Below are 144,179 nucleotides of genomic sequence, written 5' to 3' on the forward strand. Positions count from 1 at the left end.
AAAGAACGCGAGTCACACAGCTCCAATTTTATGCTTTCAGGCTTGCCATGAGATCTTCATTTAATGTCTTGCATTCCAGTGGCAAACTCTTCCAGCAATACATCGTCGACGCATATGTCAGAACAGAAGGTGCGCGTTTACATTACCTATGGTCCCATCAACAAGATTTGCGTGTAGAGCAATACAGGGGACTTATGGATGCTGTCACTGCGAAAGCACATCACCATGACCTCCGCCCTGAACAATTGATCATTCTTCCCTCTACCTTTCAAGGCAGTCCAAGGTACATGCAACAGAACTACCAAGACGCGATGGCAATTGTCCGCAAATGTGGAAAGCCTGAGTTATTCTTAACCTTCACCTGCAATCCTGATTGGCCGGAAATCTGCAATGCCATTTCCCATCATGAGCAAATAGAACACAGGCCTGACATCGTTGCTCGTGTCTTTCATATAAAACTGCGACATTTTCTAACAGATATTCTGGAAAAGAATATTTTTGGCAATATTCTCGCTTACATCTTTGTCATTGAATTCCAAAAATGAAGATTGCCTCATTGCCATATGCTACTTACACTTGACTCACAATCCAAAATAAGGACCAAGGATGATATGGACAAATACTTCTGCGGTGAGCTTCCAAATCCTGAAATACACCCTCGACTTTTCCAAATTGTCACTAAATGCATGGTGCATGGTCTGTGTGGCACGCTCAACACCAAATCACCTTGCATGAAAGATGGCACGTGTACCAAAAATTTCCCGAAAGACTACAACGTTCAGACTCAAGAAAACACACAAGGATACCCCATATAATGTACCGCCGAAGACAAGGGAGAACTGCCGTTGTTGGCAAATACGATATCGACAACCGTTGGATAGTTCCTTACAATCCGTGGCTTTCTCAGAAATTCAATGCTCATATTAACGTTGAAGTTTGCGCGTCCATTCAATGTATCAAGTATCTTTATAAGTATGTGTACAAAGGACACGGTGCTGCATCCATTGCACTTTACAGGGAGCCAGCCGATGATATTTTTCAACATGACGAAATACAGACTTTCCTTGATGGTAGGTATGTTAGTGCTCCTGAGGCTATGTGGCGTTTGAACGAGTACAGCCTTTCAGAAAAATCTCATGTGATTACACGATTACCAGTTCATTTGCCGGAACAACAAATCATCTTCTTTCATGAGGGTCACGAGGAACAAGCGCTTCAAAGACACGCCCACAAACACACTATGCTGTTAGCATGGTTTGAACTCAACAAAACAGATCCTGAAGCTGTAGAGTTACATTACACTGATGTTCCCCAACATTACACATTTCAAAAATCCTCTGTAAAATGGAAAAAGAGAATCAGAGGAGGCAGAAAAGTGATCGGTAGAATGCCTGTTGTTGCCATTAACGACACCGAACGTTATTACCTCAGACTTCTCCTTACCCGTTCCGTGGGTGTCACAAGTTTTCACCATCTACGAACAGTCAACGGCGTCGAATGTGACACTTTCAAAGAAGCTTGCCAACAATTAGGTCTTCTTAAAGACGACAAGATTTGGCATGATACTCTTTCAGAGGCATCCCAGATACGAATACCACGATTCTTGTGAGAAATGTTCGTTTTCATCTGTGTCTTCGGCGAACCACACAATGTTTCACACACTTTGGGACACGCATAAACTCTCCCTTTCTGAGGACTTTCTCACAAAATATTTCACAACCACCGCTTGCATGTATGCTCTCGCTGGCATTAATGACATGCTGCAACCACATGGCCTCAACCTGCACAAATTACACCTACCCCCCACTGATATTCCTCCACTGTGCCATTCATCTCCCACCTTCGACACTCAGGCTGAACACTCACACGCTATAGAACACTATGACAAACTCAACACAGAACAGAAACACGCTGTTGATACTGTTTTACACGCTGCATATAGCAATTCCCATCCCCGATGATTCTTCTTAGATGGTCCTGCAGGAACAGGGAAAACCTTTGTGTACAAAACCCTGATTCATACCATCAGAGCTAGGGGAGACATTCCTACAACCGTAGCATCTACAGGAATAGCTGCAACATTATTACCAGGTGGACGAACTGCCCATTCTGTTTTTAAAATACCGTTGAAGCTGCATACTACTTCCACATGTAACATCAAACCTACCTCGCCACATGCTCAACATCTTCTACAATCCAAAATTATTATATGGGACGAGGTGCCAATGACACACGCATATGCATTCCAGGCAGTTGACAGGTTATTACGTGACCTTATGGGTGACACGCAGCCTTTTGGAGGCAAAACAATACTATTGGGTGGAGATTTCTGACAAATACTCCCCGTCATTATGCGTGGCTCCCGCGCGTTTACTCTCACCAGTTGCATTAACAAGCACCCTTTGTGGCGTCACATGCATGTTCTTACACTGACAACAAATATGAGAGCTCTTCCTGTACAACAACATTTCACACAATGGCTCCTCAATGTTGGAGACGGGATAAAAGGAACACCTGTGACATTGCCTTCACATTGTTTTCCTTTAATTTCTGATCCCGTTCAACAACTGTATGGCGACATCGACTTCTCAACTGTCACTCTGGAACAACTCAGCACGCGAGCTATATTAAGCGTCACCAACGAAGACTTGCTATACCTTAATGAACAAGTGCTGAAACTTATCCCTACCAACGAGGTGACTTTCACGAGTGTGGACTCCATCGTCACAGATGATCCTGCAGATCAACTTTCATTCCCCGAGGAATTTCTTAATAGTCTTACTCCCACTGGCATGCCTCCGCATAAACTCAGAATTAAAATTGGATCCGTCATCATGCTTCTCAGAAACCTCCTGCCTGCAAAAGGTCTTTGTAATGGCACTAGACTGTCTGTTACCAGCATTCACCGCACTGTACTGGAGTGTAAAACTATCACAGCTGCTACCTCACAAACTGTCCTTATTACCTGGATATGCCTGACCCCGTCAGATGATTCAAATTTGCCTTTTACGTTTACACAAAGACAATTTCCAATTAGATTGGCATTTGCGATGACAATTAATAAGGCACAGGGCCAAACTTTCAAAAAGATATGCCTGTATCTGCCAAAACCAGTCTTCAGTCACGGACAATTGTATGTTGCTCTCTCCAGAGTTCCATCTTTTCATTCACTTACTGTTGTATCCTCAAACCCACCCCTTTTAGACAAATGTGTCTTTCCAGAAGTGTTCAGCCATCAATAAATAATTATGTGGTGTATGTCACGCCGCGGGTTCGCTATTGTGTTGTATGTTGCCCTCTCCAGAGTTCCATCTTTTCATTCACTTACTGTTGTATCCTCAAATCCACCCCTTTTAGACAACTGTGTCTTTCCGGAAGTGTTTAGCCATCAATAAATAATTATGCGTGAGATTGAGAATTAACAGGTCTGTGATGCCCTTGGATGTCCCGTACTGCACGCGCGCTACACTGAATGGATCAATGTGTGTCTACTCAGCGCTGAGAGACGTGAGTTGGCCGTTGAACCCCATTTGTGCTGGAGACCGGGGCTTGCAATTGTTCCCCACGAACAAGGAATACCCAGTAAGTGCGGGTCATACGCTCGCACTGATTACGTCCCTGCCTTTTGTACACATCCCCCCCTGCTACTACCATGATCAGGTGACTTGGTGGATTATATATAGAAAAGTTCATAAAAACTTCATTTTTTTCCTTGTGCTTAAAAATCATTAAAGAAGCGGCGTGATTATGCAGCGTATGCTACGCCGCGGGTTGGCTAGTTAGTAATATTTACATTATCACTAACCTTAAACTTGGAAGAAAACAATAATTTTTGAATATACAAAAAGAATATATACATTTTTCAGTTGACCCCTTAAAGCTCAGATGTCTCTAATCACTTGTTCAAAACAATGATCCTAGCTCAATGTATCATCCAAAAAATATTACTTAATCAACATTTGTTTTAATTATAAGAGTAAGTCAATTGTATACTACTACTAATGTGCTTTTGATAATTTTTTACCATTAAAAGTACCATTTACAATTAAAGATTGCTTGAAAGTTGCATCCAGTGCACTTTACATAACAGTTAGTTACAACTTTATCAGTCATGGAAATTCCTAGAGGGTGACCAATGCTTTACAGTTAAAAGTTTTGCCTTTAATAAAATATCCGTAGTTTAGAGGAGTAAAAGAAAATACACATCAAATATTTTGCTACAACCATTTTACTAGCATCTAGAAAACAAAGGTACATATTTTTCAGTACCAAAACTAGGTGTTCCTTCTAAAGTTTTTCCTAATGTTATGAAATCAAAGTTTTGCAGTTATTTTTTTATCTGTTAGTTACCCTGTCTTCTTGGTAGTGATGGACCAGAAATGTTGTTAATCTAATGTTTTAATGAAGACGAGTGATACCAAAGTCCTGATACAATGGGCATGAACAGGGATCCACAATGAACATCAGCAAGCAACATCAAAACATTCATTAAAAATTCTCAGGTTACTCATGTCTGCACTTGGTCATAGCCATTGATGTGTCTTCATCAACAGAAGAATAAAAAGGCAGTTAACAAAGGGCAAGTGAAGAAGCTAAACCTATTCATAAACATGTTTATTATCATTTTAAACACCAAACAACCAATTAATCTTTAAATCCCCGTCTTTATCTTCTAACTTTGCTACCTTTCACTGCCACTCTCACTTTACTTGTCAGTACTGATCTTATCTGATTCAGACACAATAGATGAAGCATTGTGTCTGTAACTTTTTTTTCTTTAATTGTTCACTATGGAATTATCCATTATTTTTGCTTTGCAGCTGCACTGTGCCATAATCGTACTACAACTCCATCATTCTCAATTAGTTAAAATAATTTAATTGAAGTAAAAAGCACTCCCTTTCATTCATCTGTTGTCTTAGTTAATCTATTAGAAAGTCATGGACATCCAAAAATCATCCCAACAGCACTAGCCAGGAAATAACACTGGATGGAACAACAGATCAGTACAGCATACTTACACAGTAACACTCACATATAGCATTCCAATTTGTTTTTGAGATATGAGAGAAAACCACCTTCCCATGGGCTCACCACCTATGGGAAGGGCCAAGGAGGTCGGGTGCAGTGTGAGTTGGGTGGTGGCCGAAGGCGGGGACCTTGGTGGTCTGATCCTCGGCTACAGAAGCTGGCTCTTGGGACGTGGAATGTCACTTCTCTGAAGGGGAAGGAACCTCAGCTTGTGTGCGAGGTTGAGAGGTTCCGGCTTGATATAGTCGAGCTCACCTCAACGCACAGCTTGGACTCTGGAACCAATCTCCTTGAGAGGGGCTGGACTCTGTACCACTCTGGAGTTGCCCCCGGTGAGAGGCGCCGAGTGGGTGTGGGCATACTTATTGCCCCCCCGACTTGGAGCCTGTACATTGGGGTTTACCCTGGTGGACGAGAGGGTAGCCTCCCTCCGCCTTCGGGTGGGGGGACGGGTCCTAACTGTTGTTTGTGCGCATGCACACCTTTTTTGGAGTCCCTGGAGGGGGTGCTAGAGGGCATACCTTCTGGGGACTCCCTCGTACTGCTGGGAGACTTCAATGCTCACGTGGGCAATGACAGTGAGACCTGGAAGGGCGTGATTGGGAGGAATGGCCCCCCCCCGATCTGAACCCAAGTGGTGTTTTGTTATTGGACTTCTGTGCTCGTCACGGATTGTCCATAACAAACACCATGTTCAAGCAAAGGGGTGTTCATATGTGCACTTGGCACCAGGACACCCTAGGTTTCAGTTCAATGATCGACTTTGTGGTCGTGTCGTCGGACTTGCAGCCACATGTCTTGGACACTCGGGTGAAGAGAGGAGCGGAGCTGTCAACTGATCACCACCTGGTGGTGAGTTGGCTTCGATGGTGGGGGAGGATGCCGGTCAGGCCTGGTAGGCCCAAACGTGTTGTGAGGGTCTGCTGGGAACGTCTGGCAGAGCCCCCTGTCAGAAGTAGCTTCAACTCCCACCTCCAGCAGAACTTCGATCATGTCCCGAGGGAGGTGGAGGACATTGAGTCCGAATGGGCCATGTTCCGTGCCTCTATTGTTGAGGCAGCTAACCGGAGCTGTGGCCATAAGGTGGTCGGTGCCTGTTGTGGCTGCAATTCCCGAACCCGTTGGTGGACACTGGCGGTGAGGGATGCTGTCAAGCTGAAGAAGGAGTCCTACCGGTCCCTTTTGTCCTGTGGGACTCTGGAGGCAGATAATAGATACCGGCAGGCCAAGCGGAATGCGGCTTCGGTGGTTGCTGAGGCAAAAATTCGGGCATGGGAGGAGTTTGGGGAGGCCATGGAGAACGACTTTCGGACGGCTTCGAGGAGATTCTGGTCCACCGTCCCGCGTCTCAGGAGGGGGAAGCAGTGCAGTGTCAACACTGTATATGGTGGGGATGGTGCGCTGCTGACCTCAACTCGGGACGTTGTGGGTCAATGGGGGGAGTACTTCAAAGACCTCCTCAATCCCACTAACATGCCTTCCAATGAGGAAGTAGAGCCTGGGGACTCGGAGGTAGGCTCCCCCATCTCTGGGACTGAGGTCACCGAGGTGGTCAGAAAACTCCTTGGTGGCAGGGCCCCGGGGGTGGATGAGATACGCCCGGAGTTCCTCAAGGCTCTGGATGTTGTAGGGCTGTCTTGGTTAACACATCTCTGCAACATCGCATGGACATCAGGGACAGTGCCTCTAGCTTGGCAGACCGGGGTGGTGGTCCCCCTCTTTAAGAAGGGGGACCGGAGGGTGTGTTCCAACTACAGAGGGATCACACTCCTCAGCCTCCCTGAAAAAGTCTATTTGGGGGTTCTGGAGAGGAGGGTCCATCGGACAGTCGAACATCGGATTCAGGAGGAACAGTGTGGTTTTCGTCCTGGTCGCGGAACAGTGGACCAGCACTACACCCTTAGCAGAGTCCTGGAGGGTGCATGGGAGTTCGCCCAACCAGTCTACATGTGTTTTGTGGACTTGGAAAAGGTGTTCAACCATGTCCCTAGGGGAATCCTGTGGGGGGTGCTCCGGGAGTATGGGGTACCAGACCCCCTGATGAGGGCTGTTCGGTCCCTGTACAACCAGTGTCAGAGCTTGGTCCGCATTGCCGGCAGTAAGTCGAACCCGTTTCCAGTGAGAGTTGGACTCCGCCAGGGCTGCCCTTTGTCACCGATTCTCTTCATAACTTTTATGGACAGAATTTCTAGGCGCAGGCAGGGTGTTGAGGTGTTCCGGTGTGGTGGACTCAGGATTGTGTCACTGCTTTTTGCAGATGATGTTGTCCTGTTTGCTTCATTAGGCCGTGATCTTCAGCTCTCTCTGGATCGGTTCGCAGCTGAGTGTGAAGCGGCCGGGATGGGAATCAGCACCTCCAAATCCGAGACCATGGTGCTCAGCCGGAAAAGGGTGGAGTGCCCTCTCAAGGTTGGGAGCGAGATCCTGCCTCAAGTGGAGGAGTTCAAGTATCTCGGGGTCTTGTTCACGAGTGAGGGAAGAATGGAGCGTAAGATCGACAGGAGGATCGGTGCGGCGTCCGCAGTGTTGCGGGCTCTGCATCGGTCTGTAGTGGTGAAAAAGGAGCTGAGCCGTATGGCAAAGCTCTCAATTTACCAGTCGATCTATGTTCCTACCCTCACCTATGGTCATGAGCTATGGGTAGTGACTGAAAGAACGAGATCGTGAATACAAGCGGCTGAAATGAGTTTCCTCCGCAGGGTGTCTGGGCTCTCCCTTAAAGATAGGGTGAGAAGCTCAGTCATTCGGGAGGGGCTCATAGTTGAGCCACTGCTCCTCCGCATCGAGAGGAGTCAGATGAGGTGGCTCGGGCATCTGATCAGGATGCCTCCTGGACACCTCCCTGGTGAGGTGTTCCGGGCACGTCCAACCGGGAGGAAGCTCTGGGGAAGACCCAGGACACGTTGGAGGGACTATGTCTCCCGGCCGGCCTGGGAATGCCTCGGGATTCTCCCGGAAGAGCTAGAAGAAGTGGCCAGGGAGAGGGAAGTCTGGGTATCTCTGCTCAAGCTGCTGCCCCTGCGACCTGACCTCAGATAAGCGGAAGAGGATGGATGGATGGATGGATGGAGAGAAAACCACAGCACATCAATAACAAAATATGTCTTTAGGTTTGATGAAAGACCTGATAGGAGATAATTTGCAAGACTCTAAGGAAGCACTTTCCAGAACAAAGGAATTACTTGATAGCTAGAAATAATTGTATAAGCATTAATAACAAAACTCCCACAAATAATATATAAGATGCACAAGTGCAAAGCTAAAATGATAATGTATTTAATTATGAAGTAGTAATACATCTAACTGCATATTGCAAAAACAAGCTGGAATTATTTAATTTGGGGAATCCAAGGCACGCTACTGGGAAAAAAATAGGAAAAATAAAAAAGCAAATCAAATCTCACAAAAGATTTATTCAATTGGCCTATGATTGTGTATACACGGTATTTTGATCAGTCTGCTTATTCTGTGTGAAATGCCAACAGGACTGATTTGTCCACTGAAAGGGCTACACAACATTTTAGGTAATACAAGTATAATTGTATGTGAAATGTTAGGGCAAATAAAGTACTTACCTCTTACTGAAGCTTTACTTGTTACTAAGCATAGACAGCATAGCAACAAATATACACTTCACATTGTAGTCTTTGCTTGCAAATGAAGACAAAAAGTTACATAACAAAATATTCTCAAATCTGCCTAACCTAATGGAGAGACACAAGGAGTGCCTGCACAGTGCCAGCACCATTGGGTACAAGGTATAGATCAATACTAGGATTAATTACGTGGCCCACTTATACACCCACCCAGAGTCTCACTCGCAATGGGCCAATTTAAATCACAATCAACCTTACCATCATGACTTTGGTATATAGAAGAAAAATAGGTGTGCTGGAAGATACCAATCTGGTATAAATACTGCCAGCACTACCACTACACAACAGATAGTCATATTGCTTAATCAGATCTTTAAAAACAAATTATCAGAAAACAATCAAATAAAATAAAAATATTACAACTACACTAGGCAAACTGGTGAACTTTTTCATTTTTCTTCCAAATTTCATATATTCTGGTACTTATTTTTTAGCAGAAGCATATGAAGAATGTTAAAAAGATGCACAACCAATACAGAAGCATCATTCTTATTATAAGCCTGTCATCCTAGGAAGTCTCTACACAGATTTATCACTATTCAGATTTTGTTATTTTTCTCAAATTTCTGTTATCCAGTGTGTCTTTGTCAAACGTAACAGTATGAGCAAAAATGTTCTGAGCCAGCTTATAGTGAAGGGCACTATACATACAAAGGAAGGTATGCTGTTCAGGGATGAGCAGTGCTGCCTAACCAATGGCTTTTCTCTATAGAGTATGCACATTCTCATTAATCTCTGAATGAATCTCTATAGAATATACACATTCTCATTAATCACTGGAGTTTCTCAGGGAACTGCAGTTTGCTCCCACATCCAAAATTAAATTACCTGTAAATTGTAAATTTGCAACTGAATGTGTGTGCATCCTGCAGTGGTCTCATGTTCTGTGCAGGGCTAACTTCTGCTTTGCACTGAACACTGGATTGATAAGCCAAGCATAATAAAATGGAAAAATCAGGCTAATAAAAAGTATGCTTGGCAAACGTTTCATTGTTTTTATATCTGACAGTAACTGGACCACAACTAATTTCACATCATGGGTATCCCTACATGGGCATGACATGCTCTACCTATGTTACATGTATCTGACCAAATGGATGAAGTGAGTGTGTGTAACTGGATATCAGTGTGCTCGGTGATAGATTGCCATCTTATACAGGTATAATTATTGCTTTGTGAGTTAGTTTCTGGGATAAACTTAACTACTACAGACCCTATACTGGAAATACTTTCAGAAAAAGGAAGGCTGAATTAAAATATATCCAGTTTCCATTTTATGAAAAGGTGTCATTATAGCATTATAGTATGTGTAGACCCCTTCCCACAGGCAGATGGCATATCTGGACAGACTTTCCTGGACAAAATAGTTGGCAATTTTAGCTACAGATCTACGCGGAACTGTTTATGCAGCACATTAAGTTCTGCTAGGAATTCTATTTGTGCGACTCCTTGATCAGGAAGTAGCTTGTTTTCATTTCTATAATTTTTTTCGTTCTTTTTTTTTTTTGTTCCTTTTTGTAAAATGAAATGGCTGATAGTATAATTTCCAACTTTTTTCGATGCTAAAAATATTTAAATAAAGAACGTACACTTTTGACTTTAAATGCACATCGTATTCTGATAATGGATGCAAAACACAGAAAGCTTCTTAGAAAGCAGAGACTGCATCTAGCCAAGCAACTAATCGTTGGAGATACAATAGTTCAGTATTTATATCAAGAAAACATTCTAACAGAAAGTCACGTGGAAGAAATACGTTCTCAGAATACAAATAAAAAAAGGGCTATTCAACTTTTAGACATCTTACCAACAAGGGGACCTAAAGCCTTTGATTTTTTTATTGACTCCATTCAGGATGAATATCCCTGGATAAAAACCAAGTTGTTGGATGAGTTGACACGGCTTGGAGACGGCCAGACTGGCTCTGCAGGTATGAAGTTTATTCAAACTGCTCGTTTCTTTGTCGCTTAAGTTGCTCTTTTCGTTACGTTCGTGTTACACCTGCTACACAGAATAAGCACACTGTTCTAAGTTTTGATTTGATATTTTTGCACTGACTGCATGCATGAATAAATGAATAATTACAATCGATGAAAAAGTTTTTTTTGCCACAATCTTTTTTTCTTTTTTAATTGTTTAGAAATTGAAAACTCATGAAACAGTTCCAGCAGTGTATAGTATAAAGATAACGTGCTCATATTGAGCGAGACGAACTTGGGAAAGCTAACCACGGAATTAAAGTGAGTATGGTTAAAATATATATATATATATATATATATATATATATATATATATATATATATATATATATATATATCAGTCATTCTAGGGGGGTCCCAGTTCAGTTCTGGGGAATACTGTGGCTGCGGGTGTTCATTCCCACCAGTTTCACAAATAAATAGTTAATCTTACTTCATATTTAGCATTCAGAAATAGTATATTTATAGTATAGTATATTTATTTGTGAACAAAAATTCAGAAATTTGCAATGTCTTTAAATGTGAAATTTTAACATGCTCATTTTGTCATACACCTTTTCCTGTGGACCTCACGATTAGTAACAAACAGTGCAGACACAGGAGCAAATGACACTTGACTGCTAAAAAAGAGCCGCCAATTTTCCCAGTTTCTACCTTTTTTGTGTCAATTCAGAATTTGCAAAATGAGTCTGCTAAATTCTTAGGGGAATGTAGCAAGCATTTGTGTGTGACATCACTTATTTTTCTTTTTAAGATTTTGTTCTGTTTTAATGTTCTCGCAACTTAATCTTTTTCTTATTAATTAGCTCACAAGAGAATTTTAGCTTGAAGTAGCTGGTTCCCTTTAGTATTCAGTGTCATTTGCACCTGTGTCTGTACTGATCATCACTAATCGTCAATATTTGGATACAGTTAAGGAAATAAACCTCACAAGTAAATTCTGTTTATATATAAATAGACTAGCATATATTTCTGAATGCAAAATTATAGAATAAGAAGACTAAACACTTAAGTCATTCAGAAGTAAAACTAAACCATTAATTTGTGATATTGGTTGAAATGAAAACCTTCAGCCACAGTGGTACCCCAGGACTGAATTTGGGAGTCTCTGAATCAATCAATGTAGCTTTATTGTCATACTAGCAAAATACCCGCGCTTCGCAGCAGAGACGTAGTGTGTTAAAGAGGTTATATAAACATATATATACATATATCTACATATACATATATATATATATATACATACATATGCACATCCACATATACATATATATACAAATTTACACATCTACATATATACATACATACATATAGGGATGGGAATTGATAAGATTTTCACGATTCCGATTCCATTTTCGATTCTGTTTAACAATTCGATTCTTTATCGATTCTCCCATCGATTCTTATTTTTACAAAAGGAGAACACATAGGTCGATTAACTTAGAACTTTGTTTTATATCTTATCTTTGAACAAGATAGAAATTTAGGAGTAGCATGACCTTACAAACCCAACAGTGAGATCTTAAGAGATCCACAGCCTACAGCTCCTCGATGGGGTGCCATGGGGTCCCCAGAAAAAAATGTGTAAATGTAAAATAATAATAAAATAAATATTCTTCTGTAGCAATAACAAAGTATAACAAATTATTCTGTGGCAATTACACAAGAATGTCCAGTAACATTTACACTCCCCTTTTTAAAAGTATATATGAGCTGAGCACTCAAAAATAAAACTACATCAGCCAGCAACAAATACAATCAACTCAAGTCCAATGGAACTGTGCACAGTGCAATTCTGCAACCATCAACTATTTTGACAGCTACATCCATGTTGGCCGCATTATCAACAGTGGCGGCCACAACCTTGTCTTTGATACCATACTCCTCCAAGATCTCATCAATCTCCTTTGCTACAGCTGTCCCTGTCTGTGCCTGGTACACTGGTTTGGTTTTGAGGACTTTTTCTTGAGCCTGGCCATTCCTGACATAATGCAGCGTTACTGTGAGGTAATGATCTTGACTAAAACTTGCCCATCCATCTGCAGTGACGGCTACCTTCAACACATGTTTCAGCTCAGAAATGGAAACGGATGAAACATCTGGTAAGAGGAGAACACGCAAATTTGACATTCCCTGACTTAGCATACAATTAAACACATTCACTTACCGAAAATCGGGGGCATCTACTGTGGCAAATGGGTGCAAGCCTTTTACCACAAACTTAGTCACTGCTCGGTGACATTCGTCTATCCTGGCCTGTGTCATTTTACTTTTCCCCGCCTCTGTGAAAGGAGAAGCTACCGGTAGACTGCAGCGAGAACTGCCAGCATCTGAGACAGCCTGACTCTGTCTGTCTCTCTCGTTATGGTCATCTAAATGCAATGCACAATAATAGCAGGTTTTGCAATAAGGCAAATCGTGCTTCAGTTGTGAGAAGCAGATCATAGAATGGTTGAAAATAGTTTACTGTCAAATAATGCAAAGAGTACGCGACACGTGTTTCGCCCTAATTCTTGGCTCATCAGGTGTACACACTCACTGCACTCCCTTACGGGAATCGAACCTCGGACGTCAGCACTAGAGGGGCTTCGCAGCGGTGAAGTATTGCTTTTAAATTTTAATTAAGAAGAAAAGAAAACCTTTTTAAATTGAGGGAAAATATACCAATAACAATTTGTTAAGGATCTGTTTTTTTGTGAAGCTGCCTTTACACAGCCTGTCAGCTGTTTTATAAACGAACGCCATATAAGGCCGTCCTTTCTCCTTCACAGTCAGTTCATGTGATTACGTGGGAGGCGTGATGACGTGATACGCAACCCCGCCTCCCACGGCCAGCGAGCTGCAGTACATTACAGTATATGGACAAAAAAGAGGTTCCAGTTATGACCGTTACGCTTTGAATTTCGAAATGAAACCTGCCTAACTTTTGTAAGTAAGCTGTAAGGAATGAGCCTGCCAAATTTCAGCCTTCCACCTACACGGGAATTTGGAGAATTAGTGATGAGTGAGTGAGTGAGTCAATGAGGGCTTTGCCTTTTATTAGTATAGATATACCAAATACAGTGTACAAGTATAATGAAATTCTTAATTTGAATGCCCACTTTGCAGAATACAACCATCGACTAACAATTGCTGGAACATTTAACAGTATAGTAGTGTAATATTACAGAACAGATTCTGTTCACACAACATGCAACCTGGTCTAGAATTGAGGTGAAATAGTACAGTAGAGTAAAGTGACTTTTGTTAAATGAGTAGTTGTAATCATTTTAGCACTTTAGGATTTAAACAATAACGTGACAGATCTGGGATTTAGTAATAATAATAAAGTGCAGTGTAGCTAATCTTAAACGGGGCATACAGTACATAGGTCATAGTAAGTAGTGAACAGATGAATGAGAGTTCATGGACTTAGCAGTACAGTAAATGATGTAGTGGAAAATACTGCCAATATTACAATCGAAAATAGTGTGACATAAATACAGATCACTACAGAGTCAGATGCTGTACACAGAAGTTGACGCAGCAGCCTTACAGTGACACTGGCTACAATCAATGCCTCAGCAGAGTTTGCATGCTGTCCCTGTGTGTTTATTTCTTTTCCCCCACATTCCAAAGACACATGCTTCATGTTAATTAGTGAGCCAAGATGTAGTGGACAGGTGTACTGACCACATGTTCAAGACTGTTTTCTGTATTGCCTTTATGTTGCCATAATAGGCTTCAGGCCTTTTGACCCTGCTTTGAGCTAAGCAGATGAAAATTGATAAATTGAAGGACAGTGGAATTGGAAATATATGGAAAAGTTTAGATACATGCAATTAATATTTAACCATTTTGCCAAATTCACCAACAAATGATGATTCATTATTATTCCACTGGACTTGTTTTCAAACATTTTTAAAGTTGATAAAGTTTATTGTAATGTTTGATTTCAAATACACTTTCCCTGAGTCCTTTTCTCATACTTTTTTATTTATTTATCTTTAAAGCTTCTTTATGTATTTATCTTTATTTAGTATTTATGGAGATATTATTTGTATCCAATATTGTATATGTCGTGTTGTCCTTTCTGAATCTTTTAGCACGAGAGAGGTGCTATATAAAAAATGAATTAAAAATAAAGATGGATACATTAAAAATATTATTATTATTACTTCAAATGGAAACATTGAAAGTAATAACTATAATATAAAAAAGATGGCTTAAGGGATTTTCATGTAAACTATATTGATTGAAACAAAGGGATTCAACATTTGGCTTGGTTGTTTCACAACATCAACATAAATTGCAGACACTACTGATGCTAATTGTGATCTTCATTTTAGAGTAATTTTGTTTCTAACCACCCTTGGAAAATTTGCTAAATGCTTAAGTACATGAAGGATCATTAATAACATACTAATTAAAATAATACAACTCATAAGACTATTAGAGAGTTTTTAGGATTTGCCATGGGTTTCATCCATGCTTCTATTTCCTAAAAAAATCTTTTTCTAGTATAGAGTTGTATGTAACTGGATCTTTTCTCTGCTAGTTGTGGATACTAGGCTGAGACCAGTCTCGGAGAGCTCTCAAGTTCATTGCTAGGCATATTTGAATATACAATACTGAAATTAGAGCATTGCAGGGCATGCTCACATATACACTTACATGCTTGCTCACACAAGAGCAGTTTAGTCATTAGTTATCATAATAGTATATACAGTTGTGTTAAAAATAAGGCAGTAGACAAGAAAAAGGTTTGGGGATGGCCAACCCGTATACTGAAAAATCAGCAAAATAAAAGAAGCACATCTTTACAGATTGGAGTTCACAACTGAACTGAACTAATAGGATGAGTCTCTTCTATAAATATGGTGGATATGAGGAAGAGGTGGAGTTAGGGTGGCCAGAACAGGAACCGACATGGCAGGAAGATGAATTCTGGGTACCGGAAGTGATGTTAGTTGTTGGTTTGGTAGAGAATACACCGAGAGATGGGGCCTTCAGCTGAACTGTAGGGAAACAAAAGGAGAGAGGATCAGTTGCGAGCATCAACCCCCGGTCTGGCTGATAAATAACACTCTTTGATCCTGTAAACTGTCCCCCATGCGTATGTGTGTGACACAGCACCCGCCTCAGCCCAGACCCATCGGGACGGAAGGCCCAAATCGAGAGGTCCGCCTCAGCCCAGACCCATCGGGGTGGAAGGCCCAAATCGAGAGGTCGTGAACCTGAGAAAGAGCATCAGTGTTGGCTTGGAGAGAACCCTGATAATAAAGGACAGAAAACGTATAAGGCCGGAGGTCCAAAAACCAACGAGTGACACATTTTAGCTCAGTCACCAAAATTATTTTGCAGGTAGTGTGATAAGTTTTTGTGATCACAGTTGAGGTTTATTTAATTTAGATTTTTCTGATTCAGTGCTGTGCCTTCCTTGTTTTTTTTTTTTCTTTTTTATCCTAGATGTTATATTTTTCACCCAAACCAAATTTTTTTGATTGGCTATCTTAATCTATAGGAGCGATGATCCTAAATTTTAGAACAGATGACATTTAAAAAAAATTTATGAGATGTAAACAGACAGTACCCTAAATGTAGAATAAAATCCACAAAAATGGAGAGTAAACTCCACTAAAGTAGACAGATACATACTGTACATCGATAGTAATTTATTTGTCCAAAGTAGAAATTTAGCCTTTACAGAAGCTTAAGAAATTTAGAAATATAGTTGGTCAAAATTGACCCAAAGGACATGGCAGGTGTTAAAATGTGTAGCAACTGTAAATATTTGTAACATTTGGAAACTTCTTTGCTTTTTTTAAAGTTAGAACACCTTATTAAAAGTCCTAAACATGTCCAAGCTGAAAAGAATGCATTTAGGTATGTTTTATTGGTTATAAACAAGCTATTCTTAATGCAGTGAAAAATACATTATAGCCAATAGTGACTTGAAAGTCTTTGCTGTGTTTGAAATGTGTGGCAGTTGTAGAAAAATGTGACCTTTAGAAACATTTTTGTTTTTTGTAAACAAACAAACTGCTCTAAATGCAGTGGATAATCCATTGAAGTCAATGGTGGGTCAGAATTGACCCTCAAGACATGACAAGGTAAGTATTTTTAGTAGCTGTGCAAATTGTGGAATTTTAAAATTTTTATTTACTGTTTCATATATTTGAGGAAATATAGGAAAATTCAGATGAAAATTCAGGGCACTTTTACTGATTTTTTTTTTCTCATACCAAAACAGAATGGAAAAAGGAAAACTAAGGGCAAAGATTGTGATTGACCTCACAGTACCTGAAAAACGTTTAAATAGCTTCTGGTGCTGTCAGGCACAATGTCATTTGATTTAAAATGTGGCAAGGTCACAATACTTTGGAAGTCTGAAACAGTATTGGGAAGGTGTAAGCAAGTAATCTTCTTCTTCTTCTTTTGGCTGCTCTTGTTAGGGGTTGCCAGAGCAGATCATCTTCTTCTATATCTTTCTGTCCTCTGCATCTTGTTCTGTTACACCCACCATCTGCATATCCTCTCTCACCACATCCATAAACCTTCTCTTAGGCCTTCCTCTTTTCTTCTTCCCTGGCAGCTCTATCCTTAGCATCCTTCTCCCAATATACTCTGCATCTCTCCTCTGCACATGTCCAAACCAACACAATCTCGCCTCTCTGACTTTGTTTCTCAACCGTCCAACCTGAGCCGACCCTCTAATGTACTCATTTCTAATCCTATCCATCCATAATCTGCTATTCCATTCATTTACTAGTTGTGTAATTTGATGGCCTCAGGGCAGTGAGAATCAGCAACTGCAGTGTTTTAAGTTTGAGATGCTCTCCAACTTGAAGTCATGTAGCATGCTGTTGGCTGAATTGTCCTAAATACAGGCATCCTCTCACTGTAGAATTTTTCCTAGAATAATGTTAACATATGGCATATGGCTGTACAGTGTTTTTAGAAATACAAATGAGTAATGTCACCAAATGGCAGGAAAAATATTTTGTTGTTGTTTGTTTACACAGTATTACATATCAAAGTGAAGGGAGAGAAAAATGAGGGCAAAATGTCCAATATCCATTTGTTGCATTTCCTAGCCCCTGTTTTCTTTCTTACTTTCTTTATACTAAGACCCTTCAGTGTCAAGAGTCCTCTAATTTTCCAACAGTTTTCATAGTTATGTTTGGAGAAGAAAGGGTTATTGAGACAAATCTAGTTATTTTTTTGCTAGCACTGAACATCATAGGTCTGGAGTGCTGTAAATCAGGGTACTTGTATGCTTTTTAAGAGTGGTCTCCCACAGCAAGGTGGATACAGTTTTGACAGCATAAAAATACAAATAATTTTTCTTTTTTCTACATTGTGCCCACTGGAGTAGTTTTCAGGCAAGGGAAATATTTAGAAAGTGTAAAGATGAGTTTATTTCTTGACTTGTACAGTAATCCCTCCTCCATCGCGGGGGTTGCGTTCCAGAGCCACCCGCGAAATAAGAAAATCCGCGAAGTAGAAACCATATGTTTATATGGTTATTTTTATATTGTCATGCTTGGGTCACAGATTTGCGCAGAAACACAGGAGGTTGTAGAGAGACAGGAACGTTATTCAAACACTGCAAACAAACATTTGTCTCTTTTTCAAAAGTTTAAACTGTGCTCCATGACAAGACAGAGATGACAGTTCCGTCTCACAATTAAAAGAATGCAAACATATCTTCCTCTTCAAAGGAGTGCGCATCAGGAGCAGAGACTGTCAGAAAGATAGAGAGGAAAGCAAACAAATCAATAGGGCTGTTTGGCTTTTAAGTATACGAAGCACCGCGGCACAAAGCTGTTGAAGGCGGCAGCTCACACCCCCTCCGTCAGGAGCAGAGAGAGAGAGAGAGAGAGAGACAGAGAAAAACAAATATCAAAAATCAATACGTGCCCTTCGAGCTTTTAAGTATGCGAAGCACCGTGCAGCATGTCGCTTCAGGAAGCAGCTGCACAGAAGGTAGCAACGTGAAGATAAATCTTTTAGCATTTTTAGACTAGCGTCCCTATCGTCTAGGTGTGCGAACAGCCCCCCTGCTCAATCCCCCTACATCAGGATCAGAGAAAGTCAGCGCAAGAGAGAGAGAGAAAAGTAAGTTGGGTAGCTTCTCAGCCATCTGCCAATAGCGTCCCTTGTATGAAATCAACAGGGCAAACCAACTGAGGAAGCATGTACCAGAAATTAAAAGACCCATTGTCCGCAGAAATCCGCGAACCAGCAAAAAATCCGCGATATATATTTAAATATGCTTACATATAAAATCCGCAATAGAGTGAAGCCGCGAAAGGCGAAGCGCGATATAGCGAGGGATTACTGTACTTCCAAAAGGTCTGATATGAGCATTATTGAATGAGTGAACTTTCATGGAAGAGGAACTCCATCAGATTTACAGGAACTGTATGAGGTTGTTCAAGAATGTAAACCTTCGTTTAAGTAGAAATTATATCAGATCTTCATTATATGTGTAATAATGTCTGTACACTTTGGTAAGTAAAAGTACATCATATGTAATATTAAGTCATATTTTGATTACATTATATATTTTTCATTCATTTTTTCTCAAAACCCACTAGAGCCTATACCTATAGCAACAGGTGTGAGTCTGTTACGTTGCACCTTCATGTTATCTCAAACAAATATTATTTTTGATCCATCCGATATCCAATCATGCATGTGATGTGTGGCTGGAAAATCTGGAGTGCTTCAATGAAATTCTGCTATAGACATGGGTAGAATATGCACAATCTAATATAAGAAGAGAAGTTGAATCTTAATGAAAATATATTATTTTTACATGTTCTACACATTTTTGGAATTTGAAACACAGGTCATTTATTTGTAAATGACAAAAAAGTGTTGTTCACATTTTTTTTATACCGTTAAGCTGCATGTGCAACTTTTTTGCATTAAAAAGAAAAACACAACTTCAGAGAGTCTTAAGGATTTATTTACAGCAAGCTGTGAACATTGTAGGCTGACTACAGTAGTAAATCATATGTCATGAAGTAAGAAAGATAAATCTTGCTGTAAAAGTTTCTGGATAGCTTCAAGGAATACTTGTTTACCACAATATTCTACGTGGAGCAATTGCAAACATTTTTTAAGGTTTTGGATCAGAACTCCCTTTGAGCTTTGCCACATGAACTGTTTCTTTTAAAAAGATGTTTTTTTTTTGTTTTTTTTTAAATTTTGAAATAAACAAGAGGTTTTCGACTTTGAATACTCTCAAGAAGTAACTTTTTCAAGATGTAACTATTCATGAAATGGATATCAGTTGATATCATAGGACAGAAAACTAAATTACTGGAAGCATATGGAATCTGTCATTTACTTAAAGGTAGTACACTATTGTTTGGTTGTTTATGGAGGCAAATGGTTCTTTAAATGACACAATTTTCACAGTTAACCATTCTTTGCATCGCAGTTGTTTTTAAATTAAATTATGTAAAACAATAATTCATTCCAGGTACTGCCTTGCCAGTTGCTTTTTATGTGGAGGTAGCTCATCTAAAATGAGCTGATAAATATTTTATTTTTACCTTGAAAAAATCAATTAAAAAGGATTAAATAATTATCAGTTGTCAAACTACATGACCCACCTTGCATACTGTTTCTTGGCAATGATAATTGCTTCTCTATTACCTGAGGCCATTTTGCAAATAAGATCATTGTATTTAAATAAGCCTCAAACTTTTGGGATTGCATCAGTTAGGTTACTTTTTATTGTCAAGCTTTGTTTTGTTTAAATCTAAAGTGATAATGAACCATTTCCTTTTGAATGTAAGTGGCACAACAGTGTTTACCTCCTCTGCACTACCCCTGTAATAAAACTAATTTGAAAAGACTATGTGAGGGCTACTGTCTTACAGATACTGTGTGCTGGGTTTGAATCCTTTCTCTGTAAAGGTTAAACACTACCGTTTTCTCTGAGTATTTCTACGGGTATTGCAGGGTCTCCACTCACATCTCAAAGATGTGTGTGCTAGATTAATTGGTGACTGTATACTGACAAAGTGTTACTGAGAGTGAATGAGTGGTCCCTATGATGGATGGGCACTTTTGATTTAAGAATGTTATGTTATATAGTCATGCAAGCCGAGGCATGATACCAATTAAGGTAGTCAGTTTTCACTTCTCACTACAGCCAAAGCTGTTTCTTGTGCCCTTCTCAATGAGTTGCATATGCAGTAATAGCACAAATGACAAATACTGAACTATTAATATGTTATCTTAATTAAGTAGGTTTTGGTTCTACTCAAATCTTATTTTTAGACTTAATATTCAATTTTATAATTCTGTCATTTTTATGTTAACTCGTGTCCCTAATAAATTTTTCACATCCCATTTACTTTACTCTTAGATTAAATACTTCTCAGTCAAGTGCTGCTTCATGCATTTTTTGATAGAATAAAGACCAGGAGGATGTGGAAATAGAGTCAATAACTAAGAGAGAGGCAGAATGAGCAAAATCAAACCTGGTGAATGTCAGTCCAAGTGGAGCTGTTGTAATGGCTGTATTATCAGAAAAGTAAATGAGACTCAGCTGCTACCCCAAAACTTTCTACATTGTCACCTGCATTATAGAGACTAACTGATAGATCATTACTAGTTCAGTGGAAATAATAAAATGTAATTTTTTGGTCTCATTTTTCTTCAGAAATTTGACTTACTCTGCTTAAAGCTGAAAACAACACTATAGTGAAAATCTGAAAATAATTTGATTGTAATTTTTTATTGCACCTCATTTTTGCCGGTGAGCATATAATATTATATAATCACCTGTAGTCTAGACCTAATTTCCTTGTTGTGTATCACTCTTTGGTTTAGTGACTGCTGTACTGCCTCACATAATTACCAGTCTACATGTCCTTAATCTCTGTCATTTTCAGAAAGAAATGCTATACTAGCTCACTTGCAAGTGTCTTCAGGTGGAGCAGCTCAGGGAGAAATCTCAGATTTGAGTTGCAAAAGCCCTAATTACTGTACCAGATGTGAGTAATAAGTAAGGATATTCTAAAAATATTGTGAATATATATATTTACAACAACATCATTTATTTACAGTATATAGCACATTTTCATGCAAAAAGTGTAGCTAAAAGTGCTTTACGGGGAGCAAAAGCAACAATTACAGAGAAAAAAGTAATACTTATAAATAAATAAACACAAAATGAATTAATGCAAACTCACAAAATACAAAAAAAATAAATTATAGAAATACAAGGGCACATCTTAAATAACAATTAGCTAAACTCTGTTGCCAAAAAGCCTCACAAGAGGAAAGATCTGTCAACCTTAGGCTTGTATTACAAAATGATAAATGAGAAATCTTTATAAAATAAAAGATATATTATCAAAAATGTGCTGTAGCACAAAAGGCCAAGGAGGAGTTACCTTAGCACAATAGGCAATCCATTGGTGAACAAGTCCCAAAAACACAAATTCAAGAGACGTTGCGAAACAGTTGTCACAAGAATGAGTCGGAGACATCATAAAGAGTTGGGGCAGCCACCCGTATAATATGCTCGGCTGCAAAATTGCTTCATTAGATACAAATTGTTGATAGGTTGAAGTCCAGAACAGAACTGCCTGTACTGAGGCAAGATGGCCGTTTTAAAGGCCTAGAAAGGAAATGACGTCAACGGGCAGGAACTGGGAGTGTCTTCCTCAGGCTCGGAAGTGACGTCATCCTTGGGGCCGGCAAGAAGCGGGATTTCCCGGGAAAGGTCTGCAAGGGACTGAGAGAGATAGTCAGTAAACTCCGCCGCCCCCTGGCCTGGCGTAGAATTACTAGTGAGTAAGCCCTTCAGCTGTTTCCCATGAGCACGTGTGTGACACAGTGTAAAGAGGTTAAAAAATCCAGAGAATCAACAGCAAACAAAAGCAGTACTCACTGAGAACTCGCTAATGCCCATCTCAAACAGTATACTACAAGAATATGTGTGTTCCCTCAGCCTTATATTTATTGGGTTGAGGGTAGTCCCTTGATGGAGACAGATAGGTGGCCTTGCCTCTGGGGGAACCACCTACAAAACAAATGAAACATAATAGAACAAGTAATGACACAATACACAAAACTAATAAGAAAACACAATAATGCAAATAATTGACACACGTAATATTATAAGAATAAATAAATGAATCAAAAAAGAGCAGAAAAGACATAAAAAAGGATTTTGAACACTAGCCTGTGGTAAAGTGGGGTCCACGGCTTGTTGGTGTTTTTAAATAAATGATTCTAATAGCCGCACTTGTGTCTTTGGATGGGCATGGTAGGATGGCATGAGCGGTTCCCATGTGCGATGCGGGAATGGAAGGCTCTGCACTTAGTGCACAGGTGCAGAATCACCCGTGATCCAAATTGGCACTGGCAGCTGCTGATTGCCGCAGCTGTGCCACACCCCTATATTAGTAGGAAAGTGCAGTGTTAGGGGGAAAAAAATTAAACAAGGGAGATCGGAGAATGAAAGTTAAAGTAAAGAGTGAAGCAGGCAGGAAATGGGGAAGAGCCATTGCAAGGAGTAGAAGAGCCCCAGGAGGACAACGTTTCACCGATGCTTGGGGTTGTGGTGATGGTTTGCTTAAGCTGAGCCACTTAAACGAGTGGGAGCGACCAAGATGTGTGTGGCTCTGGGTAAGTCCATGAAGGCAGCAGGATTCAGCGACAGAGGCTTGGGTGGTGCGCCTTTCCTTTGTCCATGTGAGCAAAGGACCCAAGCTTAGGTTTGAATTGGGAGCCCTAAGGTGGGGCCATGGAAGCAGCAAGGGACCCAGACCTGTTGATTGCATAAGAAAAAAGGCTGAGTCTGTTGGGTAGCTGGATAAGCTGGGGAGATGGCGGTTTTAATGGGCTTCACTAGGGCATGTGTTTCAATGGACAGTTTCCTGCACTGTCGGTTTTAACCTTGATTCTTTTTTATGGATTATTTATTTATTGGAAGATTTAGCACTGTGCTATTTATTTGGACACTATTCTGATTTTTGATTTGTTTGTTTTAATAAAAGCACTAGAGCACTTTTGCACCCCCCTCTTGCCTTGAGTTAGTGTCCTCATTCACTGGTTCATCCTGGTCATGACTGTTGGCAGTGTCAGCTTCAGGAGGCTCCCGAATACAACAGGGATCATGGAGCCGACCCGCACCGTCACACAACCAGGAGTAGAACCCTGGCTGATGGAGGAGGGGAAAACAAAAACTTCATCAACTGAAATGCTGGAGGAAGTAATCTTCCTGGGTTTCTAAGGCCAAAATATCTCCCAAACCCCACTAAGAATGCTACAAAACATGCAGAGGAAGTTAATGTTGTTAAAATGCACAATACTAGAAGATTAGATGCAGTGTGTCTTGTCAAAAATTGGATCGTCCACATTTCTTCCACTAGCAATGCCATCTGCTGAGTACTATGATCAGATGGAAGTAACACAAGAGGCCACCACGGAAAACATACTAGCAGAGATTATAATGCAAATCTTTTAAGTATATGATATAGCAGTACATATTGTAATCTATCACAACTGGCTTTGACCTGAAAACCATACAGTTTCTGGTTTAGATCCCATCATCTTTTTCTGTATGATCTGAACAAGCTGCACAAAATGCCTGTGTACCAATTGCAAGAGTGTAAATAGTTCTAGTGCATCTTGAACTTAGAAAGCATCTCTTATAATGGAGTCTGCCAAATTAACAATAATAATAAAAGGCATTATATATATATGTGCCAACAGTTTTCACCGTCACATCATTACAGGTGGTTAATAACAGTTCTGCCAAAGTGCTGTCAGTTTTTTAATTTTATATCCTAGTTCTTGTTTTACAACCAGATTTTTAAATTCCATGCTGTTGGAAAATGTTGGAAGATATTTTTGTTTGCCTTTGAGTTTTATTTCAGTCATGTGGTAATGTTGTACTGTACATGATTCATATTGTAAGTATTTTAGATCATGAAATTCTATACAACAAAATATTGTCTCATGTTTACATATATACCTACATACCTGACCTGATTAGTTAATAAAAGTCAGCTGTCATTTTGGTCTTTTACCATTGATGTGGTCTTTCAGTGAAAAATGTACAGTTCAGTCCTCTAAATTGGAAATATTGAACCACCAAAAATGTGAATTATTCTGATACTATTGAAAGTGAGGATATTCTGCTACTTGGTGCTATCAATAACCTTATTGGGCTTTTTAAAATGTTTTTCCAACAGTTTTTGGGTAAACAGAAATTTCAGTAAATTATATATATTTAAGAAGACAAATATCAAGGTACCCTATTTTGCTGACATTTCTAATACTGTTGTCAGACATTCAATTCAGGCACTGTACCTGCAATTCACTTTATAGTGCAGACATTCAGTGGATGCAAAGTGACACAGATTATGTCAATTACATAGTGTCTCTGTCACAGTTCACAGTCACAGCCAGTCACTATTCTGAACTTGCAACAAAAATACAGACATGTCATTGTATACTCTTTTGAGTTTTTCATTTGCAACAGTTATCTCAGACAGGGATGGCTAGTTAATGATTTGTTGCTAATTGTAACAGAAATAAATGGAAATCATTGCAGCAAGAAGATTCCCTTGGAAATAGTTGTATTTAAACTTTTTATATGTACTCTAATAGTTTAACTTCTTTTCAGTGTAACAGTAATTTTGTCCAGTAAATTGCTTAATTGTTCATGAACATTTTTTCCATAAGTTCTGATTCTGAAGTGTCTAATTAACCTGTCTGCTGATAGTTAAATTTTACACGTTTCTCAGTAGTGGAGGGACTTAGTTACCTTGAAGATCAGTATGCATTTTATTGAAACAAGTGTGAGAGTTGTTAATAGAAATGAGCTATTTATAATACTTTTGTTTTTCTTCCATCTTCTTTTGAAGAAATAATTTATCCACAAAAGTCAAAATGTGGGGAGTTTTTTAGGTGTTTTATGGATTAGTTTACATTTATGGGGACTGCATTCATAGTATTGTAAAATGTAACATTTTTTAATATTTAGGGTAGCTACACATACTACTTTTCTCTGATTGTAGTGCAAATGAGATACAAACACGTCAAAAGGGTGAAAGGTTTCCAGACAGTTTCACTGAATAAGCCAGGACCTTCTCTAGCCTTCCCAGATATGGCCTTATTCCAAATAGCCATCCCCTAATGACCATACGTAGGCCTGCAAAGACCTAAAATAGGGCACTGGCTTGTACAGTTCAAACTATATTAAAGTACCAAAATATAGCAAAATGCCGTTGAAGGGAGAGTAACTGTCCAACATCCTGCTTCATAGGACAGCGCAAAACAAATCTATAAATGAAAATTTTAATAAATAATCAGAAAAGGAGGGCAAACAAGAAAAAAAAAACACAAAAGTAAACGGCACAAAGGATTTGCCTAAAAAGGAACTCCAAAGCAACCAAATTCAATGTGTAACCCAGAAATTAGTCATCACAAAAACACAAGCAATAATTCAAAAACCAGAAAATTCTGGCTAGGGTTTATTAAAATTGTATGTACCACTTTCCTGCAATAATTTTTAGGACTAAGCAGGTTAATATTGTACAATTAATGGATGAAAACATACAAGAAGTTTGTAAGGTTGGTTAGATATTAAAACTGTTTTTATAGTTATTTTGAATTTTTCTTTTACAAAATCTTTTGAATTTTCTTCTCATTGCTGTTACTCAAAATTTACAATGTAAGCTTTTTTTTTTATCCTTGGTTAACACTTTTTGTTCTGTCTTGATACCAGGCAGTAATTGCCTGACTTAGTTTACAGAAGTCATTTCTTCCTGGTTTGTTATGATGGACTTGATTTCACTTCACGCAAAATATAAAATGTAATTTAACAGTTATTATTTATTCATTTTCTGTATTTTCATGTATGTATTTAAGAATGCAGCATGCATTTTTGTTAATGGAGAAAACTGTTTATCTAAAATTCAATCATTCCATTTAGTTATGAATATTTCATTTCTTTCATCAGTGCAATTGTTGAAGCTTCTTCCCTGAGTGGGTATTTATACTGAAAAATGGACATCTTGTTCTCTGTTTTTTTTACCCATTCAAAAATGAGGTTTTATGCATTTAGCTGCAGCTGAAAATGTGAGCAATTATGTCATTGAAAGAAAGTGCATATTTTTGTCTATTTTCGGATTAAAAAAGACTTGAATGTGTACATTTCAAATTCAAAATGTAGCCAGTGGCTTTCCTGTAAATCTATTAAGCCTTTGTGCAAAATGTAGTTGAGCTGCCCACTTTCAGTAGTTTTTTTGAATATAAATAGAACACAGAATTTGAAGTTTAGATATTACATGAACATGAATTCTGTTGGCTTATTTGATTCATAATGTTGTAGAATGCCAGTAACAACTTGGCATGTAGGTGTTTTTTTTCCCTTACTTTTAGAAAAATTGGGTCTTTTAAGTTAGCATGGAAAAAAGGCAGATTTTCAAATTTCAGAAACAAAACCTGTATGGAAAGAGAGCTTACATAGAATCTTGACTGTATAATGAAATGAATAGTTGCTTTGCTAATACTCAGTGCTTTAAGTTTCATTTTTTAGTCATCTGGCTGTAATGATGTTCGCACAGATAATGTGAAATTAACCCTCTGACTGATATTATGAAATTGCATAAAGCTTCATTTAAGAGTTGTATTTTGTATTGTTGCATCTGTATTCTTCTTTTATTTCCAGTAAGTGAAAATGGTATTCTGGAGAGTTTGTTAATATATCATTTTAAAACAGAGCATGTGTTTGTTTGCATATGCATACAGTATATTTAATATCTCTGAGATCTGACTTCAAAAGAAAAAAGCTGACACCCTGTTATTTCTTTAATAATACTGTAGTGGTTTGGAGTTCTCTCTGTCTTGCCAGTTGTGATTCATACAGAAGTAGAGTTCTGGTAAACAACATTTAGGGCCAGTGTTTCATTTGTAGCAGAATCAGCACATACAAAGGATGCTGAAATCTACTTCTAAGAACACTGCTGTAGTAACATAAAGTATAATAAAGTGCTGGAAACCTGCTGTTTTAGTACTATATTTATGTACTCAATTGTTGTTGGTTTAATCAGAATATATTAGTTTACTGTAAGCCTTTTAAAGTCTTTATTAGTTTCTGTGTTAAATGTAGAATATTTTAAAATTCAAATTTTTATGACATTATTTTTTTAATTTAGCTTACAAAATTTAAGGCACTTGCTGCATGTCTGCAAGTCACCTGAATAAGTGACACCCAGTTGCCCCTCTGCATTAAGGGCAGGTGGGGCACTAACCTCTATCCCCCAGCAACAACAATATTTATTTCTCTGGCTTGAAGTGGTTAGGTAAGAATAACAGTGAATAAATAACAGAACATAAGTTAATACAAGCATACATAAAATAAATGTGTAATCAATATAAAGGTAGAATATTTATACAGGATCATATTCTAAGTTTCTAAAGATGAGTACAATAATAAGATTCAATGACCAGGAGGACAGACAAAATAAAAAAAAATAAATAAAAAATCTGCAGGTGTCCAAAGCCCAAAAGACCACCCAGGTCATTCTACATAATATGAACATCCTTAAGTTGTTTCTTATTGTTTCCAGGCTTCATCCTTGAGGATTGGAACTAGACAGCCAGTGCACAGTGCCTTGATCAGGTGCTGGTGGTGAAAAGCGCTGCCACAAAAAAAAAAATGGAAACGAAAGCAGGTAGATAGATACTTTATTAATCCCAAGGGGAAATTCACAAAAGTAGAGATAAGTAATAAATGAAGAATATGGTAATTCTATGCATGTATAGTCCATTAGACACCTGAAATGTACCTATGAAAAAGCCTAATTAAAAAACAAGGATTTTATTTCAGGAGATTTTTAAAATGATCCACTATGATAGCCTGGTGTATCTCTGTTGATATTCCAGATTTTTGATGCATAGCAGCAAAAGGTCATCTCTTCACTTCTTTTATACTTTTCTCTTGTATTAGTAAGCCAACTACTATTTAAAAGGTCTCAGGTTATGACTTGGAATGTAGGTGAAACAGGCACTTCAAAATATAGAAATAAGAAAGATTATTTATAGCTTTATATACCATTAGTCTAAAGGGCATGAATAATAAATGTATTGATGCTAAGACTGGACTGGTGAGATATATTGAAATATTCTTTTTCTAGTTAAGATTCTTGCTGCTGCTGCATGTTGAAGTAATTTCAGCTGATTGATGTCTTTCTTAGGTAGTCCTATTAGGAGTGAATTACAGTAATCTTGTCAACTAAAAACACCAATGTGAATTAACTCCTCAACATCTTTCAGTGTTATAAGAGGTCTAGCTTTTTTTTAATGTTCTTTAGATGTAAAACTGTAATATCGTGGACCTCTGAAGTACGATTACCACAACTAACAAAAACTTTTCACCTGTTAAGTGAGACGGAAGCAAATTTAAGACACTGCCCAAGAGACACACCCATTGTCTAAGGCAATTTAATAGAATACTGTTGGTTTATGGTGTCAAATTCTGCACTCAAGTCTAGGAGAACAAGTACAGATATGTGGCCTATGTCCGCATTAACCTGCAAGTCATTTACTACTTTAATCAGTGCAGTTTCTGCACAATGGTTTGTTCTAAAACCTGACTGAAACTTATCAAGAATAGAATGTTTGTTCAAGCAATCACTTAACTGCTGAAAAGCTGCTTTTTCTGAAATGTTACTTTAACAAGTTAGACAATGGCATAACGTTCAGCAACAAAGTTAACCGATATGAAAGATGGAGCATTTCAAACTTTTTATTTACTTGATCCAAAAGTGAGTTATCACATTTTTATTTATTAAATAGTTTTGTAACAATGAGTCATATTCAAAGGTGATAGAAATAATAGAATACAATTACATGTGCTAGTAGACTACCATTAAATAAGTGTTTTTAACAGCACTTTAAAATAGAGTTTAAAACGGAGTACGAATAAGATTGTCGTAGCTCAAGTGCTTTTATACACATCAGACTGCAATTCAAGTGATGTGAAAATGGCATCATTCATGTGTGTTAGTGGTTATTTTTTTCTGTATGGCTAACAGAAATATTACATCTTTAGTACCACTCAAGTTATTTATTGTCTTATTTGCTAAAATTGGTACATTTATAAACATTTTTAACAGACTTTTATTCAAGCCACCTAACATTTCAAAATTAAGCCTACCATAATTTGTCAGCCTTTTTGCTTTTCAAAGTATTTATACAATCTTTTATGTAAATAAAATGTATTATTATTATTTATTTATTTTATGTTTTGACCATTTTGGCTTATCAATAATAAATCACACATGTAAAGGTGCCTTTTCCTTTTTCAGATTAGATATATTGTCTTGTATTTATTTTTTTAAAACCAAACCATAAATGGATTAAGTACATTAAACAAATGGATGTATGATTTGTTTTTTAATTTTAATATTAGAGCTCTCTTGGTTTGCCGTCAGTCAGTTCTGATTGACAACTGACTGTCTACATTAAGCTAACTACTGACCTTACAGTTAACTGTATGATACACAATGTATATTTCATTTATAGCATAATCTGTCTTATTACCTTGCGTTATTTTTGTCACATGCCTTTTTGTGATGCTGCTTGTGAATGAATTAACAAAGTAAAAACTAATTCAACATTCCTTTCTTCCTTGATCAAAGTAAGACTTTAGACATTTTTGCTCACATGAAGATTGTAATGCCTATCCTAAACGATCTCAGAAATAAGTCCTCTCTGTAACATCCATCCATCCATTGTCCAACCCGCTGAATCCGAACACAGGGTCACGGGGGTCTGCTGGAGCCAATCCCAGCCAACACAGGGCACAAGGCAGGAACCAATCCTGGGCAGGGTGCCAACCCACTGCAGGACACACACAAACACACCCACACACCAAGCACACACTAGGGCCAACTTAGAATCGCCAATCCACCTAACCAGCATGTCTTTGGACTGTGGGAGGAAACCGGAGTGCCCGGAGGAAACCCACGCAGACACGGGGAGAACATGCAAACTCCACGCAGGGAGGACCCGGGAAGTGAACCCAGGTCCCCAGATCTCCCAACTGCGAGGCAGCAGCGCTACCCACTGCGCCACCGTGCCGCCCCTCTCTGTAACAATATTAAATTATTGATCACAACAATTGATTGTAAATGTTTAGATCACAGTATAAAGTGTTCAGCTCTGTTCTGACCTTGGTACAGTTCTACAACATTTATTTACAAATGATTGGACAAAATAACCTACTTTCATAATACTTTGGGGCTTCTTAAAGCAAAATTTGCCTTCTCATAGCCTGTATACTACTGTTTTCTCAGAATTGGCTTACTGCCGAAGTATGAGATAGCATTATGATAAAAAAGGTATTTTAAAATTAATTTCAAGGAAACAATGTCTCTTTTAAGATTTAATGTTCGTCTTAAATGGTTAACTGTTTTCATTATTATTTGTTATTTTTGTTAATTCTTAATTAGACCTAAAGAGGAGCTGTTAACATTCAATCACCATGAAGTTTATACCTTAATAATTGTTGTTCTGCAAAAATAAGAGACTAAAATGTTAACATAGGAAAACTTACCAGTATTTTGTGAATAAAACAAAAATGTTTTTCTTGAATACCATATAGTAGCAAAAACTTAGGTAGAGAATGAATATATTAGGATGTTAAATGCAGAAACAAAAATAACAGTTACAGGCAGGAACTTGCTTTTGATTAAAAATTTGTTGGAACAATAACCAGAAAGCACAGTGGTACTCCAAGACTGAATTTGAGAAACCCTGTTATATATCATAGTCAAAAACAGAAAAATTATTTTGGCTCTTGAGCAGCTTGCCCTAGTGCCATATTTAAAAAGCTTAGATATTTCTTTACTGAAAATAAGTACTTTTCTATTAGTTATTTTGTAGACAGTTTAAAGCATGCGGTTACCAGTATGTTGAAAATGTTTTACCAGTGGAATTAAACCAAGCCAGACACAAGGAACACAGAGAATGAGGAAAATAACTATATAGTTTCAACCTCAAAGAGTTTTTTAGCAGCCACCAGAGCATGTTTTGTTTTTCATTAAAGGTTTTGGAGCCCTCTGGGGGTCATTAGAGGAAATGCAGGGACATCAAAAAAGTCTGTAACACAATATGGCAGAAAATTAAGTTCCTGTTTCTGTCTTGATAATATGTTCACCTTTTCCATCATCTTTATCTGTGAATTCTCTGACTGGTTGACTTTTTTTTTTCAATCAATTTGATATTAGGTGTTATTTGGTAATTGAAAAAATTATTTATATATATATATTTTTCATCATTGCAATTTACAGTATTTTCTGGACCTGTGAAATTTTCTTTCTCCAATATTTGACTTGACCACAAATTTTGGAGATAAAACATTGGACCTGGTTAATGATGAGCAAAGCAATTCTCTTTGGTGATTCAATTCATTTTGTTCAGTTCATCAAAATAATTTGAATCCATTAATCACTGATTCATTCACTTCAAAAATAAAAAGCTGTATTCTAGTTTAAAATCTACAAATCTGTAACAACTTTAACCACCAAATAATTTAAACAATATAAAAAACAAGAAACAAAATAAATAGTTCACACATAATAATCAAATAAGCAAACATTTTTATAATCTAGATGTCAAAAGAAACACAACATGTGAGTGCTTTCGTGTTTTATGACTAAATAAAATTGATTTCAGTTTTGGGTTACTCTCCTGCATTTTCCTCCTTTTATGTGTCATCCTTTCTGATGCAGTTTGCCATACATATGTCATCAGTGAACTAAACTGAGATTCAATTTACTCTGAGTATCTTGTCTGCAGTTTGTTCCTCCATTCAGTACACCAACAGATTCTTTCAGTGAAGTAGTTCAGTGTACTCTACTGCGAGTCTCTTGTCTGTAGTTCATGAATGAACTTGCAATGGCTCTCCAGATCAGTTGGGGCATACTGGTTCATTTAATCAATCGGTGTACTGAGACCGCCATAGTCATTCAGTCAAAGTGAACCGATCCTCATGACCATTTTGCTGAAAAAGTTTACTGATAGGCTGTTTCCTGAAGACTGCAGCTATTTAAGTGAAGTTAAGATAATAATTATGGACTGTTGCAGAATGCAGTATCAAATGTAGCATGCACTGGGCATTTCTCAAAAGATGTGTTCTGTCATTGTACTAGTACGTTCATTCAGAGACCAAGACAAGTACGAGAGAACTACTTTGTTCGTTCATTCATTGCACATCACTAATAATACATTTTATTTATATAGCACCTTTCCCATGCTCAAGGCTCTTCTAATTCTTGAGGGCTGCAAAGCTCTTTGGTCTTTAATATTGTCATCACAGATTACAAGACTGTATAATTAACTATTATTTCTTTTATTCCTTTCTTATGTTCACACCATCATTCATAGAAATTTGTACACTTTAATGGATGTTCATATTTAGAAAGCAACCCACTCATTAGCCTGTCTTTTTATTGATGCAGGATCTAGTTTCTCACTGTGGGAACTTGCACCTACACTGGTATTTCGTCCTTGTCTCATCTATGACAATGAAGGTTCTTTACTAACCTTAAAACCAAGACTCTGGGATATCCCATAGCCATGTTCTCCACAATAAAAAAATATCTGCTTCTTGAGAGTCATTTCCTTTTTCTTTTAGGCAAAATGATACTATTTCTCCAGAATGCAGTTATCATTTCTCCAGTGTGCTAACATCTGTTTTCCATAGGTGCTTTTTCAGTTTTTTCACTGTCTATTAAAAAGCTTACTGCTGAGCTTATTTGCCAAACATAAATTTACATTTATATGCTTAGCAGATGCTTTTATCCAAAGCAACTTACAAAAGAGGCAAACAGTTGAGTAACATTAGGCTAAGGCCTGTTTGTTTAGCAGGTGTAATAGTATAGGTAGCAAAAGTTGATTGCCACAAGTGAAAAGATGTAATAACTATATAACTATATATTTGCATTCATAGATTACGATCAATAAAGCAGTTAATCTTACATTAACCAAGAATATAAACTATCACAATGCAAAGTTTATTTTTTTTCCTTCTTCATCAACTCAACAGATATTCACAGAACAAATGGGTTATCAATCGCTTCTTAAATACATTCAGGGATTAAGCAGTGCAGATGGAGGTGGGCTGCCCGTTCCACCAACTCGGAACTACACAAGAAAAGAGTTTGGATTGAGACCTGATCCCATGTAGAGGTGGCATCACCAGACTCTGTTCCCTGGCAGACCTGAGTGAGTGAGAAGGAGCTTAGCGCGTCACCAATGTCTCCATATACCCTGGTGCTGACCAAATGACTACTCTGTAGACAAGCATCAGGGAAAATTGCAAACCGACCTGGAGGGTGTTAGTAACAGTGAGCCAAGCTGTACAGAGATGGGGAGTTGAACAGACTGGCTGGCAGGGATCACAAGAAGCTCAGTTTTTGCCATGTTGGGCTGTAGGTGGTGGTCCTTAATCCAGGTTGAGATATCAGTAAGTCGTGCAGATACTCTAGCAGATATTGTATTTTCCTCCTTGGGAAAAACAGGTACAGCTGTGCATCATCAGCATAGCACTGATAAAAGAAATTGAATGATGGAGCTCAGAGAGGTGGTGTACACAGGGAAGAGTAGAGGACTCAGCACTGATCTTTGGGTTACACCAATGCATGACTGCAGTGCTTTTGACAACTCCCCTCACCAGGAAACAATGTAGAATCTGTCCGAGATGTAGGACTCAAACCATCCGAGAGCAGTCCCAGTGAGGCCCAGGTCAGCGAGGGTGGCAAGAAGGATGTTGTGATTGACTGTGTCAAAGGCAGAAGAGAGATCTAGTAGAATCAGGACTGATCACATGTTGGTAGCTCTAGCACGGTGTAGCTGGTCGACCACAGTCATTACAGTCGTCTCAGTCGAGTAGTTCCTCTTGAAACCGGACTGGTTGGTATCGGGCAATTCAATCTGCCCAAGGAAGGAATAGATCCAGTTAGAAACAGCATGTTCAAGTGTTTTGGAAAGAAAGGACAGGAAAGAGACAGGCCTGTAGTTGTTACCTTGTGATGGAGTGAGTGTTGATTTTAAGAAGTGGGGTTATCAGAGAGTGCTTGAAGATGTTAGGGGATGTTCCTGAGCTGAGTGAGGTGTTAATGGTCTGTGTAATTGCAGGAGTGAGTGAGGGAGAGATGGCCTGAAGGAGATGTGAAGGTATAGGATCGAGTGGACAGGTAGTGGGGTGATTGGAGAGGAGGCTGAAAGCATCAGTGACAGACATTGGAGAGATTGTGGAGAATTTTGGGTGTTGCTTGGAAGGAGGGATAATGGGAGGCAGCAAGGGTGAATACTGACTGCTGATGGTGGAGGTGGAGGAGTTTTAAGAAGAGAATTGAAAACAGAGAACAGAGAGCATGTGTCAGTGGTGCTGTCAATTCTAGTCAGGTAGAACCTTAACTTAGCATTGATGGTGGCAGAAGAAAAGAATGGTAGAAGGAACTGATACTCAGCCAGGTCTGTCTTTGCTTTGGACTTTCTCAGTTTCTTTTCGGCTTTCCTGACCTAATTCTGTTGATTGCGGAGTGCATCAGAAAGCCAGGGGCAGGAGGGTCTTTTTGCGTGCAGGCCTTGAAAAGAGAGGATAAACTTTGTCAAGACAGGAAGAGAGAGTCGAGCATAAGGTGTCTATGGCAGTTTGATGTCAATAGAGCAGACATTTTGAGGAGGAGGTAGAGCAGTGGAGACTATGGAAGAGAAATGGGTGGAAGAAAGAGATAGGAGGTGTTGGCGGAAGGATACAGTGGCGTGAGGAGAAGTACAAGAAGAGGGAAGCAGCAGGAAGAACTGAATGAAAAAGTGGTCAGATGTGTATAGGGGAGTGACAGTTGCATTTGTGGGAGTGCAGTTGTGTGACAGAACAAGGTCTGTATGTGATGCTGAATGAAGAAAGAAGAGCGAGGAAAATCAGCAGGAGGAGGTCTGTCCAGGTGAATGTTCATGTCACCAAGAATTAGAAGTGGGCTGTCATCATCTGGGAAGAAAGAGAGCAGTCTATCCAGTTTGTCAAGAAAAATCCTGAGAAAACCTGAAAGGCGATAAACAACAACAATGGTCATGTTAATTGGAGAGGAGACATTAATAGCATGGAATTCAAAGGTAGTGAAAATGTATACATTACCCAGAGGGGTGAATTTCCAGCACTTCGATGTAGGAATGCCTGACCCCCCACCCCTATCTGTGGAGCGTCAGGAGTGGGAGAAGTTGAATGCAGATGAAAATGGTGTAGATGTTACTGTGTTTTCTGGCTGAATCCATGTATCTGTCAGAGCCAGCACCTGGAGACTCCTTTGGGTGGTGAAAGCTAGAACAGAGTCTTCTCTGTTGACCTCAGAGAAGAGGGTGTCTGAAGTGGTGGCTTGACGTAGCAGACAAAGGTTGTTTGGGTTTCTCCTTCTCCTATTAAAGGGGTGAGAGAAATGTCTTAAGGTTATGTATTGTGTGCTGGTTCACTTTAGCCATTAAGTATGCTTTTAGATAGATAAGTATGTTTTTTGCTTAGTAGATATGCTAACCCTTTGTCAGATATTTGTCTTGTGTTTTGAGGCAATATGAAGTGAACAATTTTAATTTTTTTCCAATATATTGGAGGTTTTCAGACCTTCCGGTTTCTCGGTGTCCTTATCTCCGCTGACATCTCCTGGACAGACAACATCACAGCAGTCATCAAGAAGGCTCAGCAGCAGTTACACTTCCTGAGGGTCCTCAGAAAGCACAACTTGGACTCCAGCCTGCTACTGACCTTCTACCACTCGTCCATCGAGAGCCTGCTGACGTACTGTATCACAGTATGGTACAGCAGCTGCACCATGGCAGACATGGAGAGGCTTCAGAGAGTAGTAAAGGTAGCACAGAAGATCATTGGCTGCCCTCTCCCCTCCCTGATGGACATTTACACCTCCCGCTGCCTCAGCAGAGTAAAAAACATCATCAAGGACAGCTCCCACCCTGGCTCTGATCTGTTTGACCTGTTGCCCTCAGGGAGGTGCTAAAGGTGCATCACAACAAGGACAAACAGACTCAAGAACAGTTTTTTCTCAAAAGCCATAACCATTCTAAACTCACACATGCACTGACTACACAGTCTAACCCCCCAGCCCCTGGATTTCCTTCTATCTATCAACTGTGCGATATCCAATATCTAAATGGTATTGATAGTAACTGTGCAATATCTGTATACTGTACAATATCATTACTTTCAGGGTCCAACATCCACTGCTCACTACACATGATCACTATTATTGTGCAATATTTAAATAATGTGCAATAACCCAATAGTGCAATAGTTATTTATTCTTTCCAATATTTAAATAATGTACAATAACCCAATAGTACAATAGTTTGTCACAAGAATGACCATGAGACATCAAGAAGATTTGGGGCAGCCACCCATTTAATCCATTACGGCTGCAAAAGCGATCAAAATTGGCATACATGTTCACACCACCGAGTCCAAAACAGAAGTGACTTCTTCAGACAGTATGGCGGCTTTTAAAGGCCAGCTAAGGAAGTGACGTCATCAGCCCCGGAACCGGAAGGACCGTCATTGGCTGCCCCAGAGCCGGGCGGGATTTCCCTAGAATGGTCTGCAACAGATTGAGAGGGAAAATTAGTACACTCCGCCACCCCCTGGCCTGGCATGGAATTACCTGTATATAAGCCCTTTGGCTGTCTCCTAAACACACGTGTGTGACAGGGCCCCCCCCTTAGCCCAGACCCGTCGGGTCGGCGTCCTTTACCGAGAGGTCGTGAACGCGGGAGAGAGCATCGGCATTGGCGTGTAGAGAACCCTTCCGATGAATGAGCGAAAACTTATAATGTTGCAGGTCGAGGAACCACCTCGTGACTCGGGGGTTAGACTCCTTGTGCAGGGCCATCCACTGTAAAGGGGCATGGTCCGTGACTAGTGTAAACTCCCGTCCCAAGAGGTAGTACCTCAACTGTGTGATCGCCCACTTAATCGCAAGAGCCTCCCTCTCCACTGCCGCATATCTGGTCTCCCGATCCAACAGTTTCCTGCTTAGGAACATGATGGGGTGCTCGGCACCATCGACACTTTGGCTCAGCACTGCCCCGAGGCCTGTGTCCGAAGCGTCCGTCTGGAGGATAAAAGGCCGCGAAAAGTCAGGCGCCTTCAAAATGGGTGCCGATGTCAGGGCCCTTTTCAAGTCACTGAAGGCTGCCTCTGTTATCTCAGTCCATACCACAATGTTAGGAGCCCTTTTCTTTGTTAAATTAGTCCAGGGCACGGCTCTCTCCGAAAAACGTGGTACAAACCGGCGGTAGTACCCCGCCAATCCGAGAAATGCCTGGACTTGCCCCTTGGTTCGCGGACGGGGCCATGTCAGAATGGCTTCTATTTTGTAGCACTGTGGCTTCACTGTACCACAACCCACTAGGTAGCCCAAATACTTGGCTTCCTCCAATCCAAAGAAACATTTCTTTGGGTTGATGCAAAGACCGGCTTCCCCCAGCGTCCGCAATACGGCTCCGACATGCTGTAGGTGTTCCTTCCAGGTGCTAGAATAGATGACAACGTCATCCAGGTAGGCAGCACTATACGTGTTATGGGGACGGAGCACTTTATCCACCAGACGCTGGAAAGTTGCAGGAGCCCCATGTAACCCGAATGGAAGGACACGATACTGCCAGTGCCCACTAGGGGTGCTAAACGCGGTTTTACCCTTCGCGGAGTCCGTTAAAGGAACCTGCCAGTACCCTTTGGTCATGTCAAGTGTGGTCAGGTATTCTGCCTGTCCAAGCCTCTCAAGGAGGTCGTCCACTCGAGGCATCGGATAAGCATCAAATTGTGAGACCTGATTAAGCCGACGGAAGTCATTGCAAAACTTCCAACTTCCGTCAGGCTTAGGAACCAAGACAATTGGACTGGACCAGGGACTATGACTTTCCTCTATGACTCCTAGATCCAGCATGCGCTTGATTTCCAGTTCCACTTCCGCTTTCTTTGCCTCAGGAAGACGATACGGGCGTTCTTGGACTACGACCCCGGGTTCAGTCACAATATCATGGGCAACCAGAGAGGTCCTTCCTGGGATTTCGTCAACCACCTCCGGGACGGACGAGATAACTCTCCAGCTCTCGCCTCTGTCGGATATTCAAATTAGACCCGAAGTTAAGGGTGTTACTTTGAGCAAAGAAGGAGCGGGGCTGGCCGGAGGTGGGATCAGGGTCCCTTTCCTTCCACGGTTTCAGTAGGTTTACATGATATATCCGCTCGCTCGGTCGACGATTGGGTTGTTTCACCAAATAGTCGACGAGTCCCTTTCGCTCCTTAACTTCGTACGGCCCTTGCCAGTGGGCAAGTAGTTTAGAGTGGGAGGTGGGAACCAATACCATGACTCGATCCCCCGGCTGGAACTCCCGGAGGGTCGTGCCCCGGTCATAATAGCGGGCCTGTGCTGCTTGCGCCTCTTGCATGTGACTTTTTAATATGGGTCGAATTTTTTCAAATCTATCGCGTAACTGCGCGATATATTCCAAAATATTGGTTGAGGGAAGAGCCTCTCTTTCCCAACCTTCCTTTAAAATGTCCAATATGCCCCGGGGTTGTCGTCCACATAATAATTCAAAAAGGGAGAAGCCCGTTGAGGCTTGAGGGACTTCCAGATAGGCAAAGAGCACGAGGGGGAGGAGTTGATCCCAATTCCTCCCATCCCCGCTGACCACCTTGCGAAGCATCTGCTTGAGAGTCTGATTAAATCTCTCTACTAAACCGTCGGTTTGAGGATGATACACCGCGGTTCTCAAGTGCTTTATTTTGAGTAATTTGGCCGTTTCCTTGAACGTCTCCGAGGTAAACGGCGTCCCTTGGTCCGTAAGGACTTCTTTAGGGACCCCAACTCGCGCAAAGACCTCCATCAGTACCCGTGCGATTGCTTTAGAATTAGCTGAGCGCAACGGAACAGCTTCTGGATATCGGGTCGCATAATCTATGAGGACTAGTATATATTTATGTCCTCGAGCCGAGGGTTCCAGGGGTCCTACTATATCGACCCCTATTCTTTCAAAGGGAACATCAATTAAGGGAAGGGGAACAAGAGGAGCACGGTCCCTCCTAGGAATTTGCCGCAGCTGACATTCTGGGCACGAAACACAGAAGCGGCGAACCTCCTCGTTAATTCCCGGCCAATAAAAACGGAGCTTAATGCGCTCTAGAGTTTTTTCGGTGCCCAAGTGGCCTCCTAGGAGATGGGCGTGCGCTAACTCACAAACTTGCCGCCAGAAAGCTCGTGGAATCAGCAACAACTTCCGCACCCCCCCCTCGTGTTCATTGACCCAATATAATAAGTCATTTTCTAACACAAAGTGGGGTCCTTGTGGCATGGGCTAACTAGTGCGTTGGCCGTTGACGAGGACTACTACATTCTTAGCAAATTTGAGGGAATCGTCATTCCACTGTTCCCTTTTAAAGGATGCCGGTGTTTGTCTGAATTGAAAGCTCAGATCTGAGAGAGGGTCTGGGCTGACCTCAAGGAGCGGAGAAACCTCCCGCTCTGGTGAGGAGTGGACTGATGACGTATAAGTCTGCGACGTACCAGGAAGCTCTCCATCCTCCTCGCGATCGCCCATATCTCTCTCCACCGGCTGTGTACACGGTGTGGAGACAACCTGAGACGGTGGATTCCCATCTGTTACTAGGCCCAATTTCGCAAAAGGCGAGATCAGTACAGCACCGCTTTTATTGTCAGACCAGTCTCGCCCGAGAATCACCGCACACGGAGGATTCGGAAGTACCGCAACAACAAGTTTTTTGAGTATTCCTCCGTGGCAGATGAAACACCAGGCGGATTCATAGGCGCGGACATCTCCGTGTACACAGGTAATGCTGGTCTTTGTTTTTAACCATTGTCGCGGTAGTACATAACGGCAATCAACCATAGAAAGGTTGCTGCCGGAGTCAAATAGGGCCTCTACCTTGTGGCCGTTTACAATGACCTCTCCCTTATGAGCCAAAGCCAGGGGGTTTGAAAGTGCACACAATCCCACCCCCTCTCTCCATTTACATTCCGCCTTGCCCCCGAGCGAGGATCGTGCCCGCGGGATCGGGGACTCCGGTGCAAACTCCGGCTTATGTTGAGAGGGCAGTTTAAGAGGGACGTAATCTCTACGGCGTCCACTTAAGGACCGTTCAGCCCTCTCAGATTGTGAGACTGCCCTGGTTATTTCAATGAGCTCGTTTACATTTGAAAATTCTCCCCAGGCCGGCTGGGTGAAATGCTCTGGCAGGCCATTTATAAATAGCAAACATGCCACTTTCTTCACTATCTGATAGGTTGAGCAATCAGCGGGCCTTAACCAGCATGCCACCTCTTCCCAGAGAACGTCTAGTTGTTCTCCAGTAGCCCGTTCAGGGTCAAACCTCCAGGTTTGTATTTTCTTCACCTACTGGCCCGGGGAAAGTCCACTTTCCTGTGGGGCCTTAGCCCCCGTGGAAAGGACAGCGCTCTCCTCCGAGAGAGCATAATAAGTCCCCATCGTTTCCCCCATAAAGACCAGCCCACGTCTGTGTGTCCCCTCGACACTCTCCCTATTCAATTTGGGTGCCCCCGAGATAGCCAAAGGGAGCGGAGTCTGCACCGGTTCTTTCCGAAACCCGAGACGCACTCCCCACCCGAAAGCTCGGCCCAGGTACTCTCCCACCTGGACATGATTCAGGTCCGGTCCCGTTCTCTTCAGGGCTTTCTTCATCCTGCCGACTACGCCACTGTCACAAGAATGACCATGAGACATCAAGAAGGTTTGGGGCAGCCACCCATTTAATCCATTACGGCTGCAAAAGCGATCAAAATTGGCATACATGTTCACACCACCGAGTCCAAAACAGAACTGACTTCTTCAGACAGTATGGCGGCTTTTAAAGGCCAGCTAAGGAAGTGACGTCATCAGCCCCGGAACCGGAAGGACCGTCATTGGCTGCCCCAGAGCCAGCCGGGATTTCCCTAGAATGGTCTGCAACAGATTGAGAGGGAAAATTAGTACACTCCGCCACCCCCTGGCCTGGCATGGAATTACCTGTATATAAGCCCTTTGGCTGTCTCCTAAACACACGTGTGTGACAAGTTATTTATTCTTTCCATATGTATATAGCGTCGCAGAACTTTTTTTTTTTTTTTTGCAACTTTTTGCACCATTTGTTTGTTTATTTGTTGTGTTTTACATATATGTTTGCATGGGAGGAGCTGCTTTTAATCTCATTGTACATGTGTATAGTGACAATAAAAGGCATTCTATTCTATTCTAACTAAATTGTATTGTGGAATGAATACATGGAGCAGTTCGTTTCATGGTTGTTGTAGACAAGCCTCAGGTTCATAATAGTAACTTGGTAAAAAGCATGTCTAGATTTTAACTTGATACAAGTGTTACTAGCACATTATGTGTAAAGTTGCCTCTGGATATTCTGATTTTCCTTTCGTATCCCAAAGACACATAGATTAGATCTAATCACTCAAAATTGGTCCCTTATGTGTAGTTGTGGACATTTTGAAAGTGCAACGCCCAATCCAAGGTTGATGTCTGAATAATGCCCAGTATAGCCAGGATAGGCACATGTTCTCCATAACACTGAATTGGGTAAGTCTTTTCAGAGATGGATGGATGATTGGATGGACAACTGTAGTCATGTCTGTTATATTCAAAGGATGATGTGAAGTCACCTTTCCTTTATATAGCCATTGTGTATTGCTGTATTAAAAAAATCTCATTGTCATTTCTAATTCCCTGACTCAAATGTGTGATTCTAAAAGTTAGATATATTGAAAGTTGCCTCTGGTTAAATAACGTATGAATGAACTTGAACTTAATGGTGGGATAAAGGTGTTTTTTTTTTGCCTTGAAATAACATCATGAATTTCCCATTTTATTAACTGAAAGCCTATGGGATAATTAATAATAATAATAATATTATTATTTTTTACAATCATGGGCTGAAATTTACATTTTGAGAATTCCTGTTGGAAGAAATAAATGAGTTTTGGTATCTAGCAATAAATTCTAACATTAAGTTCATTGTCTGGTTAAACAGGTGATTTCTGCTTTGTTTTTTTGAGTTTTAGTCATCATTTGTAAGACCATATATAGACAGGTGCATTTCTCATGAAATCATTTCACCAAACTTAAGTGGTTACAGGTGGTGCCCATGCAAAGTAACTGGTTGTATATGAAATCTGCTTTTTAATTTACTAAAAGGTTGAATGCTTATGAGGTCAAGATTTTTTAGACTTTATGCTACAAATTTTGAGCAGAAAATCCAGAATTGTTTTTTCTGCCTAGATATTATAAAATTACTGGATTAGAACATTAAAAAACAAACATTAGTTTGAGTTGACAAAAAGCAAAATGTGAAAAAACTACTGAAGGAACTATGTTTTGAAGGATTGATATATAAAACAGAATTTCATTCATTGTTACAGTATTTTAACATCTGGATTTTTGCCAACTTTAAATATATAACACTGCTTGAGTTCAGAATTTTTAAAGAAGGTCTTTTGTCAAACATTATTAATGTATTTAGAAGTAGTTACATTAAGATGGAAGAGCAGCAATGTTCGAATTTATTGAGCAGATGTAGTTGTGGGATTAATTTAGCCTGAGGTCTGTGGGTACACTGAATTGTAGGAATCAGTTGACCTTACACGACTTCTCAAAGGAATTTTGCCTCCATATATTTCGGTGCTCTCATGCACCAATTACAGATGACAGTTTTGATCAATAGAGGCATATTATAAGAAATCTGAATAAAGGCAATAATCCAGGCTGTAAACCTTTCTTAGATACACTGACGTATTTAATCTGTTTATATTTAATAGCCTCCCAGCCTGTAAGTCAAAGACTGCCACTGCCTTCTGAGAAAAAATGGTAAACCATGCAAAAATACTATAAAAAGTGTTGTCTAGGTGCATAGTTTTTATGTATGAAATGTGTGGAATTATTTTAAACAGTGAACTTTCAATACCTTAGGATTTAGAAGGAAAAATAAAATTTTACAGATTCACTTTTAAGCACTTAAAATATTTTGAGACCATGAGCAAGTCCTTTGATTTGCTTATGTAGAATTACACACTATGTAAAGCATTGTGTGTTATTCTTCAGTTTGTAATGGATTAATTAGGTACTCTGTGTCTTTATGAGGGATTGTTGAATCTTGTAGACAGTGAAATTGAAGGTATATGTCTATTAGATTAAAGGTTAAAATTATATTGATAATCAACTGATAACATCTAGTATAAATTCTAAATGTAGATTCAAGAAAAAGTGACTGAATCTATCATCTTATGCAATGCCTTTTCTATTAGTCAGGACCTTAGATTGTTCTGAAAGGTGAAAGGTTTTGTGCTGGAAAGCCCAGCAAGATGATTTTCAATGCAAAATACACCCACGCTGATATCTTCTATCAAACACTGCCTTATGTTGTTACATGGGTAATGTGTTGCCTTTCTGCTCTGCAGGCAAGTAGTTTGTTTTAAAAAAACTATGTTTGCCCCACTCTGATTCAAACTGTGAGATAGTATCAAACTCCCCCTCCTGATCTACCATACTTAAATCTTTGAAGTTTACTGCCTTTAGACAACTTCATTAAATACATGTCTTAAAACTAGTGTTCAACTTATCCCTAATATCAAAGCAATAACAACAGTGGCAGTGGAAGTTGCATTTGTGGAACTTTAATGCCCTGAACTGTGTATATCAATTGGTGCTTTTACTTTTTCTGTTTACATGTAGCTTGTTATACTACAGGTTCTAAAGATTAATGCTCATTTACATGTGCTATTCATAATGCTATGTAGGAAATTACTTTAAAACAACCTTAAATTTAGTTTCATGACTGACTCTGTCATAATCAACATCTCGGCATTCTAATTAATCATTTAGTATTTCTTGCTGTTACAATTTTTGAGAAACAAATTTTGATGTTGCTTTTGATCTTTTTATCTTCCTATTTCATGTACCAATGGTTGTTTATTTTCCATTAGTTCTGGCTGATTTTCCTCTCACCAGTCATTGCTCATTTATTTTGTATCCTTCTCTTCTGTAGAAAGACAATCACTCCAGTCACTATTTTGAACTAACAGAGACCAATCTTTTCCAACATGGTAGCTCATGTTTAATTTAAAAAAAAAATTTTTTAGTCTAAAATTAGTTTTTCATCATGTGTTTCCATTAGTATGTGTTCACAATTGGTTTTGTGTGGCTGTCATACACAGTCTTCTGCTATGAAATGTTTAAAAGGACGAAACAGCGGTTATGGAGAATATCAAGGTAAATTTTCTGTCAAGAGCTGAATGATTCATTTATGTAATTTACTTGTTAACCTCATTGAACTGCAGGTAGCAGTAACAGCAGCAGCAGCAACACTCGTCATATTATCTTAAATAACAACAGTCATGGCCCATTCGCACATGACCAGAAAACTCACACATTTTACACCAAAACTGCATTGAGTGGCTTCAGAAGTACTGGTTGCTTGGCAGGTAGTTACTAGAGAGAAATCTTTTAAGCTATTTCGGCTTTTGAGATGTATCTGACACAAAAACTGAAAAGGGTTTTAAGTCCTAATTTATGTTTGGATAAATTATATCATGTTCAGACAAGGTCCAGACTTAAATGATATGTTCAGTATTTATCAAGTCAGTTATTTTTTCATAATCTTGGTATATATTAGTTTGTCATGTGAAACTGTGCTCTAAAGTGAAGCATATTTTATACATTTTAAAAAATAACTAGCCCATTCTTGCATTTTATAATGCAGGTGAATGGTCTCAGAGTCCCATTATAAATAAAAACCTTAAAGCTTACCAAATATGTCAGTTTTTCAAGTCAAAAATGTTATTGAGTATCGGTCTGTGTCTTGATATTATAAACATGTTGTTTTAAGGAAGGTAAAAAAACAAAAAACAAAAAGAAAACCATAGAAAACTGTGATCTTCACTTTATCAACAACCCTATTTGTCTTCCTCCGTGGCACCCTTTCATGTCTGAGGCATAGATTCACCTTGAAAAGTCATTAACAAGCACCATTATTGACATTAAATGTTGATGTCCTATTGTGAATTGCTGTCTCAGTTCAGAAGATAACTAGACAATAGTAACTGAAAAAGTCACACTAGCAATCATTTATACTTTTTCACTATATGGAAGTTTATTTCTTTATTTCACATTGCCTGCTACTGCTACACATCGGCTTCAGTAGTGCTGGGAGGTATACTGGTTCATACCGAAAACCGTTTTTTATTTTTGATATGATATGGATTTTTCTTATACTGCAACATCGGTTTAAATTGCCTGAACAACGTTGGGAACGTGGCGCTGTGGGAAACTGTTTAAGGGGGACCTTTTTCACTGCTACACTGCTAAACACATGCAATGGAGTACATGCGGTAGTGGAGGTATTGCGTGGTGAAAATGGACAGAGAACATTCTGAAACTGAAGCTGTAGCAGACGATAAAGTTGACCATGATGACACACAAGAACTTTTGCTGGAAAAAGGAGCCATGTCTGTTGTCTGGAGATACTTTGGATTTAAAAGGTCGGATGTGGACCATTATGTTCAAATGTGTGAATACTGTTTGTATACTACTGGATAATACTGCAAGCCAAGTTGTACTTGTTTTATTTTTTTCAATACTGTGTAATGTACCTGGGTACTGTGTAATAGAGTGACGACATGTTGACTTTATTCTCGACATTTCCATTTTAATCTCGACGCTTATGACGAGAATAAAGTCGACATGTTGACTTTATTCTCGTAATTTGTTATTAAAGTAGAACATCGTAAACTAAACTTCTTAAAATGAATATTTAAATTTACTAGATTTTCTCAAACCCTGTTATAAGTTATGTAGCACATTAAATGCTTTGTGTTAAGTGTTCCCGGAGCCATGTTAATTGCTACTGCTTCTTAAACTGACTTCCTCTTGCAGCACACAGAATACATTAATTTCATGATATCCCTGCTCCCTGAACATTTAGAATGCTAAGATAAATACTTGATATAAGTTTCATGATGAAATGCATTAAAGCATGTATTAATCATGTGGGGGCACGGTGGCGTGGAGGTTGCAGGTGTTCCTTGCTTTGAATTTGCATGTTTTTTTGGTGGGTTTACTCAGTGTACTTCAGTTTGCTTTCAAAGTCATGTAGGATGTGGGGTTTTGTTATGTTATATTGATCCTGCTAGTGTATGTATTGCTCGTATTCATCCTGCGATGTGCTGGCGTCCCCGTTCAGGATTTGCTCCTGCCTCGCACACAATGCTTACTGGGATGGGCGCAACCCTGAATGGACGGCATAATTAAACATGTATAACAAAGATTTTTTTTTAAGTTCTGAACACTCTGTGGTCTACGTTTATAACTAGTTTTAATTTCGCAAAGACGTTTATCGTGTGGTAATTGGTTATGTGGAGAAAGAAAAAAGGATAGGAACTGGGGTTTGGTACGTCAAACAGAGACAGCACATATGCAATAAAGAAAGCCCGCTCAGAAGAACATCCACTGAATTCTGTGTTTGTGTCTCCGACTACCAGATCACGAACCCAACATGTACACAATATTTCAGTTAAACCTGTGCGATACCCATTTGTACATCTAGTTTTTTTGGAGCCTCGTTGCACCTGCCATAAGGTTCTCTACTCTGAACGTACACCTGGGGACCCCTTACTGCGAGGGAGCAGCACTACCGCCACACCACCGTGCATGTTTAATACCTGCTTTAATGTATTTCATCCTGAAAATGATATCAAGTATTTATCTTAGTATTCTAAATGTTCAAAGAGCAGGAAAATCATGAAGTGAATGGATTCTGTACGGCGATCGCTGCTTGCACCTCTTCTTAGTGTAGAGGAAGTCAGTTTAAGAAGCGCCTACAACGATTAAGAACTGGGTCGGGGAACACTTAACACATAGCATTTAATGTGCTACATTAACTTATGACGGGGTTTGAGAAAATCTAGTAAATTAAAAATTGATTTTAGGATGAAGTTTAGTTTACGACATTCTACTTTAATTACAAAATAAACTATGAGAATAAAGTGGAAATGTCGAGAATAAAGTCAACAGTCGACTTTATTCTCAACATATGTTTTTTTTTCCTTCCCTGTGGCCCTAATATGCTTCCATAGGGCTATACCACAAATAGCATTATAAATGCAAGTTGCAGTTTTATTATTTATGTATATACATTAGCTTGAAGCAAGGTCCATATTAATGTAGTTTGCCTTAATGATGGTTCAGTTGTTAAAGATCTCATCACCAAGTTGCACTTGTTTTATTTTATTTTTATTTGGTGAATACTGTGTAATGCACCTGGGCTTGAAGTCTTCAAGTAATAGTATTATTACTGAAAGTTGCACTATTTATTTTATTGTTATTATTTATTAGTTTAAATATTATGCAGTTTAATGATGGTAAAGTTGTTTAAAAAGTCACTTTAACGTGTCAGTGGACAGAGATTGTTAACATTAACAGAAAGTGTAGTTGGTTTACAAAAAACAATTACTCTTTATTCCTTTTCTAAGACATGCTCAGTGCAATACAACTTCTGACAAGCACCTCTGGATATTTTACTAAGTCTAAATGCCTCTTTGGATGGTTGAAAACATGTTGTCAAAATTTTAGTTTAAGTTGTTTGCAAAATTTGTTCAATAAAAAGGTTCTATATTTTGACTGCAAATGTCATGTAATGTGATTCCTTCTCTTCATTAGTGCCACCCCCTGGAAAACTATCACTTTATGGGGCCATGCAAACCTGTATTAATACTTGTGTGCACATTAACATGTTTTTTTGTACAATTCTCATGACAGTGAAATAGGCTATTCGTAGCCAGTAATTGCAGTGGAAAATGTGGTTAACATCCACTCATGCATGGGAAATTGGTATAATTTTGAAAAATACCGTGATATAGAATTTTGGTCATACCGCCCAGCACTAGGCTTCAGTGAGAATGAATATTGACCTTGCACATAGCGTGCACTTTAAGTGTCAAGAACTGAACAGATTTTATGGGCATCCATTCATCCATCCATCCATCTTCCTTACCCACTTATCCAGAGCAGTGCTGTGGGGCAGCTGAAGCCTATCTCAGCAAGCATCAGAGGCAAGGTAGGAACAATTCCTGGACTGGGCACTAGTCCATCGCAGGGCAAACTCACACACACACTCGTGCTACTTTACATTGCCAGGTCACCTAAGTTTGATGAGATTGAACTTTAGTAAATTCAGTACAGATGTTTTAGCATAGGCAGAGTGGTAGTACAGTGCTGTCATTCCTGCCACAAAGTGCCAGGTTCTACATGGAATGTGTATGTTCTATTTTCAGATTGATTGATATCAATCTGTGTGGCACTTAAGTCTGCTCTGTTGTACATTCTGCCTTTTTCATTTTCTTTTTCATTTTTTTTTTTTGTGCGTGTACTCAACGTGCCAAATAAAAGGTGACTCAAAAAAATGTAAGGCTTTTCTTAAAAAGGCAATGCTGTATAATCACTTCAGATTTATAATATGTACAAAGTACAGTAAAAACCCATGTTCTGTTTTTACTATGCTGCTACTTGATGTCCATCTTACTCTGTAGGCTATGTGAAATAACAACACAGAATATAATGGGTTGGGTAAGGCACTGGCTTTTCAGAACTCCACCCACAATGGCCACTGCAAGAAGATAAATGAGCAATAAATATATCCTTAGTTTGAGAAAACAGGATCAAGAATCTCTGATAAAGTTCATTATTTCAATTATTTACTGTTGTCCCAAACATGCCTCAGAAATACGTAAGGCACATTTTCTTAAATTAAAAACGTTTACTACTTCAGATTGAGCTTATTTGGTAACTTTTAAAGGTTTTCTTTATAATAGGATCCCAGTTCCCTTCACTGTTTTCATTTTTTTTTTAATTTTTAAAATATGCTTCACTTTAGAACGCTTTCATGTTGCAAACTAATATATACTGTACAATGATTGCAAAGAAATAATTCCCACTTGAAAATTGCCAAATGTATCCTTTAATTTTGTGTAGTGTTTGGCAATCACAATTTATTACATGAAGCCAAGACCTAGTAGCAACTAAATGTTAAAGAGTGACCCCACTGTTGAGTGCTTCAAATAAAAGATTACAATATCTCGGGGTGAGTTATAATTTTTAGAAATTAATGAACCCCAAGCTGCCAAATTCAGGCTGCTTTATGTCTCTTTTTGTGAACTGTAATGAGGATTATATGAAATATTTATGCATCATGAATTTCTGCTAATTATGTAATATAAAAAATAAGTTTACATTCTTGTTCTCATTTACCAATAGCCTATATTTTATTTTGACTTGTTTACATTATAGATATTTTTAAAAGAATATGGTGTACTTAGATATTATCAGTTTCCTTGCATTTCAGTTTTCTGTTGTTGCTGTCATTGTTGTAACTGTGTTTAATAACCTCAAAAACTGTGACTGAACATTTACATTAGAGAACTGCTTGCCAGAGTTCATTTCTAAGGATTTTTGACAAGTTCAGATCAAATGAAAGCATTCATTGTATATAACAATGTTATTTTTTTGGCAGTTAGTGGTTTTGTGGTTAAGGCGTTGGACTGTAAACCAGAGATTTTCCAGTTTAGTCCTCCATCATTGTCCTGTGGCCTTGGCATAGCTACTTAACTGCCAGTGCTCTGATTGTAAATGCACTTGTGATCTGCGACTCTCAGTGAAAAAAAGCTTTAACCTATTAAGTAAATGTACAGTAAGTACTGTAATGAGCTTCACTATTTCATATGCATATGATTTAATAACTTTTATGTTATCTTGCTTTAGGAGCTACAAGGAGATACAAGTTATCAAAAAAAAAAACTTTAAAGACTTCACAGTCTATTTAAATTCAGAACAAAGCTCAAATTATCTCTGTTCAGTAATTGTATTCAAAAAAATCTCAATTTAATGAAATACTTTTATAGGTTTTTTATATGATCTTCATTTGTAGCTGAACAACCAGGATCATACAGTATCTAAAAATGAATTTTGCTTTCTTGTAGCGGGAACCAAGCAGAATCTAGCTATGTCTGCTTCCTGTTCTATTCCTACTACATTTTTCTATTGGCTCCGTGGATCCCTGTGGGAAATTTATAAACTTACTTGCTCTGTATGTGGAACTTGTACTGATGGGAAAGTTGTTGTGAAAGTCAAATTTAAAAATAGGAGCAAATGTTAATTGTGCTCTTAATTAATCCACCTGTTTTGTTTTTATGTATTTATTTATTTTGTTCCTAAAGAGACTTCTGATAGCAACTTGTGGATAAGGGTGGAACAACAATTTTTTTTCAACTCCCAACAGAATAAAGCTTCATTTGAGGAATTTCATATAATCTAAACCTAACCTAAAATTATGGAACTTTAAGTATCTTCTGGGCTGGCTTTTGGGTTTAGTTAGTGCTGTAACTAAAAAAGAAAAATGAAGCACTACTGAGAAGTACTGGCTGCTTTCCATGCTGTAGTAATTGGTTTTGTAAACACATTCTGTTGAGAATTCCAGTATAAAAACTTATTTTGAAAGATATACCTTTTATGATCAAAAAACACCCAATGCCAGATTTCCTCATATTCAGGTGTTTTTCTAGGTGCTGTATGTTTCTTAACTACATGAGGTGATTTGCCAGTGTGGTCTCCTGTTAAAGTTGAAGTGTTATTGAATTTTTACCTCATACAACATGGCCTCAGAATGGCATGTGGCCACCTAATCAGAGTGCAGTTTCGGTCTTTTATTTAAGTAATTCTGATTTCTCTCTTAAGTATGTAAGTAGTGTATTCTGGTCCTACATTACTGCTGTAAATTTTAATGTAACATAGGCTGTAGACTTGGTTAAGAGGGTTTGAGAATATTATTGTATATTGTATTTTTGACTGTCATCTGAATAATAGATATTAAACACATCTGCCCAAAGCACCTCAGATTGATGAATTAGGCTCTTGCAATTTAAAAGACTTAAAAATCTCAAACTAATTTACTAATATTTGCTACTACAACTACATTTTTTGTACAGTGGGAGTGGCCATTCAAAAATTTAATTTTGTATTTTAATGCATCTTTGTTAGTAATGGTGAAATGCTGTATGTTGGTTGGACATGTACATTTTTCTGTAATCTATACACATAACAATTTTACTAGTACTTCTTGTTATCACGTAAAGCCGCATAGGCTGCTAGTTTAATTTACTTTTTTCTAAAGGTAATACAGAATAAACAATCTCTTCTTCTGTGACTTTAGTTTGCATGCTTCTATTCATCCCATCTGATTTTTACTTTCACTGTACTATACTTTTTTCCTATCTGAACTTCCATGCTAGAACAGGCAATTCTGTTAACTGCAGCAAAATTCTTGAATTCAATTCACAGTTTGTGGAAATCAGTTAAACATTAAAATTATCTGTCTTGCATATTAAATTCTGGTAACACAGATAATTTAAAGAAAATGTGAAAGTGTTGTTGGGCAAAGTATTAAGTGAATGAAAAGAAATCTTCTCTTAAGTTAATGGGAAGACAAAAATTATTGAAATACATATTTCACCAGGACCAGTTTGGTTTACAGAACTAAAACGGATACTGATTAAAATAGTTATATTAATGAAAAATCTGCAGCCACTGTAGCATTCAAAGACAGAGTTTATATTTCTCTGTCTTAGATTATATCAATTTACAATTTAAAAAGGAACACAGCTTTGAATGTCAGGAGGTTTGGGAAGAACTGTTAAAGGACAAGGGTACAAAATTGATCTCCACAAGTGAAGAACTCAAAACAAAATATAAGCTAGTTACAATTCCTAGATTTAAAAATATAATGGCCATCTCTTGGACATAAATTCACTGAACAAGAGAGTCTTCAACCTCGTCTTGAACACATTGAGGGAGTCAGAGTTTCGAAAGGAGTTGGGCAGCATGAAAAGAGTCTGGACTCTGGCTGAGATTTGATACCTCACAGAAGTAGCATCACTAGACGCCTTTCATCAGCAGATCTAAATAGTTGAGTAGGAGCATAGGATCTCACAAGTGTCTCCTTATATATAGGTACAGACCAACTGACTACTTTGTAGGCAAGCATCAAGGATTTGAACGTAATACGTGCCACTGAAGGAAACCAGTGTAGTGATCTGAAGAGAGGTGTGACATGTGCCTGCCTCCAGATGTGCCAATGCATTTTAAATCGTCTGCAGTAGGTTGATGACACAGGTCATGTTGGTGCTGCTGCCCTCAGTAAGTTGCAGTAGTCCAGACATGATAAGACCATAGCATGGACCATGAGTTGTGCTGTAGAGTCTTGTTAGATATGGTCTGATCTTATGGATATTGTACAGAATGATTCAGCAAGTCTGAGGGACCATAGTAACATGGTCCTAGAACATTAAATGATTTTTTCTACTAATGTCAATTAGTAATGTGAAACTGAAATGTTTCCTAAATTTAGCTTATTTAACTTCAATTTTTGGAATGTTAATTTTCTGGAAAATTTTGAAGAAATTTTCCATTATTTGGAGACCAATACCTTAGTATTTCAAATTTGGTCCCATGAGTGGATTTTAGGCATAGGCGTAGCTGGGGGGTGGTTTGCTTCCATGTATAATTCCAACATGTTATACAGGTAAATGAATGAAATTGACTTCTGGATACATCCTGATTACAGGGGTACTCAAGTTTGTTTAGCAACCAAACCACATTACAAAGGATTACCCCAGAGAAATAATCACAGTGACACAAGTTAAAACAATAATAATAGAAGTATTTGCTTTAGAAAAGAGTTTATAGCTGATCTAGAAGATGATCACTCCATTATTGTTAAATTAAATTTGCTAAATAAAATGTGTACTGAGTATACAGAACATTATTTTGGTACTTATCAAAATGGCAGTAGTATGTATTTTCAATAATCCAGGTATCTTAGAAAAACTTTTTTTGAATGTATTGAAAAGGATGACAATACACCCTTCGATCTTTTTGAAGAACTGATATTAATATAATACCCAAAATGTTACTTCCCCTGTTTCTTCTCAAACTCGGTTTGCCTCAGCACAAAAAGATTAAATTCCTTCAGTATTTCCTTGTATCTCATACAGTAGTCTGTATGACTAAAGCACATTTTAGCTTTGGCTCCACAAGTACATTGTACATAATCTTTTTTTAAATGTACTCCACACAGTATGCTATGAAATCAGAATTGTATTAGTCTGTTTAATTTTTGAGGGGAATTTTAAGTCTTCTAAGACTTTCAAGTCTTCCTGCTAAAGCTCAAGGACCCTTCCCTGGTAGGTAATAAACTTTATTTATTAGGATATTTCATTCTTATGTATTATAGTTTTCAAGTTTTTATGTTACATTTAATTTCTTACTAAGTCTGAATACTGTTCTGGTACATTTATAGGGATGTTGCCTGGAGATAAAATTAGGACTGCTACAAAAATTCAATTTTTTTCAATATCATTTGAGGTTATACCCGTCTACATTTTTATCTTCATAATTTATGTAAATGAAAAAGAGTAGCAACCTTAGCACTGAGCAATCTTCTTCTTCTTTCGGCTGCTCCCATTAGGGGTTGCCACAGCGGATCATCTTTTTCCATATCTTCCTGTCCTCTGCATCTTGCTCTGTTACACCCATCACCTGCATGTCCTCTCTCACCACATCCATAAACCTTCTGTTATGCCTAACTTAATTTGACACAAACTAATTCTGAAAAGGTTTCTTGCACCATAACCCATATTTAAGCCTGTCCTACACAGTACATCTTTGAAACCCACTATCTGCTCACTCAAACTTCCATGTAAATGGTTTACGTTAATCAAGGCCAGAACTGCCAGACTTCATTAATGTACTTATCCAGGAGATCTGAGATGCACAGATTTACCATATCCACCTTAAGATTTGATGTATGTCTAAGTGTATTTTTGTTGAATTGGTTATTTTTAGACTGTATGGGAATGGTGACTACTTTTGTACTTATGATTTTGTGTGTTTGTACTGATGTTTTTTTTTTCTTCCTTTTGAGCTTCTCCAAAGTTATGCTGCTGACATTTTAGTAGCAATAAAAATATTTTACTGTAAGTTTAACCTTGTAGTTTGCGTAATGATTTCTGTCAGTGAGCACATCTCATCTAACCAGCAGACTCTACTGTATGTTGTGGTCTGAACATTGATAAAATTGTTTAGTCACAATTCAGTTGTAATTTTTTTTATTATTTTTGATCAAAAATTCTATTGGCAATTTTTCTTCGTAGTTTTTAACTTGATAAATTGTTTATTTTTTTACTTACTTCCATTGTCCTTTTGAGGGTCCATTTGAGTGAGCCAATGGGAGGGGAACCCTCCAATTACTGAGGTGTACTCTTGCTAGAGCATTCAACTGAATATGCCTTATTTAAAGGTTTTCCTTATTTCTGGAGAACTTAGAGCTTTTCTCCTTGTCTGTGACTCCTCTTTATTTAGCTAGGCCCATTTTAACTGGAATGAATCAAGGATTATATGTTCTAGTTGTCCAAAAGATGTTCATTATTGCTTGCTTTGAATGGTAATTGTAGGAATAAAAATATGATGTTTTGGTGGTATAACCAGCAGTTCAGGCATGAACCTCACTTCAGTGACAAAGTTCTCTATTGGCTCTTTATTGTATGGACTTGGCATCTTTTTACTATACTCAGTCAGAAAAGATACTACCATCTTAAATGCCGACTCTGAACTGGCCTGTATATTGGTCTATCTATATGCTCTACAAATGGACTGGTGGACAATTCAGGGTTTGTCTGTACCATTGATAAATAGCTGTCTGGACAAGTTTTAACTCTACTGAATAGCAATCAGTGAGAATTAAAAATGAGTGGTATAGTAATACTAATAGTAAATGTTTCAAGCTCTAAATATTTATTATGTGCAATTAGAGAAAATAAACTTATTATGACCTTCCTTTGTCGTAAATGAATCCAAGTAAAATTTAAAACATGCATTCATTAAGCTAAGGGGTTCCTAAGTATTATGCTAAAGATTCATATTATATATGATGTTTGTATATGAAACATATACAACTAAATCAGCAATGTACGCTCCTGATAAGTAGTTCTGCCACTAGAAATGTAAATAATCAAACAACAATCTACCAAAATGTACCTTTGGCAATGCAACAACATTTAACTGGTGGTGTGCAAAGAAGGTCATGGTGGAAAAAACTAACTTTTGGCATTCTAATTTTACTTCTGGGCAAGATCCTCTGAATTGAATGTAGTTTGTCTAGAGTAAAATATGATTTTAATGATACAAATGAATTTAGGCCCCTTAAGCCTGCTAAAAGAAGGTCAGAGATACGCTGTTGAATTTTAACATGCATTATATTAAACTTTAATGTTCACAAACATCCTGAAGCTTTCACTTCTCTGCACAGTTTGAAGTAGCCATGACAAAACTGCAAATATGCAGGAGATGGATTATAAGCATATCCTTAAGAAATTGCTTCTTAATAAATTATATAAAGCATCCTTATTATTAGTGCCTCTCTCACAAAGTAGATTTTATCTTTTTATAAAACACAGATTCCTTGTGTTATGTAAAAGTTATGGTGAAAGTTGATGTGAGAAATTTTAAACTCAAAGTATTACATGCACATCTAAACAACATTTTCAATAAATAGAGAGATACTGTTTTTATCCTTTTTTATTTTATAAACATCTTTTTTATATAATGTACACATCAATCAAAAAAGGAAAGGTAACTTCCTGTACTATTAGACTCTGTGACATTATGTTTTTCTCTTAATTTATTTTCTAGGAGGTACTAAAATAGGCAAGATTGCGTACTAGTCATACAAGAGGCGAGTCTGTGCCTGTGCCTGGCTTTGAATAAAGCTTTGTGTTTCTGTATAAATGCAGTTTGTCAATGTTTAACTATATGTGGAATGTATACATTTTATCTGCCATGCCTTATATTGTTTATGGCAGTATGATGTATTAAACATAATTTCATGTATTCAGCTATATTATTACTGCATTGGAAACATACACAGCTACAGTTTTATCTATTTAATGGCCAACCAAAATTCATCTTGTGTTATTTTTACCAGCTCGTTCCTGAGAGGACATTTATTTCACCTTACTTCACCTTCATCATCTAATGGATATCATCAAAATCTATTACAAAATATCAGTTCAAGATTACAGTGTCCTGTAAAATCTACAACAGATCAGTTGATATCATAGTTTACACTGAATACACGTTATATTAATTATCACAATATCATGAACTGCAACACTTGTAAGTATAGACTCGAACAAACAATATAGGCATATTACTCCTTGAAGAAAACCTGTTTTTGTCTGTGACGGTTTAACGATAAGGACACTAATGCACATTCTGACTGGACAACAAAGCCAAGCATACAGTCAGCCTACCAGTAACTACCAGGCAAAAAAGGTTTGTGTGTCATATAATAAATCATCAAAAATTCCAACTTGAAACACAGAAACATTTTCACAGCTGTGTAAACACTGATAATGTTGGTTTATTTTTATGTATTGTTCAGTCTGACATATTTTTGTTCTTCTAAATCTTCAGTTAAGAAAGGGAACAGTAAGCAAATAAACCAATGCAGCAAATATACTTTAATTCCCAACATGTCTCAAAGCTAAAACTGATGGCAAAGGGATATTTTGCAGTATTTCTTCTTTCCTTAACCAGTCTGATCAGTAGTGACTGATTGCTGCTAAAGTAGGTTCTACCACTTACTAGATATGAGGGATCAATAACTGTACTTTTCCCAGCCTAGACTGTGTATGTTTAAACAGTGTGTTCATTATGGGCAAGAAGTATCACCTTTCTTTGTGTGCTGTTTGTTAAAGCAGGTTGTGTTTGTGTATTACTGTGAATTACAGCAGCTGAACTTTTATGACTACTTAATGCAAAAAGCCAGGCAATTTTAAAGAATTCACAAACCTTTTATTTGTATTCATATTTTGGCATCTTTCAAAATAAATGCAATGCCAAAGCTAAGATATTAGAAATAAATATAAATATATTGTCTCAAAAGGCTAAGTGGAAAATACATCCAAATTTCACAGATAAAGAAAGAGAATATACATTTTATAATGAATGGCAGAAGTACTGTGTCATTCTGTTGGATTTAAATGCTTACAGATAAAGAGAGGGAGAAGTATCAATGATTGCTTGATAATTTATTCCACAATGAGTTTCAGAATGGCTTAATGCTGAAGCTTCTGTTTTATAGAGATTTCCAGGAATACATTGGCTTTTGTCACACTTTCAAATGCCTGTGTCTAATTTATTTTATATCATGTATTCAGTTTTAGACTTGTGTTTGCTTTGTGACTAGGTTATATTGGGTTACTTGGAGTAAATACTTACTTTCATGTCACTTGATGCCGTACATGATGCAGAATACTAACTATGATTTGTGGGACTTGTATGTTGCAGACCAAGCTAAAAAATATATATATATATATTTTCTATTTTTGGTATTTTTCTAAAATGAATTGATAGCATAAAATGTTCTTATACCAAAATATGCCAAATTATTATAGAATTCTTTAAGGCCAACTCAAAAATGTGACCCAAATTGCATTTCATTCCTTCATTTGAAGTTTAATTTGAACTACAACATGGTTAATTAGCTCATTTAATTTTTGATGCTAAAAAAACTGATGTTGCCTGGATAGATTATGTTTTCACAAACACAAAAAGAAAGATTTTGAAGATTTTTTTTGTGCAATCAAAACAATCCTTTCTCTTTGGCAGTACTTTAATACATTGCCTGTTGGCTATATTAGCTTTAGCTATTCTAATTAATCATTTCATGAAATAAAAGCAACCCATTTTATTCAGGTCATGGCATACTGTAGCTTGTCTTAACAGGATTTGTTACAAGAGAGGACAAACCTTGGATATTATGGTAGTCCAGCATAAGGCATAATTGCACTCCTTTTCATAGGACCAGTTTTATGTCGCCAGTACATTTAACCTGCATGCCTTTTGGGATGTGAGATAATCTGAATTCCGAAAGAGAAGCCCCATGTTCACACTGAGGATGTGATTAATGCACGTACACCATATCAGGCTTCTAGAAAATTGATGCAGTTTTGCCTGCCATCATGCTACTCATAACTAAAGGAATAAGCCGATACGCACTGATCAACCACAACATTAAAACCACTGACAGGTGAAGTGAATAACATTGATTATCTCATTATAGTGGCACCTGTCAATGGGTGGGATATAACAGGCATCAAGTGAACAGTCAGTTCTTGAAGGTAATGTGTTGAAAGCAGGGAAAATGGACAAGAGTAAGGACTTCGATAAGGGCCAAATTGTGATTTCTAGATCACTGAGTCGGAACATCTCCAAACTGGCAGATCTTGTGGGGTGGCTCTGGTGTGCAGTGGTTACTACCTACAAAAGTGGTCTAAGGAAGGACAATCATTGAACTGGCAACATGGTCATGGGCACCCTAGGCTTATTAAAGCCCGTGGGGAACAAAAGCTAGCCCATCTAGTCCAATCCCACAGAAGAGCTACTGTAGCATGTATTTTTGAAAAACTTTAAACCTGCCATGAGAAAAAGGTGTCAGAACACATAGTGCATCACAGTTTTCTGTGTATGGTGCTGCTTACCTGCAGACCAGTCAGAGTGCCCATGCTGACCCCTGTCCACTGCCAAAAGTGCCTTCAAAGGGCACATGAGCATTGGAACTAGTCCATGGAACAATAAAAGAAGGTGGCCTGGTCAGATGAATCATGAATTCCTTTAGATCAGTGGTTTACAAACTGTGGTCCGCGGACTGAAGAGGTCAGTGAAGGATATGGTGGGGGTCCACAAGGGCGTTGTGAAATATCCGTTAATTATCGCCATTACTTTCAAAACGCTTCGGTACCCCGTGAACCTTTTCAGTCAGAATTAAACCATTTAGTATTTTGGTAATGTTAGTGATACTGGTTTTAATTATTCTATGCGTGCTACAGTGACGTCAGATTTCAATAAGACTACTTCTTATCTGTTATCAAAATTAAAACGTATGGCCAGAGCGTTAAATAATATGGTAATACTATAATATACTATGTCTACTGGCGTAACTGGCCTATTTCGTTCACGTTTGCTGTAGTTCCTAAGTAAATAATTATTTTGTTGTTTGCCGTAGGTAGGGAATGGATACGTTTTTGAAGCGTAAGAAAACAGTGTTGCCGTTACAAAAAACAGACAACAGTTTTGACGATTCAGAATCAGAAGCTAATGACTTGTCAAAATGCAAGAGAAAGCCAACACCAAAGTTAAGAAAATATGACGAGGATTACGTTAAATTTGGTTTTGTCGAATGTGCTTCTAATTCAGATAGGCCGCAATGTCTGATTTGTAACAAAATTTTGTCAAATGAAGCTTTGAAACCAGCAAATTGAAAAGGCATTTAACGAAGAAGCATTCTGATTTAGTTGGCAAACCGAAAATATTTTTCCAAAGAAAAAAGGAAGAATATTTCAAGCAGACAACATTTTTTAAGTCGTCATTGATACCAAACGAAAAATTGCTTAAAGCATCCTATTTGGTGGCATTGAGAGTGGCTCGCGCTAAGAAAGCTCACACGATTGCTGAAGATTTAATTTTTCCTTCTGCAGTTGATACAATCATGGCCGAAATTATCGGCACCCCTGGAATTTTCCCAGAAAATGCACCATTTCTCCCAGAAAATTGTTGCAATTACAAATGTTTTGGTATACACATGTTTATTTCCTTTATGTGCATTGGAACAACACAAAAAAACAGAGAGAAAAAAAGCCAAATCTGACATCATGTCACACAGAACTCCAAAAACGGGCCGGACAAAATTATTGGCACCTTTTCAAAACTGTGGGTAAATCGTTTTATTTCAAGCATATGATGCTCGTTTGAACTCACCTGTGGCAAGAAACAGGTGCTGGCAATATAGCAATCACACCTGAAGCCAGTTAAAATCGAGAGAAGTTGACTCAACCTTTCTGTTGTGTGTCTGAGTGTGCCACACTAAGCACGGAGAACAGAAAGAACAGCAGAGAATTGTCTGAGGACTTGAGAACAAAAGTTGTGGAAAAATATCAACAATCTCAAGGCTACAAGTCCATCTCCAGAGATCTTCATGTTCCTTTGTCCACTGTGTGCAACACAATCAAGAAGTTCACAACACATGGCACTGTAGCTAATTTCCCTGGACGTGGACGGAAGAGAAAAATTGATAAAAGACTGCAACAAAGGATAGTCCAAATGGTGGATAAACAGCCCCGATCAACTTCAAAACATATTCAAGCTGTTCTGCAGACTTTGGGTGCAACAGTGTCCGCTCGAACTATCCGTCGACATCTGGAGGAAATGAAACGCTATGGCAGGAGAGCCAGGAAGACCCCACTGCTAACACAGAAACATAAAAAAACCAGACTGGAGTTTGCCAAAATGTACTTGAGGAAGCCAAAGTCCTTCTGGGCGAACGTCTTGTGGACAGATGAGACCAAGGTAGAGCTTTTTGGTAAAGCTCATCATTCTACTGTTTACAGAAAACAGAATGAGGCCTACGAAGAAAAGAACACAGTACCTACAGTCAAACATGGGGATGTTTTGCTGCCTCTGGCACTGGATGCCTTGACTGTGTGCAAGGCATCATGAAATCTGAAGACTACCAAAAGATATTGGGGCACAATGTAGGGCTCAGTGTCAGAAAGTGGTCATGGGTGTTCCAGCAGGACAATGACCCCAAACATACCTCTAAAAGCACCCAGAAATGGTTGAAGATAAAGCACTGGAGAGTTCTGAAGTGGACAGCAATGAGTCCGGATCTAAATCCGATTGAACACTTATGGAAAGAATTGCTGTTGGGAGAAGGCGCCCTTCAAATCTGAGAGACCTTGAGCAGTTTGCAAAAGAAGAGTGGTCGGAAATTCCACTTGAGAGGTGTAACAAGCTTGTTGATGGTTATAGGAAGCGCTTGATTTCAGTTATTTTTTCCAAAGGGCGTGCAACCAAATATTAAGTTGAGGGTGCCAATAATTTTGTCCAGCCTGGTTTTTGAGTTTTGTATGAAACAATGTCAGATTTGGCTTTTTTTCTATGTTTTTTTGTGTTGTTCCAATGCACTTAAAGGAAATAAACATGTGTATACCAAAACATTTGTAATTGCAACAATTTTCTGGGAGAAATGGTGCATTTTCTGGGAAAATTCCAAGGGTGCCAATAATTTCGGCCATGACTGTATGTGCGAAACAGTTCTAGACAAAGAATGTGCTGCAAAACTGAAAGGAATTCCATTGTCTGATAACACAATTGGAAGAAGGATAGAAGACATGGCAGATGATATAAAGGTGCAACTAATTGACATACTGAAAGAAGGTTAATTTACAATACAACTGAATGAGAGCACTGATGTTGCCAACCAGGCACAACTGCTGGCCTTTGTGCAATACTGTTGGGAAGGGGAAATGATAGAAGATTTGTTTTTATGTCATCCAATGCCTTGCAGAACAACTGGCAAGGGGGTTTTCAAAGTGCTCGACAATTTCCTTTCACAGTCAGGTCTGTTATGGGGTCGGTGCATAGGCATTTGCATGGACGGTGCAGTATCCATGACTGGGAAACATTCTGGAGTTGTGGCATGTGTGAAGAAAGAAACACCTAACATCACAGCGACACATTGTATGATTCATCGACAATCACTGGCAACAAAAAATATGACACAATCACTATCTGAAGTCTTGTCTGGTTGCATTAAAGTTGTAAATTTGATTAAAACCAGACCAGTATACACTTGCACGTTTGCAATTCTTTGTGAAGAGTTGGGGGCAGAGCATTCAAATCTTTTGGTCCATACAGAAGTACGATGGCTATCACGAGGCAAAATAGTGCAGCGTGTATTTGAACTTCGAGAAGAACTAATGGTATTTCTAATGGAATGTTATGCTGACCTAGCTTCAGTCATGGCTGATAACATTTGGCTAGGCAAACTTGCCTATCTGGCCAATATATTCAACTTACTAAATGAGCTGAACTTGTCACTTCAGGGAAGAGATTGAGACATCTTAAGAAGTCACGACAAGATTGCAGCATTTAAGAAGAAGCTCAATATATGGAAAACCAGAATTAACAAGAAGGTTTTAGACATATTTCCAATCTTTGATGATTATATCTGCGACGAACGCCGATCTCATAATTTGCGATGTCAAGCAGCATTTGCAGTCGCTGGCTGACTATTTTGATGAATACTTCTTGAATGATAACATTGCTAATTTTGATTGAGTCCGCAGTCCCTTTGATGTTGAATTGACTGACCTCGCTGGGCGCGAGCAGGAGGAGTTAGCTGAATTGTTATGCGATCGCAGCTTACAAAATAAGTTCAAGCAGCAATCACTGTCATCTTTTTGGTTGAGTGTGGCTTCTGAGCATCCCTTAATATCCAAAAAGGCAGTCAAGAGTTTGTTACCGTTTGCGACAACATACTTGTGTGAAACAGCATTTTCAGCACCTACGAATATGAAGAGCAAGTACAGATCCAGACTGGCTGTTGAAAGTGACTTGCGTGTGTGCTTATCAAAAGTAGCACAGAGAATTGACAGTTTGTGCAAATCAAAGCAAGCACATCCTTCCCAGTGACATTATTAGTGTTAACTGAAACCAATGGTAGCCTAATAATTTCTTAAAAATGACTTTGTTCCATAATTATTGCATGCACATAGGTGTAATGAAAATTTATTCTGCGTTACTTGTTCATTTATGATTTTCCATTATAGTAGTTATCGTGACAGTGAAGAAAGTACTGTGGTACTTGTATGTCCGTTATTGCATTTTATTGATTGCATTTTACGTTATAGCATTTTACATTTTACTTGTTTAATATAGGGGTCTGCTAGCTAGGCCTGGAATATAATAAGGGTCCCTAGTGCAAAAAGTTTGAAAACCGCTGCTTGGTATGGTAACAGGAGGCACTATAGGAAGAAGACAAACTGCCAAAGGCATTGTGATGTTCTGGGCAATGTTCTGCTTGGGTCTTGGCATTAATGTGGATGTTACTTTGACATGTATCACTTTCCTAAACATTGTTGCTGTTCATGTTCATCCCTTCATGACAAATATATTCCCTGATGGCAGTGGCCTCTTTCATCTGGATAAAATGTCATGCCACACTGTAAAAACTGTTCACACATGGTTTGAGGAATATGACAAAGAGGCTTGGCCTCCAAATTCCCCAGATCTCAATCCAAAAGAGAATCTGTGAAATGTGCTGGATAAACAAGTCTGATCCATGGAGGCCCCAACTCAGAAGTTACAGGACTTAAAGGATCTGCTGCTAATGAATTGTTGCCAGATACCACAGGACACCTTCAGAGATCTTGTGGAGTTAATGCCTTGAAGGGTCAGAGCTGTTTTGGTGGCAAGGGGGGAGACCTATGCAATATTAGTCAGGTGGTTTTAATGTTGTGGCTGATCAGTCTTAAGCTATTCTTACTAACTTTTCAAGTAGACATGCTGCCTTAGCAAATACATCTATGGACCTGTGATCTGATTAATAAGAATGGGCAGGGAATTCTGGTTATTATCGCTCTTTACAGCTAAATACAGTATATTACCCCCCCCCCCCCCCCCCTAGAAATAATTCATAGTGTACTGTCTTATAAAGTATTTTTAAAATTCAAATAGCATGTTGTGAAGAATGTGATCATAGCACTACCTATTTAGGGATGAATTTTAGGGGAATACAGGAAGGTTGGAGCCTTGCACTATAAAGGTATTGTGTTTGTCTGCTTTATGCATAGGATCAATGTTCCACTCCTTGGAAAAGCCAAACCGTATTAATACTTTACTCTGCTTTGGGATGCCACAAGGCATCCCCGAACATTCTGTGATAATCGGATGTCCAGGTTTAGAGTATGGACAAACTGCAACCTTTCAAGAAAGAAAGAGCTCAAGGTTGCAGAAGTTCAAAAAAATCAGCCAGAGAAAATGCAGACAGCTTACCTGTGTACTTCAGCAGTGATTTGAAAAAGGACCCTGGTTGGTACCCACAGTAGTGCAAAATATACTGGTTGATCCGGGATACCAGATAAAATTATTGTTCTGGTATGGATTTGATTAAACCATTTTACTGGTATGCTAAAAAAATAATAAAATGAAAATAAACACATTAAACATAAAACACCAAATGTGCAAATATGTGCATGAAAAAAGAAATGAAAAATAACTGGAAATTATTTTATGTCAGTTTAGTAATGCCTTAAAGTTTAAGACTATAGATTATTTGACTATAAACTTTTATTTTAATTGGGTGTAGCAAATGAGAATATTACCCAGAGTGATGTGTGATTCTGTGGCTGTCCGGGTCGGCACCACATTCCTTGGTCACTCCCGGGAGCGACTTGAACCTGGAACTGCCAATAAAGTACCTGAGGATGAGACGTGCAAATGAGGACACACAGTTGGCAAGAGGTGATGCATGTGCTTTGTGCCTTTATTTACAAAAAAACAATGTCCAAGGTGCAATGCTTCATTTCATCCTTAAATAATGAATAAAATTATGTGAAATATAGAGGTTAAAATGTTCAGTAGGTTAATCTAATAAAAACTGGGGTAAAGTTAAGGGGAAAAATTATCCTTCTTTAAAAACCATGAGCCTTGGTGCTTCCCTCCAAAACTGAAGTGTCCATGGCTTACCTTATCCAAATTCCTCTGCATGAGGAGACATTTATCAACAAGCGCAGACACCCCTTAAATCCAGGATGGGTCCCTGTTGCAAGACCCCAGGCATTTACAGGGCTCTGTGCCGAGCTTTGCTCCTTGATCCCTCCAAGTTACAGTCTGTCGGGCCTCTTGGAGCACTTGGTTGCCCATGCTTTTAAGGGTGCTCAGCAGGAATGACCCCTCTGACCCCCTTTTGAGTGTTTAGCTACATGCTCCTCGCCCTGTGCTCATTTTGTGATCCACAAGCTTCCCCTCTCATATTACACCAGCTCCTTCCCTTTCCTACCCTCCTTTCCTTTAACATCTGTTCCACCTCATCCTTTTCTTGTCTTTTCTTAACCTCTTTTCTACGCTTCGGCTCCTTTTTAAAAACCTGTGGGATACGTGTGTGGCAATAATGTCTCCAGCGCTCCTGATCAACCCATCCCTCATCTGCCTCTGGACCTGCTCTGCCACACTATCTGCAAACCACCTGAGAGCATTTTTTATTTATCTAAAATGCTTGAGCCACAGAACCACTATATCACAGGTTCAACCTAAATTTTGAGTGAGTTCCAAGCAGACAGACATGACAGAAAGAAGCTATGTCTTCTGTGTTTGCTTGGCATCAGCAGCATGAGCAAAACAGGCTTAAGAAACTGTCCTTTTATTGGTTCAAGAGAGATGAAATCCTGCAATTGAATGTATTTGATAAATAATGCTTTGATTAATAATGCTTGTTAACAAGCATTTTGATGGATACGAGGCACATCTTTGTGCACAAGTAAGCATTAATTTATATCAAGTAAAGCAGAATTGAAGGAAAAGATACTGTGATGCATAGCTAGCTTATAAATGTAAGGCCTCAAGAAAATTGCAGAAAAGACCAAGATTTGGAGACAAGAAGCAGAGAAGAGTTTGTTGCATGACTGTGTGGTATGCACAGGAGAGGCATAGGGAGAAACTCATCCCAAGGTATGTGTTGTCAGAAATGTGTGCATAAAAATATAGTGGTGTCAAAGGTAGTCTGTAAGCAATAAGCACAAAATATTTCTGTAGAAAGAACGTGAACAGAATACCAAGAGTTGAGATTTAGATGTCAGCAATAGAGTTTTCAAAGAAGTAGGGATGTTCTACTACTTATGTGATATGCTGATTGCAGACAGAGGTGCAGGCATGGGTTATCAAAGGTGTGTGAGGATGTTGTATGCTTTATGAGAGTGAGAACTGGATATGTAGTCCTGACAGTTCGTTTGATTTTTGCCTTTTTAATCATAGCAGCACCCTATAATACATTAAATATTATTGATATGAAAACTAAATTTAGAGGATTCACAATTTCACTGTTTGTGTATTTTCATTCACCCTCACCATTCCCAATATATTTATTTCATCTCCACCTTGTTGACCATTATTTTTACCAATAAAATGCTGAAAAAAAATCTCCTTTTATCTTTATTCACATTTTACACAGTATTTGTCTAGGACTACTTTTCAGTATCCTTTAGATGCTTAGTAACTGCTAATGTCATTTACCAGTAGGAGTAGTTAAATTCTTAAATGTTCAACCATGCAGGTTAGGTGGATTGGCGATTCTAAATTGGCCCTAGTGCGTGCTTGGTGTGTGGGTGTGTTTGTGTGTATCCTGCAGTGGGTTGGCACCCTGCCCGGGATTGTTTCCTGCCTTGTGCACTGTGTTGGCTGGGATTGGCTCCAGCAGACCCCCGTGACCCTGTGTTCGGATTCAGCGGGTTGGAAAATGGATGGATGTTCAACCATGTTCTCATAAGCCCTAATGTCAGAACTGAAGTTATTTGTCTGCATTATTATGCAGGTGTTGTTTTATTTTCCAACTTCTTTTTTAGTTATTTATTTTTCCACTGCTGACTTTTATTTTCTTACTACTTCTAAATTTTTGGATGAGCCTGTTCTGCACTTTTCTTAAAGTACTTTTAAAACTGTTCAACTACTCCCAGACTGTATTCACACTTCATAGTTTATCCCTCTCTTCTATATTATGCAACGCTTGCATGTTTTAGCTTTAATTCGATTTTTAAATATATCCTGCGTGAAAACACATTTTGAAGTGTATTGTGTTATGATCACTAGATTCCAACAGTTCAATCACCCTAACCCTAGGAACTCCTGTCTGGATTTTTATAGAATAATATATCTTGAAACACAGAGATTTAAATCAAGAGATTCAAATCTAACCGAAGAATATACTGAATATTGTCAAAATAATAATAATAACATATTATTAAATACATTACACACACTTCTTTTCAACAGACGTGTAAGCAAATAATTAGTGATTAAATTCATTGGCAATGTTTCTATTGGCTATAAGGTATAGAGCAGCCTACTGTTGAATCACATACTAGCGTGTCATTGACCATTACAATAAACCTCAAAGTCACAGAAGATGTGAAACAGAAATGGGAAAATGCAGTCTGTGTCCCAATTCAGAAGGTCATCAAATTGTCTCTGTTATAATATTTTACTATGTGTCAGCTTACAGCATGTTTTAAGACATAAACTGAATATGTTCACACATCTACAAAAGGAGATTAAAAAATACCAAACTAAACCTTACAAAACCAACCTTCAGCACACGGGTGTTAAATACAGTTGCGTCAGACACATTAACTATATTTTCACCATTAGTTGTAAATTATTTACAGATATATTGCTCATGACTTTAGATGACAAGGCAAGTTTTTAAATAGATATTTGGCTCTTATCTGCTGGGCAGGAACAGAAATTTGAGTAATTGTTACTTTGGTTTTTCGTTTTAGATGAGGACAAGTATTTAAAAAAACATAATTGTTTTGTGTGTGTTAGATCTTTAAACTAAGCTGTTTGTTTAAATGCATACCTAAATAATATGCGTGGAAATAGCATTGGAACAGACAAAACCTGACAATGCGTCCACTGGTCATTGTCTCTTACACTGATGTGTTTCAATTTCTGTTTTTATCTTTCTATAATTGTCATACACATTATTCACTTCTATTAAGGATTATGTTTTTCCATCCATTTATCCATCCATCCATTTTATAACCGTTTTGTCCATTTCAAGGTCACTTATTGTTTTTCACAAATAACCATAAGTTAGTGCCAGCCATTGATGATGTATCAAGTCATCATAGGTCACACTAATGCTCATGCTCAGACATAACAGGTCATTTTTTAATTGCCAGTTAACCTGACCAGCACATGAGTGTGAATTGGAAAGAAAACAGAAATGGAAGTCGGAAAGAATGGGCAAAGTCCACACAGTCAATGCCAAGGTCGGAATCTGAACATTAGACTCTAAGGCTGTGAGGCAGCAAAGCTAACCAATGTCTCATTGTGCTGCCAGAATAATATTTGTTTACTTTGAAAAGATACTTTTCTAAAAGAATTATATAAGATCGAGCAGGCCTGTTCATTTTATATAGTTATTCACTTAAATGTAACATTCTTACATCTGTTGAATCTAAATCAGAGTTGTAGGGGGCCAGAGCTTATCTTGATGTCGTACTGAATTGCGCATCAGTCAGAGGCAAGCCATGCTCATTCACACACTGGCCCTCACAGAGGGCCAATTACATCGCCAGTGGTTTGGTATGATAATGGATCATGAGGGAGGTACTATGCTACCTGGCTGAAATATAACTCAGTTCAAATTATTTTTAATCTTGCAATTAACATTTAAAGGCTTAGAGTGCTGTTAACATTCACGAATACAAAATTCCATATAGTATTCGACAACAACAACATGAGCAAACTGTAGTCTGTAATATTGTAAAATGGTTTTAGTTTTAGAGTTAAGTTGTCCAGTATTATCTCAAAGGTGATCTTTACATTAATGTTTGGTTCAATGGATAAATTGGACTAAATTAAATAAAGTCTAATTTTGATTCTGTTTAGTTTACATTCTAACTTTTTCTGCCAACTCTTTATTTGCAACAGGTCTGCTCTGCCTAAATCCACTTAAATTATAAAGTTTAGCTGTTATCTGTGCTGTGAGTGATTTTTCTATTTGAAATCCTTTATTACCATTAGAAGTAGCATGAAGAAATGGATCAAAAAGGACCCTTGACTGTTGTTCTTAATGACGCCCTCTTACTGGCAATTTTAAATTGCATTCCTTTTATAAAACCTCATTTCTCATTTTGAATGTTAGGGTAGTGCCTCCCAGTTCTAGGAAAAAAGAGACGTAACCTGTTTAAACTAGTAAGACTCATTCAGGCTCATGCTGATTTTAAATATTGAACAACTGATAAATTGAAATGACTAGTTTTGTATTGTTTTTTAGTGACATAATACATTTATGCACAGTTTTCTGTGCATAATATTTTTCTAAGAGCATTTTAAAATTTACTAGCCAACCCGCGGCGTACCATACGCCGCATAATCAGGCCGCTTTTTTAATGATTTTTAAGCACAGGGAAAAAATTAACATTTGAAAAATCCGGAGGAGAGGGGAAGGACGTCCATTACACCCCATCCGTCATGCTAGTCTGCTGATTTCTCGTTCAGTAACCTGTGAGTAGTGATGGGCGGGGTGAAGCCTCGCGAAGCATCAACACATTTGAAGCAATTGTGTCGGAAATCGTATCGAAGCTTTGAAGCATTTGACACTCACCTCTCTCGTGACACCTCCTGGCCATTTTCATTAACGTTACAGAAACTTATGATACACTTCAATGACGTCTGTTAAAAGTCGTATTGCTTTTATTTTTTCGTAGCTACAGACTGACAACGAAGAGAAGGGTTTGTCAGCAGCTTGTAGTGTGTGATGTCTAAAAAATATAAATATAACTAACGCCGACAGGCAGAATGCACTATACGATAGCAAGAGTTAAACAAAATAAGACGCCTCACCTCGTGCATTCCCGGCTCTTTCAATTAGTATTTACTTTTGCACTGTATCATTATAATCGCTCCTGTTATTAGTATTATAATTAACCCTGATTTTTCTTGAGATGACATTTAATAGCCTTAAATGTTTTCTTTGCTCTGTCTTAATTAAAACGGAGTAGACAGAAAATAAAGGTTTATCCCTGTACTTTGTCATGATATAGGTAAGCACATTTGAGAAAGAAAATGTGAAATCCTTAAATCACAGATGTCATTATTCGATCAAGTATTAAAATCTGCACTGCTTCAAAAGCTCGACACAGTGTCGAAACCTGAGTATCGAGCGGCCCATCACTACCTGTGAGTCACGTAGAATTTTCATTGTTGTTTGCGGTTCTGGCCGCATTTCGCGTACTGAGTTGTACCGGAGTCACAGTTGAGAAACAGTTTTTTAATGTCTTTTAAGCACAGGGGAAAAAATGAACATGTAGCCCGGTGCATTCTTTAACTGCCTTGTGGCGCTGTAGTAGTACGGTTGCTTTGTAGTAAGGAGACAGTGGAAGATTGTGGGTTCGCTTCGCGGTTCCTCCCTGTGTGGATAGCAAATTATCTGCGACAAAGAAACTGTTTTACACGCTGCAAACCAATCCGCGCCGCTTTTTCAATGTTTTTTAAGCAGAGGGGAAAAAATGAACATTTGCAAAATCCGTAACGCTGCTTTCAGTAAGTACAATGCACACGCGTTTAATTTGTCAGCCACTTTTTGCCAGCTCTCTTTTCTGGTTTGGGCCGCTTTTGCAGTGTTACCTCTTGTGTATATTATATCCTGAAATCCTTCGAGTTGCTAATTAACTAACTAACACCCACCCACTCAGCTCGTGTGAAAAAAATGCGCCCGTTCTTTCATCATTTTGTTGTAGCCTATCAAAGACTTGCTGATCATGTTTTGTAGACTCAATATATATTGGCTTTTCACTCAGCGCGAGGGCGCGCATTCATCTCGGATTATTACATCTTGCTAGACTAATCTGCTACACGGCTGCGTTTGAAAAACCGACTTATCCCGGATGAGTTTCACCGGCATTAATGATTAGGAATCTGGTTGGAACAAAACCCTGCAGCCACAGGGGTTCACCAGGACCGAGTTTGGCAAACACTGCTGAACAGAGACGAAACCGACTCAGGTGAGGAGTGGGGGTGGACAAAGTAGTTGGAGCTATTGATTATTCAGTGTTGTTTGCCTGGGTGTCTGATTTGCTCAACAGGATTATAAATAAAAGGAAAACAATGTGAAGGCAATGTCACAGGTGATCCTGTGGTATAGCGGGTCCACAGCTCCCCTTCAAAAGCCCATTTTTAAATAAATAATCATCGCACTCACAGTGTAGCGAGGGGCGTGGAAGTGTGGCTGAAACGGTTTCCGGGTAGATTCGTGCTTCGGGCATTTCTCCCCTGTGCAGTGTGTGAGCGAGTGAGGAGAGAGAGAGAAAGCCGGTACGTTAGAGTGAGCGAGAGCAGGCTCGAAGGCAATGTGTTCCTGTGGTATAGCGGGTCCATAGCTCACTTTCAAAAGGCCATTTTTAATCAGGCGACTGACAGTAGTGGAGTCAGGCACAGAGAAGGTCAGCTGCAGAGAGAGCGTCTCGACTGTTGCAGGGCCTGAAGCAGGTGAGACGCTAATGAAAAAGAGGCACAGGGCTTATTGGTTTTTAAAGACTGCTTCCTTCATTGTGTTTTAACTTCAGTTTTAAAGGATTGCGCAGCTCTCTCTTGCGCTGCCTGTGTGTGCCCTCTGTCTCTCTGTGGCGCTGCCTCTGTGTGTGTGCGTGGCTCTCTCTTGCACGCTGCCTGTGTGTGCGCTTGTCTCTCTCTGGCGTTGCCTCTGTGTGTGTGCGCGGCTCTCTCTCGCGCTGCCTCTGTGTGTGTACGCGTGGCTCTCTCTCGCCCGCTGCCTGTGTGTGCGCTTGTCTCTCTCTGGCATTGCCTCTGTGTGTGTGTGTGTGCGCAGCTGTCTCTCTCTGGCGTTGCCTCTGTATGTGTGTGTGTGTGTGTGTGTGTGTGTGTGTGTGCGTGCCTCTGTCTCTCTGGCGCTGCCTCTGTCGCTGCCTGTGTGTGCGTGCGGCTCTCTCTCGCGCGCTGCCTGTGTGTGCCTCTGTCTCTCTCTGGCGCTGCCTCTGTGTGAACCAAGATTCCACTGAGGTTGACTAATGAAAAGTCAACGTGGCTCAGAGCTGCAAGTGGCCTGTGGCACAGACAAACAGAAATGACGGCATGTTTTTCGAGGCGTCGCGTCCGAGTTGGTGGGCGTGGCTGTGATTTTTTCGTCGTATCCAATGGTCTAAGAGTTGGTGGGCATGGCTCCTTCCTGCGTGCGCCATTGGCGGTTTAGTGAATCCACGCCCCTTCCGGCGTGCTTTCCATGGTCGGCTACTTGTCTTCTGGCTTAGTGAATTATATATATAGATACTTGGAGTTAGTTCACCAGTCTTAATGATAAATAGAGGTCTGCATCAAGATTTTACAAATACACTTTCATTAACAGAGTGTCATCCCTACACTCAGAGAAAGATGTGATGGATCTTCCTAACCCGACAAGGTGAGTGTTCACAGTTACACATAAAACTTAGACTGAATAGACCAAACTAGTGAATGTAGTTCTTTATTGGCAAATCATTATTGCTGTTGCTCTGCACTGGTGGTTTTTAGTGCACTATGCTTTCCAGGAATCTTGGTAAATGGAGACTTCCTGCCTGGAACATAAAGTAGGATGCATTTCAGTAATGAATCAGAAAAGAGTGAAACAACACATCTCAAAAATATAACTGTTCTTTCACCTTTTCATCTTTATTTCAACCTAATTGGAATCCTTTGTGAATGTGTTTGAATTTTTATAGATGGAAAAATATTTAATAGAATCTGCATTTCTTTACCTATATGTTGCTTCAGTTTGACATGCACATTTTACAGTCAATATAAAATGGAAATCAGAATCTATATTTTAGAAAACCTAAAATGCATATGCATTGTCTGATAGTTGTAACAGCGAGTTTTAGTAGTTATATGAAAATTGTAGATTATAGTAGCATTCTCCTTTTTTGTTTTATTCTGATAAGATGCAATTTTAAGTTTGTACGCCAACTGACCTAATGTTTGTTTCCAATTCAATTTTCTGTCTTCCATAAAAGCAAAAAATTCTGTGATCTCATACAAGTATAATGCAGTAAATACATTTTATGTTTTCTGGGAATGTGAAGCTTTAATTATTTTTCAGATTTAAAAAAAAAACTGATTATGGTGCCAATGTTAATGTGTGCGTTTCTGCTTAATGCCAGACTGATAAACTAAAACATTAATTATAACTTTGTGTGTCCCCCTCTGTTTTAAACAAAAATAAGAACTAAAAATTATGTTTAGGCTCTTTTAGGTTTTCCTTGCTCAGAAAGAAGAATTTATTACCAAAACTCCAGTAACATTTTCTGATAAGGTGTTTATTACTCCTTTTATCAAAAAAGATATTATATCGGAATTTCCTTTAAAATTGCACTGTTAATATTTTAAATTTTATTTTTAATAGCAAGGCATATTTAAGCTATATTTAATTTAAGTTTGTAAGAACTGCCTCTCTTTTTCTTACATTCCTTGCATTTGCCATGGTTTAGGCTGTAATAACTGCAGGCTGAGAAGACCTGACTGAACTCCCCTTTTCTGGACAACAGTCTTTAACTGCTCCTGGGAAATTCCCAGATGCTGCTACAACGGCTGAGAGGTACAGTCTGATCCCCAGGATCATGTCCCAGTCGATCATGCCTTACACAGTGACCCATCTTACTGAGGAAATGCAATGACCAATAATTCAGGAGTCTCATGCACAGATTTAGCTTCTACTTTAGCCTTGCTTTGATCACATTGTGGTCAGTAATCAGAATCACTTTTATTTGCTGTCAGAGGATTTTAAATTGTTGGCTTTATACCTGAACACAGCATCACATACAGATACCATAAAAAACATAAATTAAACAGCATATATTATAAACAGTTGAAGAATAGTGAAATTATATTGGAGGTGTGCAGATGCAGGCGTTTGTGTGTTGTGTGTATACATATGTCCACACATACATAAATAAAGACTGTATATGCGCACAGACACTCACAACTTAATATATGAAAAATCACATGAGTAAGTGAGGAAGACAAGCCAATTTACTAGTTTGAGAGGACTATGGCCCTGGGAAAGAAACTTTTTAGGTGTCTAGTAGTTGTAGTTTAAATTAACCTTAAGAGTTCACCAGAGGGCAGTTTTTGGCAAGTGATGGGCTGGGTGAGGTATGACAGTAGTGATCCTTTTGACATGGTTTATGACATTGAATGGATTCAGGTCTGTAACAGATGGAGAAGTACAGCCAATTATTTTCTCAGCAGGCCTCAAAACATGCTATAATTTATTTTTAGAGTGGACTGTTGCTAAACCAAAACAGACAACAATAGAGAATGTGAATACAATTTTTAATTATGGAATTGTAGAATTTACAAGGATGGGCTGGGAAGTATTTAATTTCTTTATCTGGCTTAAAAAGAACATCCACTGCTGAGCCTTTCTTAGTGATTCAAGTAGTGTTAATGTCCCAGCTGAAAGAGTTTGTGATAGTTGTGCCCAAAATTTTGAAGAATTCCACTATTGACTTTTGCAAAAGTTGATTACTGTTTCCACTATCTTGGTGGTATTGAGCAACAGATTTTAGGTAGCAAACCAAGATACAAGACAAATCATCTCCTTTCTGTATGGAGTTTCATTACCTTTAGTAATTAATATAATAATGGTGGTGTGATCAGCGAATGTAATGATTTTACTAAAGTGTCACAGAACATAGTCATTAGCGTAGAGATTAGTAATGATTGCAAATTTATGAAGAATATAATATTTCTGTCATGTGTAGCCTCTTAGGACTACAACTATAATGTAAGTATGAAAAGACCAAATTTAAAGAAGTGTGTTTTTAGGAGCTTTTTAAAATGATCCACGGTGTTTGCCTACCAATTTATGCAATTTTCTGTGATGAAGCCTAGATACAATGAAGAATGATTTAAGTACATGTATGTTAGATAAAATGCCCAGTCAGAGCTGGAGGTTCTTTTGGCCTTGGAACCCCTGAAAGTTTATTTTTTTCTCCATTTTTTTTCCCTGTCCTCCTGGTCATCTGTTCTTGACATCATATTCATCTTCAGAGACTTTGAATACAATACAATATATAAGTACTCAGACTTTCTACTACATGTATATCAGTGTTATATAAGCCTGCATTAGTTTTTTATTTTTTCATTATCATTATCTAATTTTTTTGTTTTTCTTTTCTTGTAACTTTTTCTTTGATATCTTGTAAAGCACTTTTTATGCTACATCCTGTGTATGAAAATCTGCTATAAAAATAAATGTTACTGTTATTTGTGCACTAGGATTAGAGTAGTGAGTAAAGTACAGAGTCTTCAGGGGTATCTGTGCAGATTTAGATACAGTGTGAGAGGTGGGAGTCTGCCCAAACATACTGTTTCCTGTTTGTCAAAAAACTCAACCCATTTACAGAGAGAAACAGTTTAGTTTGTAGAACTTTAGTTAACAGTTGTTTAGAGACAACAGTGTTAAATGCTGAACTGTGAAGTCTACAGACATTATTTTGGCACAGTTTCCTCTACAGTTTAAATGCAGTAGCACAAAGTGAAGGCCAATGTTTATGGCATTGTCCACATACAGTATCTCTTTGCCCTTTATACAAAGTAGAGTGGGTCAAGCTGAGAAGCAGTAATAGATTTAAGATGGGTTAGGACAAGCTGTTCAAATATTTTAATTAGAACTGATGTAAGTGCAATAGGCCTATAATCATTGAGGCAGCATATTGTATCATTTTCGGGGGCTAGAACGATAACATACAATTTAAGGTAATCTGGAAGAGTGCAATCTGCAAGAGACTGGTTAAAGATTTGAGTGAAGAGAGGAGTAAGTTGGCTTGCACAGTGTTTTATTGTTGCGGACGAGACTGAATTGGGACCAGCAGGCTTTGTGCGCTTCTGTTTCTAAACAGCTTCCAGACGTCATAATACTTGATAGAAAAGGAAGAAGAGAAAGCAAGGCTTTTGTGAAGTGTCAGAACCACTTCAGGATGGGAGGAGCAAAGGGATTGTTGATACTCCACTCCTTGTTGCTGTAAAACCTACTAAGTGTGTGAGGAAAGGAGGAGTCTGAGAGAGCATTAAGAGATACCTTTTTATAGCTGATAACAGATTGAAGGCTCCTTGATACAGTGGAGGTATTGTTTGCTGCAAGCTGAAGCTCCAGTTTGCTTTTGTGCTTCTATTTATCGTATCTTATTGCATTGTTAAGCTGATTCCTGGTCTGTTTGTAGGCTTCCTTATCACCATTTTTATGGGATGTGTCTTTTGCTTGGCTAAGAGCCCGTTGTTCTTTGCTGAACCGAGGCTTTCCATTGTGATAACTTAGCAATATTTTGCTGGGAATGCAAACCACTTCACAGAAGCTAATATAAAATGTAACAGTGTCAGGCAGCTAATGAACGTTTTCACAGGCATTATAAAGAAATGCAGTCCAAACTACAGTATCTTGTAATGTTTCAACTGACTGAGCAATCCATGAAGATATAGATTTTCTTACCGGTTGAGCTTGTTTTAGCCTGCTTTGCTTATTAGTGGGTAGCAATTGTAGTGGTCAGAATTACCCAAGAGATCGAGGTAAAGGCCGGCAGGCATCCTGTATAGCACAGTAGCAGTGATCCAAAGTCTTCCCATCTCCTGTGGATCATTTAACTAGCTGTTTGTATCTGGGGAAACTCATTGGTTAAGTTTGCACAATTAAAGTCACCCATTACTATAATTAAGGGGTACATGTGACTCTTCTCCAAACTTGTGATGTAATTTGCCAACTGTTACTGCACTTAATTCTTGTAAGCCTATGGTGGGTTGTAAACTCAAATGAGTATTATTGAAGAAAATTCTCTACGTGAATAGAATGACTTACAGTTAAGTTGCAGTTAAAATTTGAACAAAGTTTTTATAAATTATTTAATATGTTAATTTTAGCTTTTAATGCAGTTTTAAATTCAAGTCATTTATTAGGAGGGAGTCCTGGTGTGCCTAAATGAAGCATAATGGAAGGGATGAACAAAGGGGAGAACACAAAGTACTGTAAACTAAAAGAGAAAAAAAAACTAATCTAACTTTTACTTGACCCCTGCGTATCCATTGGGGTACCTCATTCACATTCCAGCGTCAAAAATGATATGATAAGTACTCCTCCTCTCACCTTTCAGGTATTTGCCATGTACACATTCATCGCAGCTTTAGACACAAAGTACAAAGTAAACTTCTTGTGGCTTCTGACCAAATTATCTTATAGAGCTGTGGCTTACCCTACTTTGACATAAAAACACAGAAGAAAGTAGGGTGAAATTACACCTGTTATTGGCTAACTAAATAGATTACAAATGCCTGATGAAGGGGACTTAGCTGCCTCGAAAGCTTGCATTTATAATCTATTTAGTTAGCCAATAAAAGGTGTAATTTCACCCTACTTTCTCCTGTATCAATCTATGGCTAACACGGTACAAAACTCTACTGCTATAAAAACACAGAGACACAGCGCCCACTAATGATTCTGATGCCTCTGCAACCTGAGCGTTTAGTAATCCTTAAATTTTAGGGTCTCTAATGCAGCTCCTGCTGGGTCACCTACCTGGTCACCTTCCCACTAGTGTACTGGGATGGCACAGCATGTGACTAGGGCATCTACCTGTTGCTGTTCTTGTTTAAAATCTATAATTTATAGTCAGATACTGTTTATCTTAATCCATGCATCCGTTGTTTCTTCTGGTAGCATCCATTCTTCTCTTGTTTTCTTCTATCATTAATTGTGCAGTCCTTTAACTTGTGCTCTTTCGACAACCCCAGTTCAAGGTTATTATAGTTTTACCTTTTTATATTAGTTTTTATTTCTATATTTTTTCTGACCTTACTTGGAAATTCAGTTTAGTTTTCATCATGTATTTTTAGTTTTAATTTAGTTTTTATTTTACAAAGACATTTCTATTTTATTTATATATATATTAGTTTCAGTTTTAGTAATTATAGTATGGTTAAAGAGCTACTATGGAGTTTAGCTTTTGTGTCACAATGAGACAGAACTGTACACTTAGCGGGTTTGGATAAAATACAAGTTTAATGTTAATGGAAGCTTACTACACTACACAACACACTTTACTATTTGGTTTTGTTTTAGTCTAATAAAAACAAGCATAATCAAAACCAGGTACTGAATATAAACAATTTTACACAATTTTATAATTTTAAAATATTTTCTATGTTATTTGTGCTGAACAAATCTGCGCTGATTGTTGGCACTTTTTTCTTTTCCTTTTATTGCCCAGAATGGGCAACTTTGTAATAAAATTTAGGTGAATTTTAAGGTTTGAAGTTTTTTTTTTTTTTTTTACTCTAAATGTCTATACCACACAACATATCTCACTTCAGCGACGATGTGCTTATAATGAATGCCTTCAATATTGCATTCAAAAATCTCAAACACTGGGCTTTTTTATTTTCTACCAGCCATCTTGATCTCTGATTCCATCTTAGGCACAAACAATTTATAGACAGAATTTTGCACCTGCAGGCCCGAAAAGATATAAAAAAAATAAGAAAAGAGATTCTACTGTGTTCTGACAGGTGTGACCATGAAAATCATGGGGGCTAAGGAAGAACAGGGGTGTTGGGCTTGAATCAGTGTGCATACCCAACCTAGTTGTATTGAGGGAAACAAAGAAAACCAAGCATGTAATGTGAAGGTTAGGGGCAGTGAGACTTGAATAGCTCATGCATAAGAACAGTAAACCCATAATGAGCAGAGCAAGAGCAGGTAATAAGAGCATGGACATCTCATCTGACATTGAGAACAATATATACATTATCTAAACCTGTTTATCCAGAGCAGGATCGCAGGAAACCTGGAGCCTATCCCAGCAGGTTTGGATGCAGGGCAGGAAAAATCCCTGGTATGCAATATGTATGATATGGCTGATGTTAAGAACAAAAAGATTATGATATTTCAACTATCTGTTCTGAGAGAGAGAAACATTGATAAAATGGGGACAGATATTTTAAAACATAATTCTGCTACTGGATTGTTTTCATAATATCAGGTATTTTGAGCTGTGAATATAAAAACATAAATTAATAATAAATATAGAATAAATACAAAAAAACCAGTATGTTTAGCTTTTCATCACTTGGCAGACTCTCTTCGCCTACCTACCTGTAGTTCAGTGGAGACTTTGCCAACTCAGGAATTTTACAAGGTTTGTATCACTTCATTGTTAAATGACGTTTTTAAAGCAAAAGTGATTGGTCAGCAACAATATGCTGATCTTGTATGATGACCTTGTCATTCTCTCGATCAGTGCTGTTTAATTTTCAAAAATCAGGAGTGGTCTCCCCTCGGCTTTCTCGTGCACTCAGATATGGGAATGGATATTTGAGGAGTAAACCGCAAAACAATGATTATATTATATACATTAAAGAACCACCACCACCAACAAATCAAAGCAAATTAATAATATATTGAACAATTATTATGAAAGTTAAGTTGAACAAATCGGACTGTGAAGCTGCATAAAATTTTTTTTTTAAATCAAGTATGTGTTCAGGTAAAGTACCACTTTCGGGTGATGGATTTGGCCCAAAAGTTCATACAGATCTACAATTGTGGTGTAACAATTCATCTATCTAGTTGTGTTTTTGTGATATTGTGTTTATACACACACACACACAGACATTATTCCAAAAAACGGTATTTTTGGGACTCAGGGAGGTCTAAAACGTCAAGATTCATCAAAATGTCGATACTGTATTTTTTTCATGATTACTATATTTTCTCTATACTTCGTGTGTGAAGTGACAGGTGAATTACTGTGAACAAAAAGCAGGCATCTAAGAAATACACTGAAACATTACTCACTTGTGATTTTTCTGTCCATATGGTAAAGTTTGTGTTGACCAGCACATTCCAATTTCAGGCGTTTGAATTACATCTTGAAATACAACAAGTGCAAAGAAAGGCGGCACGTAAATCGCTTTCTGTTCCACAGGCTTTACGTGCGTATTCAGCTTGCTCTGTCACCGCAAATGCTGTTTGAACACCCACCCTCTGTCACCAGCCGCCATTTGCTGGATGAATATATGTGGGCAGGTCGTGATGGATGATTTTCAGTCTTAGAGTTAAAAGTTATAAGAGTTAAAAACTAACAAGAATATTCATTGAAAACTAAAATTATTTTTAGTAAATTATTATTTTATTTCAGTTAGTCTGTCCCAGCTACTTTAATAGTTTCATTTAGTTTTAGTTTTTCATTTTGGTTTTGTTATTTTATTTCAGGTTATGAAAATGTTTTTTTAATAATAGTTTCAGTTTTGATTTTGGTTTTTGTTAACTATAATAACCTTGCCCCAGTTACAGATATTTCTTCTGCTAGTAGGCTAGCTGATTTCTTCCCCACCAGATCCAATCCTGTACCACATTTATTATTTTCCATTGGCTCTTTTTTATTCCATAAAGAACATTTTCTTGTGTTATAATGTGATGTGTAAAAAATGTTTCCCATTTTTCCTGTACTTTAATTCATACTTTGTGAACATCCACACAGTCCCCAAAAATATGGAACACTTAATCTTTTTTGTGACAATTTACAGAAAACATTGCTATTTTATTGTAAGGGCATTATGTACACTTGGCCATCTTAAGTCTGTTTGTTTTGTTTTTCTGTGACATTTACTTGTCTTCAGATTATCTCAGACTTGTCTATTGATAAATAATCCCTCTCATTACTTCTTTGTAGTATTTTGGTTTGTAAATTTGATTAATTCTTTGTAGTCTTTCCCTATCTTTTTCTTTAGTTTGTCTGTTTATATTTATTCAAACATTTACTAGTGGTCCAGAACATTAAACACTACTGGTTTATTTTTAGGTAGGTTTTATAATTTCACTTTCCTTAATTTGCAGCCTACGTGATACTTTATCATTTCAGCTCTTTACCTTATTGCTGTACTGTTATTGCTGTGTATTTATTGCAACATTTTCATATTTTGGCCCGAATCATATAATGATGAAAATGTTTATCACATTAGTCGGTGAGTGGAGAATCCCAGCTATACAATACTTTGGCCAGGATTACTGTTTGTATTAATATTACTTTCCCATCCATGGTCATTTTCTTTAATAACATAACCCTAATTTTTGACTTGCTTGTTTTTTTTGTTGTATATGCTGGCACCCAAATTTAATCCAAATATTTTCTCTTTGTTACTTGTTTTTGTGCTGTAATTGTGTCTTTTCTTTCCATTTGCCTAGCAATATTCCTTCCTTTGATTTTCTTGGATCTTGATAACTAGAGACTCAAATACAGGAGCAAAAAAGTTGCAAACCTTTCTTACCCCATCATTCTATTGGAATGACTTCACTTAAACAATTGATAGAGATAGATTCACATCTAATGTGTTTTGTCCAGCGTCACATGGTTAAAGTCTCCAGCGATTAGCACAAGTGCCTTAGAGTTTAACTGTTTAGACTTATCATACTTTTTATGCCTTATGCCCTTATATAATATCTTGAGCCATTGAACAAATATTCTTGGGAACTGTATTTTTTTTTTAATCTATACATATAAAGGAGAGTTGGTATCCGTGTGGCTGTGTTTGTGTGTTTGTGGAGGGACGGAGAATTAAGGCGGGTGTTGGAGTCACGTGATCATCTCCCCTCCCATTCACCTCATTTCATTCACTTCATTTCGCTCCGAGCTGAGCTCCGCAGCTGACGTGGTTAGTCCTTTCTCCTTTACTGATTTACTCTTTAGTAGACGCAGTAGGCCTACTTACTGAATAGTATTTTTTCCTTTAGTGTTTCTTAGTGTTTAGTAGACGTGGTGTGCCGGTGTTGCCGGCGGTGTTGCAGTTTAGTGTTACTTTCTACTTCGTTTTTGTACTTTAGTGTTTAATAATAAATAATAATAATTCATTACATTTATATAGCGCTTTTCTCAGTACTCAAAGCGCTAAAATAGTGAGTGATACTTAGCTGATAGCAGTGTAGAAGCAGCACAGCACAAAGCAGCCTGTAGGACAGGTGGGTGTGGTAGCGTAGGTGAGCGGCAATAGCAAGCAGCAAGAGGAGGAAGCAGGATTTGGATGTTCCGATACACGGCCATAAACAGTAACACTTGGTAATTTCAGGCGTGATCGCCCCGAAGCCATAAGCCAGGTTAGTATGAACATCAGATCAGTTCCGGGTCGTAAAGTACTGTAAGATGAAACGGGAGCAGATCAGCATAGCGAATATAATCACGGAGACAGATTATCCCGAGGTGCTAGATCGCCAGGTACAAAGAAATGTTCGTAGGTCTCGTCCCGTGATCCACAGACTCAGCTGTTCCCAGTAAAGTTGAGTCCATAAAATCTGTAAATATTAAGCCAAATCCATGCAATTCGAGTCAGCTGTATCCACGAACTATACGTACAATAAACGAAATAAAACAAGCGTAAGAAAGTGCAGAATTAAGGCAAATTTTGCTGTGTTTGTTGTGAAAGTGTTGTTAACAGGGAGGAGCGGCAACGACAAGCGTGCGCCAGCGTCCCCTCACCTGCTACAATACAGCAGTTATAATAAAGAAGTTTAGTAGACTTTTACTTTATCTCATTTAGTGTTCTTCCCGGCGGTGTTGTCGTTTTTTAGTGTTAGTGTCTACTTAGTGTTTGTGTTTAGTGTTATGGAAGGAGTGATCTTACCACTGTCAGATTTTGCAATGAATGAGTTGGTAAATAATGATTATTTATCAACAGATCACATGAGCAAATTCAACAAAATTTTAGCTGCGCATACAATTTTCCAACCTCAAGAGGTTTTGCTAATGTGGACTCCTTACATACCTATAATGCCCATTCCACAAAATACAAAACATATTCAAATATTACCTTCTGCAGCTATTGAACGAGTGACTCACTGGGTGTGTACCTATTGTGATGGTGCTGTAATTCATGTCTATGACAGTTTAAACGCTGATAAAAAATTCAACCTCACCGAAAAGCATGAAGGAAACGAAGCTGCTCTGTTTTCTTACAAACCTCCCATAGTTTATGAAGACGCGCAGCAACAATTAAATCATACAGATTCTGGTGTATTCTCAATTGCATTTGCTGTGTGTATTTCTGTAGGTATTGACCCAAGTGATCAAGTTTTTACTATTTCTTCAATGCGAAATCACTTACAAATAATTTTTGTTACTTGACAATTGCTTCCATTCCCTGTTGAAAGTAACCGACGGGCGACACCAGTTACAAGTATTCAGTGCGTTCAAAGACCTGTATGAAGTACGGCGACTAACACAGTCACTCATAAAAGGGGAAATGACTTGGTGCAGGAAATGGGTATTGAAACTACCTTGGAAGACATGCAATCAACGAGGCGATTAAACGGATCTCAAGAGAGGTCTTCTAGGTTGGGAAAAAAAGCGCTTGGCTGCCAAAACCATATATATACATCTATATAAATAAAAATTTAAATGTTCATTTGTTCAAAACCTTAAATCTCCGAAAGTTCTTCACCGATTGCTTTGAAATTTTGACACAACGTTGCATTCGAATACGCGCGTGTTTTTATATACATATTATATAGATGTCACACCTGTGACAGGTAAAAACATGCTTTTTTTGAAAACACAGCGGCATCTGTTGGACGTAAAAGCAACACACGCTGTACTAAACATTTTACGATTCTATTCCAATGTTTCGATCAAATACATTTGTAAGTACGTGAATGAAGGCAGCGACATGTCAGTTTTTGGCGTGCAACCAGAAAGAAGTGATAGGAATGCGGTCATACATATCGATGAAATCGCACAGTATTAGGCTGGAAGATACATAAGCAGCAATGAAGATGTATGGCGAATTCTTTCATTTACCATACATGAACGAAGTCCAGATATTGTTCACTTAGCAGTACATCTAGAAAATGGACAACGCATTTATTTCACAGCTGCAAATATGCACCAAATAGCCCTCAATCCACCGGTTACAACGTTAACTGCTTTCTTTACGTTATGTCAAAATGACGCGTTTGCGAAAACACTGCTGTATTCGGAAGTGCCTACGTATTACACATGGAATGCGAGTAGAAAATCATTTGAACAACGCAAACAAGGAGAGCGAGTCAACGGACAACCTGGCATATTCAAAGAAACTACGATAGGCAGACTGTACACCGTGCATCCCAATCAAGATGAATGCTTCTTTGTTCACATGCTGTTGGTAAATGTGCCCGGTCCAACGTCTTTCCAGCAATTGCAAATTGTCAACGGCGTTACACATGGCACTTTCCGAAGTACATGCTAAGCTCTGAATTTATTGAAGATGACCGACACCGGGATGTATACATTAATGACACATGCAACACGTCACATCCAAATCAAATTCGTGCATTGTTTGCAATCATACTGACCGCCTGCTCTCCTTCACCTTCAACACATTTATGGGAGAGATATAAATCGCACATGGCTGAAGATATTTTCCGTCGAATACGCAAGTAAAGTTCAAATATAAACATGGATTTCACAGCAGAAATCTACAACTAAGCGGTGATAATGATTGAAGATTTGTGCTTAGAAATCGCGAACAAAGTTCTCAATCAAATGGGAATGCCATCACCGAATCGATCTGCTCCTGCTTTGTTCGATGTAGAATTGCGTCGTGAACAAAATTACAACACGGGTGATCTTTTGTCATATGTGCAATCAAATATTCCTAAGCTATCGCTTCAGCAAAAAGGCATTTACGATCAAATAATGCAAACTGTCAATAATGGGGTTGGAGAAATCTGGAAATTGGGAACGGAAAGGTGCCGGTTGATCTGACCTCAGGACGAATTTCATTGTCTCATAACTTCTGCAATTTAGTGACGTCAAAAGAAGAATCAGTTGAAACAGTATTTCCCAATATTCAAACCAATTATAAGAATCACGATTGGCTGAGTGAACGAGCTATTCTTGCGGCAAAGACGTCTACGAACTTAACAATATTATTCAGTCTAACATTCTGCACAGACAATGGAACAACAAAAAATATTGTATACCCACAAGCATTGTGAAATTAAACATATTAGAAATGTGCGCTTTCTCTTTTCTTTCTTTTCCATTTAACCAGACTGAGTCACAGCAACACATGGCCGGGTACAGGCAAACACATATATACATACACATATACATCTATACTAATAAAAGGCAAAACCCTCACTGACTCACTCATCACTAACTCTCCAACTTCCCGTGTAGGTAGAAGGCTGAAATTTGGCAGGCTCATTCCTTACAGCTTACTTACAAAAGTTAAGCAGGTTGCATTTCGAAATTCTACACGTAACGGTCATAACGGTCGACAATGTCCGCCATGTTAAACTTTCTTATTTATGGCCCCATCTTCACGAAATTTGGTAGACGGCTTCCCTGCGCTAACCAAAACCGATGTACGTACTTATTTCGGTGGTATGACACCACTGTCGGCCGCCATATTGAACTTTCCAACGGTCTTTGTTACTTAATGGGCCCATCTTCAAGAAATTTGGTACTTGGGTTCCCAACGCTAACTGAATCCTACTTACGTACATATATACGTCCATAGCCTGCAGCTCGGTCCACACTCTGAATCCTCCAGGCACTCCTGAGCATAATCTAATTTTGAAGGTTGGGGCACTAATAATGTTACTGAGAAACTTACAGCCACCGAAACTTTGTAATGGCACGAGACATCAGGTCACATGCCTGCAAAAGAACCTAATTGAGGCAACTATTTTTACTGGCGCTGGCTCAGGGGAGAGAGTTTTTATTCCTGGCATCCCCGTTATACCCTCTGATCTCCCATTTCAATTCAAACGCCTCTAATTTCCAGTAAGGCTCTGCTTCTCAATGACAATTAATAAGTCTCAGGGACAGACCCTACAAAAGGTTGACATTGATTTGAGGCAAGATTGCTTTTCACATGGCCAACTATAAGTTGCATGCTCAAGAGTAAGCTCAGCACACAGCTTGGTCATATTACAACCGGAGGGGCGAACTGACAACGTTAATTACAAATAATTATTGGTACATTTTCCCTCAGGTTATTATTTAAAATTTTAAAGCAGTACTTCACCGCTGCGAAGCGCGGGTATTTTGCTAGTTCTCCATATAATTTGGTTGTCAAAGCCTCTTCAAAGTTGAGGTTAATTAAACCTAAATTTATCATTCTTCAGTGGCAAATTTCAAGTTATCATGTAACAGGAAGAAGTTACTAATTGCTATCATGAAGCTTTCCTTTAACAGTATAAGTGTGATTATGCCAATTCTAATTGTTTCTGGCATTTCACCTTAATACTTTCTTGGGAAAAAAAATGTAGTAAATCACTTTTTTTGTTAAACTCCATAAGTTTAAATAGAATACATGTGTGAGCCAAACACAGGCTGGTGTTGTTTTCTTTTTTACACTGTATCACTGCTTCCTCTTTTTCATCAATTTTTATTTAATTAATGAGGCTTTCTTGTTGTTTTTGGATAAAAACTTATTTTTCTGGTTTCCTATGTCCTTTAACAGTTCATTTTATTCTTTATTCAGTGTACAGTTATTTTTCAAATGTGCTTACAATATTAGTATTAGTATTGGCACTGATAAATTAGTAATTGTGGATGTGTATGTGATGGAGCTGTGCAATGGACTGCCGCCTTATAATGTGTCCAGTGCTGTTGGGATAGGCTACAGTCCCCCATGAATCTAAATTGAATTAAACACATTTAACAATATAGGTTTGTATATATTATGCTATAAATCTATTCATGCAATTCGTGTGTCAGGTTTAATTGTGAATGTACCAGGCAGCAGAATTGGTCATAGTAAAAATAACGTAGATTAATATTATGTAACAACTGGGCTCATTACCCAGCATTCTTTTATTTTATAAATCCACTTATTCCAGTGTAGGGTTGTGGTGGTTCAGAGCTTATCCCAGCATAATCAGGTTTAAGGTAGTAACAAATCCTGGAGAGTGCACTTGTCACAAGGAAAAATCCGCCATACAGTTCCTATTTGCCTTTGAGAAGAGGAGGGAAACTAGGATTCTCATGGAAAATACTTATAGATGTGAAAAGAATATGCAAACTCCAAATGGTAACTGGGCCAGAATTTCACCCAGGTTTCCTAGAGCTGTGAAGCAGAATTCTTAATTTATGTGCCTTTTACCTACCAGTAAAGAGTTTCAGTAAGTAATGCTGCTTTAAATCATTATTACTTATCTAATGGCCTTGTGCTCTTTTTAATTGTTAAAAATGTATTGATATCATAGGTGCTATCTATGGGGGAAAGTTGTGTCAACTTCCCACCTCCCAATCCGAGACCTGAGGTTGAGCCATTTGGTTGCTTCATTTGGTCAATACAGCAAGACATCTTGTCATACAAGTCCAAGCCTTTAGTTCTTCCCTTACTATAAACCATTGATGAAAGCTCCACCAACTGTCATTCATTCCCTGAGAAAAATTAGAACTTGTGCAGTGTCATTTATATCAGTTCCTTTGTTCACCCGGATTGAAAAAGACTTGAGCTTCTATATTTTCTTTTTAAACTCACAAGGGCAGTCTTCACTAATTACTTTGTCCCGACTGGTAACTATTCTGCCCAGTAATTTTATTTTGTCAACTCTGCTTTTGCTTACCAAAGAATATCTGCAGTTTTTCACATACACTTATTCAAAGAATAGCTTACTTTGTTAAACATTTTTTTATGTAAGAAGGTTTGTGTTGGGCTCTTGTGTAGTCTTGTGTATTCAAAAAGACAGAAAATTACAATACGCTGAACCTGTAAATTAGTGGCTACCTTGGAAATGTTATTAGCCCACTCCTCACATAACAGATTGCTGTTAAAGTTAGCATGTTTGGTAGAAAATACAAAGATTGTATTCTTTGAAAACTGAAATATTTTCCTTAAATATATTATAAATATTTAAAATATTCATCCCCAAGTCCATGACTATTCTTTGTTGAGCACTCCTCATTCACCATCAGCTTTCCACTCCTTCACTACATTTACTTTATCACAGCTTCCCTCACAGTCTGGTTGACCCATTCCAGCTGGAATCTAATTGGCAAAGCAGTAGTGGACCTTCTAACGACAAGGATAATGAAATATAAAGAAACAAACTGCACAACTCAAGATGGAATATAGTGAATCATCTTCTTCTTTCGGCTGCTTCCATTAGGAATTGCCACAGCGGATCATCTTCTTCCATATCTTTCTGTCCTCTGCATCTTGTTCTGTTACACCCATCACCTGCATGTCCTCTCTCACACAATCCATAAACCTTCTCTTAGGCCTTCCTCTTTTCCTATTCCCTGGCAGCTCTATCCTTAGCATCCTTCTCCCAATATACCCAGCATCTCTCCTCTGCACATGTCCAAACCAACACAATCTCGCCTCTCTGACTTTGCCTCCCAACCGTCCAACTTCAGCTGGCCCTCTAATGTACTCATTTCTAATCCTATCCATCCTCGTCACACCCAGTGCGAATCTTAGCATTTTTAACTCTGCTACCTCCAGCTCTGTCTCCCGCTTTCTGGTCAGTGCCACCTCCTCCAAACCATATAACATAGCTGGTCTCAATACCGTCCTGTAGACCTTCCCTTTCACTCTTGCTGATACCCGTCTGTCATTACTCCTGACACTCTTTTCCACCCATTCCACCCTGCCTGCACTCTCTTTTTCTCCTCTCTTCCACAATCCCCATTACTCTGTACTGTTGATCCCAAGTATTTAAGCTCATCCACCTTCGCCAACTCTACTCCCTGCATCCTCACCATTCCACTGACCTCCCTTTCATTTACACACATGTATTCTGTCTTGTTCCTACTGACCTTCATTCCTCTCCTCTCTAGAGCATATCTCTACCTCTCCATGGTCTCCTCAACCTGCTTCCTACTATCGCTACAGATCACAATGTCATCAGCAAACATCATAGTCCACAGGGACTCCTGTCTAATCTCATCTGTCAACCTGTCCGTCATCACTGCAAATAAGAAAGGGCTCAGAGCCGATCCTTGATGTAATCCCATCTTCAACTTGAATGCATCCGTCACTCCTACCGCAGACCTCACCACTGTCATACTTCCCTCATACATATCCTGTACTTCTCTGCCACTCCCGACTTCCTCATACAATACCACAACTCCTCTCGAGGCACCCTGTCATATGCTTTCTCCAGGTCCACAAAGACGCAATGCAACTCCTTCTGGCCTTCTCTAAACTTCTCCATCAACATCCTCAGAGCAAACATTGCATCTGTGGTCCTCTTTCTTGGCATGAAACCATACTGCTGCTCACTAATCATCACCTCACTTCTTAACCTAGTTTCCACTATTCTTTCCCATAACTTCATGCTGTGGCTCATCAATTTTATTCCCCTGTAGTTACTGTAGTCCTGCACATCCCCCTTATTCTTAAATATCGGCACCAGTACACTTCTTCTCCACTCCTCAGGCATCCTCTCACTTTCCAAGATTCCATTAAACAATCTGGTTAAAAACTCCACTGCCATCTCTCATAAACACCTCCATGCTTCCATAGGTATGTCATCTGGACCAACGGCCTTTCCATTTTTCATCCTCTTCATAGCTGTCCTTACTTCCTCCTTGCTAATCCGTTGCACTTCCTGATTCACTATCCACATCATCCAACCTCCTCTCTCTGTCGTTGTCTTCATTCATCAGCCTCTCAAAGTACTCTTTCCATCTGCTCAACACACTCTCCTCGCTTGTGAGTACATTTCCATCTTTATCCTTTATCACTCTAACCTGCTGCACATCTTTCCCAGCTCGGTCCCTCTGTCTAGCCAATCAGTACAGGTCCTTTTCTTCCTACTTAGTGTCCAACCTCTCATACAACTCATCATACGCCTTTTCTTTAGCCTTCGCCAACTCTCTCTTCACCTTGCACCCCATCTCCTTGTACTCTTGTCTACTTTCTGCATCTCTCTGACTATCCCACTTCTTCTTTGCCATCCTCTTCCTCTGTATACTCCCATGTATTTCCTCATTCCACCACCAGGTTTCCTTTTCCTCCTTCCTCTTTCCAGATGTCACGCCAAGCACCCTTCTTGCTGTCACCCTTACTACATCTGCTGTAGTTTCCCAGCTGTCTGGTAACTCTTCACTGCCACCCAGTGCCTGTCTCACCTCCTCCCTAAACTCAACCTTGCAGTCTTCCTTTTTCAACTTCCATCATTTGATCCTTGGCTCTGCCCTCACTCTCTTCCTCTTCTTGATCTGCAACGTCATTGTTCAGACCACCATCCTATGCTGCTTAACTACACTTTCCCCTGCCACCACTTTGCAGTCTTCAATCTCCTTCAGATCAACTTTTCTGCATAGAATGTAATCTTCCTCCACTCTTGTACGTAACCCTAAGTTCCTCCCTGTTCTTAAAATACGTACTCACCACAGCCATGTCCATCCTTTTGGCAAAATCCACTATCCTCTGACCTTCTTCATTCCTCTCCTTGACACCTTGTCAGTTGTAACAGATAATATTCACTATATTCCATTGAATATTATCTGTTAAAACTGATGGGAAGTATGAATCCGGCCCACGGCACATTCTTGTTATTGTTCATCCTCTGTTTATTGCTGAAGTTTACATTCTGTATTTACAGTAGTTGTTGTTCATTTCCTTAATGATCTCTTTTCATTACTTGTTTTCCAACATATTTTGTTATTCTCCACTTCACACTGAACAAGTACTAACATATCTTCTGTTTCTGTTTTTGGTACTTCACTCTTGCTTTTCCTCCTCGCACTTACCTTGACCATAATTAACAGAATGAGGAATTTGAATAAAAACTTAAATGTTTTAATTTATATTTTATACATTAACATTGTTATTACATACACGTTATAAGTATAAAACAAAAAAAAAAAAAAAAATTTTCATTAATGTCAACAGATTGAGGACTGTGACATACTGAAAAATCAGAAACCTAGCCAAAAAGAAGAAATTGTAGGTAAAACATTTAATACATTACTACAGAAAGCTGCTGTCTGTTCACCTCAGTTGATCCAACTCAAGAGAAAGTCAAATCAAGTCAAGTTGGGAAGCATGCACTGGTATAGTGCATTGCTGCACCCACCACACGAAGAAACAGCTCGGGATCCCAGTTGACAACACCCCAGGCAGACACGCGGTCCAGTCCCACCCTCCGGAAATAACCTTCTATCTGCCGCACCCATGTGTTACTTGGGCGACCCCTTGGCCTGGTCCTGTCACTCGGGTCCCCAACAATGAGGATCATACGACCTGGATCAGCCTCGAGGAATTACACCAAATGGCCGTAGTGCCATAACTGATGCTCCCTCATGATGCAGGTAATGTGCCTCATTCGGGACTCCATGAGCAACCGCTCATTCGAAACAAAGTCAAATCAGTGGTACCCAAGAATTCTCCAGATAGACACAGTACCAAAGGAGTGAAGTCTTCGTCTCAGGTTTCTGGATTGCGTCCATGTCTCACAACCATATACAGTCATATGAAAAAGTTTGGGAACCCCTCTCAGCCCCTGCATAATAATTTACTCTACTTTCAACAAAAAAGAAAACAGTGGTATGTCTTTCCTAGGAACATCTGAGTACTGGGGTGTTTTCCGAACAAAGATTTTTAGTGAAGCAGTATTTAGTTGTATGAAATTAAATCAAATGTGAAAAACTGGCTGTGCAAAAATTTGGGTACCCTTGTAATTTTGCTGATTTGAATGCATGTAACTGCTCAATACTGATTACTTGCAACACCAAATTGGTTAGATTAGCTCGTTAAGCCTTTAAATTCATAGACAGGTGTGTCGTATCATGAGAAAAGGTATTTAAGGTGGTCAATTGCAAGTTGTGCTTCCCTTTGTCTCTCCTCTGAAGAGTAACAGCATGGGATCCTCAAAGCAACTCTGAGAAGATATGAAAACAAAGATTGTTCAGTGTCATGGTTTAGGGGAAGGCTACAAAAAGCTATCTCAGAGGTATAAACTGTCAGTTTCAACTGTAAGGAATGTAATCAGGAAATGGAAGGCCACAGGCACAGTTGCTATTAAACCCAGGTCTGGCAGGCCAAGAAAAATGCAGGAGTGGCATATACGCAGGATTGTGAGAATGGTTACAGACAACCCACAGATCACCTGCAAAGACCTGCAAGAACATCTTGCTGCAGATGGTGTATCTGTACATCGTTCTACAATTCAGTGCAATTTGTACAAAGAGTATGTGTATGGCAAGGTGATGAGAAAGAAGCCCTTTCTGCACTCACGCCACAAACGGAGTCACTTGTTGTATGTAAATGCTCATTTAGACAAGCCAGCTTAATTTTGGAACAAAGTGCTTTGAACTGATGAGACAAAAATTGAGTTATTTGGTCACAACAAAAAAGCGCTGTGCATGGCAAAAGAAGAAAAACACCTGCTACCTACTGTCAAATTTGGTGGAGGTTCTATCATGCTGTGGGGCTATGTGGCTAGTTCAGGGACTGGGGCCCTTGTTAAAGTCGAGGGTCGGATGAATTCAACCCAATATCAACAAATTCTTCAGGATAATGTTCAAGCATCAGTCACAAAGTTGAAGTTATGCAGGGGTTGGATATTCCAACAAGACAATGACCCAAAATACAGTTCGAAATCTACAAAGGAATTCATGCAGAGGGAGAAGTTCAATGTTCTGGAATGGTTGTCACAGTCCCCTGACTTGAATATCATCGAAAATCTATGGGATGATTTGAAGCTGGCCATCTGTGCTCGGTAGCCATCAAATTTAATTGAACTGTAGAGATTTTGTATGGAAGAATGGTCAAAAATACCTCCATCCAGAATCCAGACACTCATCAAAGGCTATAGGAGGCATCTAGAGGCTGTTATATTTGCAAAAGGAGGTTCTACTAAGTATTGATGTAATATCAATATGTCTAATTTTGTTATGATGCATATTGCATATTTTCTGATAAACTTAAAGTCACTGCTGAAATACTACTGTTTCCATAAGGCATGTCATATATTAAAAGGAAGTTGCTACTTGGAAAGCTCAGCCAATGATAAACAAAAATCCAAAGGATTAAGAGGGGTTCCCAAACTTTTTCATATGACTGTAGCAAGACAGGAAGCACCAGACTCTAAAAACTTTGACCTTTGTCCTTTTGCATAGATATTGGGAGCGCCACACACCCCTTTCCAGCAACGTCATGGCCCCCATGTTCAAGAGAATTTTTATTTTTATGTTTATTGAGTCAAGAACATCTAGCTCAGTGGTTTCCAACCTTAGTCTTGCAGACTTCCTGTAGTTGCAGGTTTTGTCCCAAACAGTTTCATAATTAGCAATTTTACCTGTAATTGATCTCATTGTTTAATCAGCTGGTCTTTTTTTCTTAAGTTGTATTCAGACAGGATAAGTTTTTCAAAAGAAGAGGGGGTAAAATCAATGCTTGAAGTTGCCTGGTACATGTCAGTACTCCATTTCTTTGTTCTTTATGAGTACTGGTAGGTAATGTATGCATACTGTAAGTTCAGGCTGCATTAATAACCCTTATTTAAAACAAAAATATGTCCATTCACACCTCCAAAAGGGGATAAATCATCCTTGTTTCAATTTAAATTGTGCAAAGCAGCACACCTTTAGACCTCTGAGAGGATACTCCATCCCTGCATTTGTTCCGCAATCAAAACAAGATGTACTGGCAGTTCTTTTTTCCACTTCAGTTAAGTTAATTATTACTGTAGGACTACTGCAATTTTACTCCTGTCTAAATCTCTCAAATAATGTTTTTACTGTCGTGTCAATTTTCATGGGACAACTGGGTTTGGTTTTTACAGACTTTTTATACAGGGTGGTCCCTGTGCAAATGCATTGCATTAAAAGTTGCATAGTTAGATATGGACCACCCTATACAAAGCAGGTCTTAAGTTTGAAAGAACTGTGTCGAGGCACAGATTTGGAAAGGCTACAAAAAATTCTGTAGTATTAAAAGTTCCCAATAGCACAGTTGCCATGATAATTCTTAAATGGAAGAAGTTTGAAACAGCCCTAACTCATCTTAGAAGTGGCTACCTGGCCAAACTGAGCAATCAGGGGAAAAGGGCCTTAGTAAGAGATGTGACCAAGAACCCAATGGTCACTGTTTGAGCTCCAGAGAATCTGTATGGAGATGGGTAAAACTTCCAAAAGGACGACCATCAGTGTGATACTCCACTGGCCTTCTTGGAGTGCAAGGGTGCAAAAGGGCACCTAAAGTTCTGTCAGGCTGTGAGGAACAAGATTCTCCCATCTGATGAAATCAAGACTGAACTCTTTGGCCTGAATTCTAAGCATCATGTCTGGAGAAAACCAGGCACCATTCATCACCTGCACAATACCATTCCAATAGTGAAGCATGGTGGTGGTAGCATCATGCTGTGGAGTTACTTTTCAGTGGTAGGGGCTGGAAGAATAGTCAGAGTTAAGGAAAAGCTGAACAGCACAAAGTAGAGTTATTTTAATGAAAACCTGCTCCAGAGCACTCTAGACCTCATACTGGACCAAAGGTTCACCTTCTAGTAGAATAATAACCCTAAGCACACAGCAAATACAACACAGGATTGGCTTAGGGTCAACTCTGTGAATGTATTTGAGTGGCACAAACAGGCTGCCTGACTTTTTTTTTTTTTTTTTTGGGGCTTAGTGTCTTTAGTGCCAAAACTTAGTTGTAGTGGATTTCTGTTTGTAAAGATAAGTAACAATGTACTTGCTTTTAAAACATTCCACCACAAATCAGTCAAACTTTGTTTTATATTGGCCTTTTCACAAAGCCTATTATAAGAAGGTGCTGTGAAAAGGCAAAAAATACATTTCAAAGGAACAAAATGTCCACATTTTCATAATATAGTGACATATAAAAATGGTTTAATTATAATCCTGCATTAAACAACTACAGTAGTTCTTGACTGTATAATTTTAAGGAGCCTTAGGCTTTAAAAATCACTTTAAATTCTGTCTCATACAATAACTTGCTCTAGTATTTGTGAACATTCTGGTGGTCATATCAAAACACATACTACACAAGGTCCAGTAGAAAGCCTTCGGCATCTGCTCTAGCATGTCCATCTTTTTACTCATAAGTTTACTGAAGCCACTCTTCCAGTTTCAGTAGATGAATTTGGTGGTGTCTATCCCTGAAGCACTACACTCGCCAGCTACTTTATTACATACATTTTGTTAGTACAGGGTTGGATCCCCTTTTGCCTTCAGAACTGCTGTAATTCTTCATGGCATAAATTCAAAATAGTGTTGGGAACATTCCTTAGGGATTTTGATCCTTATTGAAATGTTGGCATCATACAGTTGCTGCAGATTTGCCAGATGCACATTCGTGCAAATCTCCCATTCCACCACATCCCAAAGACACTCTTTTGGATTGAGATCTGGTAACTATAGAGGACATTTGAGTATAGTGAACTGATTGTCATGTTCAGGAAACCACTTTGAGATGATCTGAGCTTTGTGACATGGCGCATTACCCTCCTGGAAGAATCAATCAGAAGATGGATACACTGCAATCAAAACAGGATAGACATGGTCAACAACAATACTCAGGTATGCTGGGTCATTTAAACGATGCTCAATTGGTCCTAAGAGGCCAAAAGTGTGCCAAAAAATATTCCCCACACTATTACACCACCACCACCCTAAACTGTTGATACAAAGCAGGATGAATCCATGCTTTCATGTTGTTGATGCCAAATTCTGACCCTACCATCTGAATGTAACCGCAGAAATCGAGACTCATCAGACCAGTTACCATTTTTTCAGTCTTTTGTTGTCCAATTTTCTTGAACTCATGTAAATTCTAGCCTCAGTTGCCTGTTCTTAACTGACAGCAGTGGCACCCAGTGTGGTCTCCTACTGCTATAGCCAGTCTGCTTTAAGGTTTGACGTGTTGTGTGTTGTGAGATGTTCTTCTGTGTACCTCGGTTGTAAAGAGTGGTTATTTGAGTTACTGTTGTTTTTGTATCACCTCGGACCAGTCTGGCCATTCTCCTCTGGCATCAACAAGGCATTTTTGCTCAAAGAACTGCTGCTCACTGGATATTTTCCCATTTTTGGACCGCTCTATGTAAACCCTAGAGATGAAAATCCCAGTAGATCAGTAGTTTCTGAAATACCCAGACCAGCCCATCTGGCACCAACAACCATGCCACATTCAAAGTCACTTAAATCACTTTTCTTCCCCATTCTGATGATCAGCTTGAACTTCAGCAGGTCATCTTGACAATATCTACATGCCTAACTGCATTGAGTTGCTGCAGTGTGATTGGCTAATTAGATATTTGCGTGAACAAGCAGTTGAACTGGTGTACCTAATAAAGTGGCCGGTTAGTGTATAACAGAGCCCTAGACAAAAGATTAGTCCCTACTTTGGGGAGTAAAGGCTTGAAGTACATGGGTAAAGAAAATGTAAAATTTGATGAAGTATAAATATTTTAACTACAGTAGAACCTCTGGTCTCAAACATTTCTGAACACATACAAATCAGGTTACGATCAAAAAGTCTATTCACGACCACATGCTCTGGTGGCGAACAAAAACATTGGCGGCCAGTTTCCCTATGCTCATTCGTATTTTTGATTTGCCATTGTCTGTTTCCCATTTTCGTTTGTTTGCGTATACAGGGCCTAACAAAGCAGCTGATGTTGAAAAAGGAGTTATGTTAACCAGAGGCCTCAAGTGCTGAAAGAGGTGGAAAAACTGTTGCTAGTGTGGTTGAACGAGAAGCAACTTGCAGGGGATAGCGTAAGCGAGCCAGTCATATGCGAGGAAGCCAGGAAGATTCTTGGCGATTTGCTGGAAAAAAAAAAATCCTTCTTCGAGTGGTGAAGGTGAGGAATTTAAAGCCAGTAGACGATGGTTTGAAAAGTTTCTCAAGAGAAGTGGCATTTAATTTTTTTCCCCCTGTGCTTAAAACTCATAAAAAAAAAAGTGTTTACAGCGAGCGGTTGATAAGGGTCTAGCGCAAACTCTTACAATGTTAGTTTTCTCTGTTGTTCAAGGTTTTCTCAATGTTATTCAATGTTTTTACATTTAGTTTACTATTACACTGTGCATTCTATGGTATAATTAACTATTTTTGTGCTTAAAAAATATATACTTACATACAGTTTGTACAGTCTGGAATGGATTAATTGTATTTACATACAATCTTATGGAGAAACTACGTTCGGGTCGCGTCCATAGTTTTGGAATGAATTACGGTCGTGACCAGAGGTACCACTGTATAGGAAAAGAATGATGTTTGTGTTAAGTGATTCTGTGGGAGAGAGAAATGTGCCAGCAAAATGCAGATGGAGTATTACCTATCTACAGTGTTACCATATAGGCATTGGTAACTGCACTTTACAGATGTGTGTTGGTCATTTTAGAATTTGGACTTTTTTTCATCTTTTTTTAACATTTCACAATTAATGTGTTGGACTTCTACAGAGACACTGAATTAAAATGTTTTTTTTTTTACCTTTTTTTGTTAAACAGAAACACTGAAGCTGCCAGAGCAAGTACAAAACACCATTCCAACAGAGAAGCAATTAAATAAACTTGCCAGCAGACTGGGACCAGATTGGGAAAATGTGTTAATTAGTCTTGGCTTAACTACAGTGGACATCTACCGGTGCAGAGTCAACCATTCCTATAGTGCACAATCCCAGACTTTGGCTGCATTTGTGTTGTGGAAACAGAAGTTTGGAAAGGAAGCTACGGTGCAGCGTCTGTATGATGCTTTCTTAGAGAATGAAGTACACCCTTCTCTGGCAAATGACATCTTTCAATTAGAAGTAGAAAGTATTTAGTGTCTCAAAACAAAATACAACTACCATTACTATTGATATTTACGTATATTCTGTTTATTCCAAAATTTCAAATGCCAGTAAGTTGTAAGAAAAAGCCAGAAAGGCCAGCAATTCACACTTGGAATGCTATCCCAAAAGAGTCTGTGCTTCAAATATACTGTCATTATACTGGCAAAATGACACACTAAATGTCAAGATGTCCTTGTAAATAAACCACTTGCTATTTTTCTAAGAAGAAACTGATTTTTTAAATTATTTTAACCATTGTTGATCCATCTGCTTCCCTGGTACCAACCACTGACGTGGGCTGAAGAAAACAGTGAATTTACTAAGCACATGCACAGTTGGGCTTTATATAAGGCTATAATGTTTACTGATAGACTCTGCAGAATTTTGAATTAACTCATCAAAATGGAGAGATCTAAAGCACAACTCACTATACCATGAATGGAATATAATATAGAAAACAAGTTTGACTATAGTAATTTCACTTTTTTAATTGCTGTATTACTATTTTCATGTTATTTGTGATATTGATTTTCACATTTTCATTTTTCTCTTTGTGTTTATGTCAGTTCATACCAAGTTATTGCAATTATCTTCAGGTATAATATGTTAATAGAAATGTTACACACAAGGATAATAAATTTTACTTTTAAATTATTTCTTGCTATCTTTGTTTGGCAGCTCTTCTTGCCATATACGTGTCATCACTGGATTCAATTATTTAAAATCTCTGACAGTCCCTTTTTATCTATTTATGATGCAATCAGTAACTTATTTTATTTTTGTGTGTTTTCATTCAGACGTCACAAACATCTGCAAGCTGTCAAATTGAAAAGACAAAGGATTCAATGTCTCTTTTCCATTTTTTCTGATACTTTAAGATTATGAAATAATTTAAGAAATGTCACATATTATATTACATTTATTTTTAAAAATGGTGTACTTTCTAGGCAATTTGTTGTATTAAATCATTAATAATCCTCAATTATAATCTTCAATAAATTCAATTGATTAAATGTAATCTTTTAGTCTTTAATAATAATAATAATAATAATCTTCAAAGGTAGTTTGTGTTGGTTTTTTGTTTATATTATGTAAATGTGTGTGTGTATATGTGTGTGTTGTAGCAGTAGAGGTTCTGATCCACCTCTTGAACCCTCAGGTACCACTCCAAACACCAGGTAAAAGTCCAAAACTCTTTTATTTTGCAATAATCACGTGCACCAAGCACCCTCCACTCCACACTACTCATATAATCAATTCTCCAAATACAAACACCAATAGTTCGCCACCCTACCTCCCAGCTCAGCTCAATGTCTGGGCTTTCCCAGAGTCCTTTATACCCCCTGACCCGGAGGTGTTTCTGTTACATTACCCCCAAGTCCGTATTCCTTCCGGGTCAGGGTAAACAGTCTTTATCTTCAACCCGGGAGCACGTCGTTTCTTCCTGTCATGGGATTATGACGCGCTTCTGGGTTATAGGGCATATAAGAGTCCACGAGCCTCCCTACAGCGACTCCCGGTGGTCCCCAAGGTATCCAGCAGGGCTGTGCATAAAAGCTACATAGTCCATAAGGCCCTACTGGAATTCGGGGCCCATCCATGCTGTCGGGAGAGCTCCTCCTGGCGGCCTGGGGGTGAGGGCCAGAAACTCTCGCCGGCCATCCATCACAGTTCCCCCCCTTAGCAACGACAACTGGGGCGGAGCGTCCAGCCCCGCGAGAGACGTCCTCCTCCAGGAGGACACGTCAGTCGGACCTTGGCCATGTTGTCTAGGCCCCCCAGAGAACCTTTGGAAAACGGTGCATCTTCTGTCCCACTGATCTCCTGTCCTCTGGGGACAACTTCGCCACACGTGGCCCGGCCGACGACAGTTGTAGCACCGTCGATGCCCTCCTGGTAGTCTTTCTCTACGAGACTGGAAACATCTCGGGAATTCCGTCAGTTCCGTCTCCGCCAAGGGGGGGTTTATGGCCGCACTGCTGCTCTCAACCCGTTTCTCCATCCTGTCAGGAGACCCGCATTTTACTTTGGGGATGTCCTGCTTACTCTGGGGCTGGTGCACAGCTTGAGTCTCTGTATTGAGCAAAGAGAGCCTCTTTACTGTCTGCACGCCCGTTGACCTATGTTTCTTAGGAGGCAGCGTCATCAGCACCGCAAAATGTGGAAAAAGTGATGCGCTGTGAATACTTTCCGGATGCACTGTGTGTGTGTGTGTGTGTGTGTGTATATATATATATATATATATATATATATATATAATATATCCATCCATCCATTTTCCAACCCGCTGAATCCAAACACAGGGTCACGGGGGTCTGCTGGAGCCAATCCCAGCCAACACAGGGCACAAGGCAGGAACCAATCCTGGGCAGGGTGCCAACCCACTGCAGGACACACACAAACACACCAAGCACACACTAGGGCCAATTTAGAGTCGCCAGTCCACCTAACCTGCATGTCTTTGGACTGTGGGAGGAAACCGGAGTGCCCAGAGGAAACCCACGCAGACACGGGGAGAACATGCAAACTCCACGTAGTGAGGACCCGGGAAGCGAACCCGGGTCTCCTAACTGTGAGGCAGCAGCACTACCACTGCGCCACCGTGCCTCCCTATATAATATATATATATATATATATATATAAAACCACAAGCGTTACCTGGTAGGTATCCACCCATACAATCAGATTGTGACACAGACTACGAATGCCGTGAATATATATATATATATACAGGGTATAATATACACACAATGTATATACACCAAGCCAAGGCACTACTGCGTATATATGCATACACAGTGGTGCCTTGGTTTGCGAGCATAATTCGTTCTGGAAACATGCTTGTAATCCAAAGGACTAGTATATCAAAGCAAATTTCCCCTTAAGAAATAATGGAAACTCACATGATTCGTTCCACAACCCAAAAATATTCATATGAAAATGATTACTACAAAATATAAAGTAAAAATACATAAAACAAATTAACCTTCACTTTATCTCTGAAAAGAATCGTGGCTGGTGTGAGGGACACTAGAGAGAGGAGAGGAGGAGGAGGAGGGTTATTGTGTAGGACAACTTTCACTATAACAGAATCACTGCTATCTGTTGGCTCACTGGAATCTTTTTCTTTTTTTGTGACTTTAACAAGGAACCTATCCAATGATAGTTGCTTTTGCCTCCTTTTGAGGATTTCGCTAAAATGTAACATTGCATTGTCTTTAAACAGATTCATTGCTCGCACTGCTACAGCATTATTCGGTTGGTGCTTTACTACAAAATTTCCTTCTTAACTTCCACCGTAATCATCTCCTTTTTCTTACCACCTTCCTTTTCAATCTTTTTCTTCATAGGGGCCATTGTTGCAGTACAGTTACTAAAGAACAGTCACTAAACTTGGAAGCAAAATGAAAAAAATGCTTTACGCATACACACTTGGTCACAATGCTGTAGTAAACAGTATACACTCATATGGATGTTGACTGTACAAGTGAGGCATGCCAACTGAGACCGAGTATGGGAGACGATTTCCCACAATCCTGCAGCGAGCGAGAGAGAGAGAGAGAGAGAGAGAACCACCATCGGCTCAGTTGTGGTCACATGACACTCGGCAGACAGCATATACGTACTACTCGTATTGCAAGACCTCACTTGTTTATCAAGTTAAAATTTATTAAATTTTTTTTCTCTTCTTGAAAAACACTCGCAGACCAAGTTACTCACAATCCACAGTGTCAGTAATAGGATTTGAACACACAGCCTTAGAGACTGAAGTTGGAAATCCAAAGCCTTAATGACCACATTGCCTGCCAGTAATCGTGGTCCTTTGTATTAGTCCATTGTCTTACAAAATTTCCTGGGCAAAGCCAGGTAGCACAGCTAGTACGCTATATTTTATAGTTGTGTTCTGTGCATACACTAAAATCTTTAGGTGATTGAATATATACTTATTTTTTTATTATAAAACCTTTTAGAAGCAGAACTCTGAAAGCGAGCAGCATAAAAATCAAATCTTGAAGTAAATACTCTTCTGTTAGGTAAATGTGCAAAGGTCTCAAATTTTATTATAAGCAATAGCTGATATTTTTTCATTGTTTTCACTTTACCTATGCTTTACCTATATCCCTGCATACAGTATATAGAGAGATTATTTTTAGAGGAAACTAGAGAACTATTAAGGATCAACTGTTAACATGAAAATCAATTCTTAAAATGAAAGGAAAATTAGTCTGTTCAGTATGCTAAAGGTTTTTTTTTTGTTTTTTTGATTTTATTTGAAGCAAATAACATTTCATACAATAAAGTCAAACTTAAACCAAAATTCAGTCCCCACCCAAGAAAGAAGGGAGCCAACAACCACAGCAAATCGTAAAAGCAGCAAGGAAGGAAGAGAGTCCTTTTCCACGATACAGATGCTTATTCTAAAATGTTATTGATTAGATCCTGCCATATTTTTAAAAGATTTTGAACTGATCCTCTAAGCGACAATTTGATTTTTCTTCCAATTTCTAAAAGTATAGAACATTAGTTACCCACTAGCTGAAAAGAGGTGGGGTGGGATTCTTCTACTTGATCAAGATAAGTTTTACATGTAAGTAGTGAAGTAAAGGTGATTACAGTTTGTTTGTCCTTCTCCACATTAAGCCCATCTGGGAGTACACCAAACACAGCTGTTAATGGGTTAGGAGGGATTGTGACACCAACGCTATCTGAGAGGCAAAGATTTTTGTCCAAAATTATGTTAATTTGTCCAAAACTTGGCCCAGTGGGGCTGGAGCTAGATTGCAACATTCACAGGTTGAATCTTGCCCTGGATACATTTTGGACAATTCTAAATGAGATAAATGCATTCGATAAATGATTTTAAGTTGACTGATTGAATGTTTTGCACATATGGAGCTAGAGTGTATTTTAAGCATTGCTGCCTTCCTCTCCTCTGAAAAATCAGGTGAAAGGTCTTTTCTCCACTGTACCCTGTGATTTCTGAAAGGAAGGGACTTTAAAATGTTTTATATATTATAGAGATGCTATCTGAGCCTTCAAGACTGATCAATATTTCTTCTGGATAGAAATAGGTTGGAGGTGAATAAAATTGGGCAGGTTCCATTTAGCAAAGTTTCTAATTAGAAAGGAGTGGAAAAATTGTGTTGATGAGAAGTTAAATTTGAAGCATAACTTCACTATATATAATTCTCTTAAGTGTTTTAATCCTGGACATTTTCCAAACATTAAATAATGTTTATTATTGAGAGGGTAGAAAAAGGTGGTTGTCATGTAGAGGTGCAACAGATAAAAGCTTTTCTGTCTTAAAGTGCTTCTTACATTGGATACATATTCTGAGTGAATGAAAGTTAATTGGCTTTTTGGTGTATTGACGATAATTTGTATGTACTGGAGCACAAAGCAAGGAATATAAAGAAATACTGCAAGATTTTAATTCTATTGCAGACCAAACTTATGTATATTCATTGTTTTTTGTTGATGTCCACGTCTTTATGGCTTGTATATTTGCTGCCCAGTAATAAAATTGAAAGTCATGACCCCTTCAACATTATGTCATTGTAGAGTTACCCTTTGGATGTGTGAATGTTTTGAATTGCAAATACATGAAGTCATGATTGAATCTAATTTCTTAAAAATGATTTGTTAATGTATATGGGAATGCTTTGAAATAGAAAAAAGATAAGATACTGAACAATCTTTGTTTTCAGATCTTTTGAGAGTTGCTTTGAGGATCCCATGCTGTCACTCTTCAGAGGAGAGTCAAAGGGAAGCACAAATTGCAGTTGACCACCTTAAATACCTTTTCTCATGATTGGACACACCTGTCTATGAAGTTCAAGGCTTAACAAGCTAATCCAACCAATTTGGTGTTGCAAATAATCAGTATTGAGCAGTTACATGCATTCAAATCAGCAAAATTACAAGGGGACCCGCATTTTTGCACAGCCAGTTTTTCACATTTGATTTAATTTCATACAACTAAATACTGCTTCACTAAAAATCTTTGTTCGTAAAACACCACAATACTCAGATGTTCATAGGAAAGATATACCACTGTTTTCTTTTATGTTGAAAGTAAATTATTATGCAGGCTGGGAGGGGTTCCCAAACATTTTCATATGACTGTATATGGTTGTGAGACATGGACGCAATCCAGAAACCTGAGACGAAGACTTCACTCCTTTGGTACTGTGTCTATCTGGAGAATTCTTGGGTACCACTGATTTGACTTTGTTTCGAATGAGCGGTTGCTCATGGAGTCCCGAATGAGGCACATTACCTGCATCGTGAGGGAGCATCAGTTATGGCACTACAGCCATTTGGTGTAATTCCTAGAGGGTGATCCAGGTCGTATGATCCTCATTGTTGGGGGCCCAAGTGACAGGACCAGGCCAAGGGGTCGCCCAAGTAACACATGGGTGCGGCAGATCGAAGGTCATTGCATGCTCTATATTGTGTCCTTTCTCATAGGTAACAGTGTGAATACCAAAATGTGCCCAAACGTTCTGCATACAGTGACTCTAAAAAGTATTCACCCCTTGGAAGAAGTTTTCAAATTTTATTTTTATCCAGCATTGAATCACAGTGGGTTTAACTTTGTTTTTTTTTAAACTAATCAACAGAAAAAGACCTCTTAATGTCAGAGTGAAAACAGATCTCTGCAAAATGATCTAAATTAATTACAAATATAAACTCAAAATCACTGATTGCGTAAGTCTAATATGTCACACCTAAATTATCACCTGTGGCTTTGGATGTCACATTATTAGTTAAATGGACATCACCTGTCTGTACTCGAGGGGTTTCGATTGATTGTAGTATAAATGCATGTTATTAAGGAGGTCCAACTTTTGGCGAGTCAGTATGGCAGTGTAATCTATACAACAAAGACAAAGGGACATTCCAAGCAACTCAGTGAATAAGTGATGAGCAAAACAAGATGGATACAAAAAAATATCTGTTTCACAAGACAAATTCCTAATGCACATTAGTGTACCTGGCCAATAAAGTGAATTCTGATTCTCATTCAATAAAATGTGAAAGTGCCCAAGGGGGCGAATACTTTTCATAGGTGTTCTAAATGCAGATAGAGTTTTTATATTGGAATCTCTGCAGCATCTGTACCATCCGATACCATCAATAATAGAATTACTCCCCTCCCGCAGGCATGATAAAAAGCTTTTCAAATGCATATCAAATACGTTAGATATATAATGCTAGTAACTAATATGGACACATTAATTGAATGAATAAAATGAGGTTTAAGTGATAATCTTGCTTAAAAAATAATACTTATAATCAGAGCTTGAACTGGAGCCAAATTACTGGTGGTACTCCATTTATGGCAATACAGTGACATTCAATAAGATAGCTGGGGTGGAGGGGTCCCTGTGAAAATTATTGAAGAGATGCCGGTACTCACTGGTACACAAAGAAAATGTGCTGAAACAGTGAAAATTATATTGTTTTGCTGTTGAGATACAACAAAGATGGGTCTAAGTACCCCATGAAGATTTTGGAAGAGATGTCCTTACGTACTGGTGCACTAAGAAAATGTCAGAACGGTGAAACTTATATCATTGCGTTCTTGAGATACAATGACAGTTGATTGAACAGTGGGTATAAGTCCCCTGTGAAGATTTCAGAAAAGGTGCAGGTAACTAACTCACTGGTATGGTAAGAAAACGTGCCAGGATGGTGAACTTATATTGTTGCGTTGTTGAGATACAATGATAGGTGATCGCAGAACTAAGTGAGTACAGGCCCACTTCAAGCACTGCTTGCAATAGTATTGTCAGTATATGATTAGTAGAACATTAATAGATGAAAAGAGTACTCATATTGGGTAGAGGCACCCCAAAATACATTTCCTTCATCTATATAATGTCAACCTGACTATAATAATATTAAAAAATGGATACCAATACTAAAATATGTTAGACATTAAAATAAGTGAATAAAAAGATCATGAAAAGGAAAATCAGAAGTTAGACCACAGTGAGATATTAAAAAACCAAATTGGAAAAATAGGCAAATCAAAGACAAAGTGAAAGAAGTCCATACATATATACATCATGTACTGTAATTACTAATAGTAATATGTAAATTAACTGCATTTTAATGTTTCTTCTTCTTCCTTATCATCTCTTCTATTTTCTTTCCTTCAATTTTTATTAGAATATTTCCTTCTCATTTTTATATTTTAATGCATGTTTTCTTTATATCCATCCATCCATTCTCCAACCTGCTATATCCTAACTACAGGGTCACGGGGGTCTGCTGGAACCAATCCCAGCCAACACAGGGCACAAGGCAGCAAACAAACCCCAAGCAGGGCGCAAGCCCACCGCAGGGCGCGCGCACACACACACACACACACACATGCACACACACGCACACACACACCCACACACCAAGCACACACTAGGGACAATTTAGAATCGCCAATGCACTTAACCTGCGTGTCTTCAGACTGTGGGAGGAAACCGGAGCACCCAGAGGAAACCCACGCAGACACAGAGAGACCAGGTTCGCTTCCTGGGTCTCCTAACTGCGAGGCAGCAGTGCTAGCCACCTGTTTTCTTTATATACTGTAGGTATTTTCTCTTTTTTCTTTCCTTTTTATTCCTTACTTCTTTCCCCTTCTCCTCTCACTTTCAATCAGACCATTCTTTCATTGACCCAGTCTGGTACCTTTTTTACTCACAACATTTACAGCATTCACGATGTCCTCATGTTGGATGCCTCTTAACTTACTGTCCAGGCTCTTGTTCTCTCTAGTCTGCACTTGCTGGACTCCTTGTAACTCTAATCTGAATTGTCCATTTTGCCTAGAATACCTCTGCACAGCTGGTTCATCCTTCTTTTTGCTTTAACCATATAATCTCTTCAATAACTCCCTGCTGCTGTTGGTTCAGTTAAAACTCTTGTTTTGACCAGCTGGTCCCTACACTCCTCAATATGTCCAGTTTCTGGTCTCTTCATGCACTTCAGCAAAAAGCTTAAGTTATCCACTAACTGTCCATTCTCCTGCTAGACATGTTAAATCAGGCGATGTTTCTCAGTTGTTGCTACCTACCAAGCTTTTAAGTGTGTTTGAATATGTTACGTTATTTTGGGCTGTATAGGCTTCTTCAGTTCTTAATGTGAATGACCATTGGGGTGGCTACAAACTTACTGATGTTGAAGATACACCACTGTTATGTAGCACCTTGATTCATACCAGTGGCCATATTTATTATATTAACCACTTGTGCTACTATGAGGCTTTCATTAAAGCTTTGGATTGGAGAAGATTTCATCTCCTTGCTTGTGAACATTGTACTTTCTAATCACCCTGTATTCTACATACTGTTGTCATGCATGTATGTTTGGAGGATCTCCTCACGGGCTCAATTGAGGTACCCGCTGATGGAGCACTGTCACTAACATTCTCTTCTCCAAGAAAACATCCAGTGAGGGCACTTAGCTGCTCAAATGGAAACATCTTTTGCAGTCAAAGTGGCATGCCAGACGGAGCTTTTGTGACAAACTCCAAATTCTGCAGCTAGAGCCAAATCACTTTTTGTTTGAATTGTGCCTAAGGACTAGAAGCCTAATACCAATTGGCCTTCCACTTTGTTAAATGGGATGACCCGGTTGGCATCCCAGTTAGTGAAGATGCAAATTTCAGTTTCTGCACAGATTAAAAATTCACAAAAGCATCTGCACTTTATTTTCACTGAATCAATTTTAGGATACAGCCAAAATAAATAAATATTAATGTATAAGTCAAATGTATACATGTATTATATTTCACTTACAGTAAAATACATTACAGATAAAGCTACTAAAATGCTCAGATTGCCACCATATGTGCCTTGCAGGACGTATGGCTGCTGACTGTGTAGCTGTTCCAGGTTTTTCTTAGAAGTGAAGATAAATTATTGTGATTAGCAAAAAAATGTATAAATTATTAATCTCCAACAGTAAAAATACAAGTGTTGTCAATTAAATGACTGTCAGGAAACAATCTGCCCATTTAATACACATGCTACTGCATCACTTAAACATTTGCTATCTGTGAACAAATGACAGCCAGCTAAAGCAAATGGCAATACAGCTGCACTGAACAATGGCTTAATCATATCACGCTTGTCATAGGATGGAGGAAAAGCCGGACCTATGCTTGGCCTAGGATGAAGTGTTGCCTTCAAGGCAGGAGAACTTCTGGGAGCTGTAGGCTAGTTCCAATAAAAATGTCTCTTATACCTACAAATTGTCTTAAAAAATATGACAATGGAGAAGTTTTATTTGCAGAACGAGTATAGCAATATGTGAGAGTGTTATGAATATGAAGCAATCATGCTGGATAACAGACAAAAGAGCAGCTCAGATGATACTGGGGACCTTTGATTTCCATTCTGAAACCCTGAAGGTTGTAGACAGTCTAACATAACATTGAACTGTCCAAATTGCTTTATCCAATTCAGGATCTCAAGTGTGTTTCTCTGGAGCATTTCGGCGTAAGGCAGGAACCACCTCTAGATGGGGCACAGGTCCATGTGAAATCCCACTTGGGCACACACTCTAAAAGGGCAATTTAAAATTCACCAATTAACCTAACATGCATGGGAATTTAGAAGGACAACCAGCACAAACACAGGGACACCATGCTGAACACCATGAGTAGTTTTGATGCCTCACTGTGCTCAGTTTCATTCTCAGCTTATCAGACCTCTAACCCTTTGCATTTTCCTCAATGTTTTGCCTTTAGACTTTTTACAACTAATTGTTTCCATTTTCTCCAGTCCAGGCCTGTTTGCATGCTCTTCGTGCATTAATGTTTGTTTTTTTTCCCCACATCTTTATATATATATAAAATCCAGTGACTGTCTGTCTGTTTGTCTGTCTGCTTTTCATGAGAGAACTACTTAACGGGTTTAGATCAGGTTTTTTTCTATAATATGCTTGAACATTCCTGTTGATTTTGCGACCTCTCTCATTGCGCTAAGTATCATAGTTTGCTTGCTGTACCAATTTATTTGCGTGAATCCAAGAGAGACGCAGCAGGTCGGGAGGGGGGGTTTGAATGGGTTTCAGCCCTCCTCACTCTCGCGCCAGCCTCAGGCCGTATCTTATATCCGCTTAGCTAGCGAACAAGAGAACTACTTAACAGATTTAGATCAGGCTTTTTACAAGAATTTGCTTGAACATTCCAGTTGATTTTGCGACTTTTCTCATCATGTTAAGAATCATAGTTTGCTTGCAGGAGCAATATATTCACGTTAATCTGAGATGGAGGCTGCAAGCCAAGGGGAGGGGGAAGCGTGACGTCAGGAGTGGAGAGCCGGGCAGGGCCCTCCTCACTGTCCTGTTTCACTATTATGCAGGCAAAGCCACAGTGGACGGCTAGTCCATTATAAGTGTAAATTATGTTAGTGTTTGCCCGGTACAAGGGATTGTGTTTTAGTGGGATTGTGACCTACGATGGAGCGGTATGGTTTTAGCCAATATTATTGAATATCATGTATTCCTTTAAGGTAAGCCACCATTACAGGTTTTATAGGGTCATTAGTGTCACATGTACAGAATACAATGAAAGTCTTATTTGCATGTGCTAATCAGCATGCACACTTTCACCATGACTACTGAGCACAACTACCTCACCTTGAAACATCTGTCTTCCTTACTTGAAACCTCTCAGGACATATTTATGCTACTGTTGAAAACAGAATTAGTGTTGCTTCTCTACAGCTATAGGGCACTGGGTTTGTCAAGTGTATTTGCTCTGTTTCCATTGCACTTTTGAACTATAAGATATTTTTGTTTTTCTGTGTTTACGTATTTTTATTTTACATTGTCAGTTGTATAGTTTGCATTGTATTGTACGCTGAGCTCATCTCTTATCATTTATGTTACTGGTGTGGGATATGGCCGGCCTTTCATCCTGGCCAATACCCCCAGGTCGCCACATGGAGCCCTCCCTGCAGCATGGAGTTGCCCCAAATGCTAGCAGGGAATTATGGACATTGGAGTTTTCATCCACAACCCTGCTGGATACCATAGGGGCCCCTAGTAGGCGCTGCAGGGAGGAGCAGAGAGACATTCGCATACAACCCGGAAGTGCATCATAATCACATGAACAAAAAGACCGACGTACTACCGGGATGAAAAGAAGACTTTTGGATCTGACCCGGAAGTGCTAAGAAGTCACATGGAAAGGTTTCAGGAGCACTTCCGGGTCACGGACTATATAAAGGACTGTGGGAGATCCCAGAGTTGAGCTGAGCTGGGTGGAAGGGTGGCAACACATCTGGGAAAGTGAAGGATTGTTTATCGAGTATTGTGTATTGATTTATATAAGTATTGTGGAGAGGAGGGTGCTTTGTGCGCATTATAGTCTGAATAAATATTATATTTGGACTTTTATCTGGTGTCTGGCATACAGTCTGAGGGTTCAAGGGAGCGATAGCGCCTCCTATCTGTCACACTGGTTACAGTCTCTGTAATATGTGTCTCCTCTGCAGTTCTCTTTATACTTGCTGTATGTATCACTTTGTCACATATTTCATGGATTGTAGTGGCCGCTATTCTGTATATAGAGATTTCAAACAGTATGACAAGTTTGTAAAATATCTAAATTTAAAATTGAAGCTCAGCTCAGTTAGTTCTTTATTTTTTACCAACAACAGTGTTTTATGCTTGAACCTGTGATACTGTGTCAGTTCATTTTCTTTTTTCTCAGTTGCAGTTGTTTCCTGTTTGTGATCCCATTACAGTTTTTCTCAATCACTTTGATGCAGCGCACACATTAGAAACATCATTCTTGTCACTCTTAATACAGTTGTGAAACCAGCGTCGCATGTCCCCACACACATTAGTATTTCTCACTGTATTTGTACAAACTGCCATTGTGTCTACACATATTTCACTCCAAAATACATTTTATAATTGTGTTGATGCATTTCTCATCTGACTCTGACTACTCATGAAAACAGTTTGTACTTCGTCAGTCAGAATTAGTAATCTCACTCACCTTTGTACTGTCCTGCATTGTATTAGTTCTTTCATTCAAAACTTTCTTCAGATATGTATGAAAGAGTAAGGCCAGTTACACACTGTCAGTGGTCGTAGTAAAATTGCCCTTCAATTGAGAGCAAATGGAAACACATGTTCTCAGTGTTGTATCACAGGTGCCTGTCATAGCACTGCAGTAATTACACACAAGCATACAGTATATGGATGCTCAGGTTTCACCCTGTGCATAATGAAGAAAATGGAGCAGGAAGCAGGTTTCATGCAGGTGTGCTGCTACTGCTGAACATAGGGGAATTCACAATGTGGCAACCATTGGGCCCTGCAATTCAGATCAGCTCTTTCACTTCTCAGATAGGCTGTACAATGGCCTCATTCCAGACAATAAAAGTGTCATTGTGAGGGCCAATATGCCATGTGATGTGATGATTAGGAACATTGTAATTTTTTTAGCACTCATACCACTTGAAAGAATGATTTGAGACCTTACAGCATGTGATAATGGTGTTCCTGCCACCTTATTCACCATTCATCAACCCAATTGAGACTTCTTCTCTGCTTGGAGATGGAAGGAGATATATGTACTGTTGCTCTGTCTCCAATCACATTCCTTCCACAACTCCTGGTCTTGGCCTGATTCAACCCAACTTCATCCACATAAAGGAATGTAGGTGGTTTAGCACTGGACTCCAGCTCCATGATCCTCTGGAATCACATCAACCATTCTTAAAGGAAACACATGAAAGCATATGAAATGAAACAGGTCCTGCATAGAGCTACAGTAAACATATAGTGAATGTTCGACTCTGGCTCATTAACTATACATACTGATATCTCAGCTTCTTTACCCGGTCACTGTTCCTTTCGAATGACACTCTGTAGATTTGTTTCATGTTTAGGTTGTGACGTTTCAAGACCCTGTCAATAGTTGCTGTACTGACTGAATGAATGTTGTGTTGAGTGCTCTGAAATTACACAAGTCTGTATTTCCCATGAACAAACTGTTTTGTTCGTCCGCACCATCTGAACAATCTCTGCTTCTTGCTCTGCAGTGAACATCTTACTTCACCCACCAACTGCAGGTCTTCTTTCAATTCTATGATGGTAAAGACAGTATTTATTTTTACTGTAGTAAATATAAACCTGAAAACTGTATGTACTGTAGCCCACATATGCAAATACTGCAAATGAATGTTTTTGCACCTACCAGTTTTCACATTTGAATGTTCAAATAATTGAAGCCACACATGACTGTGGAATATTTCTCTGCACCCTTAGACCAGGCCTCAGGCATAGATAGACCATGATTAATGATATGGTCTACAACCGTAGCTCTAATTTTGTAGCTGACCTCTGTTCTTTGTCATCTTTGTCCTCATCCACCTCTTCCTCTTCATCTGGCACATCTTCTCTGGCCTTGTTCCTGTCTGTCTAGTTCCCATTTTGTGTTTAAAAATAAACAACATGACCACCACAGTCTTTTATATTGTGTTAGCATCTTTTCAGTGGTTTAGAATTAGATTTGCAAGGAGTAGTTAACCAATTGGAAATTTGGCCTAATTTCAGGAAGTGTTTTGTGATTGGGCCTTAGCAACTGCTGCCATTTTGTAGTCAATAGCCTGATCAGACACTCTCATGTGGTTATTGTTGTTGCTGAATGATCACTGTGGCTGGATTTTGCAAAAAGTCCTTAAGCAATGAAAAGTGATGTGCAGTAAGGTCTTTGCTGTTGTGCAGGAATTTGTGTTGTTTTGCTTCTATGTATTTGGAATTGACAACATGTGCTAATGGCTTGGTCTTTGTAGTTAAGCATCTGAGAAAAAATGTCATTTTTTTTTACTCTACATTTTTTTCTGTACTCTTTTTTCAGTAAGGTTTTCATTAAGATATCAAAACATTTGGTGTTTTAATACTAAAGTGCTAGTGAAAGGGTTTTGTTTATTGGTGACAGTGTGGAAGTGACTGACTTACTTGCATGTTTCGACACTTTTGAGTGAGATTTTGACTCTTTTAGTGGTTTTTGCACAGGTAAGTTAGTGTTATGATGTTTTGAGAACTGCATTAATACTTGTGAGAATGATGTTTCTGATGTGTGAATTGCATCAAAGCAATCGAGAAAAACTTAAATAATTCTGGTTCTCCACTTAAAGTACTCAAAGCTGTTTCAGGTTTTGATTCTAATCTTGTGTCATAGACTGCTTTATGGTAGTGCTAACTGCTAACTAAGTACAAAAGTTTCTATATATATAATAAAAGCTGATTGGCTAATAGGTTAAATAATTTCAAAGGTCAGGAAAAGCAAATCTATGAAACAAATGACATAAGGCAATATTTGAAGGAGGACATTCCCCGAAACCCTTAACTGGATTGTGTTATGCCACATTAAACAAATGTCTAAGAATAAAACGCTACTCCAATTAAAACCATCCACCCATTCTGGAAAGTGCTTAATAAAATTCAAGTTTCAGGACTGCTGAAAACAAAGTGCTACTTTAGCAGAAATCGCTGACAATGCTGGTGTGAATGTTACATGTCCTCTAAAGTAATACTTTTTATATTAGTTAGATAAACATGTTCACTGCTAGAAGCAAAGAAAAGCAAAGTCTTCAGAAAGCATTAAGTCACTGAAGCTGCAATAAACCTTTCATGGTTTTAAATCACATATTATGGCAATTGGCAGTCTTTAACAAGAGCAAAGTGTTTTTTCCAACCTAATGAACGCCAGCTTTTCAGGAAAAGGGTGGATTCTACTGTTACTGCTGTGGAACAGGCTGAAGAAATGTAGATTCTAATAATCCAATGCTTTCCTTTTTCTCTGACAAATGAATTAAACATGCAAAGCTTTCTCCAAACTAATGCTTTAATAGTTATGCTGCAGTTCTCTGAATTTGGGCTCTTGGAGTTCTTATTCAAGCAGATTATATTCCAAATATACATTGCCACTGATTTTAAGTGCATACAGCAAATATCCTTCCATTTATCCGCCTTTGAACTACATGAGTGCTATTCAAGGTCACATAGAGTCACAGTCTATCCCAGTACCTTCAGGTACAAATCAGAAGCCAGCCTTGGTGAATGGCCAGATCTTCACAGCATCCCCTCTTAGACACAATCACGCCTGCACAGGGTTATTTTTGAATCACCAGTTAACCTAACAGGCACATCCTTGTTATTCCATGTTTCTATAGTGCATTAGTAGTTCACGAGTAGTACTTCCCTCCTTAGTTTTGACACAAAGATTAGCTATGGCTGAATAGTCTTTCTTGGCTGGAAAGGCACAATGCACTATTCAAATCTTTAAAAAGGGAACATGGAGAGCAATCAGCAGCCTTAACGCTGCCTTAGCGCTGCCATTCCCTCAGGTGGTTTGTGTCCAGATCCCACTGTGTGCCTTGGCATGGAGAGATATCATGGGTTCCAGACAAGCACGGGGGTGCCCCAAGGATCAGTGCTAAGCCCTCTCCTCTTCTCACTAGGTCATCCAGTCCCATGGTTTGTCTTGTCAGTGCTATGCCAATGAAATCTGTCATTCCCTCTAGAGCAGGGGTGTCGAACTCCGGGCCTGGAAGGCCGCAGTGGCTACAGGTTTTAGTTCTAGCCCTTTTCCTAATCAGTGACGAGTTTTCACTGCTAATTAACTCCTTTTCTCTTCATTTCAATAGTCCTATTTTTAAGGATTCAGTCCCCTGAATTGATTTGTTTCTTTATTAAATGGCAGCCAAACAGAAATGAGACGTGAAACGAGCCAACAGATGACCAGCTAAACTGGGATTTCAAACCAATTTCACTCCAAACACTCTCTTAATGAGAAGCTGATTCTTGCTGTTAATTAAGCCCGTTATTTAATTCAATGGCTTGTTGCTGCTCTCATTCTGCCACAGCAGATATTTCCAAATTTGTTGATTTTTCTGTTTTTTCAAAGAACATTGCCAAAATGTTTTGGTGACCTGAGAGATCAACCTTACTGAGACCTTCACCTTTCTTTATTTTCAGATATTGTGTGATGGGCACAGGTGAGCTGGGGGGTATTTTTCATACGTCGTTTAAATCATCCGAGATCAGGTGCCTCATCTTGGGTAAGTTAATGCCGGTGACACTCATCCAGGATAGGTCGGTTTTTCAAACACAGCTGTGTATTAGATTAGTCTAGCTGGATCTAATCATCTGAGATGAATGCGCGTGCCCGCGCTGATTGAAAAGCCCATATATATTGAGTCTAGAAAACATGATCAGCAAGTCTTTGATAGGCTGTAACAAAATGACGAAAGAACGGGTGCATTTTTTTTTCACACACGTGGCTCAAGACCTTTTATTCGAAGGACATGAAGAATTTCAAGATTTAATATGCACAAGGGGTAACACTGCAAAAGCAGACCAGACCAGAAAAGACAGCTGGCAAAAAGTGGCCGATGAATTAAACGCTAAGTAGTGTGCATTGTACTTACTGAATGCAGCGTTTCATTTCCTATGTGTCAGATTAATTATTATTTAATATGTCATAATTCCAGATCAAACGTGAGCACAAGGAGAACATGGGAACAGGTTAAAGTGAAGTACAAGAATATACTTCAAACTGGTAAATATTGGTATATAACTATTTAAAGAATTGTTGACATAAATAATCATATATAATATAAAAAACATTCATTTTAAAGCTAATAAGAAGGCAGACAAGCAAAAAACAGCTGGAGGTCCACGCGGTCCAGACCTAAACCCTGCAGAAGAGTTGGCTTTCCAGCAAAATGCCCATCAACCTGTTTCTGAGGGCATTCCAGGGGGAAACTCCTCCTCAGAACCAGTGGCAGGATGCAGTGGTCACTTCATTTCAGGTAAAGGATGGTCATTGCATATATTTGTCCTCCGTGTGTGCCATATGTATGTTCCATATAGCCCTCTTTTTTGTTGGGTCAGTTGCAGGGAATGTCATATCCCTTGAACCTGTGTCTGACCAAGGAGATATTGACAAAGGTCAAATATTTGATGAAGACACTGTGTCTGATTATTCATCAGGAGGAGAGGTACATTTTCCAAATAATGTTTAATCAAACTCCACTCTGATCAGTCCCATGTGCCCCAATCACATTTGGAAATCCTGGGTAATGAGAATGTTAGACTGATTGAGATTCTTCATGGAACTGTGGATGTTTTAGCCTGTGTATTACCTACCTGCAATGGCATGAAACACCTCTTTTATTGTCTGCACACGTAGGTGTCCAGGAAACACTATGAAAACCCGAAGGAAATATTTCAGAGCCAAACAGACTTTACGAATTGCCTGGCAAACTGCACTTTTAGTTAGATTTTCCGCATCGCCTACAGTATATAAAAAAGTGCCGCTTGTAAAAAACCTCAAAGCAATGCATACTGTCTGTGTGGTTGTGATAGCCTGGCTTCGCCTAGTTTGACTTCAAATATAAGGTGCTAATAAATCTTTGAGGTACAATATTCCCCCTTGGCTAAAGCGGTATCTTTCGAAAAGAATTCCCTCCAGGAGCAATAAAGGATCTTGCCGATCTCACAAACCCCTCTCTATATGAAATTCTCGTCTTATAATTTGCGTACCAATATCAATTGGTCGCTCATTCATGAACGGCGAAGCCATGACTGAATGAATTCCATGCACGGACACTGATTACGTGTGTAAACTAATCCTTGTTTACATAAAACAAACCTGCTCCGAGCAGGTTTGAGGATTAGGATGTGTTGCTATGACAACACTTCCAGCAAGAGTTTCGAAAAACCGACATATCCAGGATCAGGCCAAATCGTCAACAATTACATCCGGCTAAACGAGTAATCCACGTACGAAAAATACCCCCCTGGTCATATGGTGGCTTGTTTGATGTCTCATTATTGTTTAGCTACTAATTAAGCAAAAAGAGACAATTAAGGGGCCTGAGTCAAGTTAATTAAAACTAAAGCAAAAGAAATTAATTAGCAGTAAAAACAGCTCACTAATGAAGAAGATGGTTAGAATGAAAACATGCAGCCACTGCGGCCCTCGAGGACCTGAGTCCAACACCTGTGCTCTAGAGCAGTGCTCCGCAACCAGTGTGCCACGGCACACTGGTGTGCCTTGAGCCGATACAGGTGTGACGCGGTCAAATAAGACAATTTTCTAACTAAATAATATGTCAACAGTCCTCCTTAGAAACACAATAACGAGAATACGTGCAATGAAATATTCGCGTAAATAGCCTTTTAAAGGTTTCATAATTTTATGTGTCATTTCTCTGAAATAATAAATCTCATCGCCTGGCGCCTGTCGCCTACGATGTAGGCCCTACGTAGTCGCCAGACAACTCCATAGTATGCTTTGATAGGCAGAGCGTTCCATGCCCTCACCTAGATTCAATTCAAGCTGATGTATTAGTCGTGCTACGTCGCATTCACTCGTCTTGCGACAGTAGTTATCATTCATTACTATTAGTTGTGTTGCTGAATTGTGTATGGTTAACGTTCTTCGTGTGATTCATATTTAGTTTTATACCCCCTTAAATATGGATACATTTTTACATGGAAAAGATTCGTCTTCACGTACAGATGATGAAGAACCCAGCACAAGTGTTGCAAAAAAAACAAAGAAGATTGTGAAAAGGAAGTACAACGAAGACTACATTCGATATGGATTCTCGTGGTGTGGTGACGAAACGGCTCCAAAGCCGCAATGCATCATTTGCGGCGATCAGCTATCAAACGAGGCAATGGCACCCAGTAAACTAAATCGTCATCTAAATTCAAACCATCCCAGTTATGCCAAAAAAGACAAACAACTCTTTTGTTAATTAAAAATGATAAGCGGTCATGCTTAAAAGATCTTGACCAAGAACTTTGGGTTGCGCAGTCAAATATTGAGCCGAATATAAAACTTTTGTGTTCATTGAAACAAGCGCAGGTATTACATTAATCAGTCATTATGTTATAATAATTATTAAGATTGCATAAAAGTAAATATAGTGTAGTTTTTATGTATGTATACTTATAATAAATGTATACTTATAATAAAAAATGAAAATTTATTGTAAAATTTGTGTATTAAATTAATATCTATATATCAGTGGCGTAGCTGGAGATCATGTTGCCCGGGGCGGTCAAAAATTTGACGCCCTAAAGCTGAAAAATAAATTGGAGTTCATGTTGTCCGGGGCAGTGAAAAATTTGACACCCCAAAGCTGAAATAAATTTTTTTTTTGCGCCTCCTCAAGGAACAAAAAAAAAAAGGAAAGTACCGTAGTTTGGACGCCCCTAAATAGCTGGTGCTTGGAGCAGACCCCCCCACCCTAGCTACACCACTGCTATATATTTTAGCTTTTGACGTGCCGCGGAATTCTAGGAAGAACTTTGGTGTGTCGTAGGTGAGAAAAGGTTGCGGAGCACTGCTCTAGAGGACCACAAGGTATCTCCTAGAATCTCTACATTTCTCACTGATATTCAAACATGGATAGTGGAACACCACCTGCAGCTCAACCTGGAAAAGAAAAAACTTTTTGTTACCCCAGCTTCTCCACCTGTTCATCACCCCATCGCCGTTCAGCTCAATGCATTATCACTAACACCTGCCAAATCTGTATGCAAGCTTGGTTTGATGATTGATGACCATGTTGCATTAATTTCACAGTGTTGCAGATTCACTTAATAAAATATCCATAAGTTAAGACTATACCTGACCTGTATACAACTCCTGAACCAAGCTTCAGTCTGGACTATTGCTGATGTCCCACACAATTAAAATCTGGGAAAAGGTTATAGGGAGAAGGCTTGGGGTAGAGACCACCATAGGGGAAGAGCAGTTTGGTTGTATGGCAGGGAGAGGAACAATTGATGCAGTCTTTGCATTGAGACAGCTCACAGAGAAGCATCAAGAAAAACAGAAAGATTTACATATGGTGTTTTCTGACTGGGAGAAGACTTATAATAGAGTGCCACTTCAAGAGGCCTGGAAGAGCATGTGTCAGAAAGGAGGACCTAAGAAGTATATAACAATTCTTCAAGATATGTGTAAGGGAGTGAGGACTTGGGTTAAAAGCAGTGTTGGGGTAACAGACAAGATCCCAGTTAGAGTAGGTCTGCACCAGGGATCTTCTTTAAGTCCTTACTTCTTTGACCTGGTTATGGATGTATTGTGTCATGGGATAAAAAACCAATCCTCCTGGTGCAAACATGACACTGTTATGTAACACCAGAACAGCAGAAGTAGAGAGGAAGTTGGAAGAAAGGAGAATGGCTTTGGAAGATTAAAGATAAATAAGAAGAAGACAGAATACGTGAGATTTAATGATGATCAGCATGGCCTGCAGGGAGAGCTACTGAATAGAGTGAACACATTTAAATATCTAAGATCAGAAATAGCCTGAGATGGAAAACTAGATGCAGAGATAAGCCATAGAGTGTAGTCTGGATAGAACAACTGGAAGAAGGTATCAGGAGTATTTTATGATTGAAGGATTAAGGTGAAGTTTAAAGATAAGGTTTTAAAGACCAGTAATGATGTATGGGGCTGTAAAGGCAGCACAGGAGAAGAAGTTAGGTGTGGCAGAAATGAAAATGCTGAGATGGATGTGTGGAGTTACAAAAAAGGGACAGAATAAGAAACGAGACAATCAGAGGTATGACATAAGTGGGAGAGATATCTAAGAAAGTACAGGAAAGTAGGTTGAAGTGGTGTGGACATGTGATGTGGGCAAAAGTGTGATGGGAATGGAAGTAAAGGGGAAAAGAAAACGAGAGAGGCCAAAACAGAGGTGGATCGATAAAGTAAAAGAAGATCCGAAGGAAAAGGGCTTGACTGGTGAGGAGGTTCAGGGCTGACCTGTATGGAGAAGGTTGATCAAGCACATAAACCTCACATAGAAGTGGGAAAAGCTTAAGAGGAGGAGGAGGAAGAAGAAGAAGTAATAGAATAAGGATGCCTTCTTCTTTTATCCTGTGTCTGAATGCCTATAATGGCCTGAACTCCAAGCTGCAGAATGCTTCCTTAGGTCATTTTCAAAGAAATTTGAACATGCTGTAAATTGCAGGATATCTTTCATCTATTTTATAGTTAGTTTCAAAGGAAAAAAACTTTTTGCTTTGATTTGTAATCTCCTGTTACTTTTTTCCTCTCAGCTAGCTAAGCTGCATTCTTCTACTATATGTAAAGCATAGAAAAAAGTTTGTTTTGCTGACAAGTGTTTGTAGGAAAGAGTCATAATATAAAATCTGTGATAGATTTAGAATTTTATGTGACTGTTTATTAGAAGAAACACATATTTTACCAAGCAAAATAAAATGAGGGCTCTGTGCTAGAAGTTGAGAGCAGAAACTTTGCAGAATTTGAATACAAGCATGTATGTTGAAGGAGAGCACTTTTTTCATTTAAATAAGCAAGTCCTAGGTGCATGTTTTTTCTACCTCATTCAAAGACATGTAAGTCAGATTAACAAAGGACTAAAGTGGCACTGCAGTGGAGTAGCACCCTGTTCAGGGTTGGTTTCCACCTTGTGCCAAAGCAAAAGGGGTTACAATGGCAATGTGATTACCAAAACTGGACAATTGAACATTGAAAATATGTCACCACTGTCCTAGCAAATCTTGTACGCAGCATTAATCAATGCATCGAAATGCATGACTTTTAATTTTTTTTTTTTTATGTTGTGAAGTATTTTTCAATTTATTTCTTGTTGATTTTTTCACTCTTCCAATTGCATCATTAAGCTGCCATCTTGTGCCCATGTCTTCTGTGAAATCCATAATTTGCCATGTATAAAATCTGAGATGGTGCCATTATATGGCTACGGACTCAGCATGCTGCTGGGCAACATGATACGCATGTTTTATGTATGAAATTACAATCATTGAACCATAAAAATATAAGAGCACACACAATGAATCTGTAAGACTCTGTACATCCACCTTTATGGTGCTAAGTTGTTTTACTTATTGAATCTTACTATAAACCTTATTTTGTGCTTGAATTGAATTCAAGAAGGTTTTTTTTTTACCTCCTTGATTTTCATTATTTACAAGTTGTTCCCAGTGTTGAAAACCTGGAGGGTTTGTTGAGCTTGTGATGTCATGTGATGCTGTGTGTAGCTATGCTGCTACCAAACTCTCATATTTGTACCAGTACCAGTTACCTTCTTTCTGAATAGGCCATAGTAGTAGGTTTGATTTAATGATTTTTGATCACTTCAGTTTTTGACTATGACTGTTTTGACCTCTGGTTTCTGGTTGTCTTTTTTCATTTTACATCCTGATATTTCTGACCCTTGCTTTCTCTTTTTTGACTACAATTCCATCCATTTTCCAACCCGCTGAATCCGAACACAGGGTCACGGGGTCTGCCGGAGCCAATCCCAGCCAACACAGGGCACAAGGCAGGAACCAATCCCGGGCAGGGTGCCAACCCACCGCAGGACACACACAAACACACCAAGCACACACTAGGGCCAATTTAGAATCGCCAATCTACCTAACCTGCATGTCTTTGGACTGTGGGAGGAAACCGGAGCACCCGGAGGAAACCCACGCAGACACGGTGAGAACATGCAAACTCCACGCAGGGAGGACCCGGGAAGCGAACCCAGGTCCCCAGATCTCCCAACTGCGAGGCAGCAGCGCTACCCACTGCGCCACTGTGCCGTCCTGACTACAATTCTTCTTATTCTAATCATCTCCTGGTTTTCTATCGCTCACAATAATCCCTGCATGTCATAACGGAATTGTCTTACTTTGACTCATAAAGATTTTCAGTACAGACTAGTACACAAACAAAACAGAAAACAAAATCAGTTTTGTATCTTTTGAAACTGGTTTTACCCTAGTAATGAGTTGAAAGATTATTGATGATTTCTGTGCATTGATTCTGCCCAACACAATGATTATTCTCTAACTAACAACAAAAGGAAAGGCCTATGTAATTTTGACTGCTTACTGTAACATTTTTGTTCCTTAGGACCTTGTATCCATCCTACTGAGCATGTTAATGTTCAATGTGGTGTCAAAGGGACACGTTGGTGTTGGTAATGTAATGGCATGGGGAGTGTTTCCTAAAACTACTTAAATGTCATCTGTGTATCTAAGTAATGTTGTACACAATGTAAGTTCATTATAGTTGCAATCTACTGTTTTTCAAATGGATAATGCCCTTTGTCTTATGTTTCAGCCACGGTTTATTCCGTGGCTTAAGTGTACTTTCTTTGTTTTTGTTGTTTTTTAATTATTTATTTGTTATTTTTTTCATTATTATGTTGTTTATAATATAAGGATATGATTATTTATGACTTAGTTTTGATTTACCCTGTTTTCTTATGTTCTTGTGTTATATGGGTAGAACACCAAGAGGCATAGCTACCATGATGTCACTCTGTGGGACCACCCTCAGTCTTTATATTGTGGTCCCAGCAGAAATTCATTTCAGTGTTGTACAGAGCTTGTTGTAAACACTACCTGCATATTTTGTTTTGTGTCCAGTGTCTCCTGACTCACTAATATGAAAAAAAAACCCACATATGATAGACCATTAGACTCTTCTTGATGTCTAGTTGTGCAAGATACCAAGCTTTTTGGGGTTCCCCTATTTTTGGCCCTACAGACCAAAAAAAAATCCTCATTTTTAGGTCATCTTTGGTCTATGTTTTGTGCAGGAAATTACATGCTTATGATAAACAGAAACCCAATAGGTATATTTAGCAAAAATGATCAAAGGGACTTGAAGGGTCAAAGTTACTCCTTTTGCAAAACTTCAAAAAAACGGGGATCAGTAACATTGGCAAGTGGAGTGTCATTTTATGCTATTTTGAGTTTGCCGATCATGAATATGATAATATATTTGATATTTTATTCTTTACCACTGTTCCTGGCTACAGGCCACTCCTACAAGGTTAAAAATGATACACATGTAGGGTATCAATTTTGACTATCAAGGTCAGCCATTTCAAATATGAAGTTCGGTTCCATCCATCCATCCTATCTGGATCAGGGACACAAGACCAACAGTCCAAGCAAAGGTACCCAGTCATCTCTTATCTCACCACCTCCTCCAACTCCTCCAAGGCCACCTGAAAGATAAAATCTCTCCAGCATGGCCTGGGTCTGCCCTGAGGTCTCCTCCTGGTTGAACATGCCCAAAACACCTCACTAGGGAGGTATCCGTGAGGCATCCTAGTAGGATACCTGAACCACCTCAACTTGTTCTTTTTGATACAGAGCAGCAGTGGCCCTCCTTTGAGCTCCTAAATGTTTACACTTCTCACCCTGTCTCTATAGCTCATCCCAGGTGCCATTCCAAAAGAAATTAATTTCTGCCACTAGTTCTTTCATTCACTACGCACAGCTCATGATCATAGGGTGGGGTTAGAAACATAGACCGATTGGCAAATCAAGAGCTTTGTCTTTCATCATAGCTGTCTTTTCACCCTGACTGGTACAATGTCTGTGGACACTGTTCCCATTAATCTCATGCTCCGTTCTTCCCTCACTCATGAACAAGATTCCTCTGCACATAATCCCAAACTTGGAAGGTATACCCCTCCTTTTTACATCTAAGAGCAATAACTTCAGATTTTGAGGTGCTGAACATAATCTTGGCTACTTTACACTCAGCTTCAAACTGATCAGTGAATGTCTGAGGTCACAGCCTGATGAAGCTTGCAGGACCAAAACATTTGCAAAAAGCAATCCAGCGGTCACCGAACTGGACACCCTCCACTCCTCGGCTGTGCCTAGACATTCTGTTCATCAAATTAATAAAAATTATGAAAAGAATCAGCGACAAAGGGCAACCCTAGCAGAGTTACACACCCACTGGGAATGAGTCTGACTTATCAAGCTTTTGCTTCAGTTGTACAAGGGCTAAATAGCCCACAACAGTAGGCCTGTGCCCCATACTCCCAAACAGGACACCCCAAAAAATGTTGACTTATGCCATTTCCAAGTCCACAAAATACATGTAGACTGGTTGGGCATACTCCCAACTGTGAGGGTAAAATGCTGGTCCGGTGTTCCGCAACTGGAACAAAATCTGCATTGTTCATACTGAATCGGAGGCTCGACCAACAACCGGTTCCTATTTTGCAAAATCCTTGGATAGGCCTTCGTAGGGAGGCTGAAGAATGTGATTCCCCTAAAGCTGGAACATATCCTCTGGTCCCTTTTCTGAAAGATGGGGACCACCAACCCAGTTTGCCAATCCAGAGGAAGTGTCCCCAACCTCCACACAATGTTAAAAAAGGGGTGTCAGCTAAGACAGCCCAACAACTTTCAGAGCTTTTAAGAATACAAAGTGAATATCATCCATTCCTGGAGCATTGCCACCATTGAGTTTTTGAACTACCTCATCAACTTCAGCTCTAGTGATGGGTGAATCCTCTTCCGAGTCCCCTAATTCTGCTTACTCAAAGAAAGACATGTCAATGGGATTTAGGAGGTCCTCGACGTGCTCATGCTGTTGCCTGACTATATCATCTCATCTGGTGAAGTCAGCAGTACTCCAGTCATGCTATAAACTACGTGGGCAAAGCACTGCTTCTCACTCCTGAGTCACCTGACAGTTTGTCAGAACTGCTTTGTGCCCGACTGAAAGTCATTTTTCATGTCCTCACTGAACTTCTCCCATACCTGAGATTTTTTTATGATCAGTTAGTAGGGACGTAGCCCCTCTATGGTCCTCTATCTGATATTGAAAATTTACAAAATTCTATTATAGTCGAGAATATTTAGACTATATACATTTGAGTTGAAGCAAACATTTTATTATTTTAAATACATGATGCAACCATTCTTGTTTATTATGTACTTCTACATCATGAAGCATTACAATTCTTATGAGCACCTTGAATTAGGTGAATCTTATGCTAATTCAGACTTTTTAAATTATTTTTGCTTTACCTTTGGAATTGATTATTGGATTACAATTTAGACTTGTTTTTCTTGGGTTGCATGGGTTACCTTTTCAGGCATACCCTTTTTTACCTCATTTTTGCCTTGTTTTGCCTTTTCCTTTATTTTCATTCAAAGCCAAATGTTTTACAGTTTAACCTCTCTCAAGAAGAGCATTTTTGTGTATTTAGGACCAATAAAAGTATTTTTGAGCTGTTTGAAAGCCAGAACCCCTTTTTTGGGCCGCAATATTCTTGAAGCCTGCTGGTTGACTTTGGAGTGTGGCTGCCTGGAGTGAGGCCTGTTTCTAGGTACACCAGTGAAATCCTGTCTGACCTTTTTTTGTGATATTTTTGAGGCCAGTAATACCTTTTTGCCAGTGTGTGCACTACATATGTCATTATAGCACAAAACACACATCATCTGTAGCTGTTCCCATGAGTATGACAATCACCTCCTTTTTTCCAATATCCTGTACAGTCTTCAGGTCTCAATTAAACAGAGTTCCTTTGTATTGTGAGTTGCTTGGGCTTCATTCCAAAAAACAGGGGTTAAGGCTCAAGTGAGACCTAGTAACAAGGTGAAACATACTGTAAACTTGAGAAGCAGGCTAAAGACTTTTATTTCTTAAAATAATGTCAAAAAAAGAGAGGAGAACCATTAAAGCCTTTGAATCAAGAGCAAAGCAATACTGAAGAATATAAATCAGAAGAAAATTCCAAAATGTAACAGCCATAATACAAATATCCTATCTATAACATAACATTTTTTTGAATGAATGTCTGGTTTGCAAAAATGCAGAAACTGTGAGATCCTGTTGAGTCAGCATGGGTTAAAAATCAGAAGGGAATGCTGCCAGTGGAATCCATGTCTTCAAAACTTCAAGCTTCTCGTGTCAAAACTGCATCCTAACTGGTGATAGATAGATGCACCCAAGAAGGTGGCCATTGAGCATGTACCATTTAAAAGTAAAAAATCTTTATTATATAATGCAGTTTGATGCAAGTCGTAGACCTATGCTCAACGTATCAGTATATGTTTCACAAAAAGCAACATACTTACCTTGTAACATTAATGTCTATATATCCATCCATCCATCCATTATCCAACCCGCTGAATCCGAACAGGGTCACGGGGGTCTGCTGGAGCCAATCCCAGCCAACACAGGGCACAAGGCAGGGAACCAATCCTGGGCAGGGTGCCAACCGACCACAGGACACACACAAACACACCCACACACCAAGCACACACTAGGGCCAATTTAGAATCGCCAATCCACCTAACCTGCATGTCTTTGGATTGTGGGAGGAAACCGGAGCGCCCGGAGGAAACCCACGCAGACACGGGGAGAACATGCAAACTCCACGCAGGGAGGACCCGGGAATCGAACCCAGGTCCCCAGGTCTCCCAACTGCGAGGCAGCAGCGCTACCCACTGCGCCACCGTGCCGTCCAATGTCTATATATTTTAATATATTTTTCATTGAAATTACTACTAGATATACAGTATTCTGTCAAATTGCCCACTTATTCTTCTGCTTAATTAATACAGATTTTATTATAGAATAGTATATTTTCTTTTTTACACATTTTACACTGATGTGCAATTTTTTCAGCTCACTGTTTTTTGATCTCAAAAATTAGACTATTCCACAGAAAGACTTTATTTTGACATTTTTTAACTGTAGCAATAAGCAAAACCTTTTTATATTTTTCTAAACATATCTAATTAACTGATGAAGTATTTATCAGAATGTTGTAGCAAACAACTTTTACTTTACTTCTTCTACAACCAGATGACTATTTTGGTGTGTTTTGAACTGCATTGTCATTTGATACTCCGTCTGGTATACTTCTGTTTTATGATATTTTGTTATTCATTATTTTCCTTGTTTTTCAAGACTTTATTTAATCAAGCATTTCATTTGTAACTTGAGAGCACTGTTCAGTGGCCCAGCGCATGAATGCCAGTTATTGTTAAAAGTAATATCCTGAGAGGTCACATATGAGGAAGTCATGAATGGATATAATTAAAAACACCACACTGGCAGATGTCTCTGTCAAAAAACAGGATCTTGTACTGTTCAACACATTCAGGGCACAGTAAACGAGGTTTTAGTAAGTTTATCCAGCCTGTGACAGGTTTGGTCATCCTATTCTTTCCAGGAATTGAGAGCCATGTAATGATATTGTTCAGTGAATTTAAGGTCATGGGCACCTTGAAGCATGGAAAAATAAAAGATCTTTCAGGCAAAAGAAACTGATTACTGTCCAATCCACTTATATTTTACCCACCCAATTAGTTTAGGATACAGGGAAGTGGGAGTCTGTCATGGCTGCATCTGGTACAAGGTGTCCAGCTGTGGACAAGGTACCAGTCCATTGCAAAGCTCACTCACAATAACAAGACCAGGTAAAAAAAATTATGTTCAGTGCTGGAGAAGGTTTTTCTTCATCATTGTATATTTTTCACCAGATGTAATCACCGTGGACAGAAATATCTGTCAATCTGGATCATAATCAGTGCAAAGTTGCTTTTTCAATCAGCTATATGTGGTTGTCCTGCTTTATGTTGGCAAGACATGGAAAGTCAAGGAAATCTTCAACAAGAAGATTGACACGGTGCTAACAGCTGACAGTGCTTCTGAATGTTTTGTTTGCCACACATTTAATACGTCAGCAAAATGCAAACATTTGAAGTAAGACTGTCAGTATTCCGATTTCAGGCCTTGTATACTAATGTAGTCTGCTGTTCCTAAGCTATTTTGCAAGAAAGTGCTTTATAAAGGACCACTGATGCATTCTAAAGGCAGCCATGAACAAACCTCCTCTAGGATGGAAGAGGTTGTGTTCTCAACCTAGGACCTCATAGACAAATTGAGAGGAACTTGAAGCTGATTGGGTTTAGGCTACACATAGCATAGTAAGCTTGAGTGCAGATCTTCCCATGAGAGGGGAGAGATTTTGGATAGTTCAACCTGCAGCTTTAGTATTGAAGAAAAGAAGGTTGAACTGAGTAGTGTGCAAGGTAAACAATGTGCCATCTTCACATTGTGTGAAAATGTTAGTTGCTCCTATATGTGCACTAAACCCAATTAAATTAAGTTTAAGCTTGTGTAAAAAGATATGCTGATCTGTCAACTCATCACTAGTAGGTTGTGTTCTGTCTCGGGTGAACAGAGCAGCAGTGGGACAAACCCATGGTACTTAAACAGGATGCCTTTGTTCAGGATGAGCTCTGCTGTTCCTCTGTGCAGTTGGAGTATTTCAGGTTTTTAGCTACTTCCTCAAAGGGTAAGTAATTATTACTTTTGTTTATTAAGTATTTTTGTATTCAAAAATAACAGCAATGATAGAATTCAATTGCATGCATTAATAAACTACATTAAACACATGCTTTTTGACAGTATTTTACAATATAATTTACAGTAGTTAAAAATGGAGCCCAAATAGGCTTGTGGTGCTCAATAACTATTGGAAAAATAGAATCAATTTACATTTTGTTAGTTGTGCAGGCTCAAGGAATAACTGTAGTTCAAATTTAAGGTAAGGTAAAAAGTCGGGTTAAAAATTTTGAACCATTATCTGCTGATAGTGTAGCTGTGAAATTAGTTTTAGTTTAACTTAATTACAGAGCATACAAGTAAGCCCGCGATTCGCTAGCGAATCAGAAATCCAAGAATGGCAATCAGTTTCTGCGTGATGAAATATCATGGAGGGTATATGCGGTGGTGTGGCCGGTCGCGTCCGGGCGGCTGTACAACCTGGCGTGCACTCTTTACCTCAGGTTTGGTTCACAGGTCGTAGGCATGGTAAAGTTTCCATTTAATTCAATAACACTATTTGAAATAAAGCGGTTTCTTTGTGTGGGCCCCTTCGTTCATTGTTTGTATCCATACAGGCTTGTTTACAGGTCATAGCCATACGGGCTCGTGTTTGTATTACTAATTGTTGAGCTCCCTCCATTTGGATACGTGCCTCCTTTGCCTGTGCTGTGTCAAAAGCGCGTTGTGGGTGCGCTTGTTCATTGTCCGGGCGGCTGTACAACCTGGCGTGCACGCTTTACCTCAGGTTTAGTTCACAGGTCATAGGTATGATAAAGTTTCCATTTAATTGAATAACCCTATTTGAACTAAAGTGGTTTCTTTGTGGGGGCGCCTTCGTTCATTAAGTCTAGTTTACAGGTGGTGCTGTTTGGGCGCTTACAGGATGTGTTGTTTGGGCACCACCCACTGACTCTGGGAATCCGTCGCGTTCTGGGAAGCCGCTGCGTTTGACCCTACAGGTTGTGTTGTTTGGGTGCTCACAGGTTGTGCTGTTTGGGCGCCATCTACTGACTCTGGGAAGCCGCCGCGTTTTGGGAAGCCACTGCGTTTAACCCTGGGGCGGGCGCCACGGCGCAGTACGCATGCGCCTCAGTGGCAGTACGCATGCGCCTCGGTGTGTCCGCCGTGCATAAATTAACTGTGGTTTAGTAAGATAGATAATTGTTCACTCTATACTTACAAAGTGATCTTTATATCAGTTCCTATCTCATATACTAATTTCTAGATGAGTGACTTTTTGATTTTTTTTTTCATTTATAGTTAACTTACCTCAAGCAAAAGGAGCAGTGAGATGGTGTACTAGCGTCTTTACAAGGATTTGACTAACTTGAGTTTGGCACCTGTTTTGTCATCAGGAGTGGCTGCTGGTTAAATGAAAAGAGAAAAATGTGAAAAATATACAAGTTGAAGTGAACTCTTACAAGGTAAATTTAAACTAGTAAACTAATCTGTAGTTGATGTTGCATTGAACATTTTCTTGTTTTAAAGTTGACGAGTACACAAGTTCACCAATGCTTTTAAAAACTTGTACAATGTGCTCTATTTGTGATAGGTCAATGAAACATTACATTTTCTCAGAACATACATTTCACCAAAATTGCTCCACTGGGGGCCGAGTTGTTGTATTCAAGCAGACAGTGAGACAGACAGACAGACATGGCAATCGCAATAGTTTCCTGTGTGATCATGTTTTTCAATTAAAAACTTACATCATTGTACAATCAGGAAAGCTCACTTTGTCTTATGTTATTTTTTATTTTACCTTCATGACGATGATGTTGTCACTGGCATCATTTTGAGAAAGTGTAAGTGGGCCGTGCCATTTTGTGAGTCTAGTCATTATTATGCTACATGGTTTTAAGGCACATAATGCTCATACCATTTGTTATATACCTGTGTCATCATCAATTGTAGTTAAAGTAGTGTTTGAACTTTGTGCAGATACAGGGGAGAATTTGCAAAAGATTTATCTTTGTTTATCAACATTGATTTTAGCATTGGCCATACAACCTCTCATTATAGTATACAAATCTCTGCTACAATTGTCAATGCTTTGGATATGCCTCAAAAAACAGATTTATGGCACCCTCCTTAAATCTGAATCATGAAGAACTTGCTTAAAAATACTAAATGGTCACAAAAGGAGACAATCCTGTATTAACAATGCAAATGTAATCTTTGTTGTGGGACAATGGAACAGCGCTTTGTTCTTGTGTGGATATTTGTGAAGTTGTGCCAGTCCTTTGTTTTTTTTTAAGAAAGCTTATGACTGCATATTCAGTAGGAGATATTATGAGAGCTGCTGCTGCAGTTAAACAAATGGTATTTAATAACTGCTGCTGCATATCATTCAGTGACTATATTTGTAGATCAAGAGTTGGATATATATTATTGGCATTAACCTTTATCCTTTGAAAGCGGATGTAGGACTCCTTCAAGGGTCTTTCTCTTTTCCTATTTGAGATTTTGATTGCCATGATAACAAAACACAACATAGTGTTTTCAAAGAATTCACATTGAGAACCTTAGGAATATGTCAATGTTTTTGATAATGATATTGACCACTCAGCTTCCTCTGATTTTGATTTATGGTGGTTCACAATTCATAATGATGTGTCTGGAATGAGACTATTAGCATGTCCAAATATGAGGTCATGTTCCTCAACCTGAAAAGAACGGTTTACTCTTTGCAGGTAAACCTGAAGTAGCTGCCTGAATTACAGGTCATGTGTGAGGTAGACATAACTGTGACATTGACTAAAGAATATTGTAGTGGCACAGTGGCCAGAGAATTGTATTTGTTGTTTTAGACAGTTATGATAATGGTAAAGCTCAAATAAGATCTGGCAGAATCATTATATAGGTGCAAGCACAAGCCACAAAACCGAAAGAAGCTGTCAAAATCAACTGTCAAAGCCAAAACACTACATCAAAAATCGTACTTGAAAATAAATATTACAAAGTCCTCACACTAACTTGTCTTAAGACCCCTAACTAACTTTAATCTTTATTTTAAGAAAAGGAGTCAATACTGAAATGAGACGAGATTACATACTGTATGTCATGTGACTTTCTCATCAACAAGTGCAACAAAATAGTGGTGACAGTACCAAAACAAGAAACAAAAAAATATCACATGAATAATGATAATAAAATAAACAAGAAAAGCAAATCTGAAATGTTAAAAAATTGCATTAACTGTGAACAAGTGCTTGATGTGCTGTTTTTTATGTTCATATGTCGATTACATCTTGCCTGAAGAAGGGGCCTGAGTTGCCTCGAAAGCTTGCATATTGTAATCTTTCTAGTTAGCCAATAAAAGGTGTCATTTTGCTTGGCTTTTCTCTACATTCATAATGGCTAACACGGTACAACACCCTAGTACTATAGTTATTAAGTATGTATGAGAAAACATTTCTTGCATTCTAGAGGAAATTTCCACTGTAACTGTTCAGTCAGTCAGTCAGTCAGTCATTGGTAATAGATGATCTAAAATTGTTTTCTTTGCTCACCCATGCCTGGCCTAGAACCAGTTGCAAGAAGAACTTGATGTCAGCTATCTTGATACCTTAAATAGCTTCACACCTTAACCACGGCTTAAGGCTTGCAATGGCCAACAGACACATTCTACCCTAATCTTGACTATGAGTCAAACACTCATTGGTAGAAGGTTTGAGAACATAGGTTGTGCAGGATTACGACTGGCTCAAAGGCACGAGGCATACAAATGGGAAGGGAACTGGCTTCTAAACCACAGCACCCCATTGGTCAAAAATGGTATAGTAAGGAAGAATAAGACCAACATAAATATGTTTCCCTAACACCTCAGTGTTTCTCTCGATCCTTCCATCAAGTTTATCCAGAAACCTTGCAAGATCAAAGACCTGTAAACTCAGAAGTGCAGTGCAAGATTGAAAGAGTCATCAGACATCTGGACAAATTGGATAGTTCCATAAAGATGAGCTATTCTCCATCCAGGTTGTATGGGCTGTTTGCTACAGCCTCCTCGCTTTGCTTTTGCTTTAGGCACATGTCAAATTGAATGTTATGAGTAAATTAAAGTTTGAACTCACTCCTCTGCTTGCTTAATTCTCTATGGAAAAAGTGAAGGTATCGGTGTAGTCAAGGCTAATTCCTCTGATGGTGAACACAAGTACAGCCACAGACTCTAGCTGCCTTTCTGCAAAAGGCTGGTAAGTGTGACTTAATAGAGCAAGAATCAAAGACTTAGAGAAACTCAGGTTTACATAGACAGCTTCCTGCACAGCCTTGATGTATTTAATCACTGCAATTAGCGAAGTAGCTCTGAGCCTGGGAAAACCGTAAAGTATAACTGCTGCTATTCCAGATTGATGGAATATTGTGGTGTCATGTGCTGTACCATTCCCCTTGCATTATGTAACTGTCCATCCATCCATCCATTGTCTTCCGCTTATCCGAGGTCGGGTCGCGGGGGCAGCAGCTTGAGCAGAGATGCCCAGACTTCCCTCTCCCCGGCCACTTCTTCTAGCTCTTCCGGGAGAATCCCAAGGCGTTCCCAGGCCAGTCGAGAGACATAGTCCCTCCAACGTGTCCTGGGTCTTCCCCGGGGCTTCCTCCCGGTTAGACGTGCCCGGAACACCTCACCAGGGAGGCGTCCAGGAGGCATCCTGATCAGATGCCCGAGCCACCTCATCTGACTCCTCTCAATGCGGAGGAGCAGCGGCTCTACTCTGAGCCCCTCCCGGATGACTGAGCTTCTCACCCTGTCTTTAAGGGAAAGCCCAGACACCCTGCGGAGGAAACTCATTTCAGCCGCTTGTATTCGCGATCTCGTTCTTTCGGTCACTACCCATAGCTCATGACCATAGGTGAGGGTAGGAACATAGATCGACTGGTAAATTGAGAGCTTCGCCTTGCGGCTCAGCTCCTTTTTCACCACGACAGACCGATGCAACGCCCGCATTACTGCGGATGCCGCACCGATCCGCCTGTCGATCTCACGCTCCATTCTTCCCTCACTCGTGAACAAGACCCCGAGATACTTGAACTTCTCCACTTGGGGCAGGATCTCGCTACCAACCCTGAGAGGGCACTCCACCCTTTTCCGGCTGAGGACCATGGTCTCGGATTTGGAGGTGCTGATTCTCATCCCAGCCGCTTCACACTCGGCTGCGAACCGATCCAGAGAGAGCTGAAGATCACGGCCTGATGAAGCAAACAGGACAACATCATCTGCAAAAAGCAGTGACCCAATCCTGAGCCCACCAAACCGGACCCCCTCAACGCCCTGGCTGCGCATAGAAATTCTGTCCATAAAAGTTATGAACAGAATCGGTGACAAAGGGCAGCCCTGGCGGAGTCCAACTCTCACTGGAAATGGGTTCGACTTACTGCCGGCAATGTGGACCAGGCTCTGGCAACGATCGTACAGGGACCGAACAGCCCTTATCAAGGGGGCCGGTACCCCATACTCTCGGAGTACCCCCCACAGGATTCCCCGAGGGACACGGTCAAATGCCTTTTCCAAGTCCACAAAACACATGTAGACTGGTTGGGCAAACTCCCATGCACCTTCCAGGACCCTGCTAAGGGTATAGAGCTGGTCCACTGTTCCGCGACCAGGATGAAAACCACACTGTTCCTCCTGAATCCGAGGCTCGACTATCCGACGGACCCTCCTCTCCAGGACCCCTGAATAGACTTTTCCAGGGAGGCTGAGGAGTGTGATCCCTCTGTAGTTGGAACACACCCTCCGATCCCCCTTCTTAAAGAGGGGGACCACCACCCCGGTCTGCCAATCCAGAGGCACTGTCCCTGATGTCCATGCGATGTTGCAGAGGCGTGTCAACCAAGACAGTCCTACAACATCCAGAGCCTTGAGGAACTCCGGGCGTATCTCATCCACCCCCGGGGCCCTGCCACCAAGGAGTTTTTTGACCACCTCGGTGACCTCAGTCCCAGAGATGGGGGAGCCCACCTCTGAGTCCCCAGGCTCTGCTTCCTCATTGGAAGGCATGTTAATGGGATTGAGGAGGTCTTCGAAGTACTCCCCCCACCGACCCACAACGTCCCGAGTCGAGGTCAGCAGCGCACCATCCCCACCATATACAGTGTTGACACTGCACTGCTTCCCCTTCCTGAGACGCTGGATGGTGGACCAGAATCTCCTCGAAGCCATCCGAAAGTCGTTCTCCATGGCCTCCCCAAACTCCTCCCACACCCGAGTTTTTGCCTCAGCAACCACCAAAGCCGCATTCCGCTTGGCCTGGGACCGGTAGGACTCCTTCTTCAGCTTGACGGCATCCTTCACCGCCGGTGTCCACCAACGGGTTCGGGGATTGCCGCCACGACAGGCACTGACCACCTTACGGCCACAGCTCCGGTCAGCTGCCTCAACAATAGAGGCACGGAACATGGCCCATTCGGACTCAATGTCCCCCACCTCCCTCGGGATGTGGTCGAAGTTCTGCCGGAGGTGGGAGTTGAAGCTACTTCTGACAGGGGGCTCTGCCAGACGTTCCCAGCAGACCCTCACAACACGTTTGGGCCTACCACGCCTGACCGGCATCCTCCCCCACCATCGAAGCCAACTCACCACCAGGTGGTGATCAGTTGACAGCTCCGCCCCTCTCTTCACCCGAGCGTCCAAGACATGTGGCCGCAAGTCCGACGACACGACCACAAAGTCGATCATCGAACTGAGGCCTAGGGTGTCCTGGTGCCAAGTGCACATATGAACACCCCTATGCTTGAACATGGTGTTCGTTATGGACAATACGTGACGAGCACAGAAGTCCAATAACAAAACACCGCTCGGGTTCAGATCGGGGGGGCCATTCCTCCCAATCACGCCCTTCCAGGTCTCACTGTCATTGCCCACGTGAGCATTGAAGTCTCCCAGCAGAACGAGGGAGTCCCCAGAAGGTATGCCCTCTAGCTCCCCCTCCAGGGACTCCAAAAAGGGTGGGTACTCCGAACTGCTGTTCGGTGCATACGCACAAACAACAGTTAGGACCCGTCCCCCCACCCGAAGGCGAAGGGAGGCTACCCTCTCGTCCACCGGGGTAAACCCCAATGTACAGGCTCCAAGTCGGGGGGCAATAAGTATACCCACACCCGCTCGGCGCCTCTCACCGGGGGCAACTCCAGAGTGGTAGAGAGTCCAGCCCCTCTCAAGGAGATTGATTCCAGAGTCCAAGCTGTGCGTCGAGGTGAGTCCGACTATATCTAGCCGGAACCTCTCAACTTCGCGCACTAGCTCAGGCTCCTTCCACTTCAGAGAGGTGACATTCCACGTCCCAAGAGCCAGCTTCTGTAGCCGAGGATCGGACCGCCAAGGTCCCCGCCTTCGGCCACCACCCAACTCACACTGCACCCGACCTCCTTGGCCCCTCCCATAGGTGGTGAGCCCATGGGAAGGGGGACCCACGTTGCCTCTTCGGGCTGTGCCCGGCCGAGCCCCATGGGTGCAGGCCCGGCCACCAGGCACTCGCCATCGAGCCCCACCTCCAGGCCTGGCTCCAGAGTGGGGCCCCGGTGACCCGCGTCCGGGCAAGGGAAAACGCCGTCCAAAATTGTTTTCCATCATAGGAGGTTTGTTTTAACCGCTCTTTGTCTCATCCCTCACCTAGGACCAGTTTGCCTTGGGTGGCCCCTACCAGGGGCATAAAGCCCCTGACAACAGAGCTCCTAGGATCATTGGGACACGCAAACCCCTCCACCACGATAAGGTGGCGATTAAAGGAGGGGATTATGTAACTGGTATGGCCTATTTCAATGACACCCAGTCGTTGGCTGGATCTCTCAGCTGTCCTGCTTAGGAATGCTTAGGAATTCCCCAAGAGGAGTTCAAAACTGTTTCTAGGAAGAGGAAGTTTGGTCTACTCTACATGATCTGTTGCCACTGTGATCTTTGTCAGGAGAAGCTGAACTAGACTGATTGCATTACGTCCATTACTACAGACGAATTCCTCATTTACTGTATTTTAATTTTATTTATCTTACAAAGATAAACTGAGTTCAGCTCATCTGAGCAAGGTAGTATGGTCCCTTTTATTGAGGACCCAGGAGTACTTCTGGTAATGTGATGTAGCCAGTTGGAAGTACTTCCGGGTTATGAGAAAGCCAGTGAGATACTCCCTTGGTAGCACCCTCTGTCGTCCACTAGGGATTCCTACAGGGCTTCTACCCTGGAGTACAACTCCCATGTAGCCTTGCGGGTGTTCAAACGTTGACTCTATATGAGGGACGCTGCCACCTACTAAAGTGGAGGATGAACTGCACTTTAATTTCCATTGGTGTCTTCAAATATGTGATTCACCGTTAAGATGAAAGAATTCTGCTGGATGTGCTTTATCAATGCCTTTCAGGATTTTAAATACCTACCTGGATTAGGTCCCCACGAAGTATCCTCTTCTCAAGACCAAACAGGTTTAATTTTCTGAGTTTGTCAGAGTACGACATGTCCTTTAGTCCTGGGGTGCACTTAGATACTCTCCTTTGCACAGCTTCAAGTGCTGCTTTGTTTTTCTTGTAGTATGGAGACCAGAATTGCACACAATACTCCAGATATGGTCCCACTAGTGTGTTATATATTCTGAGTGTAACTGAGCTTAAATTAAGCTTCTTATGTTGAGCCTAAGACGTGTGGGGTGTTCCAGTGCTGCAGTTGTGCAGCTAATGAGGCCGCCATCAGAGCCCCTATTTAAAAGGTGCATGGGGTAATAGGTATATTCTCTACAGTATGACTATGAACCCTGTGACCAAAGAGGGGTACCAGTGAGCCCCAAACCCAAAACACAGTAACCTCCAACATATTTTTAGAATAAAATAAAGGATTTTTATTCAGAGATGGCACTTCTTTTACAAAGACTTTTCAAAATATCAGCCACAATTATAAAATAAATACCCAATTCTTCCTCCTTACTACCTCTGTTGTACTTCTTCTTCTCTAGATCCAGTGCCAACAAAACTAGAAAAAAATGCAATGGATGTTCTTGCAGCACCTATTCTTAACATTATCAATAGTTCATTATTGCATGGCACAGTAACTGATGCACTAAAAGTGTCAGTCATTAAACCATTACTTAAAAAGTCAGACCTAGACTCACACATACTTAATAGTTATAGGCTTATTTCAAATTTACCCTTTCTCTCTAAAATACTAGAAAAAGTAGTCGCCAATCAGCATTAGTCACACCTTACGCATTACAATTTATTTGAGAAATTCCAGTCTGGTTTCCGCACTGGTCATAGTACAGAAACAGCACTAATGTGGGTTGTAAACGACATTCTGATATCCTCTGATGAAGGAAACTCCACTGTAATTATGTAGTTAGACTTAAGTGCAGCATTTGACACCATTGATCATTCTATTTTACTGCACAGGCTAGAAATGACGTTGGGCTTACAGGCACTGTGCTCACTTGGTTTAGTTCTTATTTATCAAATCGATTCCAATATGTACAGAAATGTGCTGACAGTACTCCATCATTATACACAGAAGTGAGATATGGAGACCCGCAGGGCTCAGTACTGGGACCTTTACTGTTTTCACTTTACATGCTTCCACTGGGATCTATCATTAGGAAACATAATGTTCATTTTCACTCATATGCAGATGACACCCAGTTATACCTTTCATTTAGATGTAATGAAGTTAATTAGTTGTGTTAGTGAATTAAAGGAGTGGATGAATAAGAACTACCTATCTTTAAACACTGATAAAACAGAGATGTTAATTATTAGAGGGAATGACGCTGATCACAACAATATTTTGTCATCATTTAACTCAGTTGGAATCACCATTAATTTTACTGAATCAGCCCGCAATCTAGGAGTGATCTTTGACTTTAGCATGTCATTTAAAGTGCACATTACAAAGTTGTCTAAATCATGTTTCTTCCTTCTTGAAAATGTTGGGAAATTAAGGCGCTTTCTAAATAAACAGGATTCTGAGATATTAATTCATGCATTTATTTCTAGTAGGATTGACTACAGAAATGCGGTGTTCACTGGATGTTCAAACTGTTATTTACAGTGCATCCGGAAAGTATTCACAGTGCATCACTTTTTCCACATTTTGTTATGTTACAGCCTTATTTCAAAATGGATTAAATTCATTTTTTACTCAGAATTCTACACACAACACCCCATAATGACAACGTGAAAAAAGTTTACTTGAGGTTTTTTCAAATTTATTAAAAATAAAAAAACTGAGAAATCACATGTACATAAATATTCACAGCCTTTGCTCAATACTTTGTCGATGCACCTTTGGCAGCAATTACAGCCTCAAGTCTTTTTGAATATGATGCCACAAGCTTGGCACACCTATCCTTGGCCAGTTTCCCCCATTCCTCTTTGCAGCACCTCTCAAGCTCCATCAGGTTGGATGGAAAGTGTTGGTGCACAGCCATTTTAAGATCTCTCCAGAGATGTTCAATCAGATTCAAGTCTGGGCTCTGGCTGGGCCACTCAAGGACATTCACAGAGTTGTCCTGAAGCCACTCCTTTGATATCTTGGCTGTGTGCTTAGGGTCGTTGTCCTGCTGAAAGATGAACCGTCACCCCAGTCTGAGGTCAAGAGCGCTCTGGAGCAGGTTTTTATCCAGGATGTCTCTGTATATTGCTGCAGTCATCTTTCCCTTTATCCTGACTAGTCTCCCAGTCCCTGCCGCTGAAAAACATCCCCACAGCATGATGCTGCCACCACCATGCTTCACTGTAGGGATGGTATTGGCCTGGTGATGAGCGGTGCCTGGTTTCCTTCAAACTTGATGCCTGGCATTTACACCAAAGAGTTCAATCTTTGTCTCATCAGACCAGAGAATTTTCTTTCTCATGGTCTGAGAGTCCTTCAGGTGCCTTTTGGCAAACTCCAGGCGGGCTGCCATGTGCCTTTTACTAAGGAGTGGCTTCCATCTGGCCACTCTACCATACAGGCCTGATTGGTGGATTGCTGCAGAGATGGTTGTCCTTCTGGAAGGTTCTCCTGTCTCCACAGAGGACCTCTGGAGCTCAGACAGAGTGACCATCGGGTTCTTGGTCACCTCCCTGACTCAGGCCCTTCTCCCCCGATCGCTCAGTTTAGATGGCCAGCCAGCTCTAGGAAGAGTCCTGGTGGTTTTGAACTTCTTCCACTTACGGATGATGGAGGCCACTGTGCTCATTGGGACCTTCAAAGCAGCAGAAACTTTTTTGTAACCTTCCCCAGATTTGTTTGGAGGTCTGCAGACAATTCCTTTGACTTCATGCTTGGTTTGTGCTCTGACATGAACTGTCAACTGTGGGACCTTATATAGACAGGTGTGTGCCTTTCCAAATCATGTGCAATCAACTGAATTTACCACAGGTGGACTCCAATTAAGCTGCAAAAACATCTCAAGGATGATCAGGGGAAACAAGATGTGCCTGAGCTCAATTTCGAGCTTCATGGCAAAGGCTGTGAATACTTATGTACATGTGCTTTCTCAATTTTTTTATTTTTAATAAATTTGCAAAAACCTCAAGTAAACTTTTTTCACGTTGTCATTATGGGGTGTTGTGTGTAGAATTCTGAGGAAAAAAAAGAATTTAATCCATTTTGGAATAAGGCTGTAACATAACAAAATGTGGAAAAAGTGATGCGCTGTGAATACTTTCCGGATGCACTGTATATAGTCTCTAGTTAATCCAAAATGTTGCGGCAAGAACTATACAAAAACAAGTAAATAAGAACACATAACTCCATTTCTTAAATCCTTACACTGGCTCCCAGTTAAGTTTAGGGCAGATTTTAAAATCCTCCTTTTAACATACAGTATAAAGCCTTAAATGGCCAAGGTCCGGCTTACTTGTCTGAACTTATCATGACTTACAAACCAGCGCACATTAAGATGTCAAGATGCCAGTCCGCTTATGATTCTAAGAATTAATAAAATAACAATGGGAGGTCGAGCTTTTAGTTACAGGGCCCCCAAACTGTGGAATGGTCTGTCTGCTACTAAAAGAGATGCCCCTCCGGTCTCAGCTTTCAAATCCCGGCTGAAGACTCACTACTTCAGTTTAGCATATCCTGACTAGAGCTGCTGATTAACTGTACAGACTGCATCTCTGTTGTTAGTCATTAGCACTAAAACATAAGTAACATGATGGTTATAATTTGTTGCTAACCCTCACCTATTCTGTTTCTCCTCTCGGTACTCAAATGTGGCACTTCTACGGCCCACCTGCCAAGTTGTTTTGCCTGCCTAAAGTAAAGTCATCCCTGATAGAGGATCGCAGGAATCGTCGGGTAGATGGGTCCTTTCATTGGATTGGCTGTCTCAGCTGTGGAATGGCCAACTGGGGGAGGCAGCATGATGGCTGAGGTCTCCAGGACTCTTAAACAAATCCAAATCATATTATTATGTGATATCATCTACTGTTAAATTCTGCTCCATACTTGTAATATTTTTATTTTTATATTGTATTGAGGATTACTTGTGTTCTGTTCTGTGTATTGTATTGTATTGACCCCCTTCTTTTTGACACCCACTTCACGCCCAACCTACCTGGAAAGGGGTTTCTCTTTGAACTGCCATTCCCAAGGTTTCTTCCATTTTTTCCCTACAAGGGTTTTTTTTTTGGGAGTTTTTCCTTGTCTTCTTAGAGAGTCAAGGCTGGGGGGCTGTCAAGAGGCAGGGCCTGTTAAAGCCCATTGCGGCACTTCTTGTGTGATTTTGAGCTATACAAAAATAAATTGTATTGTATTGTATTGTTGCCTGCTGCCTCCTGACTCTGACTCCTTAATATGATGCTGTGGGCAACCTTTCATGCTAGACACGGGAATGCTTCCAGTGCCACACCATGTCTTCTGGCAAAGCACTTCTGAGCCATAAAGAAAGTAGGGATGTCCTCCCCCAACAGTGCTCTTTGTTGGTACGTAGGGACCCCAACAGGGTTGCATTTCCGGACTCCATATCCCAAGTACCCCTGCGGGTATCTCAATTGTGTTCCCATACAAGGACCAGTGCCACCTGGTGTATGGGGGATGGAACAGCTCCTGACTCTCAGCTACTGTTAGTCCATCTGCTAGTCCAATTATACTGGCCAGGCACAAAAGTATTTTTCCTCCCTGCTGGCCAATTTGTTTACCATTCCACTCTGGCCTCCCATCTGGGTAATGAATCCTCCTCCTACCCAGCCTGGATGCCCATTCTCCTCTTACAACCCCCTTTTCTTTCTTCTCAAAAACATGGAGTATTAATTGAAAGGTTAATTTGTTTTTTGCTTATTCTAGATATTTTGCCCTTTGTGTTGCTAGAATTTGGCCCTAATAATTGCACGCCTTTTCCTCCTAATTGTAGTTTTCTATGTTGGCCTCTATATTGCTTTGTTTTTTTCTTTGATATCATATTTTAGACTTTTGACTCTTTTTATATGATCTTTAATTGTTTTTTTAAGTAACCATTAATTAATGAAACAACAATAATATCACCTTTTTGGATCTCACTGTTCTCCTTTATGATCTTTAAACCCTAAATCACAACAACAATGGAGACTTCTGTTATCAGCTAGGTCCTGGACTCACTGCAACTCTGAATGGGATTAGACGGATTTGAGAGTGAATGTCTGTGTGATTAAAATGTAACATTTTAAATAGACACACTGAAACTCCAATAAAGACTTGTAGTCTGTGATGTCTAGGATTAGCATAATGAAAGCAGCAAGAGACAGCAAGGGGGTGGTCGTCCTGGGGGTGTCTGTGGTTTAGGCAGTTGGCACTTATGCTATATAAATGTAAAGAATTATTATTATTATTATTATTATTATGCTGCACCTCCTGTTATTGTTGTACGTGGAATTTCTCTTCTTGGTTTGTAGAGGATGAATTGCTAGTGATGTAATAAATTACCGTTTCTATGAAATGTTTACAGATTTTAGCTCAGATTACCTTAAGTGGGTGGGGGAGAGAAGGGGGTTGGCAGGCAAGCAAACATGATTCTTTGAACACAGGTTTTATGTAAGAAGCCAGTGCAGCTCTTGCATGGATCTGGTAGCCAGTAATTGACATTCATGTGACAGATTTATGAAAACAGATTAGCAGAGTAGAATTTTATTGCGTTGGAGGAATCTGTTGATAACATGTTAATGTTTTAGCTAAATAGATACGAGGCCACATGTTCCTTTAGATTGGCTTTACCTGTTTTTTAACTGGATATTTGGCTTAAGGCTAATAAAAATAAATCATGAAATATAACTTAGCTGTTTTTTTCTGAACAAGCATTAGAGAGTTTAATGTGAAGGTGACTCTTACAAAATAATTGTTATACTGTACAATTATAAAACTGTATGAAAAAATACTGTGACTTGCAGCCTTAAATAGGACTATGGTCCTGGGAAGCCACATGTTGTAAGATGCATTGATGCCAGAAGCAGAGGGCAGTGGAAAAGTGAAGGAGTGTGAATACAAAACACGTGAGTTCAGTCAGAGAACAGGTGATACTGTTGTATTATTTTAGAGGTTCCTTCCTGACCCAGATAACAGGCAGAACCAGGACATAGTCCTTAGTATGACTTCAGTAAGTGAAAGCTTTTTTGAGCTCAGCCAGAAAAGCTTCTCCTACATGTCCAATTCAGCAAGAACATTACGCTGAAGTTCAGAAGTGGGACTTTGGATAAAAGGTGATCATAGTGGAGTGTCATATGATCCTGGCAGTTTAGGAAAGCTGCAGGAAAATGATGGATGAGAGCAAGTGAGGAGAGAAATTTTCATTCACATAAAGGGAAAAGTTATTCTTATGCTGAAAACAAAGGGATAGTGACACAATGTTTTGTCTGTATAAGCTTCATCAGATATTTCTGCTAGGTCAATTCACTAAGATCTTTTAGCCCAGTGCCTTCCACAGTTGAGCACTACAGAGACCCAGACTTAGGCACTACAGAGACCCAGACCTAGGCATGCCCTTTCTGAAATCAAAATTGCAATATAAACCTGCCACTCACTTGAATGTTAAGGTGCAAAAAATTACAAGCAGCAATAACAAAAGGTAGCCATTAAAGTTACCTGAGTGAATTAAAGCAGACAACATTTTAAAAGCACATCTAGAAGATAGGAAGTGTCCATCAATGGATCGTGTCATTCAAGTGATCATTGGGAGTGTCTCACAGATGTGGAATCAATTGAAAAGAGCCGGAAGATGTTTGGTGTGATGTTTCCTTTAGAGTGGAGGACAACTCTCTGGAAGACTATTTATGTCACTTCCCAACTGGACAGTGCCAGCTCCCCCCTTTTGTCTTTCTCAATCATGTAACCATTTTTGCACCGGAAGTCATTGTTCATTGTGGACCTGACTTTCTATCAGCATGGAACTGCTCTATTGAAGAAGTCATTGTCAGGCTCTCAGAGCCAGGAAAATTCACTACTCTATCCTAAAACAATTTGGACATGGGAACTCCAACCATTGTTTTGTCTACCTTATATTTCTTTAAAATGTATAAATAAAGAATAGGGTAGAGATTATACTGCCATTGTTACACTGCCCTACTCAATCTTCGCTCACTCTGTTTATGGCCAAGGTGGAAACTGCCAACTCAGAAGGCATTTGATTAACAAAGACCAAGAGACAAATGGAGGCTTTAGGAGAACACCAATGGGAGAGGCACTAACAGATCTAAAGAGTCTTAACCAGGACGCCAATAAGTCCAGTGTCAAATCACAACAAAAGATTTGAGCCAAAGGTTGAGGTAACAAAGTAAATGTCCTAACATAATAATATAGCCTCTCCCTAACTAACTAGAAATCAAGT

The 144,179-nt window shown here is 39.3% G+C and overlaps 1 protein-coding gene across 1 annotated transcript; it reads left to right on the forward strand.

The window, feature by feature from the left end:
• The first annotated feature begins 10,191 nt into the window (after nt 1–10,191).
• On the forward strand, nt 10,192–98,650 carry cradd (CASP2 and RIPK1 domain containing adaptor with death domain). The gene is made up of 2 exons (XM_028813326.2): nt 10,192–10,617; nt 97,906–98,650. The coding sequence occupies exons 1-2, from the start codon at nt 10,311–10,313 to the stop codon at nt 98,217–98,219; spliced, it is 621 nt and encodes a 206-aa protein (XP_028669159.1). The 5' UTR covers nt 10,192–10,310; the 3' UTR covers nt 98,220–98,650.
• Nucleotides 98,651–144,179: the final 45,529 nt, after the last annotated feature.

The sequence above is a fragment of the Erpetoichthys calabaricus genome, chromosome 1, assembly GCF_900747795.2.
Source record: "Erpetoichthys calabaricus chromosome 1, fErpCal1.3, whole genome shotgun sequence".
NCBI classification, from domain to species: Eukaryota; Metazoa; Chordata; class Cladistia; order Polypteriformes; family Polypteridae; genus Erpetoichthys; species Erpetoichthys calabaricus.

Bases quoted from the DNA above. Each gene is read 5' to 3' on its own strand.
- cradd (XM_028813326.2), top strand. From the start codon at position 10,311: ATGGATGCAAAACACAGAAAGCTTCTTAGAAAGCAGAGACTGCATCTA. The intron at 10,618-97,905 runs GTATGAAGTTTA...TTTGTTAAACAG, and splicing joins CGGCCAGACTGGCTCTGCAG to AAACACTGAAGCTGCCAGAG.